The 132,984-nt window shown below is 42.5% G+C and overlaps 2 protein-coding genes across 8 annotated transcripts; one reads left to right on the top strand and one right to left on the bottom strand.

Moving 5' to 3' along the window:
• Positions 1–17,869: 17,869 nt before the first annotated feature.
• PER2 (period circadian regulator 2) lies at positions 17,870–94,406 on the top strand. 7 transcript variants are annotated; one of them, XM_024221596.1, is made up of 26 exons: positions 17,870–17,980; positions 33,288–33,319; positions 33,742–33,804; positions 36,426–36,479; positions 48,170–48,649; positions 49,589–49,651; positions 50,590–50,744; positions 51,513–51,634; positions 54,538–54,739; positions 54,853–54,904; positions 59,960–60,099; positions 62,605–62,683; positions 65,256–65,362; positions 66,322–66,475; positions 66,870–66,978; positions 68,340–68,471; positions 71,018–71,114; positions 72,490–72,646; positions 72,747–72,877; positions 74,145–74,348; positions 74,583–74,843; positions 76,368–77,224; positions 85,508–85,694; positions 87,077–87,269; positions 89,082–89,232; positions 92,191–94,406. In XM_024221596.1, exons 5-26 carry the CDS (start codon positions 48,393–48,395, stop codon positions 92,338–92,340), a joined length of 3,960 nt encoding a protein of 1,319 aa, XP_024077364.1. In that variant the 5' UTR covers positions 17,870–17,980; positions 33,288–33,319; positions 33,742–33,804; positions 36,426–36,479; positions 48,170–48,392; the 3' UTR covers positions 92,341–94,406. The 7 variants fall into 7 exon arrangements, with proteins under 7 accessions (XP_024077364.1, XP_024077369.1, XP_024077347.1 ...); XM_024221590.2 differs by lacking the exon at positions 17,870–17,980 and adding an exon at positions 18,297–18,327; XM_024221608.2 differs by lacking the exons at positions 17,870–17,980; positions 36,426–36,479 and adding an exon at positions 18,297–18,327.
• A 20,362-nt stretch (positions 94,407–114,768) lies between these two features.
• On the bottom strand, positions 114,769–118,070 carry LOC112122760 (transcription cofactor HES-6-like). The gene is made up of 4 exons (XM_024221483.2): positions 117,863–118,070; positions 117,608–117,694; positions 117,417–117,498; positions 114,769–117,171 (listed from the first exon to the last, which is right to left on the bottom strand). Exons 1-4 carry the CDS (start codon positions 117,944–117,946, stop codon positions 116,726–116,728), a joined length of 699 nt encoding a protein of 232 aa, XP_024077251.1. The 5' UTR covers positions 117,947–118,070; the 3' UTR covers positions 114,769–116,725.
• Between the last annotated feature and the right edge of the window lie 14,914 nt (positions 118,071–132,984).

The raw sequence follows: 132,984 nt of genomic DNA, 5'->3' as shown, positions 1-132,984 counted from the left end.
GCCCCGCCGGCCAGCACCGCCGGCCCCCGGCCCGACCGCCGGCCCCCAGCCAGCACCGCCAGCCAGCACCCCCGGTCCGTGCTTTCAGAGCTGCGCTCCAAAAGAAGGAATGCAAAGATCTACGAGAAGATCTCTAAAGCCATGGCAGAGAGAGGATACAGCCGGGATGCAACGCAGTGCCGCGTGAAAATCAAGGAGCTGAGACAAGGCTACCAAAAAACCAAAGAGGCAAACGGACGCTCCGGATCCCAGCCCCACACATCCCGTTTCTACCAGGCACTGCATTCCATCCTAGGTGCGGCCGCCACCACTACCCCACCCGTGACCGTGGACTCTGAGGATGGGATATTGTCCGCGGCCGGTTCCTCGTCGGACATGTTAGCGGACGGGGAAGATGAGGAAGGAGATGAGGAGGACGAGGCAGTCGACAGCGCTTGCACCGCTGATTTCCCCGACAGCCAAGAGCTCTTCATCACCCTTACCAAGATCCCCTACCAACCGTCCCCAGCCGTTACCCCGGACACAGAATCAGGGGAAGGATCAAGCAGTAAGTGCTTTAAACATCTAAACTTTTATTTTTAACAGAACTGGAATATTTAAAATATTAACAATGGGTTTTTCCTGAAGTGATTTAAACATCTAAACTTTTATTTTTAACAGAACTGGAATATTTATAATATTAACAATGGGTTTTTCATGATTTCTTTGCCTTAGGCGATAAAATTTTTAGTCCCAACTATTTAAAAAAAATCTAACAATGTCCAGTTTTTCATGATTCTGCTGCCCAAGACGCTCCACTCTTTAGTCCCTGCCAGTGCAGCTACACCAAAATCCGGTCTATATGTCCGGGGTTAGAGACGAAATCCTCATGGGAAATCTCAACATAGGTCTCCTGCAGGTAATGTTCAAGCCTGGTCATCAGGTTCCTGGGGAGAGCGATTTTATTGGGTCCTCCATGGTACGAGACGTTTCCTCGCCAGGAGACAATCAAATACTCAGGGATCATTGCACGGCAAAGCATGGCGGCATACGGCCCTGGTTTTTGCATGCTTTCCCTAAGCATGCGTTCCTTCTCGCTGTCCGAGATCCTCATCAGGGTGATGTCGCTCATGATGCCCTGCTTTGAATTAGGGAGGGGAATGTTAGTATTGGGACTGCTTTACAGCAACGCGGTGGAGGCGGGAGAGGGGCAGCATACAGGGATCTTTCCCTGGGAGAGCCGCGAGGGGGTGGGACAGGGGCAGAGTTCATGCTTGCCGGATTGCTGGCAGCAGAGACTGGCTTTGCTTTCAATGTGAAAGGAGGCCAGTGCTACTATTAAAGTTTTAAGCAGCCACAAGTCTACGGCTTACCATGTTTGCCTGCTACACAAGTTGAGGTGTCCTGCCCCGCTTCTCAGATCGCCACTGCAAGACCCCAGGCACTGAAGGCGAGGTCCGAAAATTCGACCTTGTCCTGAGTGCGCATGTGAGAGATGCAGTGCATGGTCTTGTTCACAGAGAAAGACTATGTTCTTTGTTCACAACTTCATTTATCTGTCTCAGGAATTCACTCCCTTTTTCCCATTCCCACAGACACATCTGCGACTGTCTCCCAACCCAGCCTGGCATCACACTCACAGAGGTTAGCGCAGATTAGGCGGAGGAAGAAGAAGACGCGTGAGGACATGTTCTCAGAACTAATGTCCTGCTCCCGAGCCCAGGCAGCCCAGCAGACACAGTGGAGGGAGAACTTGTCCGAAATGCACCGAGCAATCATGGAACGGGAGGAGAGGTGGCGTCAGGAAGACCAGCAGGCGACTCAAACGCTGCTTGGACTAATGAGGGAGCAAACGGACATGCTCCGGCGCCTTGTTGATGTTCTGCAAGACCGGAGGCAGGAGGACAGAGCCCCGCTGCGGTCTATCTCTAACCGCCCTCCCCCGCCACCAAGTCCCACACCCCCCTCACCCAAAGTCCAAAGAAGGAGGGCGGCAAGGGCCGTTAAAACTTTCAGTCAACCAGTGCAGACTGCTCTAGCACTCTTGGGCTCTCATTCCCCAAAATTTGAAAAGTCCTTTCCTACCCACCTCACACAAGCCCCCGTCCAAGTTTCACCACCCCTCGTTTCATGTGTGGTTCATAATAAAATATTCGTTTCTGTTAATTACTGTTTCCATGATTTTCTTTTGGAGGAGAGTCTGTCTGAAGGGGGGGAAGGGGCTTGGTAATTGGACAGGACAGTCACCTTTAGCAGGGTACAGAGGCGGGGGCAGGTCCAGCATCAGGACACATACACAGTGCAGTCACTAGTTGCCCTGGTCAGTCTGGGAGGTGGTTTTCATGTTCTGTTGGGGGGGGGGGGGGGTTAGCTCTGTGACTTTGTGGCGGGGGAGGGCAGTTACAGATCTTATGCTGCGGTCCTTATCCTGGATCACAGAGCCACGCAGCAGGGGATCTGTAACCCTCCTCCCCCTGCCAGAAAGTCACATATCCGACACATACACGCAGTCCCGCCCAGGAGTGCTGGCAGGCTCCGTTGAAACAACCAGTCCACCAGTGCGGAGCCTGTCATTCCGGGAGTTTAGAAGCATCATTTGCATCAGAACACTAAACCCGCCCCCCGCCACAGTCTGCGTCCCCGGTTTAAAACATTCCCGCGAAAACAGTAATAAAGACAACGGTGTTCATTAACAAAACAGAAGAGATTTTATTTTTTGGGAAGGGGGTGAAGGGGGTATGTAGCTGGAGAGGATAGTCAACATAAACTGGGTAAAGAAACGGGGGCAGGTTCAGCTTCTCTGTAAACAAACTTAATAGTCACAGGTTACCCTGCTCACTGAGGAACCTAGCTTTCAAAGCCTCCCGGATGCACAGCGCGTCCCGCTGGGCTCTTCTAATCGCACGGCTGTCTGGCTGGGCGTAATCAGAAGCCAGGCTATTTGCCTCAACCTCCCACCCCGCCATAAAGGTCTCCCCCTTGCTCTCACACAGCTTGTGGAGCACACAGCAAGCTGATATAACAATGGGGATATTGGTTTCGCTGAGATCACAGCGAGTCAGTAAGCTTCTCCATCTCCCCTTGAGACGGCCAAAAGCACACTCCACCACCATTCTGCACTTGCTCAGCCGGTAGTTGAAGAGTTCTTTTTCAGTGTCCATGGCGCCAGTATAGGGCTTCATGAGCCAGGGCATTAGCGGGTAGGCTGGGTCCCCGAGGATCACTGTAGGCATCTCCACATCCCCAAGAGTTATTTTGTGGTCCGGGAAGTAAATACCTTCCTGCAGCCGTCTAAACAGACCAGAGTTCCTGAACACGCGAGCGTCATGAACCTTGCCCGGCCATCCGACGTTGATGTTGGTAAAACGTCCCCTATGGTTCACCAGTGCTTGCAGCACCATTGAAAAGTAGCCCTTTCGGTTGATGTACTGGCTGGCCTGGTGGTCCGGTCCCAGGATAGGGATGTGAGTCCCATCTATAGCCCCACCGCAGTTTGGGAATCCCATCGCGGCGAAGCCATCTATGATGACCTCCACGTTTCCCAGGGTCACTACCTTTGAGAGCAGTAGCTCAACGATTGCGTTGGCTACTTGCATCACAACAACCCCCACGGTAGATTTGCCCACATCAAAGTGGTTCGCGACTGACCGGTAGCTGTCCGGCGTTGCAAGCTTCCAGAGGGCTATGGCCACTCGCTTCTGGACAGTCAGGGCTGCTCGCATCCAGGTGTCATTGCGCTTCAGGGCAGGGGACAGCAAGTCACAAAGTTCGAGGAAAGTCCCCTTCCGCATGCGAAAGTTTCGCAGCCACTGGGATTCATCCCAGACCTGCAGCACTATGCGGTCCCACCAGTCCGTGCTTGTTTCCCGGGCCCAGAATCGCCGTTCCACAGCATCAACATGACCCATTGCCACCGTGATGTCCTGGGCGCTGGGTCTCGTGGTTTCTGACAGCTCTGTGCTACTCTCCGACTTCAGGCCCTCACGGCGGTGCCGTAGCCTCCTCTCCTGATTTCTCTGCATCTGCCTCAGGGAAAGGTGTATGATAAGCTGCGAGGCGTTGAGAACGGCCACAACTGCAGCGATGGTTGCAGCGGGATCCATGCTCGCAGTGCTGTGGCGTCCGTGCTGTCACTGATCAGAAAAGTGCGCGAACTGATTTCCCGCCGGCGCTTTCAGGGAGGGAGGGAGGGCGGTAGTGACGGACGGATGACGACAGTTACCCAAAAGCACCCTCGACACATTTTTTTACCCAAAAGGCATTGGCGGCTCAACCCAGAATTCCAATGGGCAGCGGGGACTGCGGGAACTGTGGGATAGCTGCCCACAGTGCACCGCTTCCAATGTCGACGCTTGCCCCGTTAGTGTGGACTCACACAGTCGAATTACTGTCCTTAGTGTGGACACACACGTTCGACTTTGTAATATCGATTCCACATATTCGATTTAAGCGAAATCGAACTACCCTCGTAGTGTAGACATACCCTAAGAGGCAATACTTCCCCTCTCGCAAGCACAGAGTCTGAGTGTAGCAAAATAACTTTTAATAAAAGGAGGGAAATAATGCAGCATTAATTTTGGGAAACACCGCAAACAGAGTATATAAACATAAACCATGAGCAAAAGACCCACCACCAAGTAAGTTGGGCAGTGTCCTTTTCCCCCCAGGTTCTTAAGTCCAGTAACCCAAAAGTCCTTTTAATATGCCCATACTTCCTCTGCACCCCACTCACAGTTGCTGTCCTTCGACATTCTAGGCCCAGAGTTTAGCTCCCACCCTGGGTGAAGGGGGAGGACGGTATGGAGGCACCTTACTCACTCCGCTGCTCAGGTACTCGTTCGCCCCCCACTCTCTGCGGGGCTCTGCTCTGGCATTCTTGGCCAGCCACCCTGCTGGCTGCTCACCTTGCCTCTTTGCCAGCCACACTGCTGGCCGTGCCTCTCCGCCAGTCGCCCTGCTGGCCGCTTGCCATGCCTCTCCTCTAGCTGCCCTGCTGACCACCAAGATGTCTTCAGGGCCCTGCTCTTAACATAGCTCTTAGTGATTTCAGCTGTTAGTAGCGGAGCTTCACTGCTGGTACACACTAGGCAGTTTCTTGCATCAGAGACACTGTACCAAATTAGGTCTAATATTTAGATGTAGGTTGACACAACAAGGATAACAATCCTTTATTACTCCTGCCCCAATAATAAGGAGACTGGGGATCCAACACCAGCCACAAATGATCATTTGGGCAAGCAATCCCATCATACTGAGCACCTAGGCAGGGTGGGTGTGTCCATGCAAATGAGATCAGCTTCTGAAGTCTTTTTCCACATCTCACCACTGATGATGTCAGGGGAGAGCTCATTCAGACTCTGCTTACATCCTCCTCCCAGCCAAGAATTTGTTGTCCCGACAAATCACACTCCATATTTTATCAAATTAATTAGTGCCCCCCAAAGGGCCTCAGGAAACCCACTATGGCTTCCACAAGCCTGTGAACTAAGTGTATTGGTTCTTCACTAGCCACCCCAGGTGCATCATAAGTTAACCGGCTTACTGGCCTTGTAACCCTGTCCCACCTATTGAGAGTGGGCATTGCAGGGGCAGAGGGCACATCTTCTTGGGCAAGGGATGGTGAGGGTTCCTTGTAGGATCCCTCGGCTACTGGCATAGGCCCCTGCATCTCTGATTCTAATAATGGAAGGCCAAGGCATCCGGGACACCTTCCACCTGTATGTCTCCATTGTCCAATAACCTAGATGTGTCATCGCAGGGTGTTCTCACTGGTGGCAGGGGTGTGTCAGCAATGGGCCTAAATACTTCCACCATGGGGTTTAGGGCTGAAGAAGTGGCGCTCTCCCTTGGTTCAGCTGATCGAGACCGAAATCTCATCTCCATTCTAGGATACATCATGGTAGTGTCTTCCTTCTCAGACTCACTCTCAGATGTGCTGAGTAGGGGTAGGTTAGCCACAGGGGGCCCACTGTCTATGTTGGATGGTGGCTTTGGTCTAGCATGTTTGTTCTGCCCAGTTGCCATGTTGTGGTCCACTTCGTAAGGGGCGCCTACCAACTCCCCAACAGGGAGTAAAAGGTTTCTATGTACTGTCTTTATTTGCCCTGGTTCCAATTGGGTTTAATCTTGTAGACCTCCTAGTTTTTCCACCACCAGGTAAGGTATTGCTTTCCATCTGTCGGCTATCTTGTGTTTGCCAGCAATACCCAAATTTCGCAGCAGAATTCTATTCCCTGGCTGTAGCTCCTCCGAACGCACCCTAGCATCATACCAATGCTTCTTATGGTCTGAGTTTTTCTGAGCTGCAGACATAGCTAAGTGATAAGCATCCCCTAGCTTTTCTCTTAGTTCGGATACATACTGCTGATGAGTCTAATGGCTATCTCCATCCTCTGATATGCCAAAGCACAAGTCTATGGGTAATCTTGGTTCTCACCCAAACATAAAGAGATATGGGGTGACTCCTGTAGCATCATTCTTTGTAGCGTTGTAGGCATGCACCAAAAACACAACATGCTGGCTCCAGGTTGCCTTCTGCTCTGGCCGTAATGTCTCCAACATATCTAACAGAGTTTGATTAAACCCCTCTGGATAAGGATCACCTTGCGGGTGGTAAGGCGTTGTCCTAGACTTCTTAATTCCTGCTATCCTCAGCACCTCCTTCAGAAGGTGACTCTCAAAGTCCCGCCCCTGGTCAGAATGTATCTGAGCTGGGAACCCATACATTGAAAAATATTTTTCCCACAATACTTGAGCGTCGAGCGATGGTGGTGGCCCTCTGGTCATGTGAGGGATATTCATAGATTCTAGGACTGGAAGGGACCTCGAGAGGTCATCGAGTCCAGTCCCCTTCTCATACTGTGTAAAATGGTCAGTCACTACTAAAATGTTCCCGACATTCCCCTTGTCCACTTCTAAAGACAAGAGTCAATGCATACCAACTCTAAAGGTTTGCTGCTGGAGATATTCTTCAGATATGCAGCTCTAGTGGGCAGAGTCTTCCTTTGAACACATCGAGCGCATGTCTCACATTTCCTGTGAACATCTTCAGCCATCCGGGACCAATAGAACCTACTATGAGTAAGTTCCAGGGTCCTCTCCATTCCTAAATGTCCAAAGTCATCATTCAGGGCCCTCATGGCCAGGGTTCTGTACTCTTTTGGTAGTACTAGTTGCATTTGTTGCTTTTCTAAAGGGTCAGTGGTAATTCGGTGCAGCACTCCCTGAATCAGTCTTAGTTTGTTCCATTCTCTCAATAGTAGTTTACCCTCAGAGGTAAGTGGGATAATCGCAGCTGAGCTTTGCCCCTCCCTTTTGGCAAGTAGTGTATCACGAATTTCAATATCTTGCAGCTGGGCTTCTTGCCAGTCAGCCGCATTGAGCATCAGCAATGGAGATTGGTCCAACACAATATAGTTCACTGAGGCAGAAAGCACAATTTCAGGGAACAGGCCCAGAGTTTCTGCAACACACCCATGAAAGCTCTCATGGGCCTCTGGCTCTCGAGGACTCACACTGCAAATAGCTCTCACTCTATCCATAGGTATCACAGCAACTTCTGATGCCTGTGGACGCCGGGACAATGCATCTGCATCTACATTACTTCTCCCTGATCAGTACTGAATGCTGAACTCGTAACTAGCCAGGGCGGCCACCCATCTCTGCCCTGTAGCATCCAGCTTAGCACATGTTAACACATGGATTGTTGTCTGTCCACACTTGTAACTGAGCACCATACAAGTAGTATCAAAATTTCTCAGTGATGGACCATTTCAAGGCCAAGAACTTCCACAATGCCTGTTCTCGCCTCTCTGGTCATCAGTTTGAAATTTACTGCCCTGCCCTTAGGTGACCAACCGTCAACACCACCCTTTAAATTCCTTGGGAATTTTGAAAGTTCTTCCTATTTGCTTGGTAATGCATGAAGTGGTCTCAGCGTATCTTTCCAGGTGACCATGGCTGCTCCGCGCACCAGGCGACCCCCCACTTGGAGCAATGCCGAGCTGCAGGACCTCATCAGCATTTGGAGAGAGGAGGTTGTCCAGTCCCAGCTGCACTCCAGCTATAGGAATTATGATACCTACGGACAGATATCACGATGAATGATAGAAAGGGGCCATGACTGGGACACAATGCAGTGCAGGGTCAAAGTGAAGGAGCTGCGGAACGCCTGCCACAAGGTGCGGGAGGCAAATCACCACTCCGGTGCTGTGCCCACGAGCTGCCAGTTCTACAAAAGCTGGACGCGATAATCGGTGGTGACCCACCTCCACTGCGAAGAGCCACGTGGATACTTCGGGGGCTCGCATACCAGTCGAGATTGGACCGAGCCAGGAGGAGGAAATCTTGGACGAGGATGTGGAGGAGGAGTGGGACCCAGAAGCAGAGGACGACTCGGTGTTCAGAGATGCATGCAGCCAGGAGCTCTTCTCTACCCCAGAGGTGGCTAGCCAGTTACAGTGGTCGGAGCTTAGCAAAGCGGTAACAGGAGAGGAGGCCCCTGGTAAGTGGCTTTGATGTTGGGAATCGCTGAAGCGAGTTGTTGGGGGAAGAAGGGTTGCAGAAGGCCGGCTAGTTTTCTGTGTGCTGAGCATAGGCGCGGACTCCGTGGGTGCTCTGGGGTTGGAGCACCCACAGGGAAAAATTAGTGGGTGCTCTGCACCCACTGGCAGCCAAGCTCCCCTCACTCCCCCGCCCCACCTCCTCCTCCCCTTAGCACGCCGCGTCCCCACTCCTCTGCCTACCTCCCAGCGCTTCCCCCCCCAGCCGCTGCCAAACAGCTGTTTGGCAGCATTAGCACGCTCCAGGAGGGAGGGAGGGAGAGGAGCGGGAACGTGGCGTGCTCAGGGGAGGAGGCAGGGAAGAGGCTGGGCCAGGGCAGGGATTTGGGGTAGGAGTTGGAATAGGGGCAGGGAGGGGGCGGAGTTGGGGCAGGGACTTTGGGGAAGGGGTTGGAATGGGGGGTGAGGCAGGGGTGGGAAGAGGTGGGGCAGGGGCAGGGCCTCATGGAAGGGGTGGAGTGGGGGCGGGGCCAGGGGCAGAGCGGGGTCGAGCACCCACGGGAAAGAGGGGAAGTCAGCACCTATGGTGCTGAGCTTGTGGGAAAGGATTTGCGGAAGGCAGGCTTGTGTCTGTGAGATGTGCGTACCGCCACATGCCTAGTCAGAGCGGCGGAACAGGGTGTTGATGGACTCCCTCACTTCACGTGAATCTGCCTCAGAGATCTCCACAAAACTCTCATGAAGATACTGGGCAATCCACAGCCGCAGGTTCTTTGGTAGAGATGCTTTGTTTCTTGCCCCATTAAGGGCACCACTCTGCCATCACTGGGGGTGACCATAGCTGCACACAGGCGAGCTGCATAAGGGCCAGGGCGGAAGCTGCAGTCTTGGAGAAGACCCTCCCTTGATTCCCTGCTCACCTCCACAGCGAGATATCTTCCATAATGAACACAGCTTGTGGAAAATGTGGGGACGGTAATGATTTTAATGCCCTCCCCCCCCCCCCCCGTGCTGTCTCTCCCCCAGAGCCATGTGCCCAGTGTACTGGAACACTGAATTCCCATGCCCCTGTGGCTACTCACCATTTTGGGGGTCTTGTAGCTCATGTGTGCTTGCCTGGGGTTGGCCAGTTAGTGACAGGTATGTGAATAGTGGTTGTGTTTTAAAACACTGACACAGTGTCTCTGTGTTGCAAACAATAGTGCTTCTATAAAATGTTGCATTTTGGCTTCACAGATATGGCCTTGGGAGCCCAGCCTCTCTCTTTGTTATCGCCGGCTGAATGGCTGCACAGGATTAGAAAGCGGTCACAAAAAAGTAGAGGACCTTCTGCGTGATGTCATGCTGCACTCTGTGGCAGAAAAACAAGAATTGAAGGAGTGGCAGGACAGCGAGAAGAGGGAATGAAAGGAGAATGCGGCGCACCAGAACGAAGCCACGGAGCAGCTCTTAAACGTTATGGAGCGCCAAGCGGACATACTCCAGGCGCTCCTAGTACTGGAAACTAAGCACCTCTGCATCTGCCTTCCCCTGCAGCCACTGTCGCAAAACTCTTTCCCATGCGCCCTCCAGACACCGCCAACACACTTTTGTCAACATACTTGCTCCAGTCAGTACCCGCTGCATTCCACACCTGCCCCGTCACAGTCCAGCCCTGTGGACTCCCAGTACTCACTGCACTCAACACCTGTTCCTCTGCGGTTTAGCCCTGCTGAAGTACAGTACCCACTGCACTATACTCCAATGGACAAGGTTGCATATGATACCTGGACATACACAAACGTTTAACCATTCCGGGACCCCACCTCCTCCTGGGGCTCTCCCTTCCACCATCCCACACAGTGCTGATGTGGTTTTTTGTTTGCATCTCTCCCCCTGTTGTTGTTTTTTAATAAAAGAATTATTTTGGTTTGAAAGCAATCTTTATTCCATTAACTGAAAGCAAAAATAGCCTTGCAAAGCAATAGGCAATTTTCTTAAACCTTCACAGTGCATTGTCCGTACCAATCACAATCACCTCCTAGCATTACAAGCACTGCACTCTCGAGCATAGCAACAAATATTAGTGGCTTTCAGCTTCAAATTGCTGCCTCAAGTCATCCCTGATCCTTATAGCCCCATGGTGCACCCCTCTAATAGCCCTGGTCTCTGGCTGTTCAAATTCAGCCTCCAGGTGCTGAGACTCAATGGTTCAGCCCTTCCCTTCACAAATATTATGGCGCGTACAGCACACAGCTATAACCATAGGAATATTGTCATCGGCCAGGTCCAGTCTCCCATATAGGCAGTGGCAGAAGGCCTTTAAACGGCCAAAAGCATACTCAACAGTCATTCTGCACTTGCTCAGCCTGTTGTTGAACCGCTCCTTGCTGCTGTCAGGGTTCCCCATGTATGGCTTCAGAAGCCACGACATTAAGGGGTAGGCAGGGTCTCCCAGGATCACAATGGGCATTTCAACTTCCCCTATGGTGATCTTCTGGTCTGGGAAGAAAATCCCTGCTTGCAGTTTCCTGAACAGGCCAGTGTTCTAAAAGATGAGTGTGTCATGCACCTTTCCGGACCAGCCTGCGTTAATGTCCATGAAACGCCCATGGTGATCCACAAGTGCCTGGAGAACCATCAAGAAATACCCCTTCTGATTAATGTAGTCTGTGGCTAGGTGGTCTGGTGCCAGAATTCGAATATGCGTGCCATCTATCACTCCTCCGCAGTCAGGGAAGCCCATTTGTGCAAAACCATCCACAGTCACGCACGTTGACCAGAGTCACGGTCTTTCGCAGCAGGATGTGATTAATTGCCCTGCACACTTCCGTCAACATGAGTCCAGTGATTGACTTTCCCACTCGGAACTGGTTAGTGACGGATCGGTAGCTGTCTGGAGTAGCCAGTTTCCACAGTGCAATCGCCACACGCCTCTTCAACAACAGGGCAGCTCTCATTCTCATGTCCTTGTGCCGCAGGGCTGGGGCAAGCTCATCATACAGTCCCATGAATGTGGCTTTCCTCATCTGAAAGTTCTGCAGCCACTGCTCGTCATCCCAGATATGCATGACGATGTGATCCCACCATTCACTGCTTGTTTCCCAAGCCCAAAAGAGGCGTTCCACTGTGGTCAGCACCTTTGTGAATTCCACAAGCAATCTCATGTTGTAATTACTACGCGTGGCCATATCAATGTTGGACACCTCTTGCCTTTGTAGTTTAAGGAATAACTCCACTGTCACTCATGACGTGTTAGTCAGAGCGAGCAGCATATTTGTGAACATTGCAGGATCCATTCCTGCCGACCGAAGAGGCAGAGCGCGCACTACACAAACCGTTGAAAGATGGTGCCAAATGCAGACAGAAGCACAGGGATTTCTGGGATGCGAAGCAATGCATCACAAGGCATTGGGACAGGACCCAGGATGCCCCACGACTCCCTCCGCCTTCCCACAACACTTAGTGGCAAAAGAGGAAGAGATGCTCTGTGGGATAGCTGCAAGTGTGAACATGCTATTGTGCAGGCAGCTGACAGTGTGAACACACAACAGCAGTTTCCCTTCAGTGCTCTCTGAGTGGCGATATAACTACCAGAAACTCTGCCAGTGTAGACATACACTAATAAGAAGGGTAACTGAAAGCCGTTGTTCTGTGTACTCAGGTTAAATAAAAGCTTAGTGATTTTCAAAGCCCAGAGGGCAGAGGTGTTCAGTGGGGTTGTGAAGAAATATGCAGGGCCTTGAAAATAGAGGAAGAGCAGCCAGGATCACCCTATGCTCACAGTCAAATGTCCCGAGAGAAAGCTTTGGGGAGTAACAGGCCTGTTCTAGAGTCGTAGCCGTGTTAGTCTGTATCAGCAAAAACAACGAGGAGTCCTTGTGGCACCTTAGAGACTAACAAATTTATTTGGTTCTAGCCCACGAAAGCTTATGCCCAAATAAATTTGTTAGTCTCTAAGGTGTCACAAGGACTCCTCGTTGTTTAGGCCTGTTCTAGACACCCAGAGACACCAATGTTGAAGCAAGTGTGTAGTCAGGAAGGGGCAGGTTGTGACACATAGTGATGCGTGCCAGATCAGAACATAGGCCCTGAACCTGCAATGCATGCTGGTGGACTGCTGTGCCCAGATGGAGTTCCACTAACTTTAGTGAGATTTTGTGGGCACAGGGGTCTGCCTTTCAGGATTGGGGGGCCCTAGATAAAACTTCAAGCAGGATGCGATACAGAACTTTGACAAGTCTTATGAGAGGAAAACTGGGATGGTGTAAATGTGTGATAATTAAATAGTAAATTTCACAAAGTGGAAAACTTTGAGATGAACATATGCCAAACACACACTAAAAATGAGAGGTTGATTTTTGGCCTCAAGAGTAACTTGTTCTGGTGCCAATAATAAACTAGCTCCTGATTTTAAAGGGGCAGAACTCTTTAAGATTCTCATAGTAATGTTAACTCAACCACATTGCACACATACAGTATTTCTCTTTTTTCTTTTAAATATTTATTGAAATGTGTAAGAAACACCATGTAAAACAATACCCTGCTTTTAACCTTAAAATATAGAAAAGACAGAGCAGTAAACAAAATTATCTGTTTCTTGGTTGGGTTCTTTTAAAGTTAGGCCTTGATCCTGCAAATACTTACACTGTCTTAATTTCATTTACATAAGTAGCCCCCATCTGGACTAATATACATAAAGTACACAGTACTTGGATACTATGGTGGCAGGCAGTATATAAAACTGTGAGATGTGCAAAAGTGTTAGCAAGATTGAAGCCTAAAAGTTAAAAAATATTTCTCTAACACAGTGGTCCCCAACCTTTTTGTGGCCAGTAGCACATTCATGTTTTCAGAAGAGTGTGGCGGGCGCCAACAATTTTTCAAGGCTTTTTTTGTATTTGTACATTAAATAATATGAAAAACATCATATTTAATATTACATAATATATGAATCCATAAGATTAAAAAGGTAATTTTACAAATAAAAGGTATTAATTAAATTATTCGGCAATTACTCTTTCACCTTACCATGTGAATTTGCTCTTTTTTATCTACCTGTAAGAAAAATTAAGTTTTTACAAAATAAATATCAGAAACAGTTTTCATCTTATTTATTTAAAAAAAGTAAAACATTGTTGAACTGCTGGTCCAAATATATTTATTATTCTTACTTTAACACAGATAGCTAGTTACGGTTAGTTAAAATATTCTTTGTATTGTTACTTGTATCTGGATTTCAATAAACAAACAAACAAATATGAAAAAAAGTTAAACACAAGTTAATAATACGCGCTCATCAGCATTTAATGGAAAATAGGTATCATTAATTCATGTGGTTTTTCTAATAAAGTCAGTGTGATTTTTGGCACTGCATTTCTTCAGCCAATTTTTCGTAGTTGGGAGAGTAGGATGATATTCCCGTTCGTAAGCAATCGTCAAGATGGGCATCTGTAGGCCGAGATCTGTATTTTGATTTTATGATGTTCGTTGTTGAAAACAGAACTTCACATAGATAAGTGGAACCGAAATAAGATTTTATTTTGTATGCTACATTTTTTAAGGCAGGAAACTTCTTTTGGTCAACCAGATTCCAAAAGTTTTCATCTGTTACACAGGATTTTAGAACAATATCATTTTGAAGGTCCAAAATCTCCAGTTCCACGTCTTCTGTTCTTACCTGAATGAGACTCGCAATTGATGTAGCCATTTCTGTTACCTCTATTTGGCAAGTAAAAGGATTCACAAGAAAGGCAACTACAGGCTCAATGATGGTGAACTGTTGAAATCTCTTTTCAAATTGTTCCAGAAGTGTTTGAATATGGATAACAAATGGTGATGGGTTAAAATCACTGGCACATACCATTTTATTCATACTTGGGAAATGTACGAGACTTCGTCTTCATATGTGATATCCACAAGATCAGTTTTGCTTTGAATGATTTTACAGAACCTAAAATTTGAGCCACATGTTTGTCTTTTCCCTGGAGCTCAAGATTTAAAATGTTCAATTTGTCAGTGATGTTGGCAAGAAAAACCAAGTCCATTAACCAGTTGGAGTATTCTAGTTGCTCGAAGTTCTGATTTGTGGACTTTCAGAAATTCTTTGATTCAATTAGGCTTAAAAAACGTGCAAGAACTTTACCTTTGCTCAGCCATCGTACTTCTGTGTGCAAGATAAGATCAGAATGTTTATCATCAACATCTTCCAACAAGGCCTTAAAAAATCGGTGTTGCAAAGGTTTAGCTTGAATAGAGTTAATTATTTTAATAACGACATTCATGACGTGTTGAAAAGAAAGAACTTTGACGCTCAAAACTTCTTGGTGGATAATGCAATGATAAGACAAAGTTTGGAAAGGATTCATTCTTCTTACAGAGTGCAATCCATTGGCACTGCCCATCATTGCTGGTGCCCCATCAGTGGTGATCGCAGACAGCTTGTGTAGTGGCATACTAATTGATGCTGCATATGATTTGAATAAATTATAGATGTCCTCACCCTTTGTTCGCCCTTTCATAGGCAATACTTTTAGTAACTCTTCTTTTATGGTGAAGTCACTAAATACCATCCTCACCATAACTGCCAACTGCGCTGTATCTGATATATCTGTCGACTCATCGAATTGCAGTAAAAACCAGTCACATATTTCCAAGTTATCCTTTAGCTGAGTTTGCATGTCGCTTGAAATTGCATGTATCCTCCTTGTAACTGTGTTTTCCGATAATTGCAAGTCTTGTATTGCCGACAAAATCTCACCCTTGTTAGGAAATCCTTGAAACAGGCAATCAGCACCAGTCAAAAATGCTTCCTTCAACAATTCACCATCTTGAAAGGGTTTTTTTCTTCTTTGCGAGCAGATGAGCAATTTTAAAGGAAGCAATAGTAGCACCTTTAGACTTTACCGCTTGTCTAGTGAAAACAGATTGTTGGGCAGATAGAAGAAAATTAATCAACTCAAATCAAACCTTTCTCAACTCAGATTTAAGTGGATGGCTAATGTCAAAAGAGCCGTGATTAGTTTGGAAATGGCATTTGACATTATGTTTTTTCGGCACTGCAACAGCACCCCCACACAATAAGCAAACACATTTCCCTTTATTTTCAATAAAACAATAGGATTCTTCCCACTCTGCGTTGAAATAATACGTACGTTGTCTTTTATTTGAACCACTCATTTTGGGGCAAAATGTTAAAAAAATAATAAATTGCAAAGCACAAGAAAACAGCAGTATCAGTGCAGGAAGAATATTCACATACAGGGCTGGCTCCAGGCACCAGTGGAGCAAGCATGTGCCTGGGACAGCACATGCTACGGGGCGGCATTCCGTCCATTCTGCAGAGTCAGAGCGTTTTTGGTTTTTTTTTTGGCGGCAGTGCAGAGAGTAGCCGGAGAGAAGCCGTGAGGACAGAGAACTGACCGACGCCTGCAGCCCCGGAGAAGCCAGAGAGAAGCCGCAGCCCCGCGCCTGCCAGGGCCCCGGCGTTCTCTGTCCCTGGCAGGCATGGGGCCACGGCTTCTTCCCCCTGCTGGGCACTAGGCGGGTGCACATAAATGCCCCGGCGGGCGCCATGGCACCTGCGGGCAACGTGTTGAGGACCACTGCTCTAACAGTTTTGTCCTGCTGTACTTAGCAACCATTTTATTTGGTGTGTTTCTAGCAAGACACGAGCTAATATGGTGGCTGGTTGTTTCTTTGGCTGTGAACAAGAATAATTGATTATGTCAGCAGGGATGTGCACTACTGTAGGAGTAATAGACCTGGTAGCCTCTTAATTAATACCAGTGTTATCAGGAGTAACTTGCTGTACTGATACAAACTGCTATAACCACTGGAAAACTGGGATGAAAGGAGAATACAACCCAGTTTTCATTAGCACACTGCTGTGAGAAAACAGTAGAGGAACTCCCATATTTGGAGATGGCAAATGGTTTTTCCACTTTGGTTTTAAACAACCCAATAAGAAAAGTAGTTCACTTAAAAGTGTAGGGAAAAGTGGGGAGGAGAAAGGGACAGGGTATAGAACCTGGACAATACACCTCTACCTCATATAACACTGTTCTCGGGAGCCAAAAAATCTTACCGCGTTATAGGTGAAACCACGTTATGTTGAACTTGCTTTGATCCACCGGAGTGCGCAGCCCCGTGCCCCCGGAGCCCTGCTTTACCGCGTTATATCCGAATTTGTGTTATATCGGGTCACGTTATATCAAGATAGTGGTGTATTCTCATTTGTTTCTGTTTAGGACCCCCACCCCCCAAAAACAACAAAAAACCAAACAAATCTGGACAGCATCCCTTTTAAAATTAGCTGGGAGCAAGTGGCACTGGTGAGGCACCAGGTGGCGTACTGTCTATAGTTTTGGATGCCAGACTTTAAGAAAGATATGGACAAATTAGAGAAAGTCCAGAGGAGGGCAACAAAAATGATAAAAGGTTTAGAAAATCTGACTTATGAGGAAAATTAAAAAAAAACCCTAGACATATTTCATCATGCGAAAAGACGGTGGGGAGGACAGACCTGATAATAGTCTTCAAATATCTTAACAGCTGTTATAAAGAAACTGGCACTCAATTGTTCTCCATGTCCAGGAAGGGTAGGACTAGAAGTAATTAGGGTAAACAAAGAAGATTTAGGTTAGATATTTCTAACTATAAGGGTAGTTAAGCAGTGGAATTGGTTTCCAAGGTAGACTGTAGAATCCCTGTCATTAGATGATTTTAAGATCAGGTTGGAAAGCCCTTGTCAGGGATGATCTAGGATGGTGTACCTGATTCCACCTCACTGCAGGGAGCTGGACTAGATGCCCTCTCCAGGTCCCTTTCAGGTCTACATTTCTAGGATTTAAAGGTCTCAACTAGGATGGGGCTAGGTCCAGTGCAAGCTGGCAAAGGGCAACCTCAAGGTAAGCGAACATGCATGTGCTACCCCACGGTAGGAACAGCGGGCTGACCAGGTGCTCTCATTTTACCAAGTCAATCCTGGTTTACTTCAAGATAAAGAGTCCGACATACATTAAAATGAAGAGTCAACGCTGAGTTTTTTCCTGGGGGGTCACTCATGCCGGCCCGAAGTAAAACCCAGCCCGAGCCAGGGCCGCCCACAGGATTCAGGGGGCCTGGGGCAAAGCAATTTCGGGGGCCCCTTCCATAAAAAAAAAAGTTACAATATTATAGAATACTATATTCTCGTGGGGGCCCCTGCGGGGCCCGGGGCAAATTGCCCCCTTTGGCCCCCCACCCTGGGCGGCCCTGTCCTGAGTGGTGCCCACCACTGAGGCAGCGGTTGGGATGGGGGCAGCAGCAGTCGTTTGCCCCGCCCCTCCTGCCTGCCCATGCAGAGCCCCGCCCCTTGTGACGCACGCATTGATTCCCTCCCGTCTGCCCTCGGCACTCGTTGACGTCAGCCACAGTTTGAGGTAGAGAGAAGTCTGGCTGCGCTTCTAGCCGTGATGCAATCGCTGCCCTAGTCAGCCGTTGCGGACGGCTGGTAGTACCCTGCCGAGCCCAGTGGAGGGGTGAGTATTTTTTGGCCCTGCGGCAGACCGTCGCTCCGGAATGGGGGGGGGGGGGGGGGGGGGTTCTCGGGCCCCGGGGGGGCGGGGGGGGGGGGGGGGGGGGGGGGGGGGGTTGTTGCCCCGAAACGGCCGTGGCGGCTTCTGGAAACATGGTGTCACACGTGAGGCTTATGTAAAATGAACGATGTCTGCCGGAGCCAATGGGATGGCGGGAGCCCCCTGCCGCATGCAGAGGCGGCGCCTCCCGGGCCAATGGGCGGCGCGGGGAGGTGTCTCAGTCACGTTGCTGAGTGTACGAAGTTGGTGCTGTGCTGGGTGAGCGGCGTTGTGAGGAGCCGGGGCGCCTGGTGAGTGGGGGGCGGAGGGGCCCCCTCCCCGTTATGTAACCGTGCCCGCCGCGTGGGCGGCTGTGCCCGGGGACTAGGGGGACTAGCCCGTTCCCTGCGCCTGAGGGGGGCGGGGCGAGTGTGGGCGGGCCTGTCAGGGGGTGCGGTACGGACTTGGGGAGCGGCTGCACCCCGGCCCCGAGCGCAGGGAGCCCCCTGCTCTGTTTGTGGGTGGGTGGGTGGGTGGGGGGAGTCGGGGCTAGCGGTTTGGGGGCTGGGCGAGGGCGGTTATGGGATTAGGAGCAAGCGGATCGGGGGGTGCAGTGGGCTGGGGGCCGGCTGGGTTATGGGGGCTGGGCTGGGTGAATGAGAGGAGCGGGAGATGGGGGCTGCTTGAGGGGAGAGTGGGCAGGTGGGTTTGCGTGGGAGGATGTATGGTAGTGTGTTAGTGTGTGCGTAAGGAGGTGTGCGTTGTCTGTACAGAGGAGTGTGTACTGAATGTTCCTATTTCCCTGTGATGGATGGCTCTTATCTAGTTCCTCTCCCATGGTAAGTGGAAAGTAATGGCCCTGGCACTGCAATGAGGCTAAGGCTAGGTCTACACTACGGGGGGGTCGACCTAAGATATGCAGTTTCAGCTACGTGAATAGCGTAGCTGAAGTTGCGTATTTTAGGTCGACTTACCTGGCTGTGAGGACGGCGGCGAGTCGACCGCTGCCGTTCCACCGTCGACTCCGCTTCTGCCTCTTTCCTTGGTGGATTTCCAGAGTCGACGGCAGAGCGATCAGGGATCGACTTTTATCGCGTCTTCACTAGACGCGATAAGTCGTTCCCCGATAGATCGATTGCTACCCGCCGATCCTCCCTGTGCTGTGAGAGATGAGCTCCCAGCTAGGCTGTGGCACTGCAGGTGGTTCTAATCCTTCCAGTCTGGCATTAGGAGGCAAGATGATGGGACAGAGTAATTGTTTAATCACATTTAGGGCTTCACTTGCACTTAAACTGATGGTAAGTCTGACCTTAAAATCTAGCTGTTGCTGACTTTCTTTGTAACTCTGCTGTGTTCTGTTAAGTGTGTTATACTGGATTCTACTTTTCTGGTAGGAGTATTGTACAATATTGTAGCTGAGTTGTATGTTGTAGGTGTCATGCATATATGTTAATGATCATAGAATCCTTTTAAACATGCATAAAACTAGATAAGTGATAAATATCAATTCAGAATGCAAATTCTAAAGTCAGATAGAATTTAACTTGTGTGCTGCTAAATCTTCAGTGTGTGCATGCAAATCTCTACTTGTTAAAATGTGAAGATAAAAGATTGTACTAGCTAGCTGAATCTCTACTACAGAATTAAATAAACCATAAATGAGGCAAGCAAGATGCTTTGTCTTGTGTTGCTTTTTATGCATGTTAGCAAACTGTCTCAAAGCTATAAGCTGTTATTACTTACCTTACATGCACGTAAACTGTCTTTGTAAAACCGTTCTAATTGCCAAGCTCCACTTAATTTAACTATATGGACAAAACTTATTAATTTCTTTTAATAACATTTAATAATTGGCTATTAGTAATACACTGAATAAATTATCATTTGAGAGAATTTAGCTACAATGTGTTCCTGCCAACAACAGGATCTCTAAAAGATGGCTTTATGGCAGTGGTTTTCAAAAAAAATTTCTGGGGACCCAGTTGAAGAAAATTGTTGTTGTCCACCACCCAACGGAGCTGGGGATGAGAAGTTTGGGGTGTAGGAGGAGCTCAGGACTGGGGCAAGAGGGTTGGGGTGCAGGGGTGAGGGCTGTGGGGTGGAGCCAGGAATGAGGGGTTCAGGGTGTCGGAGGGGGCTCTGGGCTGAGGCAGGAGGTTGGGGTGCAGGAGGGGGTCAGGGTTCTGGGCTGGGGGTGCAGGCTGTGGAATGGGGCTGGGGATGAGGGGTTTGGGGTTCAGGAGGGGCTCCGGGTTTAGGGGGGCTCACGGCTGGGGCAGGGGGTTGCGGTGTGGGAGGGGGTCAGAGTTCTGGGCTAGGGGTGCAGGCTCTGGGGTGGGGCTGGAGTTTGGGGTGCAGGAAGGGGTTCCAGGTTTGGGGGTGCTCAGGGCAGGGGATTGGGGTGTGGACTTACTTCCGGTGGCTCCCGGGGTGTGCTGCGGGGGTGTGAAGGCAGGCTTCCCTCCTGTCTTGGTACTGCGGACCGCGCTGCGCCCCGGAAGCAGACAGCAGCAGGTCGGCTCCTAGGTGGAGGCGCATGACTCTCGCCGCTCTTCTCCCCCTGCCTGCCAGTTTGGAGCCAGTGCTCAGGGCAGGGGCAGCGCTTGGAGCCCCGTGGCTCCCTTGTCTAGAGGCCGGACCCACTGCTGGCCGCTTCCAGGGCGCAGCGTGCTGTCAAAACAGGTAGACACTAGCCTGCCTTAGTTGGGCAGAACCACCGATGGAACTTTTAACGTCCTGGTCGGTGGTGGTGACCAGAGCGACCCAGTGCCTGACATGTTGCGACCAACTACTGGGTCGCAACCTGAAGTTTGAAAAACTCTGCTTTATGGTGTATTCTAACTTGGAAACCAAAGCAGATTATTTGAGACTTTATTAACTGTTTTCAGTTGAGAGACTAGATTATCAGGATTTTAAAGGACTATATTTTTTAATTGTCTTAAGATCTGTGCTATAAAAGTGACTTTCTAAAATAGGTATGTAAAGGTCTAAGCTCCACAACCTTACATATTTAATAGCTTGATTATTTTTCATTAAAAATAATACAAATTTACACTATACTAATATTGTTATTGTTTAGTAGATTACATAGGAAAATAGAAAATATGTTTTTAATACTTTCCCTGTTATCTGTGTGGGCCTTTCATATAGCAACTAAGGAAAGAACATAAAGAAAAACCAAACCAATGATTCTAAAATCAAATTTGGCATGGAATCAGGAGTAGTACCTGAGGCTGTTAAATACATTTTTAAAAACTGACAAGATTTCAAGTTGTCAGGGTTCCTTTAGCCATCGAGACTGTTTACATATGACATACCTGTTTAGGTAACATTTCTCAGTACTACTAGTATCTCTGGGAATTGGCTTCTGTCTCTCAGGGATGATGAAAATAAATCCAGAAGATGCTAATATGATAATGGTTGCCATCTGAGCATTTACTGACATATCCAAATCCTTACTATCTATATGTGTAGCAGCCGTACTAAGGCTTAATACATGGCATAAGTGTCAAACTAAGGTCCTGTTCCTGTAAAGACTTACCCATGTGCTAAACTTTATGCACTCAGGCCCTGATCTTGCATCATTACAGATTTTTTTTTTTTTTTTTTTTTAGCCTGGCTATGGAATATGGCAGGCGTGGCCAAACCATGGCTCGTGAGCCACATGCAGCTCTTTTACAGTTAAAGTGTGGCTCGTGGGGCTCCCTCTACTGCCGCCTCCATTCTCTGCCTACCAGACTGCGGGGGCGGGAAGTTTGGGGGATTCTGCCCTGCGGTGGGGTGGTGAGGTTAGGGCTTCCGCCAGAGATGACTGGTGCCTGCTGATTGGGGGGGGAGGGGGGAGAGAGGGAGGCACACAATTTAAAGGTTTGTCTCCCCCCTCCCCCCCCCATCTTGAGTCATGCCCCCCTAGGCACACCCTCCCTCTTACCCTCAGCGGCCCCTCCCTGCAATTCCCAAGTGTTAGCTTCACCTGGAGAAGCATCAGCAAAAGCAGTGGCTCTCCCTGCAGCTCCCACCTCTTTGCCGCTGCCTCTCCCCATAGCCGCACTTACCAGTTTGCTGGATCTAGCAGCTGCCTTGCAGGGAGGGGGGCCTGGTGGCACCATGTGACCGAGTGGGGCCAACAAACACTGGCAAAAATCTGGGGGGTCACGTGAGCCCCCCATAAGTCACCTCTGGCTTCTGCCCAGCAGGGAGGGGGGGAGCTCAGGGCTTCAGCCCACAGGGTGCACCTGCCAGGGCTCAGGGCTTCAGCAGGAGTGGGGCTGAAGCCCTGAGCCCCTGGAGGCACGCCCTGCGGGGCTGAAGATCTGAAGATGGTTGTATGTGGCTCAGAGGGTCAGTAAACTTGGCCGTCCCTGGAATATGGCTAACAGCCTGTCTGCCTTATGGTGTGTTGTGGCAAAGGGCTTGGTTACAGATGGATTTGTAGTGTAGGTGAACCTCACAGGAAAATTATGTACTGGTTTCAAAGAGAAGGCTGGAGTCTTCTACCACTACTAGTATATCTTTTTTTTTTTTTTAACCACCATTGTGTTGTAATGACATATGTCAAGTGACCTTGAGCCACTAACACATTTACAGTAGTTGAAGCAGTTTGAGTGGATTACCATTGTTTAAAAAAATTCCTATGTTTATAACTGTGCAAGCAGCGTATATTAAAGATAATTTTGTAAGTGCTGAAGAGCTAGGTATTTATGATCTTTTCTTTTTAAACGTACGTACCATTCAATATGATTCCTCCTGTTTATGAATAGCTGCTGTCTCTGCTGAAATCTGTAAACTAGTTTTTCATCACTCTATATTTTTTATTTATTTATTTGGGTTATTCAGGCCACTTTATTGTTTTCTCTATAGATCTAGAATTATTTTTATCTGCAAGAAAATAAAGGCTGAAGTTAACGAGAAACATCAGAATACCACCCAAATACTGCAGTACAGCGTTTTAAAAAGAATACATAAATAAAAATCTAGAGATGATAGTGGTGCAGGACTGAACACCACTGCAGGTTACAGTAACATTTGGAAACTTTGAGTATTTTTGACAATGTTTGCTATTTATTTGGATAGAAACATTTGTCTTAAACTCTTGAAAGGAAAAATTGTCATCAATAATGAATTAAGAATTTCTGTTGTGAAATTCAATGTATTCTATGACATTAGGCTCTTTTATTTGAGGTGTGGGTCAGGGTTTTGCAGGATATGAGGTAGAGAAACTTTGGTTTTGAAGACTGCATTCTTTTGTGTAGAAAACTATTATTTTTGTTATTGCTGTTTCTTAGTGGGATTATATCTTTATCTCTGGAATGGCGTCTAGTTGAAATCAAAATAAATATAATCAGTGAACTACTTGATCTGGGAGAGGTTAGTTCCAACCTGAAAAACTATCCTTGTCCCCTTTGTATTGCCGCAAGAATAAGTTCTACGGGAAGAGAGTATATTTTATGGTGTTAGTGCATCTCCTAGCACAGTGCCTCTTATCTGTAAATCCTGACTGGGCTTTTTGGGTGGTACTAATAAAACTACGTGAATTTTTAGGAGAAACTAGTTTCGGACCTAGTCCAGGAACCTCATCTTTTTTTATATTGATAAGTTTTCCTCTGCATGAGATTGTATCCTATTAAGTAGACTGAGAATTTGGTATTTGAGTTCCTGGCTAAATACAAATAGACAAGAAGCGGGGAGCGTGAATGCTGAGAATATGAGCTGGGTTTTTTCTCTGGTTTCTGATGTCCAGGAAAAATGTTAATCCTTGATAGCCTAGGCTGACACAGGGTTTAAAAGAAATTACATTTGTGTTATTTTCCTTATTCCTTAAATAATCTTTTAGCAGTGTAAAAGGGGTTTTGTGCTTTTGTAAAGCTCCTTTTGTCTATTAGTAATTCATCTGAATTGACAGTAGTTTCACTGTACTCATAATTGGCCATTTTAAAAGGGAACAGCATGTTCTGTTTAATGCATTGTGTAATACTGGGCAAAGCTTCTTTACCGGAAATGCTTGGTTACCTAGCAATTATGATACGTAACAGCTGTTTTATTATCATGTATTAAAGTTTTTTGTGCCTCCAAGTTTTATGAATCCATTCTGAGTGTCTGTAGGTTACCAAGATTTCCAATTGGGTTCTGTGGTGGAGTGCTTAGGGTCATTTCTACATCTGCCCTTTGTTTCTTTTCCCATTCTATCCTTTCTTTTTCTTATCGCCTTTTCTTTGCCATTCTTAGGCCATGTCTATGTGAACAAGTTTATAGCGGCATAGCTGTATTGATGCAGCTGTGCTGCTGTAAGATAGCTTGTGTAGTTGCTCTATGCCGATTGGAGAGAGCCCTACCGTCAACATAATTAAACCACTTCCAACTAGCGCCACCGACATAGCGCTGTTCACACTGGCGCTTCTGTTCGTGTAACTTATATTGCTTAGAGGGGTGTTTTTTCACATCCCTGAGCGACATAAGTTATACCGACAAAAGTACTACTGTAGAGTTAGGTCAGGCCTCTTCTGTTCTATTCCTTCCTCCGCCCCTTTCTGGAGTCCTGCAGCGTGTAAAGCATTTTTTTTACTACTCGTTTTCCTCTGGCTACAGTAAAGCTCTTTACACAATCTACTGAAAAAAGAAAATTTAGTAGGCTCATTTAATCTTATAAATTTTCCTTACTTGCTAGCTATTTGTAGAGTGCTGTGGCTGCTGTTGACATTGTACCAGACTACATTGTGCTCTTAAACTGACATAAGGACTGGATGAATACATTGTTTGGGCCAACAGTGTGAAGTCCATGTACTACTTAGTCTAAATACATAATTATTCAGTTTGTAAAATCGGTATTTATTCACTTTGTTTCAGGAGTTCATTTTGTCAAGGGTTACTTAAGTAGCATGATTCATTGACTGACGACAGTCACCAGGAATCAGGTGGCCTTTACATGCTAAAAATCCTTATGCAAGCATTGTGGATGTATGTTATACATTTTGGTTTAAAAATAATTTGTCGTTAAATTATTTTTGTTACTAGTAATATGAGAAGTCAGGTTCTTCTTCAAATATGCATTGCTGTGGATCTGTAGGTGTGTATATGCCCCAGGCATTCAAGCTTGGAATCTTTTGCATAGCCGACTTTCAGAAACCAGTTTCCCCTGCTTCCAGGAGGTTTGGGTGGAGATTGTAGCTAACAAATGGGTGCTAAACATTCTTTTCTTGTCTTTTACCTGCCCCCCTCTGCTCCTCCCTTCTTCTGCAACCCATCTCATAAGAGCCTTTTTACAAAAAGTGGCCTCTTTGTTCCACCTGGGAGCCATAGAAAATGTTGTTCAAGAATACAGGGGCAAGAGTTTCTATTCCTATTATTTCTTCATTCTGAAGAAGGGGGATCTTCATCCTACACAAAAATTGAGATATTTCCCTATCCTAAACCATGGCATTTTCCTACTCTCTGTTGCTGGGAAAATTCTTGCATGGGTCATATTGAATAGACTTAACACCTATCTTGTAGAAACCATTCTCAGATACTGGTACTTATTGACCTCTAGCTTGACCCCACAAAGACTCTCTGAGGCTTTTGTGTAGATATATTGAACTTGTGGCATCTTGTCAAAGCCCCTGTACATCTTCATCTGTTTGACGGTGTATCGCATCGTTCCAAAAGGTCCATCTTTCATGAGCTTCTTCCCCACCACTTTGGCTCGGATGACGATGTCAGAGTTGCAGAAAGCATCCTGGGGGTGGATGGGGAGGCAGGTACAAGCCTCCGCCACCAAGTCGCTCAGGCTCCAGCTGCAGAGGAGCACGAGGAGGAAGCTGAGCCACACAGACATGATGCTGGTGCAGCTGCTGGCCCAAAGCTGCTCTCCACTTGGGAGGGGAGAGGAGGGCTGGCTTGTTGGTGGGGAGGGGGGTGTTGTTCTTTTTTAGGTTTCTTGCATTCTCTCCCAAGTTTCAGTATAGATAGATATCCATCTGGATGGGGCACTGTAGACATGATCTTCGCAGCCCATAAGCTTCAGGAAAAGTGCCGAGAGCAAAACCATGGTCTTTACATGGTATTTTTTGACTCCGCTAAAGATTTTGACTCTGTGAATCATGAGGGACTCTAGAAATGCATCCTGCAAAGGTGTTTTTTCTTATTTTTAATTTTTGGTCATTCAGTCCTTCCATGATGTGGTGCTGTCCAGAGTTGTGGAAAATGGCAAGATATCAGACCCATTTCTGGTCACCTGTGTCACTGAACAAGGTTGTGTGTTGGCTGCCATGCTCTTTGCCATCTTTTTTTCCCCCCAGCTGGATGCATTTCATGCCATTGACAGAGGAGAATTTATCCAGTTCTGCACTGATAGGAAGTTGTTCAGTCTGCAACACTTGCATTGCAACTTCTTGCATTGGTCAGATCTCGCATATGTGTTTACCTGTAGTGTTTACTGACTCCTCATACATCGATGTGAGACTCCATCAGACTTGAGGAGAGTGAACAAATGCCTCCACAGCCTTGGCTTCAAGATGGTAGTGCTTGCCTCCATCACTTCAGACTCAAGATTGGCTTGTGACTTGCAATTTGCATTCCACATTGCCATCCATCAAGCCTGAAGAAGTATCCCTTACTTATGGAATGGCCTAATGATTATCAGTAACGCTGCAATTCTGTTACAGAGGTCGCGGAAGTCACGGGGCCAGCTTCTCGGGCACCCCACGGCCAGCCTCACCGGCCACTGCTGGAGTGGCCCTGGAGCCTGCTGCTGCTAGAATAAAATCGAGATATTGAGAAAAAAATTAATCAAGGAACCAAACGACATGAAGAGAAGAAATTCTTTAACTGCCTATCCACCAATGCTAGGAGCTTGGATAACAAACAATTGTTCACTTATGAGCATAAATTTGATCTAGTTGGTATTACTGAAATTGGTGGCTGATTACCTTATTGAAATGCTAAAATCAATGGCTATAACCAATTTAGAAAGACTTCAGTAGGTAAGTCTTTTTGGATTCGTCTTCACTGTAGAGGATGTGGTGGACATACCCACCCTTTTTGGGTGACACATCTGAAGTACTGTCCCACACTGATGTGTCCGTAGAAGAGGTTTTAGAACAAATAGATAAATTAAACAGTAATAAGTCAGTAGGACCAGGTGGTATTCACCCAAGAGTTCTCAATGAACTCAAATGCAGAACTACTAAGTGTATTGTGTAATGGATTGCTGAAGCAAGTCTCTGTATCAGATGATTGGGAGGTAGCTAATGTAATGCCAAGCTTTAAAAAGGGTTCCAGAGGTGATCCTGGTCATTACAGGCCCATGAGCCTTAATGCACTACTGGGCAAATAGAATCAGATGCTTGGATGACCATGTTATATTAGAGAAGAGTCAATCTGACTTTTCTTAAGGGAAATCATGCCTCACCAATCTATTAAAATTCTTTGTGTGTCCCCACAAGCATGCGGATAAGGGTGATCAAGGCAATATAGTGTACTTGAGTTTTTAGAAAGATTTTAACAAGCTCCTTCACCAAAGGCTCTTAAGCAAAATAGGCAGTCATGGGACAAGAGGGAAGGTCCTCTCATGGATCAGTAACTGATTATTCCTACCCTTTGTTTCTTATCTTTTAAATAGTTTCCACAATGGAGGGTGGGGTAAAAAACGAAGTCTCCCAAGCATTTCTGTTGGGACCTGTGCTTTTCAATATATGTATTAATAATTTGGAAAACTGGGTGAACTAGTGAAGTGGTAAAGTTTGAAGATAATACAAAATTATTCAAGATGGCTATGTCCAAAGCAACAAAATGGCATGTGAAATTCAACATTTGATAAGTGCAAAGTAATGGGCGTTGGAGCGGAGGGGTTACCTTAAAAAGGATATGTGGAATTGGAAAAGGTTCAGAGGCGTGTAACCAAAATGATCAGGGGTATGGAATGGCGTCTGAATGAGGAGAAATGAAAAAGACTAGGGCTTTTCAGCTTAGAAAAGAGATGGCTAAGGAGGGATAGGATAGAGGCCTATAAAATCATGAAAGAATGTGGAAAAAGTGAATAGAGAAGTGTTCTTTATCCTCTTCCACAATACAAAACCGGGATCACCTGATGAAATTAATAGGCAATAAGTTTAATAGAAACAACAAGCAATTAGCCTATGGAATACATTCCCATGGAGCGTTATTGCCAAAAGTATAACTTAATTCTTTTTTTTTTGAACCCAATACATTCATGGAGGATAGGCCCATCAGGGGCTATTGGCCAAGATGGTCAGGGATGCAACCACATACTTGGGTGATCCTAAATCTGACTGCCAGAAACTGGGAGGAGAAGACAGGGCTGGATCACTCCACCTGCTTTGTTCTGTTTACACTCCTTAAACTCTGGTACTGGCCATTGTTGGAGACAGGATACTGGGCTAGATGGACCATTGGTCTGACCCAGTGTGGCGGTTCTTATGCCCTTAAAAGGGGAGGAGGAGTGGCACCCCATGTTAAAAAATGGCATTTCCGTTGTTGGCCCTCTGCTGTTTAACCCTTTTATCAATGACCTGGAAGAAGACATAAGCTTATCACTAACAAAGTTGTTAGATGACACACAATTGGGGAAGTGGTAAATAATGAGGACATGTCATTAATACAGAGCGATCTGGATTGCTTGGTAAGCTGGGTACAGGCAAACAATACGCATTTTAACATGGGTAAATGTATACACCTAGGAACAATGAATGTAGTCTATATTTACACAATGAAGGATGCTATCCTGGGAAGCAATGACTCTGAAAATTTTTTTGGAGGTCATGATGATAATCAGCTGAACATGAGCTCTCATTTGATGCTGTGGCCAAAAGGACTTATGCGATCCTTGGATGCATAAACAGGAATCCATAAGTAGGATTAGAAAGGTTATTTTACCTCTTTATTTGCAACTGGTGGGGCTGCTGCTGGAACACCATGTCCAATTCTGGTGTCCACAATTCAAGAGGGATATTGATAGATTGGAGAGGTTTCAGAGACGAGGATTAAAAGATTAGAAAACATGCCTTAAAGTGATACACTCAGGGAGTTCAGTCTATTTACTTTAACAAAGAGAAGGTTAAAGGGTGACTTGATCAGTTTATAAGTAGTATTAAATATTTGTTCCCTATGTAGATAGTCTAGCAGAGAAATGTATAACATGATCCAATGACTGGAAGTTGAATCTAGACAAATTCGGATTGGAAATAAGGCATACATTTTTAACAGTGAAGGTCACTGACCATTGGAACAATTTATCAAGTGGATTAATTCTCCTCACTGACCATTTTAAAATCAAGATTAGATCTTTTTTTCTAAAAGATGTGCTCTAGGGTGATTGATTTTTTGTTTTCTTCAGGAAAGGTCTGTGGCCTGTGTTGTGCAGGAGGTCATACTAGATGATCACCATGGTCCCCTCTGACCTATGAATAACCTCACCCTGAATAAAAATAAATGAATGAACAAAAATGCAGTTTTGACTTAAATGTGAGCTTAAATGGTTTATAGGGGGCGGGGGGGAGATACAAAATCTATTGAATATGAGTAACCTTAGAGTTACAAGTATATAGCCTAATGTTTGTGGGTGAGGGAATATAATTTAGGGCATGGCTACACTTGCGAGTTAGAGCGCATTAAAGCAACCTCATGTGCTCTAACTCACGATGCGTCCACGCTGGCAAGGCACGTAGAGCGCCCCAACTTTGCAGCTAGAGCACTCCTGGTACTCCATCTTGGCGAGTGGAATAGCGTTTGATGTGCCCCCACTGGAGCACTGCAGCGCCAGTGTGGATGCCCTGGTCTGTTAATGTGCTCTGATCGGCCTCCAGAAATGTCCCACAATGCCTGTTCTAGCCACTCTAGTCATCACTTTGAACTCTGCTGCCCTGCCGTCAGGTGACCAACTGTCAGACCCGCCCTTTAAATTCTCTCACATCGCGGTAATCGGCCTCAGTGATCTCTTCAAAGGTCTTATCCAGGAGTTGGGCAATGTGCTTGCGCAGGTTTCTTGGGAGAGCCACTGTGGTCCTTGTCCCAGTCAGGCTAACATGTCCACGCCGCGGTGCTGTGAGGGGCGGGGGGACCATTGCTGCACACAGGCAAGCTGCATATGGGTTAGAGCGGAAGCTGCATTGCAGTAGAAGACCTTCCCTTGCTTACCAGGTCACCCTCAACAGCAAGATATCTTCCAGGACGAACTCCTGTGGAAAATATGGGGACAGTGTTCAGTATAGGGGGCCCCTGCAGCTGTTGGCTCTCTCCAAGGCACAGAAACCTAGAGGACAGTATGGCCGTGAAACAATCAGTCCCCCTTGCCCCTGTGTTTACTCACCATTTTGGGCTCCTGTGGTTTGTGTGCTCGCTTTGGGACAGGCAAATTACGATTCTTACCCACTGCACTCAACCCCTGTCACCATGCATTATAGCCATCCTGAAGTGCAGCACTAACTGCATAGCACTCCAGACAGGAAGGTTGAGTATAACAGGACATATGCAAATGTGTGATTGTACTGTTCCCCACCCCACCCCCTTGCTCTTTCTGTTTCCCAAGCAGTTGTCTCTTTTCAATACATGGATTTTCTTTTCAATAAATGGATTTTTTGGCTTTGAAAACGTTCTTTATTATTGCATAAAATAAAAGATACCTTAGCCCAGGAAAGCAACAGGCACTGCAAGTCAGCGTAGCAAACACAGATTCCTACTAATATTGGAACCACTGCACTTCTCTCCCGTACAGGGCACCAGACATTACTGGTGGCTTTCAGCCTCAAATTGCTCCCTCAAGGCATCCCTAATCTTTGCAGCCCCGCACTGGTCCCCTCTAATAGCCCTGCTCTCTGGCTGTTCAAATTCAATCTCCATGTGTTGAACCTCCGAGTTCCATGCCTGAGTGAATCTTTCACCCTTCCCTTCCCAAATGTTACGGAGGTACAGCACGCGGATATAACCGCGGGGATGTGGTCATTGGCCAGGTCCAGCATCCCATACAGAGAGTACCAGCGGCCCTTTAAACGACCAAAAGCACACTCCAGTCATTCTGCACTGGCTCAGCCTGTTGTTGAAATGTTCCTTCCTGCTGTCAAGGCTCCCTGTGTAGGGTTTCACGAGCCACGGCATTAAAGTGTAAGTGGGGTCTCCAAGGATCACAGTGGGCATTTCGACTTCCCCTACGGTGATCTTCTTGTCTGGGGGAAAAAGGTCCTGGCTTGCAGCTGCCTGAACAGGCCAGTGTTTGGAAAGATGCGTGCGTCGTGAACCTTTCTGGGCCAGCCTGCATTAATGTCAATGAAACGCCCCCGGTGATCCACAAGCGCCTGGAGAACCAATCCGATTAACGTACTTGGAGGCTAGGTGGGCTGGTGCCAGAATTGGAATATGTGCCCCATCTATCACCCCTCTGCAGTTAGGGAAACCCATTTGTGCAAAGCCAGCCACAATGTCATGCACGTTACACAGAGTCACGGTTCTTCTGAGCAGGATGCTATTAGTGACCCTGCAAACTTGCATCAACACGATTCTAATGGTTGATTTTCCCACTCCAAACTGGTTAGTGACCGATTGGTAGCTGTCTGGAGTTGCCAGCTTCCAGATTGCAATAACCATCCACTTCTTCACCGTCAGGGCAGCTCTCAATCTCGTGTCCTTGCGCCGCAGGATGGGGGCAAACTCCTCTCACAGTCCCATGAAAGTGGCTTTTCTCATCCGAAAGTTCTGCAGCCACTGCTCATCATCCCAGACTTGCAGGACGATGTGATCCCACCACTCAGTGCTTGTTTCCCGAGCCCAAACATGGCGTTCCACGGTGGTGAGCATGTCCGTGAATGCCACAAGCATTCTCGTGTCGTATGCATTACTCGAGTTGATATCGTCTGAGTCCTCATTGTCAGTTTGGATCTTAAGGAGTAACTGGACGGCCAAACATGACCTGCTGGTGAGACTCGTCAGCATATTCCTCAGCAGTTTGGGTTCCATTCTCGCAGACCGAAAGGGAAGACAGAGCGCGCAGTAGAAAAAACATTGAAAGATGGTGCCAAATGTGGACGGAAGCACAGGGATTGCTGGGATGCGAACCGATGCATCACGGGGCGTTGGGACAGGACCCAGAATGCCCCCCCTTCCCACAAGCCACAGCGCCAGAATGGGAAGAGGTGCTCTGTGGGATAGCTGCCCATAATGCACCGCTCCCAATGCCGCTGCAAGTGTCGCAAATGTGGCCACGCCAGCGCGCTTGCAGCTGTCTGTGTGGGCAGACTGCAGCGCTTTCCCTACTGCGGTCTACGAAGGCTGGTTTAACTCAATGCGCTCTACATTTGCAAGTGTAGCCATGCCGTTAGTCTCCACATATGTCCCATGCAACCTTTGGCCTCTGTGGAAATGTGCCTGTGAACAGGCTGCAACAAGCTTGTCAGTCATGGGCAAACTTCTCTGTGCAGTGCTATTCCTAAGAGAAGAAAGGGAACAAAGGAAAATGTTGAATATGGTGGTGGTGACTCGGATCTAAACCTATTGGGAAAGGGGAATAGGAAGGCTCACGAGAGAGAGAGTGAGAGAGAGAGAGCTATTGAAGGGTTTTGGGAAGCCTTGAATAATCCAGACCTGTTGTGGAGGTGAGCAGTCATGGTGGAGGAGGAGCAAGAGAATGGTGCTAAATCTGTGAGGGGGTGGGATAAGCACTGCTTATGGTTGGCTAAGGGAGGGAACATGGTCCTACTGGATGACTAAGGATGAAGTGAAGCAGTGGGAATAACTAGGTGATGTGGGGAGGTGGAAGTCAAACTGTGCTTCAGATGGATTAGGTGTTTCAGGATCATAGATAACTCAGGTGGTGAGGTTTGGACTCAAGGACTCAGCCGCTGAGGTTTGAGGCCTCCTGCTCCCTTCAGTTCTACCAAAACATAGTTGAAGGAACTTTACATTCCAATTCTACTGTCCTGACAGCAGCATGCTGATAGTGAGTGGCTTCTGCTGAGACCTCCTCTTTCATGGTCGTAGATCACATTTCCCAAGAACGGCTTTTGCAGTTGTGAATGCACAGCCGTGTGTCAGAGCAAGGGGCTAGTAATGGCCACAATGGGCTCCCAACATTATGTATGTACTGAGTACTTTTACCCCATTGGATCACAGTATTTAGCTGAATACAGTTCAAAAGTTATCTGAAATGTTTTTCTCTTGCAAAGACTATATAGTTCAGGGTTCTGTGTTTGTCTTGCAAGAGTTGACTATTTATTTCTCAAACACTTGTAGAGTAAGAAATGCAACTTTTTGCCATGCTTCAGTTGTTTGATCTCAATTTTTATTATAGGAATACAGATTCTTTAACTTGGATTTTGGCAGGTAAGCAGTTGCATAAATGCCTTTGAAATAGGTTTTTCTAACATATATATTTAAATCTCTGTGTGTGTGTCCTGTTGATTTATGGTCTAAAACAGGTGTGAGGCTTTTTTGGCTTTTTCAAATTTACAGAGGAAAACAGATCAGTAACGTCATGTACAGTTTAAGAAAACAATACTGTAGTTTTATTTTCAAATTTCAGTTGTAGCGAAGCTAAGGAATTTTCCCCATTTCCTCTGGTTTCACCTTTGAATCATTAATACATAATGAATATAACTGCTCTCTAACTTTACAATTCATGTTTTCTGTCATGTATGACTAGGCTTTTATTCCACTAATTAAATGGACTTATTAAATAAGTAGGATTTTAAAGTCCTTTTCTATAGTTTATTTATAAAACTATGTTGGGTTTGTTGTTTTTGCAGGAGAGTATTAACTACAGTTTCAGACCTTGATTTGGAAAGATCATAATTAGCACATTCATTAAGGTGAGTGTCTTACTTATGCTCTCCCCCAAGAAATGATCTGAAGTGTGTACATTCTGCTTTCTTGCTTACTCTGAATTTATATTGTGTGTGTGTGTGTGTGTGTGTGTATGTATGTGTGTTGTTGGTTTGGAGCTGTTATTTATTTATATGTAAAGCTTTTTGACAAATAGAAACTACAGAACATAGAGAGTGAGGTAAAAGCCATGAAGCACATGGAAATGAGCTGACTTCTGTTTCCTTTTTAGAAAGTGGACGCCCTCTAGTGTTGCAGCAAATCCAGCACATGGTATTAGATGTATCTTGCTATGCAATAAAGTGATTTTTCTGTTTTATTTCCAATATTTTGGGTGGTTCTTTCAGATGTTTTAAGGAATTCTAATGCCAAAGGTGATTCTGGAAACAGCAAATGTAGATGCTGATTTGCATCAGAGTCTATGGGATTGTGGCTCAGGAGAAAATGGGCACAACTCTTCTCCTAAGGCTTGATGTTACAGGGGATAGTATGCCTTTTTTTGGTCAGATTCTAGTTTCTAGTCACTCCAGTACTAGTTTGTATGTGGATTGTCTATGCCTAAATAGTCTTTGACACGCACAGATTTCAAAATACTGCAGCCTTCCCTATACAGAGAACTGTTGTGATCATGAAAAGGTTACTTTAAGTACAATATTTTTAGTTTATCTGTGAATAGTCTGGTGATGCCTATGTAATGTATAAATCAAAATAATATAGATGCTTACTGAGTTAATACTGTCCTAGATAGGAAATTAGAACTGAATTATAAATAGGGCTTCTGATTTTCAGGCTTTATTTCATTTTTGGAAGTTTATTTTTTGGCATTTTTTCAGTTTTATGCAGATATCCAAAAATGAGGGCGGGGGGAGGTCTTTTTGTATATACCCCTAGTACTGTTTCAAGCACCACTATGTTAAAGTGAACTAAAAAAGTCTTTAGAGTATATTGGCAGGGTTCACGTATACTAATTAATGAGCAGCATGTTAATGCGCTTTAGAAATTGCATACCCATAGTCTGCATTACTGCCGCATCTAGACAGGGCCTTAAATACAAGCCAGGAAGCAGAGACGTTGCCTATATATAGGGCCCTACCAAATTCACGGTTGATTTTGGTTAATTACATGGTCATAGGATTTTAAAAAATCATTAATTTCAGTTTCAGATACTTAAAATTTCATATTTAAGTATCTGAAAATCGCGGTATTGCCACCCTTACTTGTCTGCTGTTTCTGGTCGTAGCGCTGCCTTCAGAACTGGGCGGCCAGAGATCAGCGGCTGCTGGCTGGGCACCTGACTCTGAAGGAGCACCGCTGCCAAAAGCAGTGCAGAAGTGAGGGTGGCATCATATGGGGGGGGTCCTCACTTTTTGAGGGGGCAGGGATGGCCGTATAGGTGAGTGACTGCCCAAGGTTCCATGGTTTGGGGGGGGAGGTTCCGTGGTCATCTCCCCTCCACACACACACACAACCAGCTCAAGACACCTTTAACTCCCGAGCACTGGGGTGCTGGGCCCACAGCCAGGGGAGGGGCAAGGCTGGGGACACCCTGGCCGAGGGCTCCTATCGTACGTCGGGATCTAGCTGCTGGTCCTGGACGGACTGGTGAGTTATGGGACTTCCACCTCCAGGAACCTCCCCTGGCTGCAGGAACCTCTGCAGCTGCTGACTGGGAGCCCAGTTCTGAAGGCAGTGCCGCTGCCAGCAGCAGTGCAAAAATAAGGATGGCATGGTATGGTATTGCTACTTTTACTGCTGCAGCGCTGCCTTCAGAGCTGGGCTCTCAGCCAGCAATCGCTGCTTTCCAGCCGCCCAACTCTGAAGGCAGCGCAGAAGTAAAGGTGGAAATACTGCGATCCCCCCCACACAATAGCTTTGAGACCCTCCCCCATACACCCTTTTATTGATGTTTGTTTGTTAAAATCTGAAATCAGAAGCCTTAATAAACAACCAAAGCTGAGTTATTTATCAATCGCTTTATTTTCCTCTAAAAAGTAGGAAAACATGACTTCAGAAGATGAAAGCTTAGTGCAAAAGGAAAAAACTAAATTTTGATAAGGCTCCGTTGTACATTTTGGAGAGGGCAGTTCCTTATAGATCCGTTCAAGGAGAGTTTTCCATATGTAAGAAGTTGACAAACAGGCAAACAAGGTTGACGTTGCAGGGCCGGGATGTGTGTGAGGAAACAAGAGTTACTGGACGCAGGGTTCTGAAAGATGTAGAAGATGAGGGCAAGTTTGAAGATGATGCAGTGAATAAGAGAAGATAGTGGAGAGCTTCAAATAAGGGGTGATGTGGTCAGGGCAATAAGCAAGGAAGATGATCTTAGAAGCTTCATTTTATGTAGGCTGGAGAGGGACAATGTATTAGAGAGGCTGGAAGGGAGGAGGTTCCTGTACAAGAGTTTTGGCTAGTTCTACAACATTGCTGAGGATATAGAATCAGAATTCTAAGTATTTTGGTGGTAATTAAAGAGGCTTACGGTATTCATCAGTTGTATCACATACATACCTAAATATCCTTCTGATCATTGATCTTCATCTGTTGCTACAAAAACCTTAACTTAAGTTTTTAAAGCTGACAGTTTACTATTCTGTTTTTAATACTACAGGTGTGACTTCTGTTTCCTTTAAAAGGGGGATTTGACTTGGATCCTGTGATACAGGTGTGTCACCTAAAGCAGGTTGTTGGCTGTTCTCTAATATTTGAAGACTTTCTATTTTATATTGTGTATAATATACGTAACTCAATCTCAAAAGAAATTATTTAATTGGTCTGAATGTTCTCTTTAGCTCAACTTTCCTCTCGTACTGATGGAACTAGATTTCCTCTTGTAGAAAAGCTCTTCTGAGGGTGCCATATTTGAATGCTTTAATTTCCTCTTCTCAGCCACAATTCGAAGCAGAAGACATTCTCTTTTGGGGGGAGCAATTAGCCAAATCCCATCATGCTAAATGAGAACCACTTAAGTGTTTCTTTTAATCACTGGAATTTGTTATTCATATTTAATTTTCATAGTATTTTTAATTTAAACAAGAAAACTTCTGAAGATGCATTCTCTATGTAATTTAAGATGCTATACATCCTTTGTATGGTTTTATTTCAAGGTATAGCTGGAAACTACCTTTTCAATTTCAGATAAATCTCTTTGACATAGACTTGGCTGCTCAGCTCAGTTAAACACTGAGCAAAAGGCATGTATTGGACCATTAAAAAGGTAATAACTTTAAAAAAACAAACAAAACAAAAAAACTTTTCCCAAACGTGAGCACAAGGAAGTCTGTATTACCCCACTACAATCTACTTCACAGTCCCATCTTCAGTGAAACAGTTGATCTCGAAACAGAATCTTCTTTTTAGTTGAGTTTAATTGAGAATTCCATGATTCATAGCAGGTTGTTAAACCAAATGCAGAATACATCATTCATGGCAAGTCTTTGTGGCTCATTTTCAAATATCTCAATTAGTGAAGATAGAAATTAATTTCCATAGCCCAAATACTGTTTGGAGGGAGATAGTAGGGAAAGGACACTGTCACCTACAATAAATGTGAAAACTGGGAAAGACTATGTATGAGAATTCCTTAATTATTGTTGGAAATGCAGCCACATTTCCAGGTCATAAGTGCAAAATTTTCAGATGTGCAAATAGCTCTGGCTAAGAGTTGGTTCTAAAGTTTTATTGTCAAAGGGACCGGATTTATTATGGAAAACTTGGGGCCAGATCCTGCATCATGAAAATATACAATAGGGGAGGCCAAACATTGATAGCAGGTAATCTTGTGAACAGATTAATTCCATGTAACATATAACTATAAGACATTCTAAACTACTCTTTGGTAAAATCATTAATATTATACTTAAAAAAATTCTGTCGTCTCTTAAAAAAAAAAAAAAAAAAAGGCCTCATCCTGTATTCCTTGCACATCCAAAACTCTCATTGACTCATGTCACATGTTGCAGAATTGAACATTGTGAATAAGTTTTTTTTCTTAGAAGTCTGGCCAACATTGTAGAGTACTTTAACAAACAATAGCTGTAAAGACACAGCATTTTATGATGAGACTTACTAACATATGCTGTTTTCCAACATATTTAATTAAAGGTTCTAGTGCTAGTCCTTTTTTGTTTTTCTTTTTTTTTTTTGGTAAACCATTAGTCTTGGGTATTCAAATGCAATTTTTTTTTCAGTCTGAGTATTTTGAAAATGATTTAGATGTTTGTCACATATAAAATACTGTTTGTTTGTTTTAATTTATTCTGCTACTTGTGTCTGCCATATACTGATTATACTTTCCAACATAGCTGGATGTTTTGGGTTCAACAGGAAATTGGGCAACCCCCCCCCCCCCCCCAGTTTCACACAATCTAGAACAGGGGTGGCCAGCCTGAGAAGGACCCAGAATTTACCAATGTACATTGCCAAAGAGCCACAGTAATACATCAGCAGCCCCGCATCAGTTCCCCCTCGCTCCCAGCGCCTCCCACCCACCGGCAGCCCCCTCCGATCAGCACCTCCCTCTCCCTCCCCCACCTCCTGATCAGCTGTTTCGTGGCATGCAGGAGGCTCTGGGAGCGGGGAGGAGCGAGGGCACGGCAAACTCAAGGGTGGGGAAAGGAAGAGGTGGAGTGGGGGCTGGGCCTGTGGCAGAGCTAGGGGTTGAGCAGTGAGCACCGGCACATTGGAAAGTTGGCGCCTGTAGCTCCAGCCCCGGAATTGGTGCCTATACAAGTAGCCGCATATTAACTTCTGAAGAGCCGCATGTTGCTCCGGAGCCACAGGTTGGCCACCCCGATCTACAGTCTTACTTTCCCCAAGATGTGCTGAATCGGATTTTAATGTACACCAAACCAGGACTTGAAAAATCCTCTTGCTAATGGGAAGCTTTTACTGATGAACATGAAGGCTTAAGACATCAGTTCCTGTAGAATTTAACCTTTCCTTTAAAACAACAAAAGACGTTAATGCCCCATATGGTTATAAAGATAACCTTTCAAAAGGGATTGAAAACTAAAGAATGGGTATTGACTTTGTCAATAGACAGCCTAAGAAGCAAAAGCACTGGATCTGCCTATGTGTACACTACACAGCTTTTTAGTGACATGGCTGTGTTGCTACAGCCATGCCACTAAAAGTCACGCTGTTTGTTGGCTCTCCTACTGACAAAAACTTTCACCTCCAACGAGCGGCGTTGGCAGCAGGAGAGGGCTTCTGCCGACAAAGTGCTGTTCACAATGGCGGTTGTCGGTGGCAAAACTTTGTCTTTTGGGATGGGTTGTTGTTGTTTTTTAACACCTCTGAAAGACAAGAGTGTTTTGTCGTTCCAGTGTAGACATAGCCTTCGTTTAGTAAGTAGAAGCAGAATGAAATGTATATCTTTTCATTAACATTACTGCTGTTGAGAACCTTTGTGGGCAACGGTGGGCAATTGAGAAGAATTGTACAAATTTCATATTGCTGCAGAGCATTAGGAGGGGAGAAGAAACACAAAACTTCTTTCCTGCATTTATTATTTCAGGAAATTGTAGGTTTTGAATTTCAGACCCCTACTAGCCTGATGCTGACAAGAAATATGGATAGTGAAAATCAGGTACTCAGATTTCAAATTTCTGGCCTAATGAAGTTGGACTCCTAAGCAAATAGTCTAGTTTTTCCAAAGGTGCTGAATACACGCAGCTCTTGTTGACTTAAATGGGTGTTTAGTGGTGGTAAAGGCCACAAAATGTGGCTCTTAATTTGGAGGTGACATTTTTCAGCCAGTGCAGACTTAGAGTCCTACCGTGTTGCTGCTGAACCAGAACTCTACATACTGTTTAGGTGTGTTCTATCTAGTTTAAAGATATTTGTATTTTGAAACTTTAAATAATTTTGCTGAAATCCAAGTGTATTAAAATATTCATATGCTTCCTTTGCTGGATGAGAATTCCTTCTTTGCCAAAAGGTTATCTGTATAGGGTTGGCATAACTGTGAGCAATATTGTGGTCTTTTTTTGTTCTCAAAGCTATAAGAAAAGGACATTGTTGGGGGGCCCTGGTATTTCTTTTATATTTTGTAGTTTTAGAGGTGTCCGGACTCTCTAATGGATGAGGATTACCAGTAGAAGAGGAAGAGACACAGTTTAAGTGCATGTGGGAGATTCTGGATCTAGGTACTTCATGCTTTTTGATGCTAGCTGGGAGGGAACCTGATAACACTTATGCCAACCTTGATTAAAAAAGCAGGTAAGGAATGTGTGTAATTGTTCTGATTCATTTGAGTAGAAAGTTAAATTTTAAATAGTTTATTCAGAAAGCTATTTTTGTTTCAGTTGTGCTTTAATTTATCTTTAATTTCTGCTAATGTAAATATGCCAAAAATACAATAATAGAATCAACATAAAAGCTGTGTGAATTAGGCTTTATTCATTGCCTTAAAAGACTGAATTTTCAAGCATTGGGGTTTCTCAATGTAGATTGCAGCATCTGCTTATTGGTTTGGATATTGCTGAGAATTTTTTTTATTGCTGTGAATTTTTAATGAAGAATTCTGGTATTAAACTCTTCATTAAGCAAGTATTAAGCTTATGCTCATGGTGACTTGAAGAAGACTAGATGTGAAAAAACATACTCAGGAAATAAAGATTCCTGGATTACTGTAAAAGTCTGCCAAGTAAGCACTGCTCTGCATTTTCCTTGTGCTGAGATCTGAGAACACAAGTTTTTTGCTGTCTCTTTGCTGGAAAGAATGTCACATTGAGGATAATCTGTTAACTCTTAGCCATCAAATAAGTTTTAAAACTCAACTGTTTGTATAGTTTTTTACAGGTGCACAGATGACTTGTAGATTAATACTAAAGTGACTTCTCACTTTTGATGGCTGTTGTCAAGTTAGCATCCTTTTGCTACCAAGTAGGAGGAAGTATTTTAAGCATTGCCTTCTTGCTCAGGGAGCCTATGTTCAGTGTAAATTTTCACACCTAATTTTTCATTCAAATAGCATGGAATGGTCAAATCATCGTCAGTTGTTTGCTATATAACAATTGCAAAACAATACCCGTTGGCAAAGCAGCCCTCTAAAAGAGGACTTCTGGAAACATTTCACATTAATGAAAATTACAGTAGCAAACTCTAAAATCTATACTGTCAGGAATGATCTCTCTGACATCTGTACTTGTGTATGCAGTATGACACAACCGTCTTGGTAAAAACATTATCATAAGGTGTTAGAAAATGAGGCAAAATCTTCATACTTAGATTTTTAGAGAGAGTTGATTGTGTTCACTGTTGTACATCACTAGTACTTCTGTGATTTGGGAGAATTGAAATTAATTTGCTTTTCCTTTTTGCCATATGAAGACCCATAATTTATATGTTGGCACTTTGCCAATAGCTTGGGCTTAGGGGCTTCAAAAATATTAACAAGAAAGTGGTTGTATTGAGGCAGTGCTCATTCCATAGTATGAAACCAGTCACACTGCACAATGTGAGCTTGTTACACCCCAAAATGAACACTATGTATGTGGAAGACTAGATAGGACTCTCTATGTACAGAATATGTGATAGGATATAGCATACAATAGCATTATTCTTTTTGTTAGAACTCAACCATAGTCACTTGGCCACTTGTGCTTTTGTGAGGGGAGGGAGAAAAAGACTCTAGGGGAAAAGAGACATTCCTCCTCTGGAGCGTAACTGTGGTATTTAAAGATGTGCTTGTCACCTTTCAAACCACAACTTTTGATTTCTTTCCCTATCAAGGCCATCTTCTCAGGTATCTACTAATTCAGCAAGATAGTTGCATAAGGTACATTACTCCTGGGAGAATTCTGCACCAAAAAATGTAAAATTCTACACACATTATTTTAAAATTCTGCATATTTCTTTTCAAAATAATGTAATGTAATCACGCTGGTTTTAATTATTTTGGTAATTTATTTAAACTACAATACAATGGATGAATAATTGGAGTGAGGCGCATTGGAGGAAATCACCAAAACTCCTCTGTCTAATAGTAATGTAGCTAGTATTGACCCTTTACTTCTAGTTATTAGTCAACAAATATATGCAGCCATATGCTCAGCGTTACATCATAGGTAGGGCCCTACCAAATGTACAGTCCATTTTGGTCAATTTCATAGGATTTTAAAAATTTAAATCTGAAATTTCCCTATGTTGTAATTGTCAGGGTCCTGACTCAAAAAGGAGTTTGGGGGGGGGGAGGGAATATGTGTCACGGGGTTATTGTAGGGGTGGGTGTGGTACTGCTACCCTTATTTCTGCACTGCTGCTGGCAGCAGTACTACTGTCAAAGCTGAGTGTTCGGAGAGCGGCAGCTGCTGGCTGCAAGCCCAGCTCTGAAGGCAGAGCCACCACCAGAAGCAGTGCGGAAGTAAGGATGACATGGTACGGTATTGCCACCCTTACTTATGCACTGCTTCTGGTTGGGCACCCAGCCAACGGCCACCCCTTTCCAGCCGTCCAGCTCTAAAGGCAGCGCAGAAATAAGTTTGGCAATGCTGTGACTGCCTTAAAATAACTTTGTGACCCCCTCCCTTGCAACTCCCGTTTGGGTCTGGACCCCCAACTTGTGAAATGCTGGTCTCCCCCATGAAATCTGTATAGTATAGGGTAAAAGCACACAAAAGACCAGATTTCACGGGGGGTGACCAGATTTCACAGTCTGACGCATTGTTCATGGCCGTGAATTTGGTAGGGCCCTAATCATAGGCAACTGAAGAGCAAGTGAGGTTTGGGGACTCAGACGTACAATTTATACTGGCTACTGACCATCTCCAAAAAGGTCAGTAGCAAACAGTTCATGGGGCACATTTTGATAGGAAATTTTTTCAGTCCAAAAATTTAGACCAGTTCTAATCACTAAAGCATCATAAGCATTTATAAGGCCATACTGTCCTTTACAGTAAGGCTCCTTTACACCACTCTGGCAATGTAAAGGAGCCTTAAAATTTTTACAACTGTTTTATATACCTGGGGGACTTCACTAAGAACAATGGGAACAATTCACTAAGCAGTCAGGCTGATACATTCTGCTACACACACACACTCTGATTTATGTCTCTACCGGCTGCTCTGGGTACCCAAACTGACCGGCCTGAACTGCTGTAGGGGCACATAACCACTCTTCCAGCTTCCCTTTGCTTCCCTGTCAGAAGTCGTTTTTCTGTGGGGAAGCAAAGAAATCTTCGGGGGCCATGACGCAGAATCCCCCAAGAGTAGTATGTTGACGTGGGCATCTTCCCAGTGGAAGTCACAAATGCACACAGCAGGGCTGCTCAGTAGAGCTGTGCCAATGTTGTAAAATAGACAAAAGATGTCAGTAGCTGTAATTTAATTATTACCAAATAGTTATTAAAAGTAGCTTCCAGAGGCCCCAGTCATTATATTAGCTGCTGTACAGACACACAAGAAGAAACTGTCCCAGCTCTGAAGAGTTTACAATCTAAGGGCTAGTCTACACACTGGAAGCACTACGGCAGCACAGCTGCACCGCTGTAGTGTGTCTGGTGAAGAGGCTGTAGGCTGATGGGAGAGAGCTCTCCCGTTGACTTAATTACTTCACCTCTGTGAGAGGCGGTAGCTTTGTCAGTGGGAGAAGCGCTCTCACCGACATAGCACTGTCTACATCAGCGCTTAGGTCAGTGTAATTTAAGTCTTGCATGGTTGTGGATTATTCACACCCCTGAGTGATGTAAAGTATGCCGAAGTAAGTGGTAGTGTAGACAAGCCCTTAGATTCTGCATATAGGAAGATGCAATTATCTCATTACATATGAGACTTTACAGAATTTGAGGTGGAGAGAAAAGAGGGGAAGTTGTACTCAGGTTTGGTTAAAGCATTGCCTCTAGAACAGTTCTGTCTGGGATCTTTTCTGTTTTCACTTAAGTGTTAATTGAGGTACACAAGACTTTTTCATTTGGTAAAATAAAACTTACAAAGGCCAAGATTTTTCAAAGGTAACTTAATTTTGGGAGCTTCTGTATTTGGGATGTCCAGCATGATACACTTTCAAAAAATCAGGTCCTTTTTAAAGTGTTGAACTCTGAAAACCAGGCCCCTTCAGGTGTGTCATATTGGGCACCCACAAACTGAGGCTAACTAAACACTAGTTACTCTTGAAAATTTCGGCTAAAGCAAACAGGTTCTCAGATATTATTCTCCAGCCAGTTCGATGTGAATTCTAATAGGAGTATGTGTAGATGTTGTTTTTTTTTTTTTTTTTTTTTTTTTTTTTTTTTCAGCGGGTCAGTGCTTGCAATGCAGCATCTCCTTATTGGGCAACTAACTTTTTATGTGGGACATCTATTTCTATTTGGTGTATTAGAGCCACTGAAAACCAAATTTCTAAGTAAAATAACTTGCATGCCATTTACAATAAACAGAAAAAAGATCTCATAAGAAAAACAAGGCTAATTTTGCTTCCTTATTAACCTTCTTCAAGCACAGGAAATTATGTATACTGTAGCTCTGACATCCATTGCTATTGGTCTGTTGGTCACCTTGTTCATAAACCACCTCGTTAGCTTGGTAGAAAATATTGCTCTTCAGAGGCACAGTTCAGACTCTTGGGGTTTTGTGCACTTGTTCTGACAGGCAGATAGAGGGCAGGGAAATACTCAAGTAGGGAATTATACTCACTGTGTACTATATAGCCTACCATGGGTGACATAAGCAGCATCCCCGGGATTTCATTTTTTCAAGCACAGTTAGCTTAAGTTGTAGGTTGTGTTACCACACGCAGATATCTCTAATTTGAGTTAAGTGGTGCTTTAAACTTGAGTTTAGCTGGCTAGTTTAACTTGAGTTTAGCTGGTGGGGATGGGTTGATGCTTGAGTGAAGCTAGTGCTCAGATTAGTAGCGGTAATGGAGTGGCGATACAACAACTCAAGTTGCATCAACTCATCAGTGCTAAGCCAATCACTCTGAGCTGATAATGAAATCACACTGTGTAATTCCAAGGTTGTTGTGAAGTGTAGTCACACTTCATGCGGTAATTTAAGTATACTAATTCAAGATATCTGTTATAGTGAAAACAAGCCCTCTGGTAGACTTCTCTAGTTACTGGTTTCCTTTTTACCTTCTGCTCTCCTGGAAGGACTTGTGTAAAATAAATAGTGATGGAATGATTTACCGTAAGAGGAACCCAGGTTGTTTTGCTCTTCGTGACCCAAAGACATGACTATAGATAAGTCTGGCTTACCCTCTCAGTAGCTGACCTGATTTTAGACCAGCAGTAAGCTGCCCTGTAACAGAGCTTTCGAGGTAAATGCCTCTGCCAGTTCTTTAGATTTCAACCCTTCCTCCCAATATAGTTTCCATGTTAAGGTTGGAGGCCTACAAAAGATCTCTTTACACTTTGGGAGCCTTGAAATGCGTTTTTCCTATACTTGAAGGGTGTGATTAGGTACCTAACTCTCATTGATTTCAGTGGGGACTAGATGGCTAAATACCTTTGTGAATCCCATTCAAAGTTTAAGTTGGCTTATCCTGGCTGCTGTGGTTCTTGATTTCCAGCCCCATGTATGCCAATACTAAACTGGTGTCTACATGAGGTTGTTATACAGAAAGGCTTTTCCTGTTAAACTTACAGGATGGTCTAAGTAAGGACTTGTCTGTGAAGTTGCAGAGAAAAAAAGTCTTTTGTCTTTTAACTACCATAGTTCATAAAGAGACTTTGCCTCCTTTGTACCTTGGAAACCAAGCCCAAATTCCAGAACATCAGTAACCGAAGAGGACTTCTGTTATTTCTCAGAAATCTTCATGAATTATTATATACTAATTTTTTCCAAGGACCCTTCTGGACATTGTGTGAAAGGTCTTAAAAATGGATCCCATGGTAGCTGCGTATGTCACTAAACCAATTCCTTTTTTTGTTGTTGAATGACCAAGTAAATGAATAAAACTGGCCATAATGAATCTAACATAAGGTTGTAAAATGATCTTGTGGCCAGGTCTTATTAGCTGAGACATACAGGGCAAAACTATTACTAATAATTATTGCCTTAGGCAAATTACTGTAAAAAATTAAATTTAGATTTTCTAGCACAGTGCAGCTTTAGATATCATAATCCTAAATGCTGGAAGGACAAACGGTATAGTGAATTAGGTGGACATTACGTATTGGACCTTTCCTTAAATCTGGTGCTTGGTTTATACATGGGCAGCCACTTACTTAGAGAGTGTCCATTCACTAGAGGTGAATTGTCTAGTCTTTTTGATCCTAGGTAACCAACAGAAGATTTTATTATATGTCATTGTTAAATGCTACTGGGAGTTTCATCTAGGGGCAAACTTCAATGTGATTGAGACCTTGAACAGATTTTTTTTTTTTTCTTTAGTAACTTCTAGCCAAAAGCCCATCAGTCTGAAATGAAGGAAGAGAAATTCCCCTATCCTGTAACACTTTTCTTGCCACACTATAGACCAATGCAAAGCTCCTCTTTTTCCTTTTCTTGTGTGTTCCAGTTTAAGTAACTTTAGGGAGACACAAAAAGTAGCTGCTTATTTTGGCTCAGGAAAAACTGCTGAAGTAAACTGTAGTTCAGAATTTGTGCTACTATAACAACTCTCCATCTATTGATCTGTCTGTTATATGAATGAACAGCCTTGAGCCTATAAGCTCAGTCATGATTTGTGGATCTGAATTGCATAAATTCACTGTGCTGGTAGAAAAATATGCCTCATGTTACTTGGAAAAGGCTGTTCAGTTTTCCAGCAAATATTCTAATTGTAAGAAAATATTTATAGTTATCAGTAGTGATTGCTAAAATAAATGCCCTTAAAAACACTTCCTCTTCCAACTAAAAACAGATTTCTTGTGCACAACTTTGGCTGAATGAGAAGAAGAGTGATATTTGCTTCTGAGAACTCGAAATAAATGTAAAATGTCTGGAAAACCAAAAATTAGAAGGGTAAGAAAATAGTTTCAATTGTTTTTCTGGGGGAAAATGGTAGGAGAATTTTTAAAATATCTAAGTTAAAACTACCTCACTGTTGTAGGTTTGTTCTTTTTCTTTTGCGTGTTAAAAAGCAAGGCACTAGTAGTAGTACCGGCAAAACGTACACTTTTTCATTCTTTTGTACTCAATCTGAAAACCGTCAGATTGGAAATGCCAACAGATGGTAGTGTTATATGTTTTAATGGGGAAAAAATAGCAAACACTGAATTGCTCATATTTTAGGTAAGAATAAAAATAATTTGCATTGTTTAGTATTCCATTAATGTTGTTCAGAGCACATTAATCCTGGAAATGTGCAAATGACCGGTAAGCCTGTTCTTATGGAACAAGTGTTGATGTCTGTGGATCAAGGAAATCTAATTTGTTTTGCCTATGTGTTTTTGTGGTGTTTAGTTTGCTACTTAAGGATGACTGCTATTTGGTGCTTTTTACCTTTGATGGCAAGTCCTTAATATGTTTATTATTGCTTTAATACTGTTTAATGTTGACGTTGTTTTTTTAAATTTGATAACTGCTTTAACAGCAGCTCTTTTTCTTTCCTTAGAGGTATAATTTCCCAAGCAGTACTTGACATTGTTGGTTGTACTTAATGTTAAAAGTCAATTTAAAGAACTCACTTCTGTCTGGATTTTTTTTTTTTTTTTTTTTTGACACTTAGGATTATTGTAACTGAGAAAAAGAATTCTTTCATTTCTCTCTAGGTTGTCCTCAAAATGCACTAGATATATAGTCAATTCACTGTTTCCACTGGATAGTCTATCTCCTCTGTTTGTGGGTCTCTCGTGCAGCAACAGAGGAAAGAATTTTTTAAAATAGGAAAATGAGATTGTATACCCCCTAAAACTAGTAAAGCAGCCTTTGAAACGAACTATTTTTTTAAACTCACTAAATATTTTCTAGTTCATTGTGTTAGTTTAAGTCTTCAGCAGAAATAGTAAGATAGAAAAACAACCTGTCATATACTCTTGATTTTTTCATATTTGTATGCAGTCCCAGCCAGTAAGCATGACAGAAATTATATAGACTAAGAAATGAGTAATATTGAAATTTTTGAAAAGGCGGTCTTCTAATAAAAAATGCACTTTATTTCATCTTCCTTTTCCTCTGTGAATTTTATGCCAAAATGAATATTCGTTGTATAACATTGTTATTAGCCTTGAATTAAATATGGAAATGTATTGATGAAACGTTTCAGAAATGTTTAAATGTGTCAGATTCTGGGATAAAATTTTAATAACGAAACTCTTGAAATTAAAACTTAACATTAGAGCTACTTCATTATTTCAGTTTTGATTGGCCAATAACAGAACCTTAATATTGAGCAAACTGAAAACAAATTTATTAAAACAAATTGTTTCAGCATTGTTTACTTTTCTCCCCCTCTTCCCCCACCCTTAGGATTCTGGATTCACACTTCAAGACTGGCAATCTTGTATGCAGAGCACAAACGTGAATATGGCTTGACTAATTCTTGGTCTGCGCAAATATTGCTAATGAGTGTTCAGTGGACTGTATTAAGATCAGGGGGTTCTACTCTAGCACTGAGGAGCGGAACCCACAACAGCTTGAAATCAGTGGAAATATTTCTCAGCAGTCAGACTCATCAAAGCAGCAATACAAAATGAGTGGATATTCTGAATTTGCAAACAACCATAGCCAAATGATTGCTGAGGAAACTGATGGTCAAACCAAGCCTGAACAACATCCAGATACTCTTCAGGAGGACATTGAGATGAGCAGCGGATCAAGTGGTAATGACTTCAGTGGAAATGATATGAATGAAAACTATTCTGCTGGCCATGATTCTCATGGCAATGAATCTGATGAAAATGGGAAAGATACAGCAATGCTCATGGAGTCTTTAGATTGTCATAAAAGGTAATATGCTGATTTTTTTCCTCTCATGTTTTTCTTAAGATTCTTAAAATCTAACCTACTTTCATGTTAATACATGCAATGTAATCTGTGTTGGGCTGTGTTCCTGTGCTTAGTGCTTTTTCCATTCCATGCTGATTTATTATTTATTCATTCATTACTGGCTTATACCATAATAGGCAGGTAGTAGTTTTGCATCTACATAGTTACTTTCTTCTACTTGAAGAGAATAATGCTATGGTGAAATACTTTTGAAAGTAGAGCCACATGAGAACATACAAGTAGAAAAATATAGTAAAAATGTTACTGGGAGTGCAGCAAAGAAGTTTGTCTTCATATTTTCTGTTAAGGCAAATAGATCAGTGAGGTAAGGCTTTTAACTGCTTGTTTTCACCACCTCAGAATCTCCGTATCTTCTTATTGATTAAAAACAGTGCAGTCTGGTTTAAATTAAAGTGTTCAAATTGTGACATCAGAACAGAACTTCAGTTTAAAATCAGATTTAGAATGTGTCTTTCCCACGAATAAATCTTGTTTACCAAGTTGAAGCATTAACAATGTCTTGTGGCTTTCTTTTTAAATCCTGAGAGTATTATTTTAGGAGACTAGGGAAGAAAACCATGGAGCAGTGATATACATCACACCTTTTTATGGCTGTCTGTTAATGACACAACTGCTGGACACTCTACCATTATTAGTGTACTATATAGTGATTGATTTAGTGGACACACCAATCTACCATAGAATTACATCTTTTTAAGCATACGTGACATTTACACACAAACTAGTTTGGCTGAAGCTGCTCAGTTGGCATTATCACCAGTTTCATTGGTATAAAGTTGATCTGTAAGTTTAAAGTAACAAATAGAAAATGGAGATGTTAAAGCTAAACACAACTTGTATTTTACTTTATTAACATCGCTGAGGTTGTTCTTTTTTCAGCTCAAATGCATTTAGCCTGATGATTGCAGACTCTGAACATAATCCATCTACCAGTGGATGCAGGTAAATAAAAAATAGACTATTGTGCATTTTAAAATAAGTTTTAAAACAATGATGGGATAAAGCTGTTTGAGGTAATTATTGTGAACAAAAATGAATTAACTATTTAAATCTAGTTCAGGGTCTCTCGCCCTGTGGTTGATCCAAAAATAGGTCGCAAGAATATGTCAAAGGTCACATGGGAGGCCCTGGCTCAGGGTTGGGTTCTCCACCCGGGGGAGTTGGAAGACTTGGGGGTGGGGGATTGCAGAGCCTGTGCAGCACTCACTTCACAGTGGTGGCTCCAGTCCCACAAGGCTGGCTGGGTTTAGTTCCCTGCCTTGGGCGTTTGTGACCTAGTGCATGTGGTTTCAGCGCTGCTCAGGTTTGGCCCCACTGCCCCTCCGTTATGAGGGGGAATGGCCAGCTGGGCCAAATTTGGGTGAGTATTGCTGCGACCCCATGTGCCAGGTTGCAACTCTATTCACACAAATTTGGCCCCGTCAGCCCATCCGTCAGGTAGACCTGGTCAAACCTGAGTGGAGCTGTGACTCTGGAGGTCGCAACGCCCAAAGCCAGGAGACTAGCTCAGCCTGTGACATGAGCCACCTCAAAGGTACTTGCAGTGTACTTATTACATTAAGGTGTGTATCAGATGTCGTGGGCAAAAAATATTTAGTAAGACAGGTGTTTTTGCACTAAAGCTATTTACTGGTTTGTGACAGGCCATCAAGTTTACAAATGGGTCATTAGGCCAAAAATGTTGAGAATCCCTGATCTAGCAAATGTAGCAATTATTGCAAATCCTAAACTGTCTTTGAAGCTAAATGCTTCCAAAATTATACTAAACAGATATGTAGAACTAGTCTAATGACATGATAAATGTCAAAAGGCTTTGGGTTTTTGGAAGGTATGGTATCAGTTTAAATATCAGTGTAACTTTTTTTGTTTTAATTTTATAGCAGTGAGCAATCCACTAAAGCCAAAACACAGAAGGAATTGAGGAAAACATTGCAGGAGCTGAAAGCACGCCTTCCTCCTGAAAAAAGAATCAAAGGAAAATCTAGTGTGCTGACAACATTGAAATATGCACTTAAAAGCATTAAACAAGTTAAAGGTAATGTAGCCGAAGAAATATCATAAATTAGATTGAATAAAAGTAAGTTCCAGAACTAGAATCTGAATGTGGATCTCTTTATAAAGTCAAGTTCATAATAAATGAAAGATCATAAAACTAATGTAGTTGTAGCATTTTAATAATTTGGGTTTGTGACTCTACCAAAACAAACAACAACAAAAAGCCAGGGGGGCAGGGTTAGCGCTTACAATAACTTTTAAAGATATTTAAAATAAAAAACCTAGTAAAATGTCGGGTGAGACTCAATTTTATTTAAAAATACATTTTTGGTATTTAGTTAGCCATTCACTTACAAATTGTAAGTGATATTTGACTATAGACAATATTCAGCAATGCCTTCTATCCAAGGATTGCCAAGTACTTCACAGACTGTAATGAACCAAGCTACACAACACCCTTATGAGCTACATAAACTTCCCCAGGTCAGGTTACAGATGAGGAAACTGAAACAGAAAGAAGTTAAGTGCTTTTCTCATGGTGGAAGTGGGCAGGGCCGGCTCCAGGCACCAAGCACCCAAGCTGGTGCTTGGGGCGGCACCTGGAGGGGGGGGGCGGCCGGAGGCTTTTTCGCCTGGGGCGGCGAAAAAGCCAGAGCCGGCCCTGGAAGTGGGAATAGAACCTAGATACCATGTCCTGTATTTAACCACAAGCTCATGCTTTCTGTCCAGTCAGTGTTAGCAGGCTCGATGTTAACTGGTCATATTTTGAAATGTGAATATAAAAAACTGGCTTACTATTCTTATGTAGCCAATGAAGAATATTACCAGTTAATGATGATTAATGAAAGCCATCCTTCTGGTCTTGATGTGTCGTCCTATACGGTGGAGGAAGTTGAGAACATTACTTCAGAATACATCATGAAAAATGCAGTGAGTATGCTGACCCATTACTGCAGTGTGTATGTAATTGGTGGGTGTGGTTGGAATTCTTAACTGTAACCTTTCTTTAAAAAAACAAAACAAAAAAAAATTGGGCATAATGGATTAATGCCTTGTTGCCAGCAGCTTTGATGGTTTTGTTGCTGGTATTGGACACTGCATTCTGAAGAATGTGCCCTGTGATGGGAAAGAATTGATCATGCTGGATATTCCAACTATACACTTTCCCCATATGCTATATAAGTAAAACAACTGGAAAGAATGCAAAATACTTAATCCCAAATAATGGGTTATCCGACTCTCACTGCTACTTTATCATCTGTTACAAAGGATCCACTCCAGAAATCAGGGATTTGATCCTGGCAAATACTTATGAATCTGATCATTAAATTATCTTGGGCAGAAGTTCACTCCGGAGCTTACAGTATGGTGGTAAATACAAAACTGCTTTGGCTTATGTGTAGAGAAGTAGTGCCTCACAGACCAGGGAGCTAATGTATCTGGTGAGACTGCACCTAGGTTACCATGTTCAGTTTTTGACACTTTCAGTACAGGAAAGTTGACTAGAAATTGTAGAAAATTCAAATAAGAATTTAGGAGGACAGAATTAAAATGGTGACTCTTCAAACAGACTGGAGCCTGGTCTACACTACAGTGTTAGGTTGATGTAAGGCAGCTTACGTCGACCCGATTATATCAGTGTATACACTACAGCCTTGCCCACCAATGTATGTGCCCTACTACACCGACATAATAACTCCACCTCCACAAGAGTCATAGGGCTTATGTCGGTGTAGTAATGGGTTACTTACATCTATTGGCTGTCATTATTGTCAATTTCATGGCTCTGCTTCCCTGCCAGGAACAGGGCAGCCGCACAGAACACCACTCATGGATCTGTCTGCCAGGCTGCCCCTGCAGGCTCTCGGCTCCCCCTGCTAGAAGCCTAGAGGACCCCTCTGGGCTCTCTGCTCCCCACTGGGAGCACGGCTGCCCCTAGAGGGGAGCTCTGCGCCCGGAGTCCTAGCCACACTGCCACTGTTAACTCGGTGAAAGCTCCTGGTGAGGATGCACACCACTGACAGAAGAAGAATAGTGTGGACATGAAGCACTGCAATAATTACTGTAGTGGCTGTAAGCCGACATAACATAAGTTGTCTTAAGTTTATAGTGTAGATATGTCCTGGGAGTTCCCCTTAGTATTTGGACTACTTCATGGGCTTGGAAGCACCTGCTAATATCAGGGCAGATGTCATCATCCCTCCCCTAGTCTTCTTGCAGAATCTGGGATAGAGGAGGTGCCTGACTGAGTTGGGAGACTCCCAGCAAGCCCTTCATTGGGGATAAACCAGGAGATGCTGGGTTGGCAGGAAAGGGAGGAAACCCCCTTCCTCAGAAGACCCTAGGAAAGAAATGGAGAACCTGGGGAAAGTCCATCCCCTATCCCTTCCAAAGAAGCTGAGGGGGAGGCAGTGGGCCTGGAGGGACCACCCCACTGTAATAACCAAAAAGAGTAGAGGTAAGAGGCAGCGACGGTTTGAAGGGATTGCGCTCTCCTGTAGGAGAGAGTTAGGAATGAGAGGCAGCGGAGGAGCTGAAAGAAAAATGTTCACTCTCAAGAACTGAGATCAGGGAGAGGTATATGCTGGAGAGGCAGCAGGAATGCTCTGGTCTAACCCCTTTTGAGAAGGCAAGAGTTATTGGCCAAGGCTATACACTGTGGAGGGCCAGCATTTACCTTCAGCTTCCTTCCACAGAGCACAACAGGGGGCTTTGACCTCTCTTTATGTGGGCCTTCATAGTCCATGCAGGTGGCAGCTGACTACCCTGGGTTTGTGAGGGTCTCTCAGCAGTGAGGGAGAAAAAATGTTCTTTAAGTTCATGTTTTAAGGCATAAGCTAACCACTACCTGATGGGGATTAAAGGAAGAAACTTCCCTTGTGCATTAGTGATTCCATAATGGTCTACTACAGGATTCTTCACCGCCTTCTGAAGTATTTCAGTTGGCTATTATCAGGATACTGGTCTAGATATCCCTTTTGGTCTGATCAGGAAAGGCTAGTTCTGTGTTCCTATGAATAGTTAAAGGGGTATAAATAGTAGTATTCAGATGGTATTAAAGGGGAAAAACATAGGCTGAATGTCAAACGTTCCTTCATACTGAGATCTGTTAAACTGTAGAGTTTTCCAACAGCAGAAATCAAACTTTTGTTTCTCAAGTTGTATAAAACAGAACTGGACAAAGGTATTGATGCATGTGCTGTATAGAACAATCTTGTATTTCAACAAGATAGACATCACTAGGCACCTAATAGATTTCCATTTATTAACTTTTGTGTTAACCGCTTGTCCATAAATTAGTGTACTAAATTACTAAGCATGGGCATGTTCATTTTGGTTGTAGATGAATGTACTGGTTTGTGTCATCTTTAAGGCACTTAAATAATTTAATTTTATAAATGCAAAATATGCCTGTGATATTAACATTTACGAAGAGGGAAACTGTAGTGACCAAGTCCAGCTGTCTCTGTATCTAAAGTAACTTCTGCATTATGATAGAGTCAAGTCCATGTAGTAAGATTCTACAATCAACTGCTAAAACTACATCAACATATGTATTAAAACCATCACCTACTTCAGGAAGTGTTTATATCAGCTACATGTACTTTTCAGGCAGTTAAAAGAATTTGTGTTGAGACTTGATGTACATTTGGTTTACATACAGTACATTTGGTTTAATCATTTCTTATTAGTTAAAAATAGACGAGATGAATAATACTTAACATCAAATTAGTTTGAACTTCCAAATACCATTTTTAAACCACTGTATTATCAAAGAAAAAGATTAAAAATTTTCTCTTGTCTAAAATGTTTGAAATTTTGTTATTGCTTAGGACATGTTTGCTGTAGCTGTTTCCCTGATTACTGGGAAAGTCTTGTACATCTCTGATCAAGCTGCCTCGATTCTCCGCTGTAAGAGGGATTTCTTTAAAAATGCCAAATTTGTGGAGTTCTTGGCACCTCAGGATGTCAGTGTTTTCTACAGCTCCACTACCCCTTACAGATTGCCATCATGGAGTATTTGTAATGGAGTTGGTAAGTACTCTCAGCATTGAATACATCTCTGTTTTTCAGTAACAACCATTTTGGAATACAAAACTTTAAACTGTTTATTGCAACTTGTTATGAAATCCATTTAATATTTTTAGAATCTTCCACACAAGACTGCATGGAGGAGAAATCATTCTTCTGTCGCATCAGGTAAGACCAAATATTAAAATTAGACTTGAAATATTAAACACTGAGACCATATGTGTCAAAAAGTACTCAGTGGAATCTTAATTCACTGTCTCTTTTTCCTGATATGAAAACAAGGCGAATCATATGCATGGCCTCTTATCTAACATACACTATAGAGATTGTTATAGAAAGTAACTGCAAAGCAGATTCAGGAAACTGCATCTCAGTTGTTAATGCAGTGTAGTTGTAGCTGTTTATCCCAGGATATTAGAGATAAGGGGGGTGAGGGAATATCTTTTATTGGATAAGCTTTTGTCTCTCTCACCAACAGAAGTTGGTCCAATAAAAGATATTCCCTCACCTTCCTCATGTCTCAGTTATTAATCAGTTTGGAATTTGACCTTTGCACTTAGGTACAAGTAAAACTGATCCTGTTAAGTTTTGGAGGAAGGGTTTCATCATTTCATTTAATTCAGTGGATACTTGTACATTCCACTCAGTCCATCTCTGTTCAGTCCTTCCTTTGATCATGATGAAGGGCAATTCAACACTCATTAATTTATTATATTAGTGTCTTAAGAACCCCATTGTGATTGTTACTTGTCTGTATGGTACCTGAGGATCATCCCTGCACCAGAGAGTTTAGTCTTGATGTCAGCAGGCCACAGGCAGATGAAACAGAAATGAAGTGGGTGTGGGATAAAAGGGTAAGACATCAATATGCCAAACAGAGCTTAGAAGCCCCAACTCCTTGACAAATTGCTAGTGCTGCCACCCCCATGCAGATGAAACACAGCAGTTCAGGACACTGCTGTTTCTTTTCAGGCTTTTCTCCTCGGTTTTTTTAAGTAGTGAGCTCCTTCCATTTTTTCTACTTTCTGGGCATTCATTTAGAGGACCGTTTTTTCCACAGGGACTACTTTCTTTGCTGCTCCCTTCATGCTTCCTACCTCCTTGCCCCTCTCTTACCTCCCTTCTCTCCTCCTGCCCCCCCCCCCCCCCCCCCCCCCCCCAAAATAGAAGAACAGGCAAGGAAGCACAAAGCCAAACACAGAACGTATTTCATTTATGCTGAATACCTGCAGCCTGTTGCAGAAGAAGAATTATGCCAGCTGTGTGTCTGGCACAGGAAGCCTTGTTCTGCCAGGGTAAGGAGCATTCGTGATGCAACATAGCATGGTCTCTGTCCAAATGAAAGCTGGCATCCAGGGCAGAAGCCTTGTGCTAGCTCTGATCTGTTTAGTCTAGACCATAACTACCTTAAAACTCTTGACGTCTTTGGAAGAGACTGCAGCCAGTTAAAGATGCCAGGATTCCAGTAGTCTATTTGACTTCATGAAATGGGTCCTTTTGTACCTGGGAAAAGAATTAGGCATTCTGCCATTACCTGTCCATGGGGAAAACAGTCCTCTGTCCAGGGCTGAAATTTCCAAAGGTGATTAGGGGTGTTAGCAGCACAACTTCCATTGACACTTAGGAAAATTGTGTGGTCACAATTGTGTGGTCCCCTAATACCTTTGAAAATCTTCAACCCAGGCCTTTAAGAGCACTAGACTCCTTCCTTCAGATTGGGGTCCCCAGACCTAGGACAGAGCACCCTTCCTCTTTAAGAGCGCAAACAAAGTGAATGCTTCTTTCATGAGCCAAAATGGAAAAGGAGCTGAGTAAAAGCCCCAGGAAGCCAGCAAAAATCTAAGATACCTTAAACAGCTAAGTGTCACAAAAAGAAATTTGGGAGGCCTCATATCTCCTTGTTTCTCAAGGAATGGAGAACTATTGCTGTTGGAGGGCGAAGAATTTGACTATGACCAACAGGAAAAGGCTTTTCTGGATCCTGACCTCCTTAGTTGAAACATTAGAGTTGTGTGTTTCAGACTTTGCTTTCCTCAAGGAAATCCAGCATTGTGAATTTTATTCCAGCTCTTGAAGATAGTACTCATGCAGGGGAAATAAAATGAGACCCTCAGAATCCATTATACATTTTCTATAAGAAGGCTTCTCACTCTAAGATCTAGTTATCAAAACAGCGAAGTTTTAGATTTAGGAGGGGTTCTGAAGCTGAGCGTGTCGTCTTCACTAATCTCATGTCAGTAGATCTTGGAAGGATTAACAAGCTGGCCAAACAACCTAAACACGCCATTCCTCCTGTGGAAGCTAAACCCTTGTGCAATAGGCGCTGTCCGGTCTGGCCCTACCCTCCAAGGCCATTTCTCTCTGTAGAGTCCTGATTTCTGTATTGAAACATATTTCTGGTCAAAATCATTTTCATGGAAGAACCATGTAGTATTTATTAACCAACACAACATTGTTCTCAGGAATGTCTCTAGCATTCATTTTTTGGAGTGAATTTCTTTATTATTAATTTTATTTATTATTTAAAATAAAAAAAAACTCTTAGGATTTGTGATTCTCCCACTCATGTTGGAATTCAGTGCATCCATAAGAGAAATTATAGAACATGTAAGCTGTCAAGAGACTGGTTGTTTTACCTCAAAAGAGCCAGACCCAAACCATCAGAAAATCATATTGTATTTCCTTCTGTTTGATATGGCTGAGGAAAGTCTTCAGTCCTCCACTTCCAGATGTAGCAGATGCTGTATTACGGATCTGTACAAGGCATAAATTGAACCAGTTTTAGTAGGGATTCTCTTCCATTATACCACATAAGTAGCAAGTCTTGAGCAGAGAGATCCTCAATATCCCTTAGAAAGTTGTACAGGAGAGAAATTTGGGCCTCCATGTCTACATTCACAGGGCACTGCAATATTTAGTTCCAGGCATCTCTGATGCATGCTTCAGCCACAGAGTTGGTCCCAAAGTGTTACTCACCTTGTTAGGTGGCAGGGCAGGGACTCATTCTTTTTGCAGCCTACATTTTTTTCTTTCTCTCACTATTTCACTTTTCTCTGGTGATCGTTAATGCTGAGTGATTTGGAAAATTTCTTAACAGCTAATTTCTTGTCTCCAAAAGCCAACTCTGCTATTCTGTTCCACTCTTGAAGATTAATAACTCTAGATATACTAATCTGGACACTGTGGGATCCACTGCAAAGCTGGTGGTCAGATTTCTTTGTACCACAATTAACGTTAGCTTTAAGAACTGTACTCTTGTAAGTTTATTATAACTGTGTAAGAATTCTTCTGGCAATTGGATTGTTCACCACCACAAAAGTACACACCTGGTCTGCATAAAATGAAAACAACCCTGTAGTGAGAATTAGTAGAGATCCCCTTTTTTCTGTTCCACCCCTTTATATATCTTTTGCATAAGGTGGGAATCCTTTGTCCCTCTCTGGATTTCCATCCCCTCCTTTTCAATGGAAAGACACCAGGTTAAAGATGGATTCCAGTTCAGGTGACATGATCACGTGTCACTGCAAGACTTCATTGTCCACTTGCCAGCACACACGTATACAGGAAGACTTACAGGTAAAACACACGCATCTGGAGACAATTGTCCTGATTGATGGGAGTCATCAAGATTCCAAACCACCATTAATGGCCCACACTTTGCATAATTACAATAGGCCCTCAGTTATATTTCATATTTCTAGTTTCAGATACAAGAGTGGTACATTTATACAAATAGAATGATCACACTCAGTAGATTATAAGCCTTGTAATGATACCTTACAAGAGACCTTTTGCATGAAGCATATTCCAGTTACATTATATTCACTCATTAGCATATTTTTATAAAATTATATAGACTGCAACGTCACACATATGTCAACTAAAATATTCCCTGAAGAGCTCAGTCATTTTTGTCTCCGATAATACTTCAAAAGTACACAAATAAAACTGTTTTGTTATACTATAGCTATGAACTTCTGATTTCACTGGTGCTGAGCTAGAAAACTACTTTGAATACTAGAGGTTTTGTGGGGATTTTACTAAGTAAAGGTCATATTAGCATTCAGCCACTATGTAAATATAAAATTAATTCCTTTTTGAAGGAAAGACCAGGATTAAGGCAAGAGAGAGATTATTAAGTTATTAAAGAGTGACCTTGTTCAAAATGAATGGTGTTCACATGATTTAATGTGAACACCAAATATCAGAGGGGTAGCCGTGTTAGTCTGTATCCACAAAAACAACGAGGAGTCTGGTGGCACCTTAAAGAATAACAGATTTATTTGGGCATAAGCTTTCGTGCGTAAAAAAACCCCCACTTCTTCAGATGCATGGAGTGAAAATTACAGATGCAGGCATAAATATACTGGCAGGTGAAGAGAAGGGAGTTGCCTTACAAGTGGAGAACCAGTGTTAACAAGGCCAATTCAGTCAGGGTGGATGTGATCCACTCCCAATAATTGATGAGGAGGTGTCAATACCAAGAGAGGGAAAATTTGCTTTTGTAGTGAGCCAGCCAGACCCTATTCAAGCCCAAATTAATGGTGTTAAATTTGCAAATGAATTGTAGCTCTGCAGGTTTTCTTTGAAGTCTGTTTTTGAAGTTTTTTTGTTGAAGGATGGCTACTTTTCAATCTCCCTGGACATTCAATAACAGATTTAAGTGTTTGCCTACTGGCTTTTGTATGTTACCATTCCTGATATCTGATTTGTGTCCATTTATTCTTTTACGTAGACACTGTCCAGTTTGGCCAACGTACATGGCAGAGGGGCATTGCTGGCATATGATGATGGCATATATCACATTAGTAGATGTGCAGGTGAACGAGCCTCGAATGGTGTGGTTGATGTGGTTGGGTCCTCTGATTGTGTCCATATGCCCAAATAAATCTGTTAGTCTTTAAGGTGCCACCGGATTCCTCATTGTTAATGTGAACACCATTACAAAAAGTAGAATGTTCTGTTTTTTATATAAGATGACAGAATAATTTACTCTCATTACAGTTAATGTTCAAAGGCCCCAGTCAGGATTGGGTCTCCCTCTAGGTACTCTCCAAGAAGACCATGGGATGGGATTTTTCTAGAGCTCTTAAGGGAGTTAGATGCCCAACTCTCTTAAGCACTTTTGAAAATTCTGTCCATGAGCTGTTGCACTGAAAACCTCACTGTAGACTAAATTCTGTGCAAAACAAATAATTAATTAGTCTTTCTTTTCATTATTAGTGCAGGAAAAGAACATGAATATATCTTCTACCACCCATTTCGTATGACTCCTTACCTTATCAAAATACAAGATACTGAGAATGCAGAAGATCAGCTTTGCTGTGTGTTGCTTGCAGAAAAGGTGCACTCTGGCTATGAAGGTAATAACACCTAAGATGCAGTGATTTTTAGCTGTAAAAACCAAAAGGTCTGCATTATTAAAATAACAAACATTCAGCTGTTTTATGAAATTGCATGTAATATAATAGGAAAAATGACTGTCTGGTAAGAACTGTCTTGAGCTAACTAGATCAGGGTTGCCACACATCTCTCATGTTATAAACATGAGTATTTAAGGGGGAAGATATTCAACCCACAAATAAAAGTTTTGCACATCCTTTCGTGAACAGCAATATAGGGCATTCACAGCCAAGTCATGATTATTTAAAAAAAATAACGTAAAAATATAAATGCAGCAGTTGAGGTCATTGCTGAAGCTCATTTGGAGTCCTTCGGTGGAATCCTGGCCCCACTGAAGTCAAATGGGAGTCTTGCCATTGACTTCATTAGTGTCAGGATTTCATCCTTAATATGTATCCTCAATTGCCTGAAGAGGATTGGGATGGGGAGAGGAAGATGACATCAATGTTGTTCTTGAAAAGGAACATAAACAGCAGAGAAAATAATTGCAATATCAGTTTTTTTGATTATGGTTAAGAGAAACACCTTTGTACATGTTTTGCATGAGGATGCTTATTCACACGGGGTGAGATTTGTCTCTTTACAGAGGGACCACAGAACCCTTTGTGCTATGGAATGCCTATAAATGCACAAGTGTGCTGGTGCCCAAATAAGGATTTACTTGTACATTGGGTATGTGTAATCATAAGGCAGGTGTGCACCTGACTGAAAATGTGGGCCTAGATCAGAGGTGGGCAAACTACAGCCCACAGGTCACATGCGGCCCGCAGAACCCTCCTGAACGGCCCCTGAGCTCCTGGCCCGGGAGGCTAGCCCCTGGCCCCTTCCCTGCTGTCCCCCTTCCCCCACAGCCTCAGCTCACTGCATTGCCAGCGCCGTGGGGCTGCAAGCTCTTGCCAGGGCGCAGCTCTGCGGCTGCACACCTGACCCAGTGCTCTGTGCTGCGCAGTGGCATGGTTGGCTCCAGCCGGGCGGCGCGGCTGTAGTGCCGCCAGCCACTGGCGCTCCAGGCAGCACGGTAAGGGGGCAGGGAGATGGGGGGGGGTTGGATAGAGGGCAGGGGAGTTCAGGGTGGTGGTTGGGGGGGCGGGAGGGTGGATAGAGGTCGGGGCGGTCAGAGGGCGGGGAACGGGGGTTGAATGGGGGCAGGGGTCCCGGGGGGGGCAGTCAGGAAGGAGAGGGGGAGGTTGAATGGGGCGGCGGGGGGGCAGTCAGGGGTTCCAGGGGCGGTCAGGGGAAGGGGTGGTTGGATGGGGCAGGGATCCCGGGGGGGCGCAGTCAGGAATGAGAGGAGGGGTTGGATGGGGCAGTCAGGGGACAGGAAGGGATGGATCGGGCAGGGGTCGAGAAGGAGGGGGGGTCGGATAGGGGGTTGGGGCTGGGCCACGCCTGGCTGTTTGGGGAGGCACAGCCTCCCCTAACCGGCCCTCCATACAATTTTAGAAACTCGATGTGGCCCTCAGGCCAAAAAGTTTGCCCGCCCCTGGCCTAGATGTTTTTTCTGAAATATTAGTATGGCAAAACACAAAATGAATCCTGATAGTGTTGCCATAACTTCAGTCACATACTTCTAATTTTAATCACAATGGTCTTAAAAGCAACATCAGAACTGCAATGTGTAACTGTTAAGCTTGAGTCAAGTCATAAACCATCCTGAAATGAAAATAGTCTTCTTGGGTAGATGTTTTCTATAGGCATGTTATGAATCTGATTCTGCTTGTAAGAGCCATTCTGCTCGACACAAATCACACTAGCATCAAAGGTCAGATCCTGGTCTTTGCTGCATCTGCATTGTACCAGCACACCAACACAAACCAGCTGGTATAGTCAGATACTTGAAGATTTCCCAGTGTAGGAGGGATCCCTGGTTGTGATGTAAAGTTAGAGTATCTGGCTTTATGCTCCCTCTTGTAGTCGCTAGTATACCAGGCTTTTTGGGTCCATTGCCAGAGTGCAGCTGCAGTCTCGCAGTTCCCAGATGCCACAGTGGTCCCTTCAGGTGATTGCAAGTGGGTGAAAGTAATACTAACTTTGAGGCTATCCTCACTTGTGTTGGGAGCCAAACCAGGCCCAGGATCAGGCCGTGGCATATTAAAGCAGTGTACATCATCTTTGGTCTCGCTACCCTCTTGGGTCCTCTGTGAGGCGAAGCTCAGCCACACCCAAGGAGTGAACCCCAGATATCAAGAAACAAAACAGTTTTGATTTTGTATCCAATACATTCATCTTGGAGGTAAAATATTGCTATAAACTATAATATATAGGTGATCAGGACTGCGCTCTGTTGTCATTAGGAGGGTACAAGTGGATGTGAGCAAGTTAGTAACATTGAAAACTGCTGTCTGTGGGTTAAAACTTATTCCATGCTGACAGAAGGATCCAGGTACTGTAAAGCAATGTATGCATATGAAAAGTGCTGTCAAGCTATTTTCCTTTTTTTTTTTTTTTTCCTTCTCTCCTTTTAGCACCCAGAATTCCTCCTGACAAGAGAATTTTTACAACTACGCACACACCAAGTTGTTTGTTCCAGGATATAGATGAAAGGTGAACAACTGAAACTACTATTTTTTGGGAACGGCTGTTTTTATTTATATGTCCTCCACAAAATATCCAATAGCTACACAGCAGTTTTAGCCCTTAACTAACGTCTACATTTTAGGAAACAAGCAGATATCTCACATTACTGTCAAATATATTATGTATGTATGTGTTTTGTGACACATACACACACACACGTTCTGTGTCTCTCTTGTTCTTCAAATAACGAATTTAACTAAGAAAAATAAAAACAAAAAATCCCCAAACTTTAACCGACCTGATTTCTATTATAATGTGAATGCACACTATGGATTTTGTTAACAGCTAATCTTTAAGTGATTTTTATTGCAGTTGAAAATGGAAAACATACTTGCCAGCTAATAGACTGCCCGCTAGTAATCAATCGCTCTAATAACTTATGCTGACCTGGGGTGACGCCGGATGTTGTCTCTGCAGAAGAGTGCTTTTAAAGTCACAAAACATTACTTATTAAAATGTTCTCTAACTTTAATTCTTTGACTCAGTTTAGTTAATAAGTAACTGTATGTCACATGCATTCCCTGCTGGCACAGTTACACAATGGACACACTCTATCCAATTAGATAGCAATCCATTCTCTTTTATAGTTTTACTGAGTCCTTGGAGGCAAACGCTACAGAGGAATCAGATGATTTTCCCCTGTGTTGCAGCATTTGTTGCAGTTTAAACTGAGAACTCTACAGTCGTGTTTCTGCTATGTCTGGTTCTGAAAAAACATATTCTGTTTCCTTAATACTTCATAGTTTCTATTAACAATATACACATTTGAATCAAAGTAAATTTTCATAATAACCTTAGCTCTTAACCATCCATTCAATTTTTAGAAATGCTGTTAATCAGCTCATGGAGCAAATATTGTATATGGAAATAGATAATGATACTGAACTAACAGTTCTGATAGATAGAATGTATTTGACAATATATTATTTGTTAATAATGTGCATATTGAAATTCAGATTAAAAATTCATGCCTGGTGACTTCTTGCTTAATGGTAACTAAACTTGCATGTTCCCTCATAACTAAATTAGTGGTAAGAGTTCAAGTTGCTAAGATTAGTAGGGCAGGTGTTGCACTCCAACACACCATCTAACATAGTGTTTGCTAGATTTTTTTTTTTATTTATTTGAAAGCTAGCTGTGTCTCTCCCCTCTGTCCTCCACCTGCCTACTTTCAGGAAAATGAAACCAATTTCACCCCCATCTCTTTCAGAAGTCTACGCAAAATGAGAAGTCATTGAGAGTAGATTGTATAGAGCTTCATAATACATTTTCTCTCCTTATGTGCTTGTAGCCTTGAAGAACTTAAAATATCCACAGTGTTAACTGTCATAATTAGCATGCTCACCTCTGAGAGGTTATTATTTCAGGCTGTTTGCAAACTCAGGAAGACATTGCTTCAGTTATGCTCAGGTCATGTTTTCGTGTTTTCTCTGTGGCATGACAGCTACAGACCTGTTCTTAAATGAATGCTGAGATTTGGGAATTGTTGAGGTCTGTCTGTATGCCCCAGCCCCTATCCCAAGGAGGTGCACCTCATGCTTTTGGAAACTCTGACAGAACATGCTGGAGGGGAGTTCTCTTGTGGACTGTCAGAAGTGCACTGCTGAAAGCAATGCCTGCCCTGTAATGCTTCTAGGCTCCACGGGAGCAAGGACCATGCTTCCCTGGAGTTTGTTCTCTGCTTGTCAGGCACTTTGTGACAAAAATGCAGATATCTGAAATCCCAGATGTCAGCTTTTGATGTCTACAAAGGTAGTTGTTTGTATCTTGCAAATAACTTCTAATCCATCAACTTCTTTGGCATAAGTAGGAATGCTGCTAGTAGTGCTAAGATGTTTTTCAAGGCACATATGGGAATTAGGCACCTAGTTGCCAGTTGTGCTTCGAAAATCTCCCCAATATGCATATTTTAACTAGTCTATGAATGAGTTTTTGTTGCATTAACCTAAAAGCTTTCTTCATTGGAACAAAGTCATTGTTAAATTACGGAGGTCTAATAAAATTTTAGACTAGCTTCTAACATTTTAAGTCTTCCTTAATTCCTTTTAAATACCTGAACTACTGGGCTGATTACGTGGCAACTCTTCAGAAAATTAAACCTTTAATCTGAGAGGAAGAGTGGATTTCTAGTTAAGGCACCTGACTTGGGTTTAGGAGATCAATTCCTGGTTTTGCCACAGGCATCTGGTATGACCTCTCTGTCTCAGCTCCCAATCTGTAGATTGAGGATACCTCCCTATTTCAGAGGGGGTTTGTGAGAATAAACTCATTAATATTCATGAATGTTATGGAGGTGCTCAGATACTCTGGTGATTGGTGCCATAGATAAGTACTATAAAAATGAATGCATCTTCTCCAAAGGGTTGTCGCATGTTACTATGGAACTGATACTAACACTTCCCCAATTCAATTCCACATAGTTTTTTTAATTTAAAAAATAAAAAGCTAAAGCTTAGAAAAGAGAGTTTTTAAATGAAATATTTCAAAGTAAGATTTTGTGTGCATTTACTCCACTTGACTTTCTTTTCTTTTTTTTCAGAGCTGTACCTCTTTTGGGATACCTACCTCAGGACTTAATAGGAACCCCTGTTTTATCGCATCTTCACCCAAGTGACAGACCTCTAATGCTAGCAGTTCACAAAAAAAGTATGTTATCTTTTACATTAACAAATAAGGTAGATTTTTCTAAGAACTCTACAAAATACAAGTTAGAATTCAGGGACCTTAAAACTTTCAAGGAACTAAAGGGGAGACAAGCTGGTAGGTTGTATAGAATTAGTCAATTTTCTGATTATTTGTTTTGAAAACAAAGAAAAACTAAACTATACATTTTCATTTGGTTTACAGCTGAACATTTAACACTAGTCAACAACAAAATGGGAGAATTATTGCTCAAGTTCTTGTTCCTTAGGGTAAAATCTGACTGTTATAGACAAAATGGCCATGATAAGTAAATGTTAGCCATTTATCAGAAAGATAATTGTCTCAAGATCACACTCATATACGTAGTCATTTTTGAGTGATCTTTTTTTCTTCGATTAATGACAGGAAAGAAAATATGAGCCTCTTGGTTAGTGTCAACTCTTTGCATAATTTTTGAAAATGGAATAATTTTTCAGTTATTTTTTTTCTGGGGACATTTTTCTTGGTGCAGTTAGTGTTGCTATGATGGCATCAAGTATTAAAATCTTGTTTTTGTGTTTTTACATACAAAATGCATTTACAAAAATATATATATTTAGGTCTTCTACCTAGTGAAGAATTTTATGTTGGAGAACAAAATTCAGTATTGCAAATAGTCTGATTTATTTTCATTAAAATGTGTTTGTAGATGTTGGTATGGGCAAAGAATATAATTTTAATTTCTATAAATTTAAATATATTCAGTGAAGGTCAGTTCCCTCTGGTGGCCAAACACTTGTAATTTTCCCTTTTGATGTGAAATTACTCAGAGTTTGGTTACTGGATAAACCTTGTCTGCCATATATGTATACAAATTCAATTTTTTTGTTGTGAAATTATTGTAAAAATTGAATAAAAGCATATTAAATATAATTTCCACATGTGAATATAAAACTGACATTTTCCTAAAACTTACTTTATAGTACTTCAATATGGTGGACAGCCTTTTGACTATTCACCAATCCGATTCTGCACTAGAAATGGGGAATACATAACTATGGACACCAGCTGGTCTAGTTTCATTAATCCTTGGAGCCGAAAAGTCTCATTTATAATTGGAAGACACAAAGTTAGGACGTAAGTAGACAAGTTATATTAATTAATGAGGATGGGGGTTCAAGTTTGCGTAGTAACTCTTTTTAAATTAGTGGAAGAGAGCTGTACAAAAATGACAAACTCAAACTGCTTTTTTTTTTATCTTGGTATTTGGGTTTTGTGATTGTAAGTGTATATTATAATACATTAAATGCTTTTAACAATAAATTTGTAAGTGCTGCAGGTTTTTCCAATATTGTCGAGTTACTTCAGAATGGAGAAGCCATGTTCAGAGTAAGGTTGCACATTTTATCAGATTCAAAGTTCTTTAGATGCAATAGAATAGGAACAAGAGCCTATTTAATATATATGAAAGATAAATTTAAGTTGTGTTTTACATACATTTGGAATATTTTGGGTATGATAATTTTTACAGTGGTCCCTTAAATGAAGACGTATTTGCTGCTCCCAACTACACAGAAGATAAAATCCTTCATCCTAGCATTCAGGAAATCACAGAACAAATATACCGACTGTTGTTACAGGTAGGGTCTGGGGTTTTATGTGGTGCTGGGGTCTTGGGTAAGTACTTACATGGCCCCCATTCCTGCAGTACCTTAGAGTCTTATATTTAATACATTTGTCTTCATAACATCCCTTTGCGGTAGCAGTGTATTACCCCTATTTTACAGATGTCATTTGTTGAATTATCTAATTCTCTACTGTGTAACACATTCCTTTACACAAATTTACAATCAAAAACTTACGTCCTTATGATCTCATCTGCATTTTACACCAGACATCTACAACCTACTCTAGCAAATGTACCCAGCCTTTTACCCTCTCCATTCAATAGTTTAAATGATTACAGTTTACTTTTTAAGAACAAAAAGTTATATTCCGCCCCCCCCCACCTATCACCATAGCAGAGGTAACAAGAATAAATTGCATTGCAGTCCATTCTCCCAATTCAGACAAAATGGCCTGTTTAGCATCATAAGGAAGAGATCAAAATAACCATTTTCCACCCAAAAGAAAAGTATCTTCCTGTATGACAAATTAGGACAGAGGTCCCCAAACTGTGGGGTACACCCCCTGGGGGGGGGGCATGGAGGAACATTCGGGGGGCACAACTGGGGGCTGGGCCAGCTCCCATGGGGGGGGAGGAGGGAGCGCCATCCAGCTTGGCTCCTGGCCCCCAGCCCTGCGCCCAGGGCCCCAGCTGCCGGCCCCAGCTCTGAGAGGGAGGGAGGGGGGAGCACAGATGAGTAAGGAGAGGCACGAGGTAAAAAGTTTGGGGATCACTGGATTAGGACCACATAAATTCATATATTCCACTAATACGCTCCAAATCAACCAACGCCTGCAGTTCCCCAAGTATCCAACAGATACTGGCACTATTCCATGCATAAGACTGTCAATATATTACACGGGTAGAGTTAAGGTTAATTATTGAATCTTAATGACAGTTTTCCAGACTGCAAGACACTTAGGGTACGTCTACACTACCCACCGGATTGGCAGGTAGTGATCAATCTATCAGGGATCGATTTATCGCGTCTAGTGTAGAGGTGATAAATTGATCCCCGATCACTCTGCCGTCGACTCCTGTACTCCACCGCGGCGAGGGGGAGTGGCGGCAGTCGACCCCGCAGTAAGTTGACCTAAGATAAGTCGACTTCAGCTACGCTATTCTCGTAGCTGAAGTTGCATAATTTAGGTCGATCATCCCCCATCTCTCTTTCTCCCCCCGCCCCCCCCTTGATATATAGGTATAGTCAAATATATCCCTTGCTGGGGTCTTAAGAAAGCATGTAGCTATAGTATCTTGCTAGTTTTTCTCATTCTGAATTATCAGTATGTGCTTAATTTTTGTTAAAGTTGATTTCTAATATTTTGTTTGCAGCCTGTACACAACAGTGGATCTAGTGGCTATGGAAGCTTAGGTAGCAATGCATCACATGAGCATTTAATGAGTATAGCATCATCCAGTGACAGCAATGGGAACAACAATGAAGAGACGCTAAAGGACAAGCATGTACGTTTTTAATTTTATTTTTTAAATGAAGTCTTTGGTACAAAACTCTCTCTAACTGAAAATGATTTTCACTGTTACTGTGGTTTCAAATTCTGGGCTGGGACCTAGGCTACTGCTGCATTGTGTCTCTGGCCAGGTCCCTCCAGCAGAAATGTTGGGGAGATGGTTGGTCCTGTTTGAGGAATTCCTATCCAGGACCAAAAACAGTGGTGGATTAGCCAGTGGGCCAATGGGGCCCATGCCCGGGGGCCCTGAAATAATGGGTGCAGACCCACTCCGCCCGCCCGGCGCTCCTGCTAGGGAGTGGAGTCGGGGCACAGGGGCTTGCCCTGCTCCACCTGCCCGGTGCTCCTGCCAAGGAGTGGGGGAAGCCCCTGTGCCCTGACCCCACTTCCTGGCAGGAGCGCTGGGCAGGCAGGGGAAGCCCCTGTACCCTCACCCCGTTTCCCCAGCAGGAGCAGGGAGGGGACGGGGGCCTGCAGGTGGAAGGGGTGGGGAGGGGCCCCTACTTGCTCTGGCCCAGGGCCCCACAAAAGCTTAATCTGCTTCTAAGCAGGGACATAGCTTTATTAGTTTGTCAAAACTTTTTTCCTTAATTTTGTAAGGGAAGAGCTAGTTGGCTGGCTCACCTGTTTATGGATGGAAGAAATGAGGGGGAGGAAATCTTTGTGTTTGTCTTCTTCCTGTGAGGGTTGTGAGACATTCTACAGAAGAGCAGTGAACTTGTATGATGTGTGGATGGCCTAAGTTGAGGAAATAACCCCCACCACATTGCAAGTGTGAGACAGTTGCCTAGGAGTGGAGTAGTTTGGGTCTTTGAATGATTGTCCATATGGTTTCCGCTCATGTGCATGGAAAAAGATTATTTTTGAATAGCAGTGTCCTTTGATGCTGTGCCTGGGCCTTGAGATTCTTGTTGGCAAAGGAACCCAAAGACAGATAACAGTGTCCTACCCCTAGTTAGAGCCTAGCAAATAGTTGATTTTTTTAGTTCAGGGGCGAATCAAAAAAAGTATGAAAACAACTCATTTCAGTTCAAACTAAAACTGAATTTTTAGTTTTTCTTGCCAAAATATCAAAACAAAACACTTTTATTTTGGGTTGACTGCAGCATTTTTGTTCAATCTGAAATGAATTTTTATTTATTTTATTTTTTTTCATATTTTTTTTTTTTTTTTTTGGTTTTTCATTTTGGGTTGTTTTTGGATACTTTTACCTATGAATCTTTTTATTAGCTAAATTTCATAATGAACTGATTTTTTGAATGACAAGTTGAAATGTGTTGTTTTGACCTTTTTGACTCTCTTCCATTTTTGTTTGAAACTATTCACTGAATTGGACCTGAATTCACGAATAGTTTTGATGACCCCCAAAAGAGGAATAGTCCTGGGTCTTTTGCTGGCTAGGGCAGACGATGTTTTTGGTGCCCACCTGGAGAAACTGAGCCAAAAAACCCACTGCTCTGACTGGTACAGAGCGCTCTGAATATGGTACCCAGGGCGACTGCTCTGGTTGCCTGGACCTAGAATCATTTTTTTTTGGCCAATTTACCATTCACTGAAAAATTTCGCCCAGCTCTAGTGTTTGCGTTCTTAGCGTTGGGCTGGCATTCAAATCTGGACTGCAGAAGTTTGCAGATTCTTCTGAGAAATATTTTAAAAATTTATTTAATATAGCTTCTTACTGATCCTGCTGTTGTGTTACAACTCCTGTGGGCTTTCGAGTATGTCATTGTCTTTGTTTTCTACTGATCAGCGCAAATATTATGTGCAGGAAAAAGTATCTTAGCATTCACTAAAACCTTATTTAAAGACTTCTACCTTCCCCGTCTTGATTTTAACAATTTTTTTTCTAAACACGAGCATTAGAAATACAGCTTTTTGTTAAAACTATTCTAGCAAGTCCAGAGGCAGGGTCAGAATGATGATACATTTTGTGGGGATAGACTAAGAATTTTAATTAATGCTTTTTAAAAAGGCAGGCAGATCTCTTTTGAAGTGCTATATTAAGCATTATAAAAAAAATTTCAGAGACCATAAATGGGACTGAGTCTGTTGTGTAGAATATTCTTTTTCTAATCTTCCTCTGCCAGCTCAGTTGCTAGTTTTAAATGATAAATGGCCCAATATTTTGGGGAAAAGTGTTTAGTTCTTGGTAGTTTTGTGGTCCACTAGCTAACACTGGAAGAATTAAATGCAGTCTGAGATGCGACTATGTCAACTATAGTGTGTAGTAAAATTATGTAAGTCTTTGCTTTGCTTTCTCAGTCAAGAAAAAAAAAATCGTGTTCACCAACCCTTTCAGTATGTGTACACAGCCTGTGGAAATGACCTTCCCAGCTCAAGTCAACAGGCTTGGGTTTGTGAGGCTCGTACTAGCAATCTAAAAATAGCTGTGTGGACAGCAAAGCTCTTTGAAGTTGTGTCTAAGGTTGGAGCTTGGGCTCTGAAGCCTAGGGAGTTCATTAAGGACCCAATATGTATGAATAAGCCAAAATTTTCTAGTGACTGTTTTTTTTTCTTCACACACCCCTTGACACTTTTCAGGTGACCTGTCAAGATGCACATATGGCCAGAAATGAAGGACAACATGTTTTCACTGATAGAAGAGTGAAGCTGGAACATAAGAAAAAGTCTTTTGGAGGTAAAGCAGCAAGAGCTTGCATTTTTTTTTCTATAAAACAGCAGAATTTCAGATTTTTGTTCAAGCCAGCTGTGTTAAAGTAACTAATATAATTTCCAGGCAAAATATGACTGTCAGACTATAATACTAACTGGGAAACAACAGAAAATTACTTTTATTTAGTACTTTTTGTGTTTATGGATGTGAGTTCAGTGTCTGAGAATTGTATCTAATATCTTTTTGGAATTTTCCAGTTAATTGAATATTTTTGTGATGGACAACTTTCAAAGACTTAATAGCTAAGTGTGTTCTAAGATAGCTATTTGGATTATGCTATGTTATAAGTAATTTAATTATTATTATCTGTCTCTTTTCTTGCATATTTGTTCTGTTTCTGGAAGTAGTAAATTCCTTTGGGCAGGGATTTTATTTTGTACTGCAACATTATTGGTACATAATATAGGTGCAGTTGTAAGAAGATGTATAGTGAGAGCTTTCCTAGATCCTGTCTTCATTGCACACTATTCTCTTTAGCCTTACTGGGGAGTATTCCACCCAACCATCAGATAATTGCATTTTTTTAGCGGGTATTAGATCATGTCAGCATAGATATTGTAACAAATGCCTCAGCCCAACAACTGTGGTGTGACTCAGAGAAAATATCATGAGGCACATGAATTGAGCTCAGTTTTTAAAGTGAAAAGCTAAATTTAGGAAGGGACAAAACATTACAAAAACAAGTAAAATATTTTCTTTCTGCTTGTAACTACAAAAATTCATAGATCCTTTCAACTTGTTGTCACTCATAAGATTTAAAATTTGGACATACAAAGAGTTTGTCTGTTCCCCTGGTTCCTTAATTCTGTACATCCACCATAGTAGTCCTCAGACCTTCATAAATTCTGTTTTGAGTATGCTGACTGAAAATAAGTAGGGGGAGGGAATAGCTCAGTTTGAGCATTGGCCTGCTAAACTCAGGGTTGTGAGTTCAATCCTTGAGGGGGCCAATTAGGGATCTGGGGCAAAAATCTGTCTGGGGATTGGTCCTGCTTTGAGCAGGGGGTTGGACTAGATGACCTCCTTAGGTCCCTTCCAGCCCTGATATTCTATGATTCTAAGTATGTACTGAATACATCATAATACAAATTAAATTTCAAGTTAAAACTATGAGGACTATTGGTTTTCTTCTAAATGTGAAAGACATTTATGCAATACTTCTGTTACATGTGACTGGCACAAACATTTTATTGCAACATTTACTGGTTTTACTATAGTTTAATGAAGGATAACTTCTGAGTCATTCAGAAACAAGACATAAATTAGGGTTTGATTTACATCTGCTTTATTTTAAGAGTTATGAAGGGTTAACTTGTAATAAGCATGAATCTTTATACAGAAAAAACAAATTGTTCCAGTGTTCGGATGGAAGATATAACTGAAAAGGATACTGTAGCCATTGCTGCCCATAAGAATGTGCTTACAGAGGAACTGGCTTGGAAGGAACAGCCTGTGTATTCTTATCAACAGATTAGTTGTTTAGACAGCGTCATCAGGTAGGCTTCCATCCAATGTGTATTTGTTGGTGTGTAAACTGTTTTTAACCCCTACGTTTGCAACATTTTTATTTAACTTTGTTAAACACTTATTATATAGGTACTTGGAGAGTTGCAGCATACCTGGCACAGTAAAGAGAAAATGTGAACCTTCATCAAACAATGCTGCTTCACTGAGTTCTGATGATCACAAGCAAAAAACAGCTGATAATGCCGTTAAGCCATCAGGAGGTATTAATTAACGTAATTTTTTATTAGGATTTAGCAAAAACATCAATTCTGTGAAGAACATTCTCAAGTATGGATTTTTTAGGTGGAGGGGGAAAGAATGGCCATGTTAGATTTTGACAGTCTCATGTCTAGCAAGACAATGTGGCAGTGAAATCAAAATTCTAAATAATTCTAGCTGAGGGTAACTTCTGCACTGTCAAAGACAATTGATGAAATGTCTTCTTACAATTTCATTATCTGTGTACACTGAACAAATCACATTAGTGTTACAATTTTATGTAGCTTTATAAAAATCTGAAAATTCATGAATGTTTGCAGCTTTTGTAGTTTAATAATCTGTTTGTGGTTAAGATTCCCTTAATTTGCGAGTTTCTGAAGGCCTTGACAGCAAATCACAATAGAAATAACTATAATCTTATTTTGGTTTTGACATTTGAACAGCTGTGTTTTTTATGGTAATCACACAAGTGCATTGAGCATATTAATATACATATATAACTTTCCTGGGGGTCAAAGCTAAAGCAAATCAATTAAGAGGCAAGCATTGGATATGACTAGTTATAAATAATTATACAATTTTAAAGTAACCGAAGATATGTTGTACTTTTAAAAAGAGAATTCTTGATGGCTATCACATCTCTAATAACTACATCTAAGATTGACATAATTGTTGGAAAAGGGATGGAGGAAGTAGAAAAGGGAGGCAGAAGGAATATATAAATAGGCATGGCAGAATTTTATTTTTATTTTTTATAATTTTGACAGAATATTGTTTTTAAGCATTTTGATTTTTATCTTTTCAAATTTTCATAATTGTTGGAAGTTATGGGGGGGGGGGTCAGACAATTATTTAATGACAGTAGACATTGAGATTCAAAAAGCTAAAGCTTTATAACTGTTAAAACACAAATTGTCAACATCACGTGTCAAATATATCCTTAAATCAAACACTAAGTTCTCAAGAAGCATTCTTCTTACTTTGCCTATCTGTAAATTTCAGCTGTTATCGATGGAAATACTTGTGTGTGTGTGTGTGTGTGTGTGTGTTAGAGGGTAATAGTATGTTGTCTTGGAAGTTGGGGTAATATCTGATACACACACGTTGGCCCTGGCTGAACTATTGGGATTGAACAGAATCTGAATAACTTTGCTGTCTTCTCAAAAGCAATTCAGTCTCTTTGGCATTTTATGACTCAGGCGACTGATTTTTTTCATTAGCTTATTTCATGTTTCATCTAATGAAGTTTTAACTTTTTCTCTTCTAAAGAAGAAAGAGTGCTGTTGAAAACTCATATAGACCCTGCTATGTTGAAGACATCTGATAAATCAAATGGTCCTCCGGTAGTTGGTGCTCACTTAACCTCTTTGGCTTTACCTGGGAAACCAGAAAGTGTTGTATCCTTCACCAGTCAGTGCAGCTACAGTAGCACCATAGTTCATGTTGGGGACAAAAAACCACAACCTGAATTAGGTACAGTACTTATTATTGAGATGAATAGCTTAATTTAAGACATTTTACCACTGGTTAATAATGGAATAGCTAGTTACAAAGGGATGATGTATGCTTTTTTGTTGCTATGGACAGACATCTTATGGACAGACATCTTATTTTAGAATTCGAGTGCTTTTATCGTAAAGTCTTAATTTTAAAATTAGCAGAATATTTGCCTCATTTGCCTTAAATATTTTTTCACTTTTGTTCTAGAAATGATAGAAGATGGTCCTAGTGGAACAGAACTCTTAGATAGTCAACTTCTTGTCCCTCCATCCAGCACTATACATGCTATACAGGAAAAAGAGCCATTTAAGAAACTGGGACTTACAAAGGAAATCCTTGCAGTGCATACACAAAAAGAAGAGCAGAGCTTTTTGAATAAATTCAAAGAAATCAAAAGATTCAAGATTTTTCAATCCCGCTGCAATTACTACTTACAAGATAGACCCAAAGGACTTCATGGTGAACGTGGTAAGGCAATAGTTGTCTTTTGAACTTTTTTTAACCATTAAAATTATCTGTGAACAGGAAAAAACATATCTTAGATGTTGCAGGTTCAGAAGCTATTGTTAAACCATGGATCACTTTAAGGGTGGTACAAATGCAATTGTCATTTTTCTTTGGCTAAAGTTAGGCTTCAGTGATCACTGAACCCTGGATATGAAATCCTGCCCCTTCCAGGAAGCCCAGAACGGAATGGAAAAGGGACACTGATCTGTAGGGCACATGGTAGGAGGAAACAATAGAATGGTAACATTATATGTAAAATAGGCATGGATAGTTGTATCTTTTGTATTGATAACTGGCATCCGTTACAAATTGAAGATTTATTGCATTTGTATTTAAAGAATCTATAGCGGGGTGGCCAAACTTACTGGCCTTCCGAGCCGCATACAACAATCTTCAGAAGTTCGAAAGCTGGAGCACAGCTGCCGGGAGCCGAGGCTTGGGACTTCAGCCCCACTCCTGCTGAAGCCCCTACCCCACTGCAAGGCAGAGGTCCTGAGCCCCCCCCCCCCCCCCAAATCTGGTAGGCAGAGAATGGGGAGACGGGGGCTTGGATAAATGTACTTATAAGTAATTTTGTGATGGTGATGAATGAAAATGATCATGAAAGATGGTCATATTATGGGGTAGGGAACTAATGTATTAGTTGAACTGATTTTAGATCAGCAGTGTCAAACTCAGTCTGAGAGGGCAGAATTCAATTTTTAATTATGGCTCATGTACCATGTAGCTATTGACATCTACATACTATGCACAATCCACAGCAAGGTGTTTAACACCACTGATAATCAAGAAACTTTCTTCCCTGCCTTCTGGCAAGTGTGCGCCAGAATGGAGATTTTCAAATGTGTGACATTTATGAATTTCTTTCATCTATCAATCCAGTTGACTACTGACACCAGTTTAGTTCGTAACAAAAAGAAAATTTTAGTGTAGTCTTCCACATAAAATAAAGCAACACGCTCTTCTACTTAAAAAAAAAAAAAAAAAAATCACCACATCACTTCTCCTAGTTTTGCTACATCTTTTGTTCTGGGTTTATTCCCTCTTTTGCTAGCTTGAGAGTCTTTAGAGTTTTCTCCCAAATTAAAGGCCTGTGTGGCAGTGATTCTCTAAAACAAAGAGGGCTAGAATTGCCTTTTCTGCAGTTGCTATTTTTATTGGCCAGAGAGAATTCTAGAGGTACTCACCCCTCAAAAACAGAAGTCACTGCATCAAAACTGTTGGCCAAAGGGGCGAAGGACTACATTTGGGCACAAAATGCACTGCTCTTTTCCCCTCCTCTTGATTTTCCTTTCTCTGCAATTGTGCTAATACAGCTGTTCCTGCAAAGTTTCTGTGCCAGAGGCGGAAGAGTGAACCTGACTACTCCCTAGTCAGTTCCATTCGGTTGGAATAGAGCAACAGACACAATTTTCAGCAACTTCTGAGAATGACTTGAAGGGACACTTCACAATTTGATGTAATTATTTCCCCACTCTGTTCCAGGTGCTCGTGGGCAAAGAAATGTTACTTCTGGAGTAGATCAGTCCTGGAGGAAAAGTGGAAAGAACAGGAAATCGAAACCAAAACGAATTAAACCACAGGAATCCTCTGACAGTACAACTTCTGGACCCAATCTCCCTCCTCAATTTCCTCTGCAAGGCCTAAATAGTACAGCTTGGTCACCATCAGATACTTCTCAAGCTAGCCGTTCAGCCATGTCTTTCCCTGCTGTTATGCCTGCATATCCACTTCCGGTTTTTTCAGCAGCAGGAACTGTGCCACCAGGTCCTGAGGCATGCCTTTCTGGTTTCAGTGATTTACCAGATTCTAGAAATAATTGTCCTATGCAGCCATCACAGTTCTCTGCACCTCTTGTAACGCCAGTGGTAGCACTTGTGCTCCCCAACTACATGTACCCTCAAATGAACAATAATTTACCCCAGACACTTTACAATGGCCAGCCTAACTTTTCTGCTAATCCTACTTTCTCTTCACAGGCAGTGTTTTCAGCACTGCCACCATTAGCTGCCCCAAATCCTTTCCCTCAACAGACATTCTTTCCAACACAACCATTCCATTATAATACACCAGCAGAAAGTGAAAAGGCTCCTGCCATGGAATTACGAAATGATCCATCTCGTTCCTCCACGCCGCAGTCTCTTGGTCCTCAAGATCAGGCCTCACCACCTTTGTTTCAGTCAAGGTGCAGTTCTCCTCTACAGCTAAACCTTCTGCAATTAGAAGAAACCCCCAAAAGTGCTGAAAGTGGAGCTGCTGCTGGTTTACATGGAGCTTTAATTGAAGGAGGAGCCACAGGCAAACCCATAACTGATGACAGCAGCAGAAAAGGATCCTCTCCTGTAAGTATTGCATGTAGTTTCCAGAAAAAGATACATCTTTACACTTTGAACATAGCTATTCTTCATAGTTCATGTGCAGAAATACTTCAGAAAAGTTTAAAATTGAGTTTATTGTCCCATCAGTTTTAAAGCTGTACAATTTGCTTTTTTGCTGCAGAGATTCAATGTAATCTCTTTAACCCTACCCTCAAGTTTAGGTTGGAAATTCAGACTTTTCCAGTGAGCTCATTCTAGTGAAATAAATGACTTTAAACTTACTCTTTCCCTGAGGAAAAGAAGGGAAATGAAATTTGTTTTCATACTGAACAAAAATAGCATGTTGTTTTGTTACTACTTTTTTTTTAACTGCTTTAAAAAGTTTATAATATAAAGTTAGTAGAAGAGGTTTGGAAATGTATTATGTATATCGCAAGACCGGTTACATTTTATTCAGTTAATATGAACACACAATATTCTTTTTGAAAAGAGAATTGAACCTGATTCTAAGAAACCATCTTAGCAACTTAATTATTTAAACTGTTTGGTTACAAGGTTTCAGGGGCAAATAAGTGGAAATGTAACTGTGAATTAAGCACACATTTTTGTAATTTTAAAATCCAAAGTACAGTACATTGGCAAATGAAATGAGGAAAATAATTAATATATGTGTATCTACACCATTTTAGCTTTTCCTTTGTCAACTTGGTATAGTAAAATTGTATGGACCATCAGTCAGTTTCCCCTTTACCTCAGGTTCCTTAAATTTCAAGGATCAACTTGTGGGTGTTGATTTTGTTGAATTTAAACTCTGAAAATCTGAGGATCTCTGTTGGAATAATGTTTGCTATACAGGATTTAACAACACTGAGGTAGGCTAATAGTGAGATGATTTGGACCCCTGTTAGCCCCTTAAAAATATATGTTGTGTGCGTGCGTGCGCACGTATGCACGTACCCAAGATATGTATACTGTTACTTGTGTACTTATGAATCATCAATATTATGCAGTTAATTGTAGTAAATGACATAGCAGTGTTAACCTTTATGGAATCCCTAAAAATAGTTATTGGGAATGTGGATTTTCTGATGATGTAGTTGATGCAAAATGCATTGATGCTAATGCATATGCCCTGAAATTTCTATCTCCAAAACGTTAGGACCTTGCCATCACCCAGTGTTTTATTTTCAACACTACGAATCTCTGATGCATTTTACTTTAGCGCTCATTGGGAAATCCCAGTCTATAATGCAAAGGAGTTAACCAATATGTATAACTTTTGCTTTATAGAATTGTTGTCTTACAGTGGCATGTGTGTGTTTAAATTACCTGTGGAGCTATCGCCATTTTCTTGGCATATTAAGCAAGATCCAGATACCTCAGTGTTGGTGCAGAGAGAGCGCACAATGAATGCCATGTGATTTTATAAGTCTTAACTAGTTTAAGCAGACCATGCAATATTTTTCTCTTAAAGGTTAATTAGATTAAAACACTAAAAAAACATAGACTAATCCATATTTAGGGTTGGTCAAAATTTTCTGAATTTAGATCTTTGGATGACTTTTTTTTTTTTTGGTAAAATTCTGTTTTAGACAAGGGGAAAAAATAACTTTTTTTTTTTTTAACACTATTCTACCCACAATGGATCATAAAGCTTATTATTTTAAAGGGGGGGGAGCTTTCAGGTAGTAAGACAAGTAGTCCGGATTCATTTCTAAAGTACAAAGTGTGCTTACTAGATGCTTTTCCTTGTATCAAGTTTTCAACCAATGAGTTAATGTAATAGGTGCACCTATAGAGAATCATGTTTTAGAAACTTGAGAGGAAAAAGTTCATTGTTGACAAATACAGTATATTGAAAGGAATAATTTGTATTACTCATGCTCATCATTGAGTTTGAAAGTAACTAACTACATGGAAAATGACTTAATGTCATTGTGAACAGCTCAATGGAAATTTTTGTTCAATGTGCAGTGGTAGTTAAAAGCAAACAAATGTTAGAATGTATAAAGAATTGGATAGAAAATAATTCTGAAAATATGTCATTCTCTGAGCCAATGGAATGTCCTCATGTGGCATAGTCAAATGATCAATCGTGATCACCCTATTTCAAAGAGAGAGAGCAGAAAGAGAAGGGTCCATGAGATGATAACTATATGGAGAGGGATTGATAAAATTGAGACTGTTTAGAAAAGAGACAAATAAAAAGAGAGATGTCATGAAAAAGGTAAATTGTGTGCTTTCATTTATCCTTTCTCATAATACAAAAAAAGGGGACATTAACAAAAATGAAAGGCAACAAATTAAAACTGACAAAAGGAAATACTTGTTTCATGGTACATGATTAACCTACAGAATTCTCTTACCAGTAAATATCATTGAGGCTGACAGTATAATATGATTTTAAAAAAATCAGATTTATATACATAAGTTTTTTTTAAAATTAGCATAAAAGTTAATATTAATCATATTTTAATACATAATCCGCTAACTCTCAAAAATTGGAAACTTCTTCATTGCGCAGTTTATTCTATAATTGTCTGTAACAGGTTTTCTTGCATCTTTTTCTGAAGCATCTAATGCTGTCCATTTTCAGAGAGACTGTTGGACTAGATAGATCACTGGTCTGAACAATTCATATCTGTAACTTTTCTTAGGACTCTCTCAATCTTGGTCAATTTCTTCATCTGACATTCTTAATTGTGTTATGTTGCATTTCTTAACAAAGAAAAACTCTGAACTTGATTGACTTGAAACAGAGACTGATGTTGTACTAATTACATTTTTGATATCTTGCACTTTTGCAAGATGATAGAGTAGAAAATTCAATTTTCACAAACAAGCTATTTCTGTGTTTAATTTTCATGACTAGCATAAACTTTCTGAAAGTTCTACCTTTCCAGGTGGGAGTGTACCATATGCTATACTTGAGCTAATTTTCTATTTTTAATATATTCAGTCAAAAGCTTGAATCTCCAAGTATCCTTGACCTATGTTGCAGCAAAACCTTTACAGTATAACTGTAAGTCTGCTTTTCAGTTAGAACCTGCTCTGAGATGTAGATGTTGGGATAGAAAGTGTTTTCCTAGTGTCTTACTTAACCACTAACAGTTCATCTTGTTGACGCTTTCACTGTAAACTTTTCTAAACTGTCTGAGCTTCCTAAAATGTTCGGTACATACTTTTTTTCATAAACCTTCAAAACATAATTGTATTATACCTGCTGTGAAATCTTTTACTGAGATAGTTCTTTTCAACGTGAAAGAAAGATAGGTAATACTTTCTATACAGGTCTAACTTTGCTGTTAGAATTAGTCCATACAAATGTCACTTCTAAATCCTTTGCCCAACCTCAATTTTTAGTCACCCCACTAAACTTTGGGCTGGTCTACACACAGGTTCCATACCCAAAGAAACACCAATATAGTTACAATGGCATGTGTCAGTTTGGATCCCACTGTAGATGCACATGTGCCTCATGTCTGCAAGACTGGATTTTTTTGGACTGGCAGTGTCCATAGCTGTACATGTGCCCTGTGCTGCCTCATGCTGCTATATTAGGGCTTAAAAGGTGGCATGGCCTCTGCCCTCCTTTGGTTCCCTTTTACCACCAGTGGCAGTAAGACTTACCCTAGCTGATGTCTGCGCTGGTAGACCTTAGATCAGGGGCGGGCAAACTTTTTTTGGCCTGAGGGCCGCATCGGGTTTCGTAAATTGTATGGAGGACCGGTTAGGGGAGGGAGTAGTGGCCCAGACCCCACCTCCTATCTGCTTCCCTTCCCCCCCCCCCCCCCCCCCCCCCCCCCGTTCCCTGATGGCCCCTCTGGAACCCCTGCCCCATCCACACACCCCTGCTTCCTGTCCCCTGACTGCCCCTGGACCCCTGCCACCCCATCCAACCCCTCCTCTCATTCCTGACTGCCTCCCCCCCCCGACTCCTGCCCCCATTCAATCCCTGTTTCCTCCCCGACCACCATGCACACCCGTGTCCCCTGACCACCACCCCAAACTCCCCTGCCCTTTATCCAAGCCTCCCTTCCCCCTTACCATGCTGCCTGGAACACCGGTAGCTGGCGGTGCTACAGCCGCGCTGCCCGGCTGGAGCCGGGCCACTCTGCCACCACACTGCACTGAGACCGGATCAGGCCGGGCTCTGCAGCTATGCTGCCCCAGGAGCTCACAGCCCCACTGCCCAGAGCATTGTGCCAGCAGCAGAGCGAGTGAGCCAAGGCTGCGGATGAGGGGGAACAGCAGGGGAGGGGCCGGGGGCTAGCCTCCCAGGCCAGAAGCGTAGTTTGCCCACCCCTGCCTTAGATCCAAGCTTCACATAACCCTTGTAAAGTACAAGCCACAATTGAGGACTTGTTCTTTGATGGCTCAGAATTGTTCATTGAAAGGACTGACAGTGTCCTACTCTTTCTGAAAGATCCTATGGTGACTTTATACTTCTGGGGATCTGTGCTCCTCCACCCTTTTGAAAGGCTTCCTGCCCTCAGCTTGCATATCAGCAGAGGCAGCATATACAGTTTTACAATAGACAGAATGCGATGCAAAGGAGCATCTGAAGTACAGTAGGGGACAACAGCTTTCTCAACCTTGACTCTAAACTCTGCTACACTGACACATCCTCAGATCGATGAGGTGTTCAAGAGCAGCACCAGAACCAGTCCACAGAATATGAGCTTCTTCCCCATCCCTCTTTATGAATCCTTCTCACAGGAAACTATTGGAAACAGAAGTGGCCTCATCTAGGAGCTGTAGAAGAGGTTCCCCAGGAACATGAGAAGAGGCTTCAAACTCCTGGTACTTCTGAAGAAAAAAGGAGGTCTTTATATATAGAGACACACACTCACTCTCACTCTCAGGTTACGCTTGCTTCCATTGCTCCAAGCTCAAGACTGGTTCATGGCTCTCGACTTGCAGGATCCTTCCACATCTCTATCCGTCTGGCCCACTAGAAATACCTAAGGGTCACAGTGGGTTCCAACCATTATCAGTACAGGTTTCTGCCATTTGGACTCTCCATAGCATCAAGAGTGTTCACCAAGTGCCTGGCTGTAGAGATGGCACATCTAAGAAACCAGGAATCCCCATGTAGGCAACTGGCTGATAAGAGGAAGGTCCCAGGAAAAGATTGAAACAGCCCTAGATCATGTTCTTTCCCAGTTTTCCCACTTGGGATTCCTGGTGAACTACAAGAAATTGTCCTTCACAGTTGGTAGAGTTAATAGGAGCTCTAATCAACTCCAGATCAGCAAAGGTATCTGCTGGAGGACAGGTTCTGGTCCCTTTAGTCAATTAGTGCATGACGTGTAGTCAAATTGACAATAGCGCATACATGCCCTAAGCTTTTAGGCCATATTTTTGTATGAGCATATGTGACACCACTTGCCAAACTTAATCTGTGGACTCCACAACACTGTTCGAGGACCACCTACTCCTATCCAAGCATCATATGAGCAGATGAGTGATAGTTTAGCCTCATGTCCTACAGGATCTCAGGCGGTGGCTAGATCCACTGAACATGAGAGAATACTCCTTTCAATTTCTCCCCAGTGATTATGCTAGTTACAGATGTCAGGAACAGATTGGGGCACCCAATTGAACCACCTTCAGATGCAAGACTCATGGTGTCAGAATCATCTGAAGCTCTACATGAATTCATTGGAACTAAGGGCTGTCAGGCTAGCCTCCGTAGCTTTCCTGCCTGTTCTTCAAACTCTGTGGTGCAGACAGATGGCACATTGGCAGAGCACTATATATAGTGGCAGTGCACTATATAAACAAACAAGGATGCCCTCAATCATCCCATCTCTTTTTGAAAGCCATGAAGTTCTGGGAATGGCATCATCAGCATGCGGCAATCTTGGTAGCTCTAAATCTTCCGGGAGTCAGCAATGACCTGGCACACTTTGAGCTGGAACTTAACTAGTCTTGAGTGGACACTGCAGAAATCCATTCTTGACCTGATATTCCACCAGTGTGAGACCCCCTACTGTAGATCTTTGCCACTGTGGACAGTTTCATATATAGGGACTTCTGTTTCAGAGGGGATGTGAACCCAGCCTCCCTTCTAGAAGCCTTTCTTCATTTGGTCTCAAGAACTCCTATGTTTTATCACTGATCCTTTTCCCCCCTCCCTCCCCGATCCACAGGATAATATCCAAGATACGATGGGACAAGTCTACAGTTATGGTAGCCCCTACTGGCTGAAGCAGCTTTAGCTGTAGGATCTCATGTATATGTCCAGCCATCCTCCCAGTATGCCTTTCCATGTGTCCAGACATGCTATCTCAGAACCAGGGTCAAATACTTCACCCAGATCCACAGTTATTACACCTAACTGCCTGGATGTTGATTGGATGAGTAAGACTGACAGACTACTCCTTATAGGTTCAGGAGATTATTTTACAAAGCCAAAAGACCTCCAACAAGAGGACTAATTCCTCAAAGTTGAAAAGATTTTTTTTTTCCCATGGGGGCAGCCCAAAATTCAATACAGGTCCTGATACCAAAGATTCTGGTCATAGTGCTCCTAAAACAGGCAGGATTGGCATTTAGCTCTAGTCTACCTAGCTGCAGCATCAGTGTGATATGCTCGGATAGTCATTTTCGGTCTTCTCTGACTCTACAGTGTCAAGGTTTCTCAAGGGCCTTCTTCATCCCTGCCCTCCAATTAGAGACCCAACTCCCACATGAGACCTTCACATTGTCTTCCTGCAACTTATGGAACCTCCATTCAAACTTCTATCACAGTGATCATTATACCACCTCACCATAAAGACTTTCTCTTATGGCCATCACATCAGCATGGAAAACATCCTTCGACAGGGACACAATGGTGGTGAAATTGCACCTTAAGTTCCTCCCTAAAGTGGTCTCAGTATTCCACCTGAACCAGTCTATGATCTTACTGCTTTTCTTCCTGAAATTGCATTCTTTGCTGGAGAAAAGAAGCTTCATACTTTGGATGTTTTCAGGGCCTGCTTTGTTATCTCAACAGGACACAGCCTTTCAGACTCTCTCCACCCTCCTCTGCATGGTCATATCCAGCGTGTTGAAAGGTCAAGCGTAGAAATATCAATACACACAGTGTATTTCCACTTTCTATCAGTTGGCTAGCAAGCCTTTTCCTCCCGACATTAATGCACACTCCACCAGGGCACAGGCAGCAGCTTCCGGAACATGTCAGTCCTCGAGATCTCTAAGGCAGATGCCTCGAGCAATCCACTAACTTTTGTCAAGCATTATGCACTTGACATGGCTGCCAGGGCAGATGCTAAGTTCAGAGGATAAGTACTTCAGTCTCTGTTTGACTGATATAGACAAGACACTCCCTCACACTATCCAGGTACTGCTGCAGGTAGATACTGCTTGCTGGTCGACTTGAGTGGAGTTCCACACTATCACATACTCAGAACGGTTACTTACCTTACAGTCACAGGCTTTTTGAGATGTAGTCAATGTGGATCCTATGACCTGTCCCCTGTTTCCACTTTTAGCACTCCTCAGCAGTACACGCCTTGAATTGCAAGAGAACTGAAGGAGGGTTGTGGCCACTCTGCCCTTTATGATCTTGTACAGGTGCACAAGGAGGCACAGAGGTGTGTGTCTCCGGTCTTGTGAACAAAGGGCACATGTTTATAGTAGTCTATAGTGGGATCTACACTGTGTACAGCATTGTGAGGAGCCATGATTAGAAAAAATACTGTTACTGTATTATAAAAAAGTATAGTTATTGGTACGATCCCCTAGAGTGCACTAATTATAAACCAATATAAAGATGTTTGTACACATGTAGCTTTTTCCCGTAGGGAACTGTGTGTAGACAAGCCTTATCTTTTTTTCCTCTTATAGCAATGGTGATAGCTGGTTTTTTTTTTTTTAAATTAAGTTACAATAGGGACAATTCCTAGTCTTTCCTGTCCCATAGAACCTAGATGCTGCAGAAGAAGTCAGATGGCTCCAGCACAGTGAAGTACATTAATACTGTCCCTTTGACAAACTATTTCCTTACATTGAAGAGAGATGTTTAAGCTTTAACTTGTGTTGAAAAAGAATATGTAGTTGAAATCTAAATGAGTTATTTGACTAAAAGATTACATGACAAACCTATTAACCCACTTCCTTCTACTTCCTTAATTAATTATCAGTCAGACTACCTGTGTGTTGTGCAGCTGTCCCTTTTCTCTATGAAAAGGTACTGTTACTTAATTTTATGTAAAGAACTGAAGTCTGTCCCATATATTAACATAAATGTTAGTGAATAAATGGTGATGATTTCATTTTCACCTTCCTCTCACCCAGATTGATTCTCCAGTGGAAGCTCAAAATAGCGATTCTCTCTCTATGTCCAGTGATTTACTTGATATTTTACTTCAAGAGGATACATATTCAGGCACTGGCTCAGCTTCATCAGGAAGTGGTGTATCAGCAGCTGCTGAGTCGTTGGGATCTGGATCCAACGGCTGTGGCATGTCAGGGAGCAGAACAGGTAACATTTACTGGTTAAATGTAATCATGCCTTGTGAAACATTAAGAGGGGGATTGTGAGCTATTACAGATATCACTTTGACCTCAAGAGCTTTACAGTAAAATCATACTCTTTTTTTAAATCTAATTTATAATCATAATCTTACGACATTTAAAAATTTCATGTAGCTTTATTTGTCTTGGGCTGCTGTAATAGCTTGTTGAAAATGGAGAAACATTGACTTCTGTTTAAATGTTTTTCTTTGGGCTGCATTTGGAACAACTAACATATGCTATCTTAGTTGTAGAGAGGCTGTGAGGCCAGGTAGGAAGATATTTGAGGTAATTGTGACAGATCAATAGATGAGGTTTTTTTCTTCATTTTCTTAAAAGAACTAATTTAAACTGTTTCTTTAGCTGCAGATCTTAGAATAATAATAAAAAAAAGCTTCTGGGTAACATTGTCCTGTGTTCAAATACTGCCTCTAAAGTGTTCAGTCCTATTTTGAATTGGATTTTGACTACAGATAGTGTGATAGGGTTCCTTTCTTAGCTGCAGTCTTTTCTGGGTAATAGCGCATAGGAAGATGAATATGTATTCTATTGACCTTCCCCTCCCTCCCCCCCATTCCAAACTTTCTATTCCATGTTTGGCAGCAACAGCTATTGTGGGAAACTTCCCTCTGTAGGATGTAGGACCTGGTGGGCAAACTTTTTGGCCCGAGGGCCACATCGGGGTTGCGAAACTGTGTGGCGGGCTGGGTAGGGAAAGCTGTGCCTCCTCAAACAGCCTGGCCCCCGCCCCCTGACTGCCTCCCTCAGAACTCCCGACCCATCCAACCCCCCCCCTGCTCCTTGTCCCCTGACTGCCCTGACCCCTATCCACACCCCCTCCCCCCAAATCCCATGCCTATCCAAGCGCCCCTGCTCCCCATCCCCTGACCGCCCCCCCATCCGACCACCCCCTGCTCCCTGTCCCCTGACTGCCCCCCGGAGCCCTCTGCTCCTTATCCAACCGCCCCCTACCATGTCGCTCAGAGCGGCAGGAGCTTGCGGCTGCGCGACCCAGCCCGGCCGGAGCCAGCCACCACGCCCAGAGCGCTGGCGGTGTGTAGCACTGAGGCTGCAAGGGAGAGGGGACAGCAGGAGAGGAGCCAGGGACTAGCCTTCCCAGCCAGGAGCTCAGGGGCTGGGCAGGCCGTAGTTTGCCCACCTCTGATGTAGGAGGTTAACACAGATGATCTACTCAGAGACTTTTAAGGGGGTTCTCTATTGTACACCTCCATCAGGCATTTTGATTGGCTAAAAGAGTATGCCTGTTATGGAAGAAAGCATAGTTCAAACAATGTACTAAAATGGAACCTTTGACATTTATTATAAAAGCTACTTTTTTTATTTTTAAAGGCAGTAGTGAGACAAGTCATACCAGCAAATATTTTGGAAGCATCGACTCCTCAGAAAATAATCATAATACAAAAAAGAACACTGAAATGGAAAACAGTGAACATTTCATTAAATATGTCCTTCAGGATCCTATCTGGTTACTGATGGCAAATACAGATGACTCTGTTATGATGACTTACCAGATACCATCCCGGTAACTCTAAGTACTTTTATTCCTGTATGAGCTAAGAGGTGCGATTTCACTAAGGATTATCTGACCCTGAATGGACTAAGCAGTTACGTCATTCTGCTTTTCAAGCTTGCTCCCTTTTTAGTGTGCTTTCTATTTACTAGCCTAAAAGATTAGAAAGATGGATGTATTTGATAGCTATAGAAACAAGGATAAGTCCAATTCAGTAGGATTAATATGATCCTAAACTATGGTATTGGCTGAGGATGTTGTACAGTTACTGACTGACAATTGTATACTTACAAATCCTTTTAGTCTGACTAGTGAGACCTCGATCAGTTGGAGTGCATGGATTAGTGAGGTGATTGTAGTATGCAAATCACTGTACTCTTGCTATTTCACTTAAAACCTACACATTCAAATGCTTGCCTCCTGTCTAAATCCTTTCCCCACCCTATAAACACACACATTCCCTGCTCCTCACAAAGCCCCACTCTCTGCACCTTAGGAAGGATAAGGACCCACAAGCAGTGAGTAAACCCTTAATTTAAAACATTTGATTTGGATTTTCCTCCTCTATCTGTCTTTCAGTAATTTATCAAAACTGCAGGTAGGTGTGTGAAAAGCGAAGCTCCTGTGAGGTTGGACTGGGGTGGTGGTTAACTTTAGTGCTCCCTATTAATCTGATATAAATATAGACTTAGTGTATGTCTATACTACAAATGCTACTGTGGTACAGCTGCACCAGTAGTATAGACCTTACTGCAGCAACAGAAGGTGTTTTTCTGTCACTGTAGTAAATCCACTCCCTTAAGAGGCAGTAGCTAGGCTGACGGAACAAGTCTTTGGTCAGCCTGACTGTGTCTATAGTGGGGGTTAGGTCAACCTAACTCATCACACAGAGGATGACATTTTTCACAGCCCTAAGCGTTATAACTAGTTTGAGCTAAGTTTTAGTTGTAGCTCAAGCCTTAGAATTTCTAAGAGTAGCAACAGTTGCAAAAGTATATCGTTTCAAATATTGTTCCAGTGAACAGTGTCTAATAACCAGAGATTTAAACTCACCAGCATAGAGGCTGATATGAAAGACAGTGGAAATGCAACACCTAAGTGAGAAGCCAACCTATTCCTATTCCTGCTGGCAGGAAAGGAGAAGGTACTGGGATTCCTACCAGGGTGCTGTCCTTTGACTCTGCTTTGGGGTTTCATCTTCCATATCAGCAAGTGACTAGTAAATGGTCAAATTTAATTAAACATTCCTGAACCAAATTCCCTACCCCCTCTGACTCCTGGAAAGGAGGAATGTTTTCTGTCTCTCTGTCACTTGTAATTCTAGAGTTGCCTGACTGTGCTGCGTGTTGTAGAGAACAGGTCTCCTTTTTTCTGTTCTAACCCCCATCAGAAAGCCAGACTCTTTGGGGTTCTCCTCTCTAGTTAATACCTCTAGTGCCTGTATCTGCCTTAGCTCAGAGCTTTCTTAAGCAGCAGCAGAGTGCAACTGACAACATTCTTGTCAGTTTCACAGATGCTGCCAGCAGGTTTCTGAAGAGTCACTCTGAAAACAGTCTGTTTTCACTGCTGCACTTCAGGAAAGCAATGAGCTAGCAGCAGAGGCACAGGAGTGGTCTGTCTGCAAACTTGGGAAGATGCTGACACAACCATAACATCTTTCAGACTTACAATTGGTTGTAAATTTAACGTAGATTCATTGGGGGTGAGGGGGGAAGCTTTAAAATGTTAGCTTTCCACAAGATATTTGTATGTGCAAGCCAGATAAAAATTAGACTTTAGGTCCTTAAAACTGTGAAGTTCAATTTCTAAATACATTTATTTTAGAAATGTGGAAATGGTTTTAAAAGAGGACAAACAAAAACTAAAGCAAATGCAGAAATTCCAGCCGAAGTTTACAGAAGAACAAAAAAGAGAGCTTATTGAAGTTCATCCATGGATCCAGAAGACTAGACTTCCAAAAGCAGTTGCTAATTCAGTAAGTTTAAATGGATTACTACTACTCTTTATTATGTAAGTCTTTATTTGCTGTTGAGACTCATTTTTATAGTTGTTACACAGAAAACTTGATCATCTACATTGAGAGACAGGTTTAATTCCAAATTTTAGTGCAAGAATCTGGAGTTTGTTTAACTTACAATAATTACAGATCGTTACACTAAACATGGTAGGGCTCAGCGCTGTTCTTCTAGCCTGCAACACACTTCTTCTCACGCTACAGGGAATGACAGTCCAGAACATGTTTGCAGGGTTGTTGCAGCTTTGTTGGTCCCAGGATAATAAAGAGACATGGTGGGTGAAGTAATATCTCTTATTGGACCAACTTCTGTTGGTGAAAGAGAAGCTTTTGAGGCTCAAAAGCTTGTCTCTTCCACTGACAGAAGTTGGTCCAATAAAAGATAATCCAGGTCATGACAGACAACACAACAGCAATGTTTTACGTCAGACAGCAATCCATCCCCTTTTTTGCCAAGAAGTTGTTTGTCTCTGGAACTGATGCATTTACCACCACGTTATCCGAGCCAGCCTACGCTTGGCAAGCTTGCAGAAGTTTTTAGTGGTTCCCCTCTGGTGTTATTTGGACTGGTAATCTGCTAGGTCACCCCAATCCTTGACTCGGGGAGCCAGCCTTACCCTCCTCTGCTGTGAGAACCCCCACTCCTGGGCTGTTCACGCACAGCCTCTAGCATGTAAGCTGCTCCTTGGATTGTGCTACTGAATGAGACTAGCTAATATCTCCAGTCCCAGACACAATCCTAGGAACCTCTGTCTTGCAGTGTCCAGTTATGCCCACTGGCCACTGCAAGCTTATATGAGTTCATCAGTTTAACAAAGAAATTTATATGCACCAGGCTTATTATCCCAAGGGGAGTCTCTGACACGCTTCAAACCAAACGCACTGCTTCAGGTAGCATAAACAAACAGATTTATTAACTACAAAGATAGATTTTAAGTGATGTATAAGTCAAAGCACAATAAGTCAGATTTGGTCAAATGAAATAAAAGCAAAACGCGTTCGAAACTGATCTTAGTGCCCTAACAAATTTAGATGCTTCTCACCACAGGCTGGCTGGTTGCCCTTCAGCCAGGCTCTCCCTTTGATCAGCACTTCAGTCTCTTGTTGTGGTGGTGTCTGTAGATGTAGGTGGAAGAGAGAGGAAGAGCATGGCAAACGTCTCTCCCTTTTATCATGTTCTTTCTTCCCTCTTGGCTTTGCCCACCCCTTCAGAGTCAGGTGAGCATTACCTCATCGCAGTCCCAAACTGACCAAAGGAAGGGGAGGTGACTCACTCGAGAGTCCAACAGACCCTTTGTTGCTGCCTAGGCCAGTGTGCTTTGTTCCTGAGGGTGGGTTGGGTTTGTCCCATATATGCCCTGATGAGGTGTGAACTGCCCCTCTGCTCTTGGAGAGTTTTTGCCTGGGCCTGTTTTAAGCCACGAGGACAAATTTTCAGCCTCATAACTATATACATGAAATAACAACCTATAACATTACTTTAACAACAATTACTATAACTTCACTATAACAACAATGCTCAGTGCATCATGAACCTTCTGAAGACACCTGACATGACAAACTTTGCATTGGATACCACACAATCATATTATAAGGATGAACATGGGGGGTGCAGGAGGTTCCCTCGAGGCACAGTGTGTCACAGACCACCTCAGCAGATGGTTCGCAAGTGACCACAAATGGACCGTCAAAGATTCTATCATATAGAACGGGTTCTCAAATTGGGGGTCGTGACCCCTCAGGGGGTCGCAAGGTTATTAGGTGGGGGGTCACAAGCTGTCAGCCTCCAGCATTTATAATAGTTTTTAATTTATATGGGGGGATCATACTCACAGGCTTGCTATGTGAAAGGGGTCACCAATACATAAGCTTGAGAACCACTGATATAGAACATTCACATATACAAAATGATTCCTCCTTTGACCTATCTGTATCTACATCAAAGGTTAGGTCAGCTTAACTAATTTTTAACATGCCTACATGCAATGGCAGATTATCCCAAGGGGCCCTTGCCTAGGTGCCCTGGCCAATTAGGGGGGCTCAGGAAAAATGGGCACTTCGTCCCCAGCAGACAAGGGGCAGGGTTGGGGCCAGAGCCTCTCCGGCTGCCTGGAAGAGAGCCTGGCTGGGAAGAAGCGGCAGCCCGCTCCACGGAGAGCAACTCCATCCCACTCCCCGCCCGGGCCTGGCTGCCAGGAAGGGTGGGAGGCAGCCAAATGTGCCGGGGGCGGGGGGACAGGGGAGCCGGACAGCAGGAGAACAGAGAGAGCAGGTAACGTGGCGGGGGGGGGAGAGCATGGGCCCTGGGCTGGGGGCAGGGAGGAGACATGTAGGGAGGTCACGCGTCCTTCCCTTTAGTTGGTGCCCCCTCCCCCAGTATAGGGAGGCACCAGTCGGCCCGGATAGCTCTGGGCAAGTGGGGTGCGAGAAGCCCCAGTGCCCTGAATCCCACCCCCCACAGAAGCACGGGGCAGCAGGGGAAGCCCCAGTGCCCAGTCCCATGCTGCGGTCCAGGGACTGGAGGAGCTCTGGCTCCCTGCCGTGGCCTCGGGGCTGGGGGAGCACTCACTCCCCACTGCAGCCCTAGGGCCCGGGTGGGAGAAGGAGGGGGCAGAGCTTCTCTGGGCTTGGGCCTGCAGTGGTGGTGGTCGGGGGGGGGGCAGAAAAGAGCAAACGGGCTGCAGTGGGGGGTGGAATGGAGTGGGACGGTGGGTGGAACGGGTGGGGGAAAGGAGCAGAACCGGGGCGGGGCTACAGGCGGAAGGTGTGGGGAAAGGGCCGCCCACTTGCTCTGGTCCAGGGCCCCACGAAACCTTAATCCACCTCTGCCTAAGTGCCACAGCTATGTCGACCTAACTTTTAAGAATTGGTTCACTTAATGCTTTATGAGGATATGTCACTATCGTATTTCTTTTGAAGGAGTGTATTTACTGTGAGGTCAACACACGAAGCCGCTTTTATACACCATATGACGAAGAAATCCATGAAATGGAGCTTAATGAAATGATTGAAGCCAGTGAAGAAAACATCTTGACTACCCTGAGTCAAATCAGTGAAGAACAAACCTAATATTTGGCAGTATTTAAAAAAGTAGCTGCTTTAAATTACAGTGATGCATCAGCATGTCTTAAAGGTTTTAAAACTTGTTTCTAGTTAAATGAATCTGGTTTATAAAACAAATGGATTTTTTGTTCTAGAAAAAGGTCATTTGTGAATGAATCTCTTTGAATGGGGCAATCCTTTATATCTCCAGTACACTGTTGGAAACAAAAACCTTTTATTTAAAAAAAATTAGACTCGCACTTAAATGCCTAAAGCTTTTCTATAAATTGTAGAAGCTTTCATGAAAGCCTATAGATCTGGTAATCAGATTAATTAATGCTGCAAAATACATAGTTTAGTTCTGTTTTCTTCAAATATCCACTTAGTAATAATGCAGGGTTAAATTGAATTTACATTTTGGAATCACTGTTAATTACTGAATTAGTCCACTATATTGAAGAAAAATGTTGATACTCTGCAGGTATTTTGATTCACAATTCCTATCCTTTCTCCGATTAGTTGATCCCATATTCTTTGTTCCCTTTCATGTTATTTAAATGCTGGAAATATTTTAATAGCATATTACCAACGTCAGTATCTGGTCATAAAATTTTTAGGTCACAGATTAAAATTGTGAATGTATGGGAGAACATAAAGGAGTGCCATGAACTTTGTAATGTTTTATTTTCATGACCATTGAAACGTTATGAACTATTCATTACACTGAAATATTAGTTCTGAGAATTTATATCTAGTATATGTTCAAAAACTTGAACCACAGAAAAGAACACTGCCTATCTACCACTGCCTGTTTGTTAAAGCTTGGTATAAGTTTGTGCACCCCTCTTTCTAGTTTGTTCCTTCATGAAGTTGGCCACCAGTCTTTCAGTTCTGGCTAAATAAACATTAAACATACATGTGTTCAGAGGGTTAGAGAGTTCTCTCAACTTCAAGATAGTTGTTATACACGGAAAAGGTTTTCAGAACAGTACTCATTTCATTATATCACTGAGTGATCTTTAGCTATGTCAGTAGAATCCTTTGCTGTCAGTAAGTTTACTTGTAGTACCTCTGGAATTGTATGGATCTGGATATTTGTGCATTAGGTGCAGCAGCTGTTCTTTTATACTGCTTGGCAATGAGAAGAGGACAAAAAAGGGTGGATTTGCCAATAAGTACTGAGATAAAGAACACTTACGCTTAGAATACTTCTGGATGGCAGTACTGAGTCTGAAGGGTAACGGGAAAATAAAGAGGTTCAGCTGCAATCAAAACATTAGTTTTAATGTATCTTCACTTAATGTGTTTACAGTTACTACAACTGTATTTCTGGTGTTTTTCATCTTTATAGCTTGAAGGAAGAACTTATGAATCTCATGGTCACTAGTAAGTTGTGATTCTATTTCACTTTAATGTTGTATGAAACACTCACCAGCACGATCTCATACTCCCATTGTTTTTAATAGTGTGAAAGAAGATCAGACTTAAATCTGTGTAAATATTAACTCAAAGGGGAAACCCAATTTAATTTTTCAGTGTTTATAAAGTCCAATGTACTAGATGTTTTGTGCAGAAATTAAGCCGTGCAGATATATCAGCATATTGCGTATATTCCATTATTACATGCAAAAATATATTATTTTAATTGGACCAGAGTGATTGAGAAATAAAGCTTTAAGAGTGCAATCTAAGTGTACAAACAACTTTCAGGGACTTCTCAACCACTTTGTAATTTTTTTTCACCATTAGCATGCTTTTCTGGTTAATTTTTTTTTAACACACATCTTGTAACTTAGTGAAAGGGAGGGAAAAGGTGTATTTAGAGCATTTTGTATATGTGTTTACACAACAACTTACCATTGTGTTTTTTAAAGTGTGTGCATTTACAGGGTAGTATTAAAATATTTTCCTGTAACCTTAAAATTACAAATCTCCACTTTTAGATAGGTTGGGAAAAATTATAACTTATGTTGTAATATGATTTGTGACATAACCTTTTGTCAACAATGTTTTCTGTACACAGTGCAATATATTTTGGTTTTGTCACTTGTGACTAATTTTTATGACTTTTTGCTTTTTAGAAAACTGGTAAATAAAACAGATATATTTTTAGCTGCCTTTTTATTTATTGACCTTTTACAGCTGGGGGTAACTATATGCCAGTTATACCTAACATAAGTAAACTACTTTTTCAAACATGAAGATTATACAAGCTACTAATAGCTTACTATACCAAAGCAGATAAAATTAAATCTTTGCTAATTTCTCAAAATAGTAAACTCCATGTTCAAAACGGAAAATGCAGCGTTTGCTTGCTGAAAATGTGGGTTTAGTGGTTCTGGGATTCTGGACAAAGTGACTGGCAGGGGAAGCACCTCATTTGACTTCAGTATGTTTGAATGTGAATTAATGGGCATTAGCTGTTCAAAAACACCAGAGGGCGATGTTCTCTGGCTTGTTTTTTGTTAAATGTCAACTAGACTACTATCATTACTTCTTCTCTCGCCCTCCTCTAAATCCTTGTAATGAGCAGGTGAGGAAACCAGAATTCCAGTTTCATCCCCTGAAACTCAGTCATGTTTAATCACTATTAGACACCCCTTCCTTTGTGGTGTTAGTAATGCTGTAGAGTATTAAAACCCAACACTTCAAGCTAATTTACTTTCCCTGTGTGTGTGTGTTTTCTATAAGTTTGAACTTTAGCTTAACTCACGAAAATAATAAATTTTGAGTTTGTTTATAATCAGTTTCTAACTACATTTTTGCATTCTTGTGCCCTCGCACAATGCTGCAATGTTTGAGTTGGGAATGTTACTTTTTAAAAAAATTAGTTTCCACTGGAGTGAAAATAGTTCTGTTGGCTTTAGAGTTGATTAAAAGCTTTTTTTTAAAAATAAAACCTAAATTTGGGTCCTACCGCAGGACAACAGATTCAAAACTATTAGGCTCTGGTTTTTAGAATTGTGTATCTATTTTTCACAATTACCACAACTGGATGCCAAATTCTAAGCCTTAATAACAGAGGTGCTACAAAAGGCTAAATGAAAGGGTAGACACATAAGGTTTCTCATAGAATCTTGAAGCAGAGAGTAGTTCCACACTGATCAAAATGCAGTGTGTATTTGTCTACTGTATATGGGAACTCTGAAGTCCTATAGTTCTTCAAAAGAAACCCATTGTATCAGGGAGAATTAATATAGTTTCCAAAAGCCACATAAAGGTAAAAGCCCCCGCCCCCTTTTTTTTTTTTTTAAAGTGCAGATTTTTTTAACTGCTTGAAAGAGTGGGGTTTAGGGGTCAAGTGTGCTGGATTGAGCTCAGTGCTTTCTTTTAAAGTAAATTGAGCTTTCCTTTTAATAAATAAATAAAAATTAATTGTGGAGACCAAAGTTAGCTTATCCAGAGTTAGTGCAGTCCATACAGCAGAAGTGCAGATTCCCCAGATTACTCCATTTAGTCAGGGACTTTCTTAGGTGTGAGGATAAATTGGCTTACTTTGATATCGACCCTGAAACTGACAAACCAGTGTGCCAATCATGGTGATGACTTTTGTATTGAGGTCATTTGTGGACTGAGATTACCGTCTTCTTTGACATAGGTTGCTGAACAGCAGCCAGATTGATGATAACTTTGACCGGTGCTTTGGTTAACAATCACAGGCCTTTTTATCAGATGTATAAAAATGTTCTATAATTAAATAGCGAGAGTAATGATTTGTATTGTGGAAATGTGAAAAGTAAGATACCATATTAAAACAGAGATCCAAGATACATTAAAGCAAGTAAAAAATGTCAGCCAGGAATGAAAATATGAAATTATATTTTACCCAGATATTTTCAAAATCAAAATTTTCCGGATTCAGTAGAGACTGAAATATTTGTACTAGGCTATGGAGCCAAAGAATAGTAACTTGAACACACTGAGCATGTGTGTAAAACTTGTGCTCAATTTCAGTTAATCACTAATCCTTTCCCGTTTTTTCCACTCTACCGCAGGTATGTTTGGTGCCTATTAACTTGTTAATAGTTATTACTGTTACCGGAATGTGGAATAACCATTTATTTTACCCAGAGCTTTATTCTGACAGTGCATACTGCACTGTGCTGCTCCTGCAACCCAACCTTTTCTTTGTGATTGCAAGACAAAACTCAGTGTATCTGAAAAGCAGTAGTTGTGATGTGGACACTGTTGGATTTGGAACATAAATGAAGAAAATATCCTTTAAAACAACTCTGCGCAGAACTATTCGAGACTGGGATTTAGAAAAGGAAAATAGAAAGCAAGGAATCCCGGGTTCTGTTTTGTTTTTTGTTTTTTTGTCTGCCACTGGCACAGTACGACTTCAAACACTTGGCACAGATTGGGCAAAGCGCCAATCTGTTAGATTAATAATGCCAATTTATCTTCCAGGTGTGTTGAGATGGAAAAGTGCCACTTAAGGATCAGACAGCAGGCACTATATATAAAGTTCAAACTATAACTTTCAGAAAAGGCCTTTCTCAATTTGAAATAGTGGTCTCTTATCTACCATGTGTCCTTTTTCTGTCCCTGATCCAGCAGAGAATTTAAGCATGTACTTAGGTGCTTTGCTGAACAGGGACGGATTTAGGTCCCACTGAAGTCTGTGTTAAGTATTTGCAGAATCAGGGCCTAAATTTGCAAACTTACTCCTTTGGAGCCAGAAAATTATTACTGTTCTCTGACCAAAGCACTAACTTGGCAATGTACCTTTACAAATTAAGAGTTTGCAAAATGCCTTAAAATTTTGACCTGTATACAAACCTTTACTAGTATCAAAACATCTACAGAATTGCAAACTCTGCATATATAGGAGTCACTTATTTATAATTAAAATAAATGCACAAATGTACAGTGGAAGAATGAGGAAAATGCACTACATGATGCATAATTTGCAAGTAGGTAGCAAAGGGGAAGAGTACAAATGTTTAAAAAAGCAACAATGCAATCAAATACCAAGATTTCTCAAGAAGCAATATTTTCCTGAATACATAATATGGTTAAACTTAATATACCTTTTCCTTTATATTGGCTACTTTCCAGTATTATCTCTGCTTCTGATGCTATATCTGCAATTTTATATATTCGAGTGTGTTGATTCTTAGAAAAGTTGGTATATGTTGCCCAGAGAGTACATTATCTGGTACTCACAGAACAAAGACCATGGGGAAGATCCAGAAAAAGATGGGGGAAGACACTGAAGGAGGACAAATTTTGGAGTCAGCTTGGAAAACACACTCAATAGGAACGCTTGGAGATAAAACAAAAGCTGCCCACCCTGACTAACAGGTGAAGAATTCTTACAGAAGTGTGGATTGTGTTGTGTGAGAGGTGTATGCATGTCAAAAGAAGTACTTTTGGCATGTTCTCCGACAGCATTAAAGATGAGTGGTTTTCTGTACATTGTAAAACTGTTGGGAATAATTAATCTGCAGATCGGAGCAATATCCAGTTGGACTATTTCTCTCTGTGGCCTGTAGATGTCACTCTCCACACACACTTTTGGATTTGCTGGAGGCTGTTTTGCTGCACCTGAGGCTAGGTCTACACTACCCGCCTGAATCGGCGGGTAGAAATCGACCTCTCGGGGATCGATTTATCGCGTCCCGTCAGGACGCGACAATCGATCCCCGAATCGACGCTCTTACTCCACCAGCGAAGGTGGGAGTAAGAGCCGTCGACAGGAAGCCGCGGAGGTCGATTTTGCCGCCGTCCTCACAGCGGGGTAAGTCGGCTGCGATACGTCGAATTCAGCTACGCTATTCGCGTAGCTGAATTTGCGTATCTTAAATCGACCCTCCCCCCCCCGTAGTGAAGACGTAGCCTATGTTTCACTTGTTCCTCTTTTTCTACTCTTTCTATTGCTTCTTTTTGTTGTATTAAATGATTTAGTACTATTGGATTTGGGGGGGGATAGTTACTTTTCTTTTTTGTGCATTTAGAGCTAGATCCTTGTAGATCCGAGGCCTGGATTTAAAATAAGTAGTTCAAACGAAATATTACTTTAATTGAACATAGAAGAGTTGGTTCAATTCATGTTTCCACATTCCAAATAGAAATTTATTTTGTCTGCCCCACACTTCAGACTACTTCAAAACAGAACAGTTTTAGCCAACAGACAGCTGCTGTGGATTGGAGGACTTTAACTCTGGCTGCTGAATATTAGGAAAATGTTATTCAGTAATACTATTTACCCATTTTCTGTGTGTGCAGTTGCCAAATTAGTCTGTTCTGGGTGAGACAGCTAAATGGGATGGGCTCCACCTGTCAACAGTAGCATTCAGCAGCATGCCACATCATTATACTTAGCTTTCAGAAAATATCCTGTATGCAACAGTGAATCCAGCACTTACCAATGTAGCCTCAGAAATACCTTAGATCTGCTGCTGAAGGAGATAATCGTTGAATAGTTTACCTCTCTCCCTGCTGGGGTTGTGGCACTGGACAGCATTTCCATGTGGAATGCACAAGGTGTATGAGGACAACTTTCCAGTGCCCCTGGCTTTGAATACTGTCTGGTTTTTACTTTAATGGAGTTATTGGAAAAGGCTTAACTTAAACAGTAGTTTGTAAAACTGAGTCATTTTTAGTCACTTGTATTTATCATGGCACCTGTTAAAGGAACTGAAGTGTAGAATGGTCATTCCTGCCACTCACTGAAGGAACAGGACATGATGTGATTGAATACATCCTCCCTATTCACTGTTTGTTTTAAGACTCCAGGTGTAACCAATGGCTTACAAAAGATGAGCGCACTAGTTCCACCTCTATCAATAGTACAGAGCTTTGCAAGCGTTCTACAGTACATGCTGTCCAACATACACCTGTTAGCTGCTAAATAACTCTGAAGGGAGAAGGTTTAACAACTCAAGGCATTCAGAGGGAGCAACTTATGTGGCAAGTCATTAGGATGCTGGTTCCAGTCCAGTGATCTCTTACATTTGAGGAAGAACAAACGTTTCTCTGCTGTATCAGCCTGAGTAAGCAGATGGTGTATCCTTGTTTTTGATGCACTGCATGCAGCAGGCATAACACAAGTCCTGTGAATCACCAAATAGTGTCAAGGATTCAGAAGTGAGACCATTTTTAGGGACCTGCTGCCAGTGAGACCAGACTCTGTCCACCAGAGGGACCTTTAGGCCAGATCTACATTACCACTTGGCATAACTTGCGTCGCTCACGTGTGTGAATAAGCCACCCTCCTGAGCAATGTAAGTTCCACGGACCTAAGTGCCAGTGTGGACAGCATTATGTTGGCGGGAGAGCTACTCCCGCTGACATAGCTACTGCCTCTTGCGGACGTAGATTTTTTTTTTTTTTTTTTGTATATCAATAGGCTCTCTCCTGTCGGCATGAAGCGTCTTCACCAGATGCATAACAGTGGTGCACCTGTGCCGATTAGCGCTTCTAGTATATACTAGCCCAGGGATCGGCAACCTTTGGCACGTGGTCCACCAGGGTAAGCACCCTGGCGGGCTGGGCTGGTTTGTTTACCTGCTGCGTCCGCAGGTTCGGCCGATCGCGGCTCCCACTGGCCGCGGTTCGCCGCTCCAGGCCAGTGGGGATGGCGGGAAGCAAAAGCCGTTCTTCCTCTCCTCTCCCCAGATCCCCTCAAATTTCATTTTGGATTTCAAGTTCTAGCAAACCTGACAAAATTCCTTGAATTACCAAATCTAAATGACTTGTATATTCTACCTTCCCAAAAAATGAATGTTCTCAGCTAAGGTCCTGATCTGGCAGCTGGAGCTCCATAGATAAACCACAGCACCCTGGGAAGCCCTGTTAATTTCAGTAGTGCTCTGTCCATGCACAGGAGCCCACCTATGTGGATTCAGTTGCAGGAGTAGGGGGGACAGCAGTTTTCACACGGATCATTTTTGGTAACTTTTTAAACACAGAGATTGTAAAATATTGAAAAAGTGGCATGAGGGAAAGAGATGTGACTTCAGGAGGCAGCTGCAGCGTGTATGTGGTAGTGGCATTCTGAAGCTGCTGTGTTCTGCCCTTGGCGTGCTGCTATCTGTATTGTATGCTGAAGGCCATATGTCCCAGCTACCCTGCACAGACTTTCTGTTGGCAAGAGGTGGGTGTGCTCAGAGCTGTTTTCCATGCAAAATCCTATCCTTACTGAAACTCCAACTCCACCTCCACTCGACAAGCCAAGTGTAGTTACCTGATTTTTGCTCTCTCCTGGAAGGGTATCTTCTTGGAATTGATTGTTAGAAATCAGTAACCTTTAAAAGCAAGGAGACTACACAGACACTCTAATAAACCTCAGTCATCAAACGCAGGTGGCAGCGTTGGAGAGTTCCTACATTATATAGTGACCACTGCATGCCTTCCTTTCTCTTTTTAACTATACATTTGAAAGGGACTATGCCATCAAAGCCAGTAGGATGAACTCTTTTTTTAATTAGTATTTGAAATCCTATCGATCAATTTCTTCAGTATCGTTTGTAACAAAATTATAGTGCAGTGTAAACTGCATATTGTAACTGTAGTTGAGCATAAAGGCCTGATCCCAAAAACACTTATCTCCAAGCTCAGCTTTAAACATATGTTTTGTCCTATTAATGGGCCTACCTGTTTATTCCTTATAAATATTCCTCCCCTTTGTATATTACTTGTTTTGGGATTATGTGAGAAGCATAAACTTTTAATAATTTGTTTGCAAAACAACAGTGTGGCGTTTTATAAAAAAAAAATTAAGGAAAAGTTTTGCATAAGTTGTTAAAGAATCTGCTTTGTGGATTGTCAACTACTTACCAGAATTAAGGTGTCCACCCCTTCATTTATATTCATTGTTTTGTAGACTTATTCATTTCTATGGCAAAAGCGACACAAAATTGAGTAAATTTGAATACTCTAAGTGGTTTTACAAATTTGACTTTCTCACAGAATTTACTGGTTGAAGTGATATATGGCTGCCTTTGTCACCTAATTTAAGGTTCATAAGACTGTGAACTTTATGATGTTGACTTTTACTCATTAAACTGACAACAGAATCTTTACAGGTAAGAATCTTTTTGAAGGTATTTGACAGCATCAGGGGGTCCAAATGCTCAGGAAGTTGTTGAACAATATCCTGTTTAATTTTATTTTGCTAATCTAATTGTTTTATGCTCCATTGTTCAAATCTACAAGTGTCTGGATAAAAATGTTTGGGTGTGCAAACAAAGCCAGCTAGTCAAGGTAGGGTGTATGGATGTCATTTACGCAAACTATACTCCATTCACTTTTTGCCATGTGAATCTTAGCTTTTGGAAGAACAGCTTATCCACAAGTCTTTCGGTGTCTTGTACTGAGAGAGGGGGCTAAGAAATCGCATGCATTTCGCTGAGTGCAGGATTGGGCCCATAAAGAATACCTTGAGAGACATGACAACTTTTTTCTTTAAAACCTTTTATATCTCCCTCAACGGTGACTGTACAATTCCATGATCAGAGAAAGGAAGGGTGGAATCACTAGTGGTAGATTTTTCCTACTTTGGAAAAGGGAAAAAGTTTTTCCTTTGTGGGCCACTTGGTATATGATGTAAAGTCATATACAAAAAGGTACAAAAAGGCCTGGGCAGCATTTAACAAGAGCAGATGGTGTACTTAGCTGCAAGCCTCCTTTGGTTTCATGAAAGGCTTGATGACGAGTAGAGGGGAGAAAGGCCCTGTCCTGAACCTCTGCCACCTTGAGTGTGTTAGGTTCTGTAAAATTACCCACTCAATTTGCCAACTAGTGTTTTTCCTTTATCTGACAAATTTTCAGTTTTGGAGAAAAATATGGATTGATATAAATGGGATACGTTCCATTGATTTCAAAGAATACTTTAATGAGCTTTATGGAAGTTCCTTTGTAGGGGGTTTTTGTGTGTCTGCCATAAACTGACTCTGAGGGATACATCACAGTAGAAACTCACAGAAGGAAAGTGTGTTTTCTCATGCAAGAAAATAATTTCTTGGAAATGGTGTCATTTTGAGGCAGTGTGGTCCAGTGGACAGGATGCTAGACTGGGACTCGAGACCTGGATTCTGAACTCTGCCATTAGCCAGTTGTGGGACCTTGGGCAAATCCCCTCTATCTCAGTTTCCCCACCTGTCAAATGGGAATAGTGATACTTACCTTCCTTTGTGAAGCATTTTGGGAAATAAGCATGAAGAGCTAGGTGGCATTAGGTGATATATTGCATCTATTTAACCTAAAAGATTCCAGAGTGTTTTATCTGTACCAGGGGTTCTCAACCTTTTTTTTTTCCTGAGCCTCTCCCAACATGCTATAAAAACTCCACGGCCCAGCTGTGCCACAATAACTGGTTTTCTGCATATAAAAGCCGGGGCCGGTGTTAGGGGGTAGCATGCAGGACAGTTGTCTGGGGCTCCATGCCACAGGGGCCCCTACAAAGCTAAGTTGCTCAGGGCCCTGGTCTTCAGACTCGTGCGGTGGGACTTCAGCTTTCTGCCCTGTGCCCAGCGAGTCTAACACTGGCCCTGCTTGGTGGAGCCCCTGAAACCTGCTCATGGGCCCCCCATGAGGCACCGGACCCCTGGTTGAGAACCACTGATCTATACTACCCAAAACTCTCTTGCATACCACGGAAATGCAGCCACTGTGTTGGAATGGAGCAGCTATTTAACAGCACACAGTGCCACTATCCAACAGTTTAGGGTAGAAAGCTAAGAATACAGCATCCCCTTTGTAACTGTAGACGGAATGTTAGTAGGTAGAATGTAATTACCCAAATAAAAATTTATCTGGGACACTGCAGTTAACACTTCTGCTCTTAAAAAACCAAAATCAGCCCACACCAACTATAGATCTTCAATAAGCACAAGTAGTCAGGCCCTTGTTTTTTGCATTGTATTTGAGTGCTGCCTCCCACAGCAGAGTGAGTGTCCCTTAGCGCCATTGTGCTTTCGTTCAGTACAGACACAGAAGGAAGTGACTCACTTTTCCCACTTCCTGCAACAGCTAGAACACCTTTGAAGCCCCTCATCCAACTATTCATCCACCCTCATTGGACTTACTGTATGATATCTGCTTGAGTTACCCAAGAAAGTGGTATGAGTGCAGACTATCCCATCATAAGAATATTATTATTCTTCGAGTGCCTGCTCATGTCCATTCCATGTTAGGTGTGTATGCTCACCACATGCACTGGTGCTGGAAGTTTTTCCCTCAGTGGTATTCGTAGGGGACCAGCTCTGGTGCCCTCTGGAGTGACGTGTGTATGTGCCAGTATAAGGGCCGTCACTGGCTCCTCCCACCCTCAGTTCTTTCTTACCATCAGTGATGGTGCTGGAACGTTTCCTTGCTTCGGCAAGCATTCTATACCCAATGTTTTTTTCCTATCGCTCATTGTGTAAAACGTTCTTAAATAAGTAGTTCTTATTATTCTCTTAATAGTCCTGCCAGTAGGGGCCGTAGAGGACCTCCCCATGCATCTAAGAGGGGAAGGGTTCTACTCTCGGTACTTCCTGATACCAAAGGCCAAAGGGGGTTTGCGCCCCATATTGGACCTGTGAGGCCTCAACAAATATCTCAAAAAGTTGAAGTTCCACATGGTCTCCCTGGCCTCCATTATCCCCTCCCTGGTCCTGGAGACTGGTACACCGCCCTCGACCTGAAGGATGCATATTTTCATATCTCGATTTTTCACAGACACAGGAGGTTCCTGCGGTTCGCAGTGGGACAGGCCCACTACCAGTTCACGGTGTTTCCATTTGGCCTGGATACAGCACCAAGGGTGTTCATGAAATGCATGGCGGTGGTCACAGCTTACCTGAGTCACCAGGATGTTCAAATCTACCCATACCTTGATGACTGGCTCATCAAGGGTCATTCGAGGGTGCAAGTCCATCGCAGTGTCGTGGTGGTGCAAGACACTTGCCAAGTGCTGGGTCTGTTGATAAACTAACAAAAATCCACATTGGTCCCAGTGCAGAGATTTAGAGTTCATCAGGGCAGTTCTGGCTTGGATAGAGTCCAGGGCCTTTTCTCTCAGAACCCAGGTTCAAGGCAATGTCAGATCTCATTGCCCAACTTACCAGTCACCCAATCACCATGGCCAGGATATGCCTCTGGCTGCTAGGACATATGGCAGCATGCATTTACGTAGTTCGACATGCCCAACTATGTCTCAAACCCCTCCAGATGTGGCTAGTGTCAGTCTATACCCCACCCGGGCACCACCTGGACAAGGTCTTCACAATTCCGCCACAAGTACTTACCACTGTGGAATGAATGGTGGTTCAACCCAGTAAATATGTCCAAAGGAATACCCTTTGCAACCCCAAAGCCCACAATGATGCTAATGTCGGATGCGTCTGACCTGGGCTGGGGAGCCCACCTCAGAACACTTAAGACCCAGGGGTTGTGGTCCTGGGAAGAACTGGCACTGCACATCAATGTCAGGGAGCTCAGAGCCAGCAAAGTTTTCCTTCCACAGCTGTCCCGTCAGGTGGTATGGATGTTTGACAGACAATACAGCCTCCATGTTCTATGTCAACAGGCAAGGAGGAGTACGGTCCTCAGCCCTCTGTCAAGAAGCCCTCTGGCTGTGGGAATTCTGTATCCAGCACACCATACACATCGAGGCTCTACATCTCCCCAGCGTCTGAAACATGCTGGCGGATCGCCTCAGCAGGTCGTTCTTTTCTCGCCACGTGTGGTTCCTCCACTCAGAGGTCGTCAAAATGATCTTCCAGAGGTGGGGAACTCCCCAAGTGGACCTGTTTGCCACCACGCAGAACAGGAAGTGTCAATGGTTCTGCTTCCTTCAAGGGCTCAACAGCGGATTGCTTTCCAACACTTTTCTTCTGTCTTGGACAGGCGACCTGATGTATGCCTTCCTGCCGGTCCCACTCAGCAGGGCCCTTCTGAAGATCAAGAGGGACAAGGCCAGGGTCATCATGATCGCCCCAGCATGGCCTCACCAACATTGGTTCGGCATGCTCATGGAATTGGCAACAGCACCCGCATGGACACTTCCCAAACGTACAGACCTGCTCTCTCAAGATCCCAGGAGGTTGCTGCACCTGAACCTTGCCTCTCTCCCCCTCACAGCATGGCTGCAGCGTGGCTGAACCTGGAGGAGCAGACCTGCTCTAGTCAAGTCCAGCGAGTTCTGTTGGAGAGTAGAAAGCCCTCGATTAGAGCGACTTATTGGTGAAATGGAAGTGCTTCTCTTGCTGGGCTTCGGAGCAGAAGATCTCTCCGACCCAGTCTTCTCTGCAGTCCATTCTGGACTACCTGCTTCACTCGAAACATCAGGGTTTCACCTTCTCTTTGATCAAGGTGCACCTGGTGGCCATATTAGCCTTCCATTCCCGCGTCCAGGGCAGATCAGTATTCTCCCATGAGATTATGATCAGGTTTCTGAAAAGCCTTGAGAGACTTTTTCTGCCAGTCTGGGACCCAGTGCCCCAATGGGACCTCAACCTAGTCCTCTCTAGGCTCACTGGCCCTACCTTTGAGCCTCGAGCCTCTTTCACATCTGTCGTAGAAGGTTGCTTTCCTTGTGGCTATCATTTCAGTGAAGCGAGTCTCCAAGATTAAAGCCCTTATGTCGGAGCCCCCCGTGTTCTACAAGGATATGGTTCAGTTGCATCCCCATCCTGCTTTCCTGCCAAAGGTGGTATCGCCTTTTCATGTTAACCAGGACATTTTCCTCCTAGTCTTCTGCCCAAAGCCTTGTGTCCAACGAGGACAGGCATCTGCACACCCTAGACATCAGGCAGGCTTTGGCTTTCTACTTAGAGCATACTAAGCCCTTTCATAGATCAGCTCAACTCTTCATCGTGGTGGCTGATAGGATGAAGGGCCTTCCAGTGTCTTCTCAAAGGCTTTCATCTTGGATCACCACCTACATCCATACTTGCTACGAGTTGGCACAGGTTGAACCTCCGTTGATAGTAACAGCCCAGTCGACCAGAGCTCAGGCATCACTGGCAGCCTTCCTGGCACAAGTCCCTATCCAGGACATCTGTACTAGCTTGAACATCACCATGGAGTGTGGAGCAGTGCTAGCTTATTAAACAGGCAGTCCATTTAATGAGATGATGGATAGGGAGAGGATTTGTGGCTGGTGAGAAAACTGGTAGGTGGATTTCAGGAGCAAATCTTTGGATTTCAAGAAAGAGCACAATAAGCTGTGCATTGCCTCCATGAATCCAGTGCTCTGACACTAGTGCCTTTTTCACCCACCTTCTGACCATGTGAAGTGTCTGTCTGTTCTGGACCAGGCTTAAGCCTACTCAATGTGGAGTGTTGGGAACCTGGAAGGGACTACGTGGTGTGCATCTATAGCCTGCATGGGAGTTTGTCTTCATGGACCAAAGACTGTCATTTTGTGGAGGCTGGCTACAAATATTGAGTAGCACTCACTGGCACAGAGTAGGTAAGGACAAATCTACACCTGTAACCCTTTTGCTACAGGTCTGTGAGAATGTGGAATGAGGCATGTGGCTGCTATTTAAAAATTATCCCTGAGCTGCTAGAAGTCTTTAAGAGTGAGTGGGGCTTCCCTTACCAGTAGCAGAGCTAATGATGGAATTCACTTGCCCTTTTCTGTCTGCCCACCACAGGAAACATAATTTTCTCAGTTGTAATCCAGGATTAGCCACTGTCACACATTAGATCACAAATGGCCAATTTGGGGTAGTTTAGCAAAGTGCATGGTTTTCCAGAAACATTAGGAAAAGCTTTTAGTAGAGTATAATTCTCTGTTCTTTTGATGCGCCTCTATCTGATGCATGTTCAAGCATTTCCGATATGAAGTTCCCTGTAATGGATCTGTAAAAGTGATGATGCATTTGATGATACATCTTTGAATCTGTATAGGCTCTATGTGGTGCCCAGTAACCTTACTTTTTAAGGACACTTTTAAAGGGTGCCACGCTACCTGACAAGCTCTATGAAGTCACCCTGCTTTGGCGCGTCCTATTGGAATGTGCAGTATATACAGTCTGGAATGCCCCTGTGGATCTTTCATCTAGAAGAGCCATTCCATCAAACTAACCGCTCTGAGGTGGCTCCTAAAATTGTGATGAAGGTGAACTTATTTCCTCACCTTTTTGGGCAAGTAGGGAGGAAAGAGGGGAGGTGTGGTGCCCCAGTGGCAGAGTGTTAAGGTGCTGCTTTTAATAAATAATAAACCTCTCTCTCGTCACACACAGGAAAGGACACAGATTAAAGGTTTTGGAGTGTCTGAGAAATCAGAGTAGTATGAGGTGGATGATATCCTAGCAGAAGGAACTGGAGAGAGATGAGAGCACAAGGGGAAAGCAAATAGCATAAATGAGGAATTGCTACCTTGCCTTGCTAAACTGGGATTCAAACTATCAACACTGATTACCCAATCCACTTCCCTGGCATATCAACAAGAGCACACTAGTGTCAGAGGAAAGGCAGGAAAAGGACACTTTGTTTTTTAAATTAGAACTGGTCAAAAAATGCCTACTGCCTTACGTCATAGGGAAACTGAAATGTGTTTTCCCCCTAAAACCTCAATAAAATTTGATCATAAATAAAACTGAAACTTAAAAATCAAAACAAAGAAAACTTTCTTCAAACAATATTTTTACCAGAAACTAAAAAATTAATTACAATTTGTTTTTGTTTTTTTCAAACAAAAAGCCAGAAGACTTTGACCAAAATTTTTGGTTGTGGTTTAAAAAAAAAAAAAAAAAAAAAAAAAAAAAAAGTTTGACCCAGCTCTACTTGTAACCTAGTTGTGGATCCAGAGGAATGACCATGACTACCAACTCCTTTAGTTCTTACAGAAAGGCTTAGTCTTTGCATTTTCTCAGGCACAAAGGAAAAAATATATATTTTCAGTCTAGATTAACTTTATTTTGTCATATCTAAATTAAAACTCATGATTGGGACCCTCCTTCAGGGTTATGTCATGGTATCATCTGGGGGAGGGGACCCTAATTATTAGAATGAGACAGGTAATAGTAATGGGGGATTCGAATATTAGAAATATAGATAGTTGGGTTTGTGGTGATGGTGAATTGCCTACTAGTAGCAAAGGTTGCGGCCCTCATGAGACAACTAGAAAGACTTACACGCAGTCCTGGGTTGGATCTGGTGGTTGTGGTACGTATAGGTAACCATGACTTAGCGAAAGGAAGGAGATCCTGGAAGCCAAATTTAGGCTGCTGGGTAAGATTAAAGTCCGGGACCTCTATGGTAGCATTCTTGTGGCTACTTAGACAGGCAGAAGTGCAGGGTCTCAATGCATGGATGAGATGATGCTGTTGGGAAGAGGGATTTAGGTTTATTAGGAACTAGGAAATCTTTTGGGAAAGGAGGAGCTTACATAGGAAGGATGGGCTTCACCTAAACCAAAATGGAACCAAATTGCTGGTGTGTAATATTACAAAGGTCATAGTTTAAGAACTCCTCTAAGAATTGGAGGAAAGCCGACAGATGTGGAGGAGCACATAATTTGGACAGACACATCCTTTAGGGGAGGATTTGTTAAAGGGGATTCTCTATACCTTAGTAAAGAGGAGAGGACAAATGTTGATAAAGGACAGGTCGGAACTGAAGAGAAACAATTAAATGAAAAAGAGCCCCATTCAATTATATCACATAATGGCAGACAACTAAATATTGACAAATTTTGTAAGTGCTTGTATACAAATGCTAGATGTCCAAATACTAAGCTGGGTGAACTTGAGTATTGAATGAAGAGGTTGATATAATAAGAAACTTGGTGAAACAATGACAATCAATGTGACACAATAATACCAGGGTTCAAAATATATAGGAATGGCAGAGTAGGTTTGCTGGTGGGGGAATGGCACTATATGTGAAAGACAGCAAAGAGTAAAATATAGTAAAAAATCTTAAATGAATCAAACTGTACCATAGAGTCTCCGTGGATACATATTCCCTGCTTGAATACTAAGTATAACAGCAGAAATATACTACCGATCACCTGACTGGGACGGTGATGGTGATTATGAAATGCTCAGGGAGATTAGAGAGGCTACAAAAACAGAAAACCCAACAATAATGGGGGATTTCAGCTATCCCCATATTGACTAGGTATGCTACCTCAGGATGGGAAACAGCGATAAAAAAATGTCTAGACACCATTAATAATTGCTTCTTGGAGTAGCTTGTCCTGGAACACACATGGGGAGAGGCAATTCTTGATTTAGTACCTCTTAAGCCTGCTAAACAATCAGTGGGGCCACTGGATGATCAAGGTACAAAAGGAGCACTCAAGGAAGTTAAGGCCATTGCAGAGAAGCTAAATGAATTCTTTGTGTGTGTCTTAACTGCAGAGGATTTGAGAGAGATTCCTACACATGAGCCATTCCTTTGGTGACGAATCTGAGGAACTGTCCCATATTGAGGTGTCAGTGGAGGAGGTTTTAGAACAAATGGATAAACTGGACAGAAATAAGTCACCAGGACCAGATGGTATGCATCCAAGAGTTCTCAAGGAACTCAAATACGAAATTGCAGAACTACTAACTGTGGCATTTAACCTATTGCTTAAATCAGTCTTTGTTCAAGATGACTAGCAGATAGCTAATGTGACACCAATTTTTTAAAAACGCTCCAGAGGCGACCCTGGCAATTACAGGCTGGTAAACATAACTTCAGTACCAGACAAATTAGTTGAAATGATAGTAAAGAACAGACTTATCAGACACGTAGATGAACTCAATATGTTGGGGAAGAGTCAACATGACTTTTGTAAAGGGAAGTCATGCCTCACCAGTCAGAATTATTTGAGGGGGGGGTCAACAAGCATGTGGGCGTGATCCAGTGGATATAGTGTACTTGGACTTTTAAAAAGCCCTTAACCAGGTCCTTCACCAAAGGCTCTTATGCAAAGTAAGCAGTCCTGGGATAAGAGGGAAGGGTCCTCTCTCGTGGATTTGTAACTGGTTAAAAGATACAAAACTAATGGCAAGAATAAATGGTTGGTTTTCATAATGGAAAGAGGCAAATAGCAGGGTCCTCCAAGGGACTGTCTTGGGTTTGGATCAGTGCCGTTCAACATATTCATAAATGATCTGGAAAAAGGGGTAAACAGTGAAGTGGCAAAGTTTCCAAATGATACAAAATTACTCAGATATTTAAGTCCAAAGCTGACTGCAAGGAGTTGCAAAGGGCTCTCATTAAACTGGATGGCTGGGCAACAAAATGGCAGATGAAATTCAATGTTGATAAGTGCAAAGTAATACACATTGGAAAACATAATCCTAACTATACATGTAAAACGATGGGTCTAAATTATCTATTACCACTCAAAAAAGAGATCTTGGAGTCTGTGTGTATAGTCCTCTGAAAACAGCTGCTCAATGTGCATTGGCAATCAAAAAAACTAACAAAATATTAGGAACTATTAGGAAAGGGATATGCAAGACAAAAAATATCATAATGCCACTATATAAATACATGGTACTCCCGTACCTTGAATACTGTGTGCAGATCTGGTCACATTTTCTCAAAAAGATGTATTAGAATTGGAAAAGGTACAGAGAAGGGCAACAAAAATGATTAAGGGATATGGAACAGATACCATAAGAGGATAGATTGGGACTGTTCATCTTATTTAAAAAAAAAGATGACTAATGGGGGATATGATAGAGGTCTATAAAATTATGAATGGTGTGGAGAAAATGAATGAGAAAGTGTAGTTTACTCCTTCACGCAACACAACAACCAGGGCTCACCCAATGAAAATCATTCCCTCTGAAGCATCTGGCATTGGCCACTGTTGGAAGACAGGATACTAGACTAGATAAACCATTGGTCTGACCCAATATGACCATTCTTATGAAGGACAAATATAAAATCTTCATGAATCATGGGTTCATATATTTTAATGCCACAAGGGACCATTAGATGATCTGATCTAAACTTCTGTATATCACAGACCATTACATTTCACCTGGTTACTCCAGTATTTAACCCAATAACTTGTCTGACTAAAGCATATTTTCCAGTCCTGATTTGAAGACCTCAGGAAATAGAAAATCCACCACTTGTGATAGTTTGTTCCAGTGGTTAACCATCACTTTTTTTTAAGTGTCTTATTTCTGCTTTGAATTTCTCTGGCTTCAGCTTCCAGCCATTAGTTCTTGTTCTGCCTTTCTCCACTAGATTCGAGCCCTTTAGTACCTGGTATTTTTTTTCCTGTGAAGATATTTATATTTAGTAATTGTCACCTCTCAATCTTTTTTCGATAAACTAAACAGCTGGAGCTTTTTAAGTCTCTCCCTATAAAGCATTTTCTTCAGTGCTTGAATAATTTCAGTGGCTCTTTCTGCACCCTCTCCAGTTTTTCCACATCCTCTTTAAAACGTGGACCCCAGACTGTATGCAGTATTCCATGGTGAGTCTCACCAATGATGTATACAGAGGTACAGTCACACAGAGAGTCAATGAGTGTCTTTTTTTCTACTGTGTACAAGCCCTGCTCATGTAGCACACAGCTAGCCTATTAGGCTTACATTTAAAGGTAAATGGAATTCAGTGGGCCCAACTACTTGAGCAAGGACTATCTGTGTAAGGGTTTCTGGGCTCAGGTACTCCATAGCAGACCATGTATAAATAGTATACAGAACCATAGTTCAGGTGCAGGAAAGCAAGGTCAGATTCTCAGAGGAAGGAAGGCCTTGTAATTAAGGCACTGGCCTGACATTCAGAAGGTCTTGGTTCAATACCTGGCTCTGCTGCATGTGTCCTATGTAACCTTGCGCAAAGTCTTAGTGCCTCAGGTCCCCATCTGGACAAAGGGAATAATTAAGTTATTTTTCTGACACTGTTTGACTTGTCTGTTTAGATGGTATGGGACTGTCTTTTGCGGGTGTTGCACAGCGCCTAGCACGATGAGACCCCATCTTTATTGGGGCTTCTAGGCGTGACTGTAATACCAACAATCAGTAATAGGAAGGCTTCCTGAAAGAACTGAGTTTTGAGGGAGAATTTGAAGGAGAAAAGAGTTTTATTAGTGGCTGTACAAGGACTGAGTTCCAGTAGTTCCTGTATTTTTTTTTTTCCATAGAAGGCACTCTGGCTAAAAATAAACCATGCATATAAAATCAATTATAATGGTTTATATTCCTTATCAGAACACTTTTCATATCTTTAAAAATCTTAGTCCTTGGTATTGTTGGACTAACTTCTGGGAAGCTTGAAATGAAATCTGTTTGTCTGGATTTGTTTTTTTCTCCTGGCTGTTTGTGTTCATCCTAGGGCTGCTTATGAGTACTGGCCTGCTGACTTTTAATTAAAAATAAAACAAAGGAATAAAAAAATTCAGAGAATTCAAGCATCTGTTTGGAGGGAAAAACTGGAGAATTACACACATTGGCTAACGTAAATGAGGAAAAGGTAGGTTAAATTTAGAATATAGCAACCTTGATTGTGAACCTTTAAGTGATGGCTAAGTTCTACATTCTGCCCAAGATACAGTTGCTCAAAAGTATTTGATGGTATTGCCACTGTTTATAAGAATGTTTGACTCATTGATCATCAGCGCTATCCTGCTCTAACAAGGATCAATTCTTCCCTGCAACAGGTGTGAGTAACTAACATACACTAAAAGGGGGAAGGGGAAGAAAGAATGACTCCATCCTTATCTAAGCCTTCAACTGCATATCAAACAAGAGCTCCTCTTTTTGTGGTCTGCTTCTCTTTCCTTTTTACAATGGGGTGTGGTGTCAGATCAGAGAGCGTGTTTATATTACTTTGGAGTGGAAAAGAATAAAGGCAGTTTCTGTGGGGGGACTTTAAAAGGGCTGCATTGATTTTTTTTTTCTTTTTTTTTTTTCTTTATCAGAGCTGCTGGAAACCTCCTTCCCTTCCCAACGCTCACCTCTTCCTGCCTTTGTCAGGGAAGTGTTAGATCTGACACCTTTCCAGTAAGGTACAGAAATGCAAATTTAGAAATCCAGCCACACATAATCAGAGGATGTAAACTTTCTGTGAACCTAATTTGTGGATTTAAAAAAATCCCCTACTTTAGCACATTTCTAAAATGCTTTTGACACTTTTTGGAGCTAATTATATTGCTTGGGCCCAGCTGATTTTTCTCAGAACTAATATACTGTTGAGAATTAAAAACAGAAAAGTAGATTTCCCTCCTTCCAGGAAGGGTACACCCACTTGGTTTCTGTTGCTGTTATATATACCCAAGCGTTCTGGTTTTATTAAAGGAGCGGACAGACGCCCTTAGTTAAGATGCTTAAAACTAAAACCTCCTCCCCTTCCTGCTGTTTGTGCATTTTGTTTTGGACACAGTTTCTCCACTAACACAATCTAAGCAGCACACGGGGGACTTGCATGGCTACAGGGCTAGTATGTCATTCCCGCTAAAAACAAATATGCAGCAACAATCACTAGAGTATTGAGTTATATTATATGACATTTACAAAAAGCCATCAATCCACTGCTGTAACATTCTGGAGTGGGCTAAATATGCACCAGGCAGTGCTTTCTCCCTTCAGCTGTAGCAAAATGCAGAACATGCAAAAGGTAGGCCATGTGGGTGTGAGAGAAATAGAGTGGGTATATAGAGTTAGAGAATCACAGTATTTACCATCTAGCTTCCCTTCTCCAAGGCTTTTTGCCCTCTATCTACAGTGTCATTTACAAAATCCACTGCTGAACTGAAGCTGGCATTTTTTATGTTGACTCTTGGCCGTGTTTCCATTGTGAAAGTGTCAGGATTTGAACTTTGCTTTCACAGGGGCATCAGAAGAGCCCTAACCAAGAGTCTTTCATCTCATGGAAATGAAACCAAGCTGAGCTGCCCCTGCACTCCCCACAGATTCTGGAGCACTTCCCCTGCTGCCTGGGAATCTCTCCACAAGCTGTACACTTGGAGGAGCTTGACAACAACCATTGCCAGAGCAGCTTGTTGGATGCGTGTGACTGATGGTGAAAATGGTCTGAGACAGATGAACGCACAGGACTTCACCAGAAGTGTCTCGTGATGGATTGTGAGTTCAATCCTTGAGGGGGCCATTTAGGGATCTGGGCCAAAACTTGGGGATTGGTCCTGCTTTGAGCAGGGGGTTGGACTAGTTGACCTCCTGAGGTCCCTTCCAACCCTGATATTCTAGGATTCTGTGACTTAATCTCTAAGCTCAGGCAAGTGCATGCAACCTTAGCTTAATTAGGTCTTATGCTTGGTTTAAGCTGCAGGGGGTGCTATGCACACCACTTCACTACCTTAGAGCAGGTTAGGTTTCTGTCTTCCCTTTCCTACCCATGAGGAGAAAGATTAGGGCAGGTCTCCCTTTCTGTCCCCTGCTGGCTGGTGATTCCTGGCCTAGGGCTTTAAAATGCTGAACATTTTTGTTGGTGATAGAAACAGCCTGTGGTTTTACCTTGCCCTTGAGAGAATCTTATAAGTAAACTGTTTGCTAGAGGGTAAAAGTAGGGCCAAATGTTTTTAATGTTGCAGGATAATACACATTTATCTTTGAAAGGTATCACTATAGAGCATTAGTATCGGTACTAGTGAGCAGAGGCAGAGAATAAAATTTTCAAAATGAATGTATTACTGGAGGGCAATGGCCCTTTTTTAGCAAATCGGGGATTGCATTTACTCTGTGAAATGCCAGTTTCCAGGAGATGTCATTTTGTGCTTTGGATGTTACTTTTAGTTGAACTGTCCATGCCACTGCTTCCATTTACACATCAAAACACAAACCTCCCTCCCTAAAGCAGAAAAGGTCTTTACAGGCAGTGCTCTCACCTCCCTTTGAGGAGCATTGCCCTTCGTGCTAGTTCAAAGGCAGGCGAGAATTTTAGCACAACTGGGGAAAACAAACAACTCTGTACCAGCTGTGAATGAAAAACACCCACATCAGATAATTTAAAGAAAGTTACAAAGCAGAGGTCTACCAATAATTTAGGTATCTGATTTTATTGTTCCATAGGGTCGTTAACAAAGGAAAGTTACATGTCTTAGTCCCCATGTACTTATTTTGCTTCCTCTCCTAGCTGGTTCTATGCTCAAATACCTCCATGTACTAAGGAAGCAACTTCACAATACTTTTCCTGTTACAATGACAGCTCTGTGAAAGGTAATATCACAGCATAAATAGCCTATATCTTCCAAAAATAGGAACATTGAGGTGTATCACCTTGTATACAGGAATGTTGATGCTCCAGAGGTCACTGGAAGTATTTCCTTTGTGAAATAGATTTGAAAATTTTCTTCAAAAACTTCTTTTCAACACCTGTCATTCCTCAGCAGAAAAAATGTACAGGTAAAGTTAAGCCACAAGTAAAGCATCTGCCTAGTACTTAAATTATAACTACAGCTTTACAAAAAGACACTTACTTGGGGAAATCAAGTTAAGAGTAGTTTCTTTAGAATAGCATTCATGTAACCATGCCCAGGAATTTTAGTGTTCTAAAGTCAACCTACAACACAACTACATTGCTCCCTTCAATATCTTAAGCATCTTTCAGTATTAAACAAAAGAAACATTCAAATTCCAATACTTGAGCTAACAATGCTTAGTACAAGAATTAAGTGCTAAATTACCAGTATTGTGTCCAAAACAGATACAAATTTGTTAATAGCAAACAATATGGAACTGGATTTTTAATGTTAAAGTGGTTAGAAGTGTATCACACTCCAAAATACATGCAATCATTTGTGAATTCAATATTTTTTTATTAAAAAGATTAAAAATAAAACATTTGACACCCTAATATACATAACGTCACAATAAACTCAGATGTGCTAAAAGCAAAATGTGCATAAAACACTCATTTCTAAAAGGCACCCTGCCACCAATATTTTAAATGTTTGTCTAATTCCAACTGATCTCTAGTTTACTCTTCCTTCACTGAAGGCAAGATTCTAGACCACTAAATAATAAAGATACTAACCACACCAATCCCTTTCAGGGATCTTTACTATCACGATAACGCTTAAAATTGTGCATGCACACTTAAGTCATATACCTCTCATTGAGTTAACCACTAGGATATAAAATGCACAAGGGCTTTTTCTTAATAGAAAAAGGGAGTGATATTTGGGCCATTTATAAGGGCCAAGAGAAAGACAAGGCTGTGAAATACTGCTGTGCATCCACCAAAGAGCTTTGCTACAAAAAATCCCCTTTCCTCCCTCCCCACCCTCACACCCCAAACTCTCCTAAACAATCCAAGAGTTACAAAACATCTCACACACAAATAGATGAAATGTTAACACATTTAACAATTAACCTGTCAGGGTCTGACAGTGTAAGAGTGCCATCTATGCAGTCCTGAAATACAGTAACGTTAGACACAAATGCACCATCTGAAAGCCCCACTGTCCATTCCAATGGCTGTAAGGAGAACACAGTGCTCACGTATTCTCCCATTATTAGGTAGATTTTTGTTGATTCCTGTGCAGTTTCTTTATTTACCAAGGTCTCCACATAGATTTGGAAAAGCTAGGTGAAGGCACATTGTGTGTCCTGGAACTGTCCAGTCCAGCTGGGGAGGCCGGGCTTTGCTCAGCCTCTGTCTCTTCCAGATCAGAGCAGGTCTCTTCACTGGAGGAAGGGGATAGAAGAGCTGAAGTGGGGCTGGCTAGGCTCAGAGCAGCAGAGGACACCCCCGCTGGTTGGGAGAGCCCCTCATTGCCAGGCCACAGGGTGATGGAGGGTTCTGACAAAACATCCGCGATCAAGTCCTGGAAACTGCCTTCGTTGAGAGGCATGGACTCCAGCAGGTGGTTCAGCAGCTCGGCAGCAACGGTGGAATCAATCCCCGGGCAGTTGGAGACGAAGGTATGGACTTCGTGCATGCACTGAATGTACCCGGCTGCAAACCGCTCGCTGGCCTCCCGGTGCAGCTTGTCACTTTCTGCAACAGCAGCACCCATAAGGAAACACACATAGCTGGAGTCAAAGGGGGGAGCCCCTTCCCTCCCCCCAACACCCCCAAAGCGGTCTGGGCCAACCCACCCCCATTCTCTGGCTATGCCAACCCCTCCCCCTTCACAGCACGGTTGGCACGTCACTTCTCGGGATACTGCAGCCCCATCGTTAGAGGGATGCTACTTCCCCTCTCCCCCCAGCATCTCCCGTGCCCGAGGGAGGGGGACTCACCGAGGGACCGGCTCTGCAGCACGCCCTGCACCCGCTTCACGGTCAGCTCCAGCACCTCGGCGTTCTCCATCTTCGCCTGAAACTGCCCGCGAGGCGAGGCGAGAGAGGACAGCGATCAGCCCCGCGCCAGGGCCCCCCAGCGCCAGGGCGGCGCCCTCACCCCCGCTCCCATGCCCTTGCCGCAGCCTTACCTCCGTGTCGGCCAGGATGAGCCGCAGCTCCTGCAGGCTCTCGTTAATCCGCGCTCGCCGCTTCTTCTCCACCAGCGGCTTCCTGGCCTGGGGAAGGAGAAGGGGAAACACACATTGCACCGACCGCTGCATGCCCCGTGCAGGCCAGGCCGCGGCTCCATTGCACCGACCGCCGGGGTGGGAAAGGGGATCCTGCAACCCCTGCCCCTCCTCCTTCCGGGGGTCCTGCCTGGGGCCCCTCCGCGCCCGGCTCACCTTCCTGTCCCCCCCTCTCGCGTCACAGAAATCCTCCTCCTCCCGGCTGGGCCGGCTCTTGCTGGGCCGAGAGGACGGGGCCATGGCAGAGCGCGGCGCAGACACCACGGGCTGGGGGAGGGGCGCAGGAGGCGGTGGAGGCAGCAGCTGGCAAGCGGAGCACAGGGGCGGCCTTCTGCATCAGCCGGCTCGCGAGCGTCCCCACTGCCCTCTCCCCCGCCCCCTCCCGGCGCTACCACTCCCCGGCCTTACTTATAGCCTCTGATTTGCATGTCAATGAGCCCATTGGTCACGCCGAGCCGGGAGAAGCCGCAGCGTTGGGCGAACTGACCAATGAGAGACGGGCGCTTTGTCTATCCAGGGGCGCTCTAAGCCTCCGCCAGTGCAGCGGGAGGGGGGCGAGAAGGCTGGGGTAGGGCACGATGCTCCAGGCTGGATGGTGTTGGTTGGGGTCCTCCCCTGCCTGTGTTTTTTTGTCTCGTGTGTACTGGGACTCACTCAGCCGTGTTTGTCTCGGTGTATTGGGAACACACAGAGTCCAGCTGTACCCAGGATGGGGTTCAATCTCAACTCTAGCGGAGTGGTGCTGGGCTGTAATCCGTGCCCAGGTTCCAAGGGAGGCTGAGACATGTGGTAAGGGATGAGAACACTGGCACCAATTCACATGTTTCTTGGGGTGGGATGACAATTTTCAGTTCCCACCCCCCATCTACATGGACCTTGGGTCTCCCTGGGCCTTTCTTACTTGAACAGTGCATGATCTGGTGCTGCCAGGAGTCAAGTTCTTAGTAACAACAAGGAGTCCGGTGGCACCTTAAAGACTAACAGATTTATTTGGGCATAAGCTTTCGTGGGTAAAAAACCTCACTTCCTCAGATGCATGGAGAAGTTCTTAGTAGACTCCCCTGTGCTCCACCCAACAGAAACAGACTCCCCATGCTCCAGGTTGCAACACCCTTTGGCCCCAATGCCTGTCTGTCTAGACAGAGCAGAGGGTGACTGGGCCACATTTGAGTGGTGATGTGACCTCGTGCCCCAGGTTGCAATGCCACTCGCTGAAATTTGCCCCACCCACCTTTCCATCTGGACAGAAAGGTGACCCAGTCAACTCAATGACATTGGCACCATGCAGCTCCAGCAATGCTCCAGACCAGTCCAGTAGCAGCTGTACTGATTTAGTATAGGACCACTGTTTTAAAATGGTTGGGCCGTGGGGGGCCTTCCCGGGTCTGCAGTCTATGGAACTTTGAGCAAGTGCAAAAATGTGGTGGTGGGGGTGGGGGAGGGGGTGCGGAGGGGCATTACTTCCCCATCTCCAGTGATTTTAATTGGCACCATTCAATGGGAACTGCAGAAAGTAGGACAGTGAAAAGTTTATGTGCACCACTTTCCAATGTATACCTTTTGGACAGTGTAGTATCTACGATATACGTTACACTCACTGCTTCACATATGTAGGGCTAATACCTGATAATCTAGTCTAAATAAAAGTAAAACATGTTTTGTTGTTGTTTTGTTTTTGTTTCTTTGAAGGACTAACTTCTGTCTTGAGGTATTTGTATGTAATGCCCAAATAAGTCTAAGGGCATAATTCAAGCCTTCCTATTTAAATAGGAGAAGTTGAATAACTTCACAAGAGGAAAGATGAGATTTCAAAGGACCACCTTATTACATTTCTTTCCTTTGAGGTATCTCTGGAGAAGGGGCAGCCTGCATGAGTTACGGAGGAGACAAAGTAAATAGCAAGGAAAACTTTTTTTTTTCTATATAGTGTCAAATATGCACAAGTTAAAGCCATGCATTCAGCAAATTCTGAGGAACATGGAAATATGTTCTGAAATTCTAGTTTCCTCTTCATTTTGGGAAAATTAAGAAAGTAATAAAAAAAATTCTCTAAATCTTTGATTCTTTTATCTGTTTATTGGGGAAACAAGGAGTGGTCAATAAAATACCACAGTACAATCCCTGTGAAAGACCAAAACACAGTTTATAATACTGTTACTGCAGATTATTGGTCTATTATTTATAAGGGTTTTTACTATCCTTGGCACTAACATAGAGTATCAGAGTCCCATAAAAGACTTTCCACTGTTATCAGCAAATCTTCCAGGATATACCATGAACGTCTAACAGTTATCATTTTCTAGAATTCATGTTACATTCACAAAGGCATTCAGAGTTAAATTGCTCCCCTTTAAAACATCAATTTTCATAATCCTACAAACCAAAAAAAAAACCAAAACCGGAGGAAATATCTTTCACTGTCTTTATCAGATACTATGAACCAATTTCCATTTATTTTATTGGTATGTGTACTTTACAGTCTATTATAAATCTTCCTCACAATTGTTTCTTAACAGTATGCATGTTATTAAAGGCATAGGAAGAAGTAAGAGGTCTATTGTTACCAACAATGTGAGTATGAAGAAGGCAATTTATATGTAAGCAGGAAAGCAGATACAAATATTTGGAGCAAAAAGCCCTGGGTCCAGTCCTGAAGTCGTTACTTAGTCTAAACTCCCATTGAAGTCAAGGACTCAGGAACAGGCCCTCATCATGATTTAATATTATGAGAGATTTGAATATTTGCTTCTTTTAAATACTTGAATTATTTAGCAATTAGCATGAACCAGTATGTGTGTGCTTCAAAAATCAGACTGATCATCAAGATAAAAGTTGAAACCCTATAAAGAATCACGATCCAATGTATTTGCAACATGATGAAAACTTCCTCCCTTCCTTGTTGGATTTTGTTGCCTCTTCTGTTCCTTAACCTAAAGAATGAAATAGTCTGGCTTTGTGAATGTAACTTGATGCTGATGACAGTTGGCAGCTGCAGTCCCCTCAACAGACTGAATCAAATAAAAGCATTAGGTCTTGTCCCCAAGGAGAGCGACAGGTGTTCGCTCTCCCTTCTTTGTTTCCTTCTTTTTTTCCTTGTTGGTAATGTATGTCATATTTTGACTAGCCAAGAAAATGAGATGCATCTTCTGTGTGTGTAATCAACATCATAGCCAGGCACAGATAGACAAATACATAGATGTATGCAAGTATATGTATCCGCCTGCCTCTGTGTACTTGTACTGCATAACTCTCTTCATTTCTGCTCTGGACTATTAGTGTTATCTTGCATTAACAACCCCCACAGTGCATTTTTAGTGTTTTCATGCTACTTTCATTGTTCAGTTCATGAATGCTGCTAGCACGTGCTATTTTTGTAAGCATGCCAATAGAGGAATGAGTGCTCATACAGTGCATGGCATATACACTCCCTTTGAGAAAGGCATAGTCGTAGATAATGCCGTAAGTACTCACTAACATTTCTCACTTGCATCCCTGATCACTTTTTCTTTGTGGCTGTATTTATTATAAGCACTCACTTGTTTCCTGCAGGGAGACATATGTTCATACTTGTATGTGTTTGTGTATGCACATGGCTCTTCCTTGTATTGGTCATCATTCACAGTTTGGCACAGTTAATTTATCCCATATAGTCTATTGCATAACGTCCTACTCATTGAAAAAGAACATGATAGCTCCTACGCAGTGTTGTTGTAGCCGTGTTGGTCCCAGGATATTAGACAAGGTGAGAGAGGTAATATCTTTTATTGGACCAACGTATGTTGTGAGAGAGACAAACTTTCGTGCTTATATAGATCTGTTCCATCTTGTATTTATAGTGGTGACACTCTAAGGGCTTGTCTACACTACCGCGGTAGTTCGACGGCTGGCAATCGAACTTCCGGGTTCGATTTATCGCGTCTGGTGTGGACGCGATAATTCGAACCAGGAAGTGCTCGCCGTCGACTGCGGTACTCCACCTCAGCGAGAGGAGTACCGCGGAGTCGACGGGGGAGCCTGCCTGCCGTGTGTGGACCGCGTCTGAACCGCGGTAAATTCGAACTAAGGTATGTCGACTTCAGCTACGTTATTCACGTAGCTGAAGTTGCGTACCTTAGATCGAATTGGGGTGTTAGTGTAGACCTGGCCTAAGTAAGTTTCACAGACCTGAAGAAGAGCTTAGTGTAATCTCCAAAGCTCATCTCTCTGACCAACAGAAGTTGGTCCAATAAAAGATATTACCTCACCCACCTTGTCTCAATGAATCTGACCAAGGGCGATCATAATTGCATTTAATGATACTTAAAGACCACTTTTCATCTTCTTAATGCTTTACAAACATTAATGCTCACAATAGTCATATAACATAGGAATTATTCACATTTCACACATATGGAAATTGGGACCATAAGGTTAAGTAATCTGCTCATGGCCATAAGCAGAAGTCAGTATCAATTTAAGAGCTCCTGGTTCCAGATGTACAGTTAGGCCACTCTCTTTCTCAAGTTATGGTTCACAATAGATTTTTTTAATGTGTGTATTTTCATGAGTATATTTATTTTTGTTCTACTTCTCCTCAACTCTCATCTTGCTCTACCAATGAAAATCAGGCTTTGCCAAAGTGCTCAGTGTTGGCCTAATTGACTCCAGGTGGAGCAAAATTCGGCCAATTCTGAGCACTTGGGAAAATCTCATCTGAATCATTTATGAGAACCTGGGTGCACATCAGGCTAAATCAATCCTTGCTGTAGTTCCACTCTACAGCGTGCACACATGCATTGAGTTCAAACAAGATTAATCTTATTTTGACACAATTAGTGTAGAGTATTCACAAATGTCATTTTGGGCCAGGACAGTCACAGTTTATGCTTATAAACACAGCTGACTGGCAATTTTGTAGTACTTCCCATTTTAGTCATATTTAGCATAATAGGAAAAAAGTAATCAGCAGGGAGAAATGGTACAAAATAACCATGGATACAAATTATGGTAAAGTAATTAATTACTACAATTTCCCTGGGTAGATTTTAATTTTGATACAAAGTGAGCAAGGTGTTGTAAGTAGAAGAAATGTATAAATCATATAGTCAGGGCCGGCTCTGGCTTTTTTGCCGCCCCAGGCAAAAAAGCCTCCGGCCGCGCCCCCCCCCCCCGCGGAATTCAGAAATTACTCCAGTAAAGTCAACGGAGCTACACTGACATAAAACCAGCATGAGACCAAAATCAGGCCCTTAGTACTGATCTATGAAACTAATCTGAAAAATTCCTAGCTAATGGGATGCTGCATGTCTGAAGGATCACCAAAGAAACTCCTGAATTCTACTCTTGATTCTGACACAGACTTCTGCTTCTGCCTTTGGCAAGCCACTTTACCTCTCAGTTTTGCCTTCTGTGAAATGGGGATGGGCTAGCACCAACCTTACTTGTAGGGCTGCTGTGATACTCAACTAATTTGGAAATAACTTTTATAATGAAAAACACTGAAAAAGTGCTGAGTATAATTTCTCATTCATCTCACATTTGCACATTTAGGAGCAATGAGAAATAGCAAGTTTAGAGTGAAAAGTCTGATTTCCAGGGTGCTTGAGAAATCAAGAAACCTAAGATAGACAAGTGAGACAGCTTTTTTTTAATACCTCTGTCATGCTTTCTACAATTGCAGCAGCACAAAAGTTTTGCATGTCCAACTAATTGGAAGTTGCATCCCAGAGGACCAGAGAAGCTGTGGAGAAAAGGAGAGAAGATACTAGTAATGCATGAGAAAAAGCCAAGGTATCAGGAAGACACCAGCAAAGTCTGAAGAGAAGATGTAAAAACTAAAGCCATGTGAGACAAACCAAAAAACATGGAGAGAGATTTGTTTAATCTATTTCTGATTTACGGCCTGGTCCAGAGCCATTGAAGATGATGGGGGTCTTACATTGACTTCAGTGGGCTTTAGATCAGGCCCTTAGTGACATCCATTTATCTACATCCGGTAGGTGTGGAAATCCTAATGATATCAATGGAGGTTCCATGCTTGGAATGATTGTAAAGTATATGCTCTTTAGTGAATGAACAATAAAACAAATAAATGAGCCAATCTGAAATCTTTTTAGAACTCTCAATACAATTGATAATAGTTTAATATTACCGTAAATTTTAATTTAATTTTACAGTTGACTTGAACTGATAACATTGCACTCAAGTGGCACCTTTTCTGGAGTGGGGCCTTCTGTAATCTCTAAGAAAAGTTACAGGTAAGACAATAGCTGTCCCAGTTGACAAATGCTGGAGCTGACTTTGCTGTACATTAAATATGTATGTTAGAGAAATACAAGAGTATTACTGTACCTGTCAGATGGCACTACATGGAAGTTTTTGCAGGATACCTGCTTCTTCCATAGGGAAAATGTGACATTCTTGTGCCACTTTAAATGGTAGAACAATTCACATCAGGTAGAACATTTCAAGACAACTTCATACATTTGAATGTGAGCATCAACTGGAATCAAATGGAAGAAGACTCCCTCAACACCACTTCTAACTCCTTTCTCGTAGGTGGGAAATTCTGGATGAAGTTGTAGTACACAGTCCAGTTATTATCTATCAAAACTCTTTGCAGGCTGTTTAATACACCAGATATTACAGTTGATGGATCGATGGCTAAGTTTACAAGCTTACCACTTCTCTCTCTCAGACGGAATGTCAGATCTTCCCAAAAGCATGGAATTATCACCTACTAGAGGTTGTAGTCCACAAAGATGTAAACCTTAATAGTACTGCAATTAACGGAGAAGCTCCTTATAACTGAGACAGGCTGTGTTTTGGGAGCAGTTTTAGCTGCAATGCTGCATGTGCATTTTTATACAAATTCAAACACGACTGTTTATGCAGAATATACCTGTACATAAAATAGATAATGATTGTTTTCAATTCTTTTAAAATAATGTATTGTAGTTAATGAATCCTGGCATCAAGACACCTTTATGTAAGGCTCATCCTACTGCCATTGTCATGGAGCCAATGGTATTCATACTACAAATTAAGAGGTAAGGATAAGTGAGAGCTCATGGAGAAGTACATGATTCCATTGGATACCCACATGTCTCATGTACATTTTTAGGCATGAAGTGCAGTTGAAGGGGCTCTGACCACTGGAAAAGTGTGTGCCTGATATTAATGCACCTTTTGAGGCTTGGATGGGCCACAGTCTGAACCTTCAGGGAGTAACAAAAATTCTTCATTAATAATATCAGCATAGCACAGGACAAAGCAATGATGCATGTAAACTGTAAACTCCTCAGGAGGTAGTTTTTTTAATAGGTTGCAACACTGCAAAATCCAGTGGTTTTTGGAAGCAAGTGTTGTGCAGTCAAATAGGTGTTAAGACCTGTCATTGTTGTGAATATGACTAGCACAGGTTAGTAACATTAATGGTGGACAGTGTAAATTGTGGTAAATGTTAACTTGATGCTCAGTTGCTCCCTTGACATCATCTTACTGTCACTCGGTTTACCTTTATGCTAACAAGTAAAACTGTGCAGGTGGTATAGATTCCAGACCTTTCACCTCTGGCATTTGGCGTTTAAAATATGGCTCCCAACACAAATGAAATGAGCATTATGGCCTCAGCCGCATTTCCACTGAAGATTAGTCCAAATCACTAAACCATTTACCATGGAGCAGCCTAAGAACATAGAATAACAGAGGGTTCTAGGGTATGAAAAATGTGCATTAGAAGACCTGTATGGAGAAGCTTGCGGTCCCTGCCAGGCTGATACATGGGTCTTTCTAGTGCTATCAGTCTCTCCAGTTTCAGCAGTGTGAACATTTAACCCTAACTGATATAATCAGAATAAATTTCCCTGCTTTCCATTCAGCTACTCTTTGAGTTTTGTCCATTTGTTTTTACAAACCGGATTGGCTGAGTATTTTGTGTGTGGGCTGTTGTGGGGTCCTCTGAGCCTTTCAAAGCCACAAAGGTTGTCCCACCCATCTCATTTGCTAGGATACAGTTTTAGCAGCAATCACTGTGTTCACGAGATGATACACAGAAGTCTCAATAATGAGTGGCATTCAAAAGACTGTCATGTCCACGAACAGGAAGTCCTGAGATTGTGTGTGTGTGTGTGTGTGTATGTATATATATATATAGATATATAGATATATATATATGTCATTGATCAGAGATTAGTTTTACCAAAGAATATCAGAACAATCTTTATTCTCTGGCATTTCATAGGTATATCTGATGTTATTAAAAAACAGCAAAAGCCTTAAATACAGCAGGAAATGATAGTGCCTGAGCACTCGGGGAAAGTAACTTAGCACAGGGGTTCTCAACCTTTTCTTTCTGAGGCCCCCCCAACATGCTATAAAAATTCCACAGTCCAGCTGTGCCACAATAACTGTTTTCTGCATATAAAAGCCAGGGCTGGTGTTAGGAGATATCAAGGAGGGCAATTGCCCAGGGCCCCACACCATAGGGGGCAACACAAAGCTAAGTTGCTCAGGCTTCAGCTTCAGCCCCCGGTGGCAGGGCTTGGGGCCCTGGGCTGCAGTCCCACATGGCGGGACTTTGGCTTTCTGCCCTGGGCCCTAGCAAGTCTAATGCCAGCCATGCTTGGCAGACCCCCTGAAACCTGTTCGCGGATCCCCAGGGGGCCCCAGACCCCTTGTTCAGAACCACCAACTTAGCATACTACAATTATGTTTTAAGCTCTAACCCTCATCAAAAAGTGCCTGTTTGGGATCTTGGAATCCTGCAGAAACTTTTGTTAAGCCAGTCATGTTCCATTGGTTGTCGTTTGCCAGTGTGCACAAAAAAAGGGGCGAGTAAGGGGGGAAAGGTGGAAAGCAGAAGGAAGGGGGATGATGTGATTGAACAGCACCTGAGAAATTGTGAAGGTGATAATGGTGTTTAGGAAGCTGCTGGATGGAATGCTGAGGCCAAATGTTCCAAGGCACTTGTGAGTGACATTCAGTTGCAGGAACAGTTTATTCTGTTTGTGCAATCTTCCCAGTATAAGGCCTCACAATATTTGCGGTTAGTCCTAGACTGGCGAAATATTTGATTACCCTTTATTTAATTACAGCAACACTTGTCTCCTTATCATGCCAAACAAATTCATTGAATTGAAATTAAGGAGGAAGTGGTTTAAAAAACTTTTGTGCCGAGCTAGATTCTCCTTTTTCTTATCCAAACTGACCCAGTCAACTGAGACTCACCAGCACCCAGAGGCTGCTTGATTTGGCTGAGTGAGGAGATGAGAAGAGGGATCAATATCCCTCAAGCACTCATACCAGACAGTTATTCCAACCCACTCGCACGATTGTGATTGAAAGGGTCACTATGGGGAGCATTTTCAGAAGAGTTCAAGTAGCCAGATTTTGAAAAGAGCTCAGTATGTGACTACTGAGCTTTTATTTTATTTAAAAAAAAAATTGACTGTAAGTGTCACAATGGGAGTTGCTGGGTGCTGAGTACTTTGGTGCCTTAATGGGAGTTTAAGCTCTTCTGACCATCTGATTCCAGTTGTGGGTGCTGAGCACTTGAAAATCTGGCTTAATGTCCCCCCCCCCTTCACAATATGGCAGTTGGACCCATCTCCCTGCAAACGCAGATCAGAACAGGATTTTGCTTTCACTAATGCATGCTGTTACACAAGCCTGCAGATATTTCACTCTAGCAGCACTTAATCAGTTGGTTAACAAAGACAGTGGTAGTCTGGGCCAGGACTCTGTCTGCAAGGGCTAGTTAATCTAATTCATCTATTGATTTTTGAGCTCACTTATTGCTATATTGTTGGGTGATCTGTAAATTATTTCCACTTTGGGGAGGGTAAATAATCAGCTAAGATTTCTTTTTTCTTTCTGTGGATCATCCAAGATGTCAGTTTAACCCCTATTCCAGTGTACTATCCGATAGAAATACAGATTACCTGGCAATTGATTATTTCTGGGCTTTGCATGTGTGGAATGCCAGATTCTTTCTCAGCTAGCAGGGTATGAATTAGTAGCAACTATTTACCCTGTTATGTCTGCCAGTATATTGTCAAAGTTTTCCTTGAGATCTCCTAGACCTAGATCTTTGGAGATCTCTACCAGACACAGTAATCCAGGTTTGGAGAGAAACCAATGCTGCAGCTTACTTAGGGCAATGTGGTGTGATTGTGAGAAGGTCATTTAAGTACTCTGTAAAGGAGTTGAAAATGAGGAACTCTGAACAGCCTGAGATTGTAGAGGTTGGAAATTCATTTGAGCCCAAACCTGGCCTAATTATAGAAAATATACCTATAGTTCAGGCTTTCCATTAACAGCAGGTATTGGCATTTCCCTTAGGAATTAGTCTTGGAGGTAGTTATCTTGATACTGTGGAAGAAATGGAGGAGGTCCTCTCTCTTTGGTTGGGGAAACATTTCTTCTGGGGTAAAATATGTGAAGTATGGATAAGTCTGTGTCTGGAATAACAATTATTTCTCCCAAACGAAAACTTTAATACCCAGTTAAGGCACAATCCAGTCACACAAACCTGTAAGAGCAAAAAAATACAAAAAAGTCTCTGTCAGGGACTTTTTTGTTATATTTGTACAGTGCCAACCACAATGGGGTCCTGCTTCATGATTGGGGTTACCTGGCACTACTGCAATACAAATAAATAATAAAGTTAACGGGTAACTTGTAACTATGATTAATATTTGTCACTGATAGACTCTGAACTTCTATGGGGAAGTCCCCTTCCATCTCTAACAGATAAAGAAACAGTACAAACAGCACCGTAATTTAGCTCACACTGTCATGCTAAACCCTATGACCTCATACTTGGCCTACCAACACATGCCAGATCACATACTTAGTCAGTGCACAGATGTTATCATTGTTGAGGTCATAATTAAGGTTTGGTATAATATTGTGAGCTAAATTACTGTAACTCTTCTTTTTCTGCTTGTGACTTATAATATATTTCAAAGACCATATTTTAAATTGAATAACTTGACAGTGTTCATAAACAAACTGTATTTTTAAAATAAACCCTTACATATAGTATATTTATTCTTCAGATTTGGCTTGATTTTAAATCTTAATGAGATCTACTAAACAAGCCAAGCTTGAAGGTAAAGCATGCAAATTGTACAAAATAATATCCATGCCTAATGGCACAATGCTAATGAAATATATCTGTTCAATACTGCATGTGTTTTTAATCACCTCACAAACAATAGGAAAAATTCCATTGTTTCCCCCCAGGTAGATCTATAAAGTTCTGCATTGAATTTATAGTATTCAAATTGATAGAGAAGAGGCTTGTCCTCTGCAAACTGTGGCAGATTCAGCATTTAAGTGGCTAAGTTAGATTCTCTTACACTCATTTGGTAAGACTCCCTTAGATTTCCTTACACTTATACATTTCCTTATTTCACTTTTAGCAGTAGAAAAATGTGCCCAGCCAGAGCACTAAGCTGCTAATTTAAAATACCACTGATGCCAGTATAGACGGCCAATTAATATTCCCTAAATATTAAAGAACAACTTTCACACTAATAACTGCCCCCACTCTCAGTGCCTGAGAAAAAGATGGGCTTTACAATATGACTGATGTTTATCAAATCATTTAGATCTACTTACGCTCACACAGTGATTGAATGTAAGGGGGGCTAAGCTGGTGATGAAGCTGGAGGCTAAGCATGCTGAAGAACTAGAAGGTGTAAAATACATTAGGGAATGGCCTATTTTAATTTACTCCACCTTCCTGCTGGTTGCTTTTCTTGTTATGCTTCTTGCTTTTGACCCTTTGGCATGTGAGTCACACCAGCTTTGCCTATTAGACGAGGATTCAGAGGTCCAAGCTCAGAAGTGATGTGTAAATTAGATGTTGGTTAATGGATGAGAGTCTCTATGCAAGCCAACCCAAGAAAGTCCAGAGAGAGGGATGTATATGTACCATACCTATTGGGGTGCATGTAACATGTTGGGGAGGGGGAGTCAGGGAATGAGGTATATTATGAATTCTAGTTTGCAAAGACTCATCTCTGAGGCCTGCTCACAATTTTTCAAATGGACATATTGCACTTTGAGTCAAAAACTACCCCATATGTAATGTGTGGTGATGAAGAATATCAGCTGACTTATGACTGTTGCATATCATCATTTGATATTATCACAGCTCTAATGTGTGGTGGTGGTTGTCAGCTACAGAGGAGACGGGAACAAAGGATTTTCCACTGGGTCTCCTTGAGTCTGACAACCTGCCCTTGAAAGTAGCCTACATCTGTTATTTCAGGAGGCGGGGGGAAGGAATATAATGCATATAATTAGTTGCTGTATGGAGGTGGGAGAATGCCTCTGGGTCTCAGAAAGGAAATTGGCTTACATTCTGAATGCAGAGACTTGAAAAATATCCCCCGTTACATCTGGAATGTTAGATCTCAGGTGCTCTCCATCTCTCACGGCCACATCCTGCCATGTAATCAGCTCCATCAGCCGATCATACCAAATAGGAAAACTTCTTTAGCATTCAGACATACTAGCATGTCGTGCATATTGGAGGGACTGTTCTCTGGATCCATGGCAACTTGGTGGTTATGAACACATGGCCCTTATTAGTGTTTGCTATTTGATGATGTTATTGCAGCACTAAAGTTGGATGCCTCTGCTCCAGTCTTGAAGCAGTTCTTCCTCTTTTGTTAGTTGATTTGTCAGCCTTTGACTGATCTCCATCCCATCAGTTCTTTCCACATTTCTGGAAAGGGTCATTGCATTACAACTTCAGTCACACCTCCACACATATGATGTAATTGATGAATTCCAGTCTGACTTCAAGAAGGAGCCCTTTTGAAGATTTGCAATGATCTCTTGCTGCAGGCGGGCTCAGGCATATGTTCTATATTAATGCTCCTTAATCTGTCTGCTGGTTTTGACACCATAGACCATGGTGTCTTTTTGCAATATTTAGAGCAGATGGTGTGGCTGTCTGGAGTTGCTCTAGCTTGATTCAAATCATAGCTGCTAATTTGCTAGTTACACATTCCATTCCTCTAAACACTTTTCTGTCTGCTGCAGGACTCTGTTACAGGAGCTTTGCATTTTAGTGCCCATATACTCCATCTTGCTTCAATAATTTGCTGGTATGGACTGATTTATCATTGCTAAGCTGATGACACTCACCTCTAGCTTTTCTGGGAGGTTTCTTTATCTCCTTTTGTACATTTCCCACTGTCCACCTCAGAAACAGTGTCTCCAGCCAAGGAGGGGATTGGACATAAGAACATAAATGGCCATATTGGATCAGACCTATGGTGCATCTAGCTCAGTGTCCTGTCTTCCAACAGTGGCTGATGCCAGATGCTTCAAAGGGAATGAACAGAACAGGGCAATTATCAAGTAATCCATCCCGTCGTCCAGTCTCAGCATCTGGCAGTCAGAGTTTTAGGGACACCCAGAGCATGGGGTCGCATCTCTGACCATCTTGGCCAATAGCCATTGATAGACCTATCTTCCATGAACTTATCTAATTCTTTTTTGAATCCATTATAGTTTTGTCCTTCACAACATCCCCTGGCAACAAGTTCTACAGGTTGACTGTGTGTTGCATGAAGAAGTACTTCCTTTTGTTTATTTGAACTTGATGCCTATTAATTTCATTGGATGACTCCTGACTCTTGTGTTATGTGAAGGGGTAAATAACACTTCCTTATTCACTTTCTCCACACTATTCATGATTTTATAGACCGCTATCATACCACTACTTAGTCGTCTCTTTTCCAAGCTGAATAGATACCTCTATTTATGGATACCTCTGTGGTGCAGCAAAGTCCCCAGTGATTATCTTAAAGGATTTAGTGATGATTGATGCACGGTATTCCAAGCTCCTGGCACACCGAGGAGAAATGAGGGACTGAATTCAGATCTCCCCCGAATTCAGATCCTATCCTTTATAACTATATAATACAGACTATGTTGGTACTATTGTACTATCTTACTGAAGTTCAGTGCTGATCATCAAATAATTTCTGAGTGTGAATCCTTGCTAAGAGACTCAGTTTTCATTAGCTCCCTTTGCTTATTTGTGGAGTTGCCTTTCCAGCTGTTAGGTTTTACAGCAGTCCTATTTATTTCTGAGACTGCATTAAAAATGTGGGTAGTATCTTGATCCAGTTCTCTGATTTGAAAGTTTACATTAGCCAAACCCTTCTTTTATGATCAGAAAAAATCACTAATCTTTGGCCCTGCTCCACTGTCTGATATAGAAATGTCATACCCAAGTATTAAACCAGAAGACTTTATGATTGTACACTCATCTGTGTATTAATATACTGTTAGAGAAATTATGGTTCTCCATAGTATATGAATGACAAGTATACTCTGTCACAATGTATTTTAATAGTATAGTGCTACAAATAGTAGCAGTGCAATATATAAATAAAAAGATAGCTCATTAGAACTCTAATGGGCTTCAGGTTCATATGTAACAGCTGATGCAGAGGGAAGTTAGATTTCCAATTTCAATTAGGCAACTGCAGTTTAATGGCTCTAAAAGAAATTGAGGCACTGTAATCAGAAGAAAAGATGTAGAAATCTGAAGTACAAACAAATACACTAGAAAAGACAATAAGTGATAAAAACATTCAGTGAAAATTGTATATTATCCAAAAGGGACCAGATTTTTATCTCATTGATACCAGTGTAAATTTAGAATTATGTCGTTAATTCAAATGGGCTTGTTCTGGATTTATTCTGGTGTAAATCAGAGCAGAATCTGGACCTAGATGTCTGCTTCACTGAATCTGTACCAAATATTGTGAAATGTAATTCATGAGGGACAAGTTGAATTCTGAGATTGATTCTCCTAAAATCAGGGTAAATCGGGAGTAACTTCACTGAAGTCAATGCAGCGTCACTGGTGTGAGAGGAGAACCAGGTCCAGTTCTAAACCCGTTTGAGAATAGCAGTGAGTGAAAGTTGTTACTGAATGTTCTTCAGTAGCCTGGGTAAATGCTTAGCTTGTTGTCTAGAGATCATTTTACAGATAGGGCAACTGAGGCAGAAGACCAGTGGTAGAGGTTGGAACAAAACACAGTTCTCCTGACCCCATCCATTGGATTACACGGCCTACCAAACGAGTTGGCACTCTTAGACCAAAAGACAAGGTTCCACGTCACAAGACCACTGTAACCCCAGATGGTGCCCTTGTCTGAAGTCTCAGCAGACAGACAAGTATTGAATAGACATTGAGGCTGATTTTACCCTCTAACCCTTCTAAGTGGTCCTTCCAGATCTGGGTTGTGCCTGTTCTGTAGATA

The sequence above is a fragment of the Terrapene carolina genome, unplaced genomic scaffold, assembly GCF_002925995.2.
Source record: "Terrapene carolina triunguis isolate 2854851 unplaced genomic scaffold, T_m_triunguis-2.0 Scaffold88, whole genome shotgun sequence".
Classification (NCBI taxonomy): domain Eukaryota; kingdom Metazoa; phylum Chordata; order Testudines; family Emydidae; genus Terrapene; species Terrapene triunguis.
This window is presented reverse-complemented; position numbering and strand designations above follow the sequence as displayed.

Bases quoted from the DNA above. Each gene is read 5' to 3' on its own strand.
- LOC112122760 (XM_024221483.2), bottom strand. From the start codon at position 117,946: ATGGCCCCGTCCTCTCGGCCCAGCAAGAGCCGGCCCAGCCGGGAGGAG. The intron at 117,695-117,862 runs GTGAGCCGGGCG...CTCCTTCCCCAG, and splicing joins CGAGAGGGGGGGACAGGAAG to GCCAGGAAGCCGCTGGTGGA. The intron at 117,172-117,416 runs GTGAGTCCCCCT...CTGCTGTTGCAG, and splicing joins GCTGCAGAGCCGGTCCCTCG to AAAGTGACAAGCTGCACCGG.
- PER2 (XM_024221579.1), top strand. From the start codon at position 48,393: ATGAGTGGATATTCTGAATTTGCAAACAACCATAGCCAAATGATTGCT. The intron at 66,476-66,869 runs GTAAGTAGACAA...TAATTTTTACAG, and splicing joins GGAAGACACAAAGTTAGGAC to TGGTCCCTTAAATGAAGACG. The intron at 72,878-74,144 runs GTATTAATTAAC...TCTCTTCTAAAG, and splicing joins TGCCGTTAAGCCATCAGGAG to AAGAAAGAGTGCTGTTGAAA.